This window comes from Myxine glutinosa, chromosome 9 (assembly GCF_964187855.1).
Source record: "Myxine glutinosa chromosome 9, kmMyxGlut1.1, whole genome shotgun sequence".
Lineage (NCBI taxonomy): Eukaryota > Metazoa > Chordata > Myxini > Myxiniformes > Myxinidae > Myxine > Myxine glutinosa.
The window spans coordinates 61873967-62001356 of record NC_136269.1 but is presented as its reverse complement, the minus strand read 5'-3'; the positions used below and the strand labels follow the sequence as shown (position 1 = coordinate 62001356).

Sequence of the window (127390 nt, the reverse complement as noted above, 5' to 3'; positions counted from 1 at the left end):
TTGAGTCGACGAGGGGCGAATGTACGGGGTTGGGAATGTACGGGTCTCCCTTCCCCCACCCGGCAATGCCGGGTACTTCTGCTAGGATCACGTGATGTTCCAATTGCCGCCATAATCTCACAATTATGCGTTCGCACGTAATTCAGTTTTTTCACATTTCAGCGAGGAACATTGCCATTCACACCACATTGTTTTTTTTCACTTTCATCTGATATTTGTGATTTATTTCAAACAAACTGTATTTCCCATCTACACGGCCATGTATTCCTATTAACGTTATGTAAAGTACATAACTTGTGTGGATTACATCATTTGTGGATGTGATCAATTCCAGGAACCATCTATATCCCTCCCCTCCCCTTCCCTCCTCCCCCTCCCTCCCCCTCCCCCTCCCTCTACCCTTCCCCCCCCACCCTACCCTCTCCCCTACCCCCTCCCCTTTCCCTCCCCTCCCCCTCCCTCCCCTCCCCTTTTCCCCCATGCTCCTCCCTTTCCACCCTACCCCTTCCTTTCTGTCCTACCCCTTCCCACCCCCCCTCCCCCTCCCCCTCCCCCCCCCCCTCCACCCCCCTCCCTCCCCCCCCTCCCCCCTCCCCACCCCTCCCCCTCCCCCCCTCCCCCTCCCTCCCCCTCCCCCCTCCCCCTCCCCTCCCCCTCCCCCTCCTCCCCTCCCCCTCCCCTCCCCACCCCCTCGCCCTCCCCCTCCCCCTCCACCTCCCCCCTCCCCTCCCCCTCCCCCACCCACCTCACCCTCCCCCCTCCCCTCCTCCCTCCCCCCACCCTCCCACTCCTCTCCCCTCCCATCCCTCCCCCTCCCCCTCCCCTCCCCTCCCCTCCCCTCCTATCTCCCCCTCCCCCTCCTCCCCCCCCCTCCTCCCCTCCCCCTCCCCCCTCCTCCTCCCTCCCCCCTCCCCCCCTCCCCTCCCCCTCCTCCCCTTCCCCCTCCCCTCCACTCCCCTCTCCCCTCCCCCTCCCCCTCCCCTTCCCTCCTCCCCCTCCTCCCCCTCCCCTTCCCTCCTCCCCCTCCCTCCCCCTCCCCTCCTCCCCCTCCCTCCCGCCTCTCCCCTCCACTCCCCTCCCCCCTCCCCTCCCTCCTCCCCTCCCCTCCCACTCCCCCTCCCTTCTCCCTCCACCCTACCCTCTCCCCTTCCCCCCCCTCCCCTCCTCTCCCCCTCCCCCCTCCCCTTTCCCCCCATGCCCCTCCCTTCCCCTACCCCTTCCTTTCTGCCCTACCCCTTCCCCATCCCCCTCCCCCTCCTCCCTCCCCCTCCCCTCCCCCTCCCTTTCCCCCATGCTCCTCCCTTTCCCCCTACCCCTTCCTTTCTGTCCTACCCCTCCCCCAGTACTGTGGGACAAAAGGAAATTTGGAAAAATTGGATTGGCCCTATGGGATACATTTTGGGATTCAGTAGGGTGGATGGCACTCTTGACTCGACCAACCTGCACTTGAGGTAAGTGCCTTAATGGTTACTGTCCCCAGGCTTCAGTACTTGCTCATGTAAATTGGAACGAGTAATTTGGACTAGGGGGCGGGTGAGAGTGATGGAATGGCCATTGAGGGGATTGGTATGTGAGCTACAAAGTGTCTTGTGGGTGGCGTTTGTTTGTGTAGAGGTTTTCTTGTGGTCGTGAGGTTGGAGATGGAGTTGTGATTGAGTTATGATTGAAATGTGTTTGGAACTTTAAAATGTGAATGGGAATTTCACGTTGTAAGCAGGCCATGGCATTACCTTTCTGTGACATCTTCTGTGGAAAAATGTGGTTGAGAATTGAAATGCAGTGGGGGTGGAAATGGTGTTTGTGGATTTTATGGGTGGGGAATATGTGTGTGTCTGCAGGTACGGATCAAGCTCTGAGAGCGGTGACTGTGACCCCATCTGCGGTAATTGCCCCTGGCAGCCAGTGGTGTCTGGAAATTGGGAGCCAGTCGGTGGTGGGGGGTCTGTTTGGGCGCCCTGGGGTATGGAGACTCCCAGCGACCCGTGAGGCTGTGTGGAAGCCTGAGGCGACGGAGCCTGGTGTGGAGACCTCCCGGCGGGACGACAGCATAAGGAGCTGATTGGCTGTCAGGGGGCCAAGAATTAAAGGGGGGTGGTGCAGAAGTCGTAAGTCGGGCGACTTGTTTTTTGGACTGCGGGCACCACAGCCTGAAGCACCCCCACCATCTTGCTTGTACGGTACCTCCCCGCTGCCTTGTAGAAAGACACACACATGTGTAACGACCTATGCCATGGGTTTTGTGTTTTGGTGATTTTGGAAACGTGTATGAGTGGTTATGGGTTTGTGTGAATGAATGAGGGTGAAATCCACCGAGCCATGTCACTCACCTGTAACACCAGGAGAGGGCCCGTGGAAATTTGGGGCACATTAGGATGGCCCCGCAGGTAACGTTGGGTATTGTGGCATCCACCGGGGGACGTGGTCTGTGGGAAGGGGTTGTACAAACGGTTTTGAATTTTTTGATTTTTAATGGTTAAGTTTTGTGGTTAAGGTAGATTTTTGTGTGTTGCTGTTTTTCTCTTCCTCCCCAGGAGTTAGGAACGAGGATCCTAATGATTGCAAATATTTGAAATGTGAATGTTTGCTTAAGGGGGTAGAACATTAAGGAGAATAGGCAGATAGCTACGGCTGACTTCCCACAGCCCTCCTGATTTATTTCATAGGCTAATTAAGTGTGAGTTGGTAAGTGCTAAGACTGGGATGGTAGCGCCTGCAATGATCCTTGCAGAGCTACAGTTCCAGGGGGAGGGGTGAGGGGGGGCTGTGTTACATTTGTGGGGGTAGGGATATTTTAGTCCAGGTAGACTTGTATAGGTAGGTGCTCCGAATGTCGTGTAGAAACCTTGATGTAATAAGTACTTGTTTAGACCGTGTGTTCGGATTAAGGTGTATCTTCATCCCCATTATGAGGAGTGGGGCATGTTAACTAACTTAGGGAATAAGGGTTAATTAATTCCTTGTATGTGGTTCCCTCTGTGATTTATCCCTATGTCCTTTATGGCATCGCATTAGACACTATTTAGAATCTCGCATTTGATGGCACTAATTCATAATAAAACCTGCCGGAAGCCAGTACATTGAGCCCTGCCTCTGACAACCCCGACTTGGGAGGCACACACAGAACGGGCAGGCCGAGGCCATGCCCTCGAGGAGTCATGATTTGTCATGGTTCTTGATTGACAGGTGGACTGGGAAGAAGCAACTCGCTGATTGGCGAAGAGGACAGATGAAGTCAGAGCCTGGACATTAAAAGAATGCTCTGAGGGACATTTCCCCCCTTGTGCCTTCTCTTCCTGGTTTTGATAGTGAAAGGTCGCTTATTACTCTTCTCTGGACTCTCTGGCTCTGAGTTTGGCACAATTGAAACGGCGGACATTTTGGCCTTCTCGTGGTTGTTCTTCTTGTGGCCCTTCTCGCTGTGGATGCATCGCGAGCGGTTGCTTGTTGAGTTATTCGATTTATTCTCAGGTTGGGTCTCTTCACGAGCATGAAAACATTTGATAGTGCTATTCATAAAGGACGTGGGTTTGGTGCCGATCGTGTGGTGAGGCGGTCACAGCTCGTGGACTCTGTGCAAGTAGCCCGGCTTTGTGCAACTGGGGGCCGTGCCGAGCGAACCAAAGAGGCAGCGGGACTTGTGTGGACCGCAAAGTAAGGTGAACGAGGGCTCAGCGAGGCCTAATTCCCGCACACGAGTTCGCGCCAACCGGCGTGCGGTTCCCGCCAAGGGTGTTGATTCCTGACGAGGTTCAAGCCGCTCGCAGATAAGTGCCAACCACACACCTATTATTTTTGATTGCATTTATTTTATCCTTCGTCTGTGTTTGTGTTCGTGCAGCCACATTGCATGAACACAATCAAGAATCATGACAAATCACGACTCCTCGGGGCATGGCCTCGGCCTGCTCAGCGGCATGGCTCAATGTACTGGCTTCCGGTAGGTTTTATTATTTATTAGTGCCATTAAATGCGCGATTCTAACTAGTGTCTAATGCGGTGCCTTAAGGGACATAGGGACAAATCACAGAGGGAACAACATACAAGAAATAAATTAACCCTTATTCCCTAGGCTAGTTAACATGCCCCACTCCTCGTAATGGGGATGAAGATACACCTTAATCCAAACACACGGTCTAAACAAGTACTTATTACATCAAGGTTTCGACACGACATTCGGAGCACCTACCTATACAAGTCTACCTGGACTAAAGTATTCCTACCCCCCAAACGTAACAATATATATACTGGGGTTGGGATATATTGTTACGGACCGCGGATAAGATGTTGTTTTGCCGAGCGGATGGCACCGCCCTAACAGTTACCCCGACTAACCCGATTCCTGAACGTTGGCCGAATCGCGCCACAGATATTCAATGGGGAAAAGACTAAAGCGAAGGATGTGAAGAAGAAGAAAGACAAAGGGTAAGGAATACAAATATAATTTATTTACTATTTACAGGACCAAAAAAACCAAGGAGAAGGAAAGATAATAAAATAATTTACAGAAGAACTCAGAGACACAGTGCAATGCTAGCTTACCTACAGTCTTAATTAATACCCTGGGACAGAACAAACAAAAGACAGACTCACGCGGGGAATGATGACAGGAATGGCAGGAGGTGGATGGCTGGAGGGGGAGAAAGGTCCAGCTGGAACCGCAGCACGGTCGGGTCGGGGATGAGCAGCCGCCGCCCTCTCTCGATCGGCGCATTTAGCAGCCGCCGTTCCTTCGCGGCCCCGCTCGAAACTGCCGTCAATGCCCCGAAGCTGCTGGGGCTGAAGCTGCGGTGGCTGAAACTGCTGTGGCTGAAGCTGCGGTGGCTGAAACTGCTGTGGCTGAAGCTGCTGTGGCTGAAGCTGCGGTGGCTGAAGCTGCTCTTTCAGGGATCCCTTACTCAACTCAACTCTCATGGGGGCGTCGGGGCCGCGGGTTATATAGGCCCCACCCTCGAACCTTCGCGAACCTCCCCGAGCGTTCTCTCTCCGCCCTCTCAAGCCAAACCCCTTGTACTTGGTTGGTTGTTCGGGGCTGGCTCACTCCTCCCCTCTATGATGAGGTGGAGACACGCCTTTCTTCTCCGAGATTACCTCGGGTGATGGCGGCAAATGTAGTTGGCAATGCGAATGGCAATGACGCAGTTGGAAATGGAGGTTTTGGGAATGGGAATGAAAGGGAATCTATCTTATTTCACTTGGTGCAATGGAGTATTTCAATTAATGGAAGACACAGCCTTACACTAATACACATAATAAGGATATAACTGTCAACAAAGATATATCGTGTCCTGCATGTATGTTTTATGGACTAACTACGGGAACGCCCTTTGACCTTTATACAACCACAAACGGAGGGAGGAGGGGTGATATTTTATAACAACCTTTTACAACAACATTTTACCACCACAATAAAAAAACAACATTCTCATATCCACAACAATATATATATATATATATATATATGTGTGTGTGTGTGTGTGTGTGTGTGTGTGTGTGTGTGTGTGTGTGTGTGTGTGTGTGTGTGTGTGTAGTACCTTTAGGCAGTCGTTGAAATGGATATCTGGAGCTGGGGGATCCATTGTGCTTAACCCGATTGGTCATTCCAAAAACGTTTTCAAATAATTGTAGTTGGTGGAACAACTCTTTTTTCCAAGTTTATTGGTCTGGGGTGTGATCTCCCTTCTCAGCATCTCTTCCTCAACTGACCAATGATCTTCGGTGCATACCCATGCACACAGCGTGCAGGGTAGTACGTTCAATGTGTAAAATGATGGAGTTCATCACATGTATTACTTTCGACCTCTTTCATTGACTTCCTACTTTCTAGCCCACTAGGCCATGGGAATCTCGGTTCGTACTGAGTCCGACTCCAACGGTAACACAGCTTTTCTCCAAAGTCTGCCCCTGCCACTCTATCCCCTCCCACCTTTGAGATCAAACAGTTTTGCTCTAGGTTATTAAAGCATAATACAATGATACTACCTGTCAGACGAAAGGGTTACACGCCTTCGAATTGTGAAATATATTTGAAGAGCCAACGAAAGCTGTCCGTATAGCCTCCCATACATTAAGGTTTTATAACTAACTGGTCCAAATGTTAATCTGGAACGGAGCGCATCGTGATAGGCACCGATACTGGTGGGCGGAGTGAGACGACGGGTACTTTTACACATCGTCAAACAGGCACGTCGGTCCTGCTCGTAGCATGACACATATCGGGTGACCCTGCCATACGATGAGCGCGGAGGATGCGATGTCGTACATCTGGAAGAGCAATAAGAGTTCTGAGCAAAATCGTTCTCTGCGTTACAGCTACGACTACCCGAGCTACGATTACCCGAGCTACGATGGTCCGGGTCACGCCGTGCGACGCAACGACGACCTGACTCTCCTCCCCGCACGACTGGTCATAGGAGTTGCTTTGGTGTGCATCATGGTCGTCTGTGGTTTGGGGAACATGCTGTTCAGCGTGGCACTACTTCGCTCCAAGCATCTGCGGAACATCACCAACATTTTCATTGCCAACCTCGCCATCTCCGATCTTCTGGTCGCCGTTGTGTGCTGCCCTTTCCAGTTTGAATACTATGTCGTTCGACAACTCGCCTGGACTCATGGGCCACGACTCTGCGCGTCCATCAATTACCTGCGCGCCGTGTCGCTCTACGTCTCTACGAACGTTCTACTCGCCATCGCCGTCGACAGGCTAGACTTCATTATTCCTTCTTTTCTTATTGCGTCCAGTTTTTGCTTTGGGAAATGTTTGAATAAGCCATATGAACTCTGCTTTTGTCCTGTTCTTGCTCTGCTGTTGCAGAGTCTAATTACTCCCACTAGCAACGGTACCTGCCCTACGGGCAGGGCTTCGATTGGGAGGCCCAAATGAAAAGGCAAAATATCAGAAATTGAAGGCTTTTTTTTTATATTTTAAACGATTTATATAAACATCCCTTAAATCATATCACACGCAAATCATCAAAATCTAAACAGTATTTGTAGAATTTCAATAAAAGCCACATCACTGTTCATATCGGTAAACATTGTTCCATCGTGTTTGGAAAAACAGGAAAATCGGGTAAATTTTTTGGAAAAACAACATAGCCTATTTTACTCCTGGGGGTCCCAGGATTACCCACCCAAAATTTGGTTGGGATCGGTTCAGCCGTTTTTGGGTACCTGGGAACAGACAGACAGACATTTGGTGAATTATAGTAAGATGTGTGAATGCAAAGCCCTTTCTCCATCCTTCTCACACCACCCTCATCCTATTTCCACTTTTCTGCCTTGTCTCCATTACCAAACTGCGCAAATGAGCACAAGATTGAAGTTGCATGATCGTGCGCTTGTGTCATTTCCCTTCAGGTACTTGGTGGTCGTTCACCCTCTGAAGCCACGTGTTATGCGCCCGACCGCATACATCATGGTCGCTGTGGTCTGGGCCGTGTCCATCTTCATCGCCATTCCCGCAGCCTATTATGCGCGCGAAACCTCGGTGCCACGAGAGGGGACCTCCAAGACCGGGGAAGAGCGCAAGTTCTGCATGCAAATCTTCCCTGCCGAGGATGAGCTCTTCTACAAGTCGTACTTCCTCTTCGTCCTGGCTGTAGAGTTCCTCGGTCCAGTTACCACCATGACTCTGTGCTATGCCTGTATTGCCAAGGAGCTTTGGTTCAAGGTAACACGTGGTCTTGTAGTCCTGCTATTTCAGTGATTCGTAAGCGGTGATATTGTGGGAATCATTGTGGTATGTTACAATAATTCAGCAGAATCAAATGTCTGAATAGTTTTCTCATGATTGTGATACCTGTGGCAAATCTTTGAGCATTAACTTCCAGAATTATCAGCAGAGAGGGATGTTCTCGGATTATGTCTGAAGTATTTTAATTTATGAAGTTGGAAGATGACTCGGTGAAAGCAGACCCGTATTTAAGCTCTCTAATTATGATTCTAGTACCTGGTGGATTTAGATAACGAAAATTGACAATATTGTTTCCTGTAGGGCTGACGGTAAAAGCTCAGAGGTACTGCATTCACCTGAAGCTGTCTTGTCTGGTTCGATTCCCAACGTCATTGTATACGCTATGGTGTTTTGTGGTTGGGGTTTTGCCTCAATGAGTGCACACTTTCCATTGAATGGGGCATCATGTCTGTGTCCAAATATCCACCAGCACCTGCTGATGTTGGGCATCAAAGATCACAACCTGCTGCCTGTGTGATTCACAAAATAATATGCAGGTGTGCTGCCGCCCTAGATAATTCCAAATTCCTGCCCTGAGTTCTATCACTGGGAAAGGCAAAGGAAAACAACCCAGTTATTCCTTGCCATGAGAGTGCTCGGGGCAACACTAATGCACTGGAAACAGTGAGGACTGAAACATCATCATAGTTATCATCATTATCTTAGGCTGTTTATTGACTGTCCATATGTTTTTGTTAACAAAAATAAATAGTTCATAACAAAGTATTGAATAATAAACAAGATGGTATTCATAGAATACTTACCCTGCGCAGTCAACTTGGTGCGAGCAAACTCTTCTGTTTTTGAAGGGGTTTTTTCTTTGATCCAATATGGCTACGACACCACGTAAGCGATGACATCACAGATTTATATTCTCTAATATAATTGTTGTGGAGATCATATTCAAGAAATTTCAAATTGATCAGACTAAGCGTTGTCCCTTTTGAATTATGACGTCATGATTAAGGAACCAATGACATCTTCGTTAACACTACTTATTCCCCATATGAAGTTCTTTACAATGAGCCACGTTTCAATTTTTTCCATGGAGCAGTTTCAGAGATTTAGAGGTGCAACGTTTTTGAGTTTTTCCAAGATGTCGCCTGTACCACGTGACCTATGACATCATACTTATCATTAAAATATTCTACAAGAGGAGGTGCTCCAATGGTGAAAATTTAGTGTCCATCAGACCAACAGTTGCAGAGAAAAAAATTCATACTATCAAGCATTATACTTGTCGAATTATGATGTCATAATGAAGGCACAGGTGACATCACACACACACAACCTGTTCAACATATGTTATTCTCCATGGGGAGTACTTGACAATGAGCCAAGTTTGAATTTTTCCCATTGAGTGGTTTCGGATATATAGAGGTGTAACGTTTTTCCATGACGGCATCCATACCACGTGACCTATGATGTCCTATTTATGATTTAAAAAATTAGACAGGCGGAGGCACCCCCGAGGTGAAAATTTATTGTCAATCGGAGGCATGTGGTGCCAAGAAAATGAATTTAAAATATGCAGACACGCACGCCACACGTACGAACGCAACCGAATGCCTAACCCTGCTTTTCACTTTGGGGGCGCAGGGTAATAAACAAATCAAGAAAAGCACATGGGGTTATTTGAAATAAATAATTGTTGCAGTAAATACAAAAGCAATACCCTAACAAAGCAAAACCAAAAAATAAAATACATGATGGTATTTAAATTAACAATGCAGCTCCTTGCTCGGTAAGGATTTAAACCCAAGCTAGACAGCTCAGAGGAGAGCGCACACACTTTTTTTTTGTATACAAGAAAGAGCTAACATTAATCGTACAAAAAGTCAAACACACAGAAAACACAAAATTAGGGGAGCGGTAGACAAGATGAGGAGAGAGGGGGAAGGACACAAACACAACATTTGAGAGCAGGGGCATCGAGAGAACTGTGGGAGGGAGAGGGCTTGGGGGGAGGAGGCGTGGGAAGGGGGAGGGGGCATGGGAAGGGGGAGGGGGAGTGGGAGAGGTATAAAACATATGGACACTGCAAGGACTTCCAGGAAAGAAGTTGGAATTTCAAAAAAGTGGATCTGGGGTGAATTAGCGGGGGTAGAAAAGATCAAGGTTTTGGATGGGGGAAGATAAGAGATGGTGGTGAACAGGTGTTTTAAAGACCTGGAGGGAGGAGTGGGATTGAAGAGAGTGGGGGAGTTTGTTCCTGAGGTGGGGAAAAAGACGAATAAAAGAGTGAAGGTGAATAGAGGGTCTTGATTTTGGCAGTTTAACCATAAGAGGGTTGCTGGCAGATCTTGTGCGACCTGTAGGAATATTTTGGGGACAGAGCACAGAGAGAGCTGGAGGAGCAAGGCCGGAGAGGAGTCGGTAGAAGATAGAAAGACCACCAACCAACCTGCCTGCGGTGAGTGAGTGAAAGGCCCTCAGAGATAGCTTCATCGCGCGAGATTCCAATGATTCTGAACGCTTTGGTTTCAACAGCGTGAAGCCGAGCTAGGTGTGAGGCAGGAGCACCGGCCCATAGGGGAGAACAGTATTCCATTGAGCTGCGGATGAAAGCCTTGTATGTGGTGAGGAGCTCAGGTGTGCCAAGGAAGGACTTCGCACGACGGAGGATGCCCAGTCGGCGACTGGCTTTAGAGGCCAGATTTGAAATGTGGTTTTCCCAAGAAAGATCATGGCAGATAGTGAGACCCAAAAGCTTGAGTGACAGAACTTCTTGGAGAAGATTGTTGAGAAAGTAGATGGGAGGGTTTTCCAGTCAGTCTTTTCGGAGAGACATAGTAAGAGTGTGAGATTTGTCAGGATTGAAAGACATGTTCTTCATGTCTCAAACTTCTAGGTTATCCTTCCAGCCCTAACGACTGGAGTCTTTGTGATTCATGCAAATGTACACTAATTTCTATCCTGCCTAACATATTATATTATATCTATGATGTCCTACATGAGTCGTAGATCAATGAAAAGACATTTTAAAAAGATGTGGACAGCTGGAACATGAGCGAGGCGTTGAAAATCTCACTCGTATTCGCAGCCAGCTTCTCCATGCCGAAGTAGAAACTATTCCTTGAAATCAACAAGAAGAATAAGACGTTAATGACAGCCCTCGTGGTTTTCGTAATTTTGCTGTACAGAGTTAAAGGCCGTCAGTCGGCCATCTTTGGTCGGATTCCAAAACAAAATCTTCTGCTCATGTATACCATCATGTGTTGTCTTTGTGCCAAGTACGAACAAAATCGGTCCATACATCTCCGAGATATGGTTGCGGACACACACACACAGACAGACGGATGGACGGACTGACAAGACCCAATCCATAAGCCCCCGTTTTGAACGAAGTCCATTGGGGGCTAATAAGTGACCAAAATGACCAATATTAAACAACCATGGCCCTTACCCCACAGGCTGAAAATACAGCAATGCATATATCTTCACAATTAGGCTATATGAAGCAGATATCGCTCAATGTCCAAAATTTTACCTTTTGTTCGATATAGGCCGAGCTATATCCATTTCAATGGAAATTTTAAAATGTATCAGCCAGGGAGCCATCACCAGGCTACAGAATGACCGGCTGGACATAGAAGTATCGGTTCACGAGTTATCAAGTGACCACTATATTCGTCATGTGTGTGCGTGTGTCTGTGTGTGTGTCTGTCTGTCCGCAGCATAACTACCCGATGATATCATCCGATCTTGATGAAACTTGGGTGTGAGGTTGATATCATGATCTAGTTGTGTCCTGCCGAGAGTGGGCGTATTGCGCCCATTGTGGGCGGAGCCACGCCCGAAAAATATGTCTTTTTAGGGAGTAATCGATTTCAAGCAACATCTTCTCCGAGGGGTTTGGTGGAATCTGACAGGGGTTTCGATATTTGATTAGGCCAATGTCATGTGTCTGGCCCCACGGAGCTCGATTTTTCATTTTTTTTTTCATTTTTTTTTTCATTTCATTTTTCACCGAATTTTCGGTATTGTGTAGCTAACTAACCTCATAACTGATTATACATTCTTTTCTATCTCATTTCAAGGTCAGTAACCTTCGTTTTGACTTTTCCGGGCCTGGCCTGTCTGGGCCTGTTTCGGTTATTGTCCGTCCTTTGTCATTGAATACCGCTCGCTCGTGAACCATCGTCGTCTCCTGACTTGTAATAATTAAATTGATATATATGTGGGAAAATTGCATGCTCAGTCAGGGTCGCCGAGATAGCTCAGATGGCAGAGCAATGGTACGGTTCTCCAGAAAACCTGGGTTCGATTCCTGGTTTGGGCATGTAATTTTCCCACATATATCAATTTAATTATTTAATTCTGTTCATTAAACGAAATATATTAATGTAAGTGCCACAACATTTCTGCAAAGTCAATGACACGTCAAGTTGTCCTACCCACAATGTCAATGATTCAAAGTCACATGGTGTTCATTTGAAAGAATAAAACCTTTGGGATGTGTTACGCTGCAGTTATTCCAAAATCCTTGGTGTAGACTGTCGAGGGAAAAAGGTTGACCAACTTGTCTCAGGATGTATCCTGGTTTGTAACTGCCATGGAAACTCCATGAGGCTCCATTAATGGCAAGTCTCCAACGTTGATGTTTTCATCATTTCCATCAATGATCATTGACTGGATGATGATATTGATATTTGATGGCTGTTTTGGCATTTTGGACAAATGTTTTCACTTTAATCGCAGCACTGGTCCCTTTTCAAAAAGATTCAGACCGAAAACACAACTTCTATTTCAAATTGAATAAGGAAACTCACCGACCACCGAGATGAATTAATTGCTGGAAAATACACGGAAGGACTAACCTCCGTGTCGAGTTTTGTTGATGCAGCTCCGTTCCTTTATGGCTGGGAAAGAAACCTTTTGAGTAACTCAGAATTGACGTGCATGGTGCAATGGTAATTTTCATTTTTTGTGGTGGGCACTGATGGATGTGTGGGCTCACACCTAAAGATAAACAGAGTAATGTGGGTAAAAAAAAGAGGCTCAAAGCTAATAGTACGGAGGAAGATTTGAGAAAGAGAAGTCCAAGGTGGTTTGGGCATGTGGGGAGAAAGAGAAAAGATGAGTTTGTCAAGAAAGTCACTTGTTTAGTTGAGGGGAAAAGTGCAGGAAGAAGACCGAAAAGACCTGGAAGGATGCGAGCAGTTGAGACATGCAGTTGTTGGGGTTAATGGAGGTGGATGCTTTTGACAGGACTAAGAGACTCATTGTCAGTTCAAGCCATTTCAGATCTGTGACTTGCTTTACTAACCTGTTTTATGGTGGAGTGGCCAGTGACTAAACTGACTCCCCCCTCCTTCCTCTCCCCTCCCTCCCCCAAACCCCCCCTCCCCCCACGATGTTTCCTGGTGATGGCGTATTTAAATGGACACCCAGCAGGATTAAAAACAAAACTTCTCAAGGGCAGAAGAGCTCCTAGTGAACCAACGGCCATCCATATCTGGTGCCCAACTGTGTCTGTGGACGCCCTCCTGCAGCTGGGTTACCAATTTATACGAGGCTGGTGGCAGGATTTGCACTCCGGCCACCGAAAAACACACCATTTTGCAACAAACACAAAAACAAAACACACAATAAAACTAACGAAGGACTGCTTCGTGTGAGTACCTCTTGTGCAGCTGCCCTTTTCAGGACCAGGACAAAGTCATCGGGACCCCCATTTTTTGATGATTGGAGGAAAACCACAGGGCAACCCTGCTGGGTTGGGTTGTGGTGGTGGTGTGTCAGGGTAGTGCTGAGGTGTCATCCACCAGACGGCGGTCTCCACGGGTTAACCTGAAGCTGTCCCTTTGGGTGGGTGTCTGGAATGTTCTCACTCTGATGGTTACCATTCCCAGGGAGTTGCTGGAGCTGTGTCCAACAAGCTGACTCGTATGGTAATTGAGGTAACACCGGCCAACGAGTGTATTATGAGAATGAGGATTCGTCACTCTCTGGGTGACATTTCCCTGGTCTCTATTTGCTCTGACTGAGGCAAGTGATCGCATCTCACTAAGTTCTCGTTGATTGTCGTGGAAGGTTACTCTAGCATTGCAGGGTCTACCGAAGTGCTCATTTCCTCAATACTGATCACAGGCTTGTTGTATCAACTCTGAAGCTACAAGCAAATTGTAACATCCCAGGCTAGCCTGGATGTTGGCAAGCTCAAGTGTGAAAGGGTAGCTGAAGAGGTTGCATACGCGTTGAGTGGGGTCCAAGGAATCTGGGTGTTTCAGGGCATCCTGAAGAGTTGTGGAGTGCCTTCAAAACTACCATCCTTGATGTTGCCAGGGAGCCATCACCTGGCAACATCAAGGCCATTTGTGCATGGATGCACGGTGCACGGATTTGTGCATTTGTGTATTTGTGCACGGGGTGTCTTGGAACCCACCATCAGATGAAGAGGACCTTCATCTCCCAAGATGTACTGGATACCATTGACCAGAGTTGCAGGGCCAGGCTTGATGACAGAACTGAGCTGTTCAGGAAGCAGAGGCATAAAACTGTACATTTTCTGATGGCTGACAATGAGGCCAAGGTGTGAGGGTAGAGCAACACCTGTGGTCAAGTGATTCTCATCTTGCTTCCAGAGGAATCTGTGAATTGCATTCCTCCAAGCATGTCCCTTGGTGTACTGCAGTTAGAGCGGAGGGTGGTGGGCTCTTGACAGAGGAGTCTTTAGTGAACACCCGCTGGGCCAGTTACTTTGAGCAGCTTTACCACGCTGACCCACCAGCTGTTGAGTTGGATGTCAGCAATGTTACTATCCCTATTCCTGACCCTTCAATGAACTGTGAACCACCCTCATTTGTGGAAACACAGGCTGTGGTGAACTAGTTGAAAGGGGGCAAAGCTCTTGGGATTTGTGACATCCATGCTGAACTTCTCATGGCTGGTGGAAATGCTGTACTTGAGTTTAATGCAGTTTTGTCCTCTGTTTTGTGCACAGACATCATCCCAACTGACTGAAATAGGGGCCTGGTTATCCCTCTATGAAAAGGGAAGAGTGATTGCAAGGACTGTAACACCTACCGAGGGTTGACGATGCTCTCAGTGTCGGGCAAGGTCTTTGCTCAGATAATTATTGATCATTTTACCAGCATCTGCTTGAGCACAAGCATCTAGAGCAGTCTGAATTTCACACCAAAGAGGTCAATGATTGACTGTATCCTTGCTCTTCAGGTCCCCATTGAATGCAGGAGAGAGTTTCAGCAGGGGCTGCTTGCAGCCTATGTTGATCTCCACAAATCATTTGATTCAGTCAATCAGGATGCCCCCTCATCAGGATGATCCTCAGTCTCTGTGGGTTACCAACAAAGCTGATCGATCCAATTTCTGAACTATACTCTAGTACTGAGAGTGCTGTGAGGTGTGGTGGTTCCATGTCTGACTTACATCCTGTTGTTACTGGAGTTTGTCATGGGTGTGTGCTGGCCCCCACACTTTTCAACACTTGTCTGGACTGGATTTTGGGGAGCATGTCAGAAAGATCAAGCTACGGTGCAGCATTTGGGAATGTAAAAATCTTTGATCTTGATTTCACAGACGATGCGGTCATCTTTGCAGAGAATCTGGACATCCTTACAGGGCCCTTAAGGGGCTGAATGAAGTGTCAGAGCCACTGGGATTACAGGTCCCCTGGGTCAAGACTAAGATCCGGGCTTCAAATGATATCTTGGATGCTGCTATCTTGCCTGTACCTGTCTGTGGTGACGTTGTGGAGGTCACAGGGAGATTCACTTACTTTTACAGTTAAGTGATATTCATGCATGTTGTGAGATAGAGGTCGATAGACGTCTGGGTCGGGCCTGAGGAATCATGGATTCAATGGAACATGTGGTGTGGCAATGTCTGTACCTATGCATGAGGTCCAAAGTCCGAGACTTTAAGTCCTTTGTGCTTCCAGTCTTGCTTTACTGATGTGGGACTTGGACTCTGACCAGGGATCTCAGCCAAAGACTTAACTCATCCCAGTACCACGTCTCTTCGGAGAATCCTTGGCTATCGCTGGTTAGAATTTCTGTCTAACGAGCGTTTGCTGAGAGAGACTCAGATGAGAATTGTTGCCTGTATAATTTGTGAACATCAGCTGTGGCAGTATGGATATGTGGCTCATTTTCCTGACGCTGATCCTACTCACCATATTCTCTCAGTGAGGGAACCTCGTGATTGGAGAAGGCCAACGGGCCAAATTCGTGCCTCATGGTTGCAGCAGGTTGATTGATATTTCAAGGAGATGGGGATGGGCCGGACATCTGCCTGGGGGATGGCCAGACGGTGGCCACTGGAGTAACAGTGGAAAGTAGACATGGAGACGTGCTGCTCTGGTGCATGCTCCCATACCTGACAGCTGACCTGACCTAAATGGAAAGGGGTGATCATTAAGGGAAAGTGGTCATTAAACGAGTAGTGTTGGGGGTGAGGGTGGGGGTGGTGGTGGTGGTGGTGGGTACTGAGTGATGGGAAACTGATTGACAAAATGCTAATGTGGTTTCACATGCTTTATCATCCAATCTATCCCACCATTTCCATCAATACATCAATAAGGATTGATGGATACAATGGAACAGATTGGACAATATGCAACAATGTTCCGAAATGATATTGTTACGGATTCGCGCGACCCCCGTTCCCTTACCAAGGGGAGATTAAGCCCCTTGTTCTCCTTGGGTCGTCGCAACCGCGAGACTTGATTCGCCACTCCCGGGCAGACACAGGACAGAGTTTTGGGACAATGTTCGCACCTACCTAAGTACCCCCGCCGCCGCGGAAGCAGGGATCAAGTCTCGCACGACCCACGCGTAATTTGAGTGCACCCGAGCGGATGGCGCACCACGTGGTCCGTGCTTTTACCTTGGTATTGGAACCTGATTAGGGCGATATTATTCGTACCACGCTCAGTCAATGATGGAAGGGACGAAACGGTTGAATCAAAGAAATAACACGTTTAATTATTATTTACAATGATCGGTAGACGAACAGAGACACAGGCCAGATCTTATACAGTCTTAACTTATCTACCCAGACAATGGGCCCATTCACACTCACAGGGGGATGAAGGAAGGAATGTTCATGCGCTGAACACGCCAGCTTTGTCGTTCAGGAACAGCTCACCCGGCGTGGCCCTCTGCCGGTCACAGCACGTCCCCCGACGAAGGCAGGCAGGCAGGCAGGAGGGATCCTCGCAGCGCGTATCTCTAACAAAGGCAGGCAGGAAAATATGCGCGTCTCTCGCCCGGCACGGTGGTCCTTCACAGCGCGATTTATACAACGGCGCGCTTTCACTCACGTAATTCCACGGAGGATCTGACTCAAGCTCAACTGAGAACTCAACTTAATCTCACGCGCGGCTTCTCACAACTCAATTCAGCGCATCTCCTCTTGCATGGGCTTGCCTCATAACTGAGGTGGGGGCTTCGGGCACAGGGTTATATTGCCATGCCCTGGCCTGCCTCGAATGTTCCAAACCACGCCTTCTGACGCAGTGGTACGCCACTCCCCTAGAGCCCGGATTGGTGGCTCGTGCTTACCGGTCACTCCCACTTCTCCTGTCCCGCCTTCCTTCGGCCTGCATCGACTTGTCAGGCCGGCCTCGTGGTAATTTGTGCCAAAAACCAAAGCATCGAGGTGGCATAAAGCATTGGAAGGAGACGTAACGCTCATTATTCTACTCAACGCAAACTAAACATAGGAAAGGTCTACGCTTACACTTACTAAGAAATAACTGAGCTTAAATGAGGCTACATGTTGTAGTGTGACTAACTATGAGGGGGGAAATTAACCTTTATTTGTAAAAACACAAAACCGCAACACTACCCCCCTCCCTCGTCAGACTCGTCCCCGAGTCAAAACCAACAAATGAAACGACCGCTTTAGAGAATGACATGCAAAATTAACTTTACTTTTACATGTGACATATAGGTGTGGTTCCCCCTAACATTTACTCTAACCCATGTATGCGACAGTTTTAAAACACTAAATAAGTCCCTCCTATTGCGTTGAGTAGCTACCTATCAGATTCGCACCCACAACTAACCGAATTCCGGAATTTTTTTTCAAACTAAACACATAGCCGCTGGGCAGCATTTTCATATTTACAAGCACAGAAACTTAATTTATTTACAATTCTATGACCCAGGACCTGTCCTTTTGGGAAGAGAAGATTGGAGGGGAGAGAAAGTACAGCAAAAACACAACACACTCATAAATCATGACATTTGCTGTTTGCTTCTTGCATCTTGCTTCTTGCTTCTTCTGTGTGCATATATCAAACCGGCTAGCCCCCGGACCGGCATACAGGCCATTTTTGATCTTCAGGGCTACCTAAACTTACACATCTTCTCATCCCTAGCACACCATAATAAAAATGCACAAAAAAATGCTTTTATTTCATTTCTTTGCCAGGCAGGGCCAACCTCATGTGGTCCGACTGCGTGACATTAACGCCACTCAAAACAAGTGGTCCGAAGATGCAAGATGATTTTGCAGCAAGGTGCTGCACAGCAGAGGTGCAAGGCCACAAAGCTTGTGGTCCATAGTGTGTGTAGTGCAGCAAAGGGTTTGTGGCAGCCAAGTGCTGCACAGATGCAGCAAAGTTACACAAAGGGATATGGCAGTAAAGTGCTGCACAGTTCGGCTGCACAGATGTAACAAGGGTGCAGCAGAAGGATGCAGCAGCAAAGTGCTGCGCAGTTCGGCCGCAAGGTGCAGCAATGGTGCTGCACAGGTCGATGGTGCTGCACAGCTCCACCTCCAAAATGGTCCTGGAGTGGGGGGAGAGACAAAGCACGACTAGCAAAGCGGAAAGGGCGCAACGGCACACAGAAAAACAAAGTAATGCAATGTGAGGGGCGCGGAAGAGTGAGCAGAGCAGGCTCGTCTCTATCCGTCCATACCCCACCACCGTCGGCTCACACTACCCGAGCCCACTTTGTATTTACAATTCGTCTCTACGTCTTGTCTCCCATGTTCCCCTCTAATTCAAATTAGTCTCCCAATCCCTCCCAGGAAGGAAGGAATGGAACAAACACAATGTCACCCTTACGCAGTGATGCGTCTCACAACTCAAACAGTCTACAGAGCCCTGGTGTGGAGCTTCGTCCTTGGTGATTGGCTGTGGATCGTGCGAAGGGATTTCTCATCCTAACTACACTACTGACATTTACTTTTAACCTACCCTGGGTCGTACCCTGCCAATCGGCCTCTTTAAACTATGTGGTTCTACAAACCCGAATTCCCATTGTCCACTCTGTGGTGCCATCTGAATTTGGGTCTCACTCCCACAAATTTTCACTCTGTGCCCTTGCACAATTTCGGGGCTGGGTCGTGTGGCTCCACTAGCAGGTCTACCTAGCTGCGCACCTCCGCCACTGAATTAGCCACCCGAGCTTACCTGCTCCTGCGACCACCGAACTGGGGAAGGCCCCTCCTGGCACTTTACCACCTGATGCCCACCTTGGCATTGGGCAACCCGGGTCCTTCCTTTGGATCCTCGGGCAACACTCACAACTACCCTAACTGGCTCCCAGAGCCTACCTGCGGCCTCACCTAGCCGACAAACTACCAGTGGTGGAGTGCCCCAATAACCATACGCACCAATTAAACCACACGCCCAGCCATTCCACATACTCACGCACCATACAAAGCACTACTTGCTACTGCCCGCACCACAGGTGTCAATATCCATAAAAAATTTGCCTATGCCCTCCAACTGGCTTTACACTACCCACCCCGGGCGTCCGTGAATGGGTTCCATCTCCCCCCATTCACTCCTTCGCACCATGCATTCCACACCTTTTATTCCACACCAAGCATTCCACACTACTTATTCGCACACCATTTATCTCACACACCATTTATCTCACACACCTCTTTTCTCACACACCTTTTGTGCTCACACACCTCAAACACAATTCCTTTTACTTTCCACACACAATTCCACAAACACACAGCATCATCTATCTAACTACTTCCCCTAATACTCGTGCTTCCCCGTCTTCCCTTTACACTATGCACTCCCTGTTTCATTATCATCCACCTAAACTACCTACGTCCCCACTACAGTACAGTGTCAATACTTAATTCTCATGTCTCTAAAGTCTTCTAATTCCCTACCATTATCCTAGCCCTCCCTCGGCTAGCTTCGGTGGCCCATGGAGGTAACCATTGCTGGCACCTCCATGTGTATATCACTGCCATCCCCCTAAACTAATGCTCATGGGGCCTGTTCGTGTGAAGAATGGTGACACCACCATTCCCCCACGTGTGGGACACCACTCTCCACAGTCCGCTACACTCGAGCCTCACCAAGTGGATGTACATTGTCGTCACGCCTCGGCCTCGGAGGGCCGAGCGATCCATGCGGGTGGTTTGTCTCCTTTATGTTGGGTCCGTCCGGCATTTTCGATCCAAAGGGGGAGGTATGGATGGGCCGAGGTGCAGGGCCCCATCCCTGCGCGGGGCCTCACGGTCCCACGCACGGTGACCCCAACCACCCACGGTCGGAGCACCGCACCCGCAAAGGTGCGCGGCTCCGAAATCTCCTACCTCCCCTTGAATCTCGCCGATTGCCTTTGCCACCACGGCACGGCACCAACCATACAGTGCGGGGGCCGGCACGAATCGTGCACATCGGTCCTTGTGAAACCGCCGCGGCACCGATCCCAGCCGGTCCCTGCTGCACACAACTCACCGGGGGCTCGCGTCTGCTATCCAGCCCGCTAAACGCTACCCCGGTCGGTGTCGATGCTTGAGCCGCGTCCTCACACATCGCGACCCACTCTGCACTCGCACACCCAGGCGCCCCGCCCCTCACATACACTCCGTTACACACTTTCCTTCCACATTCTCTGGTGTGCATTCTCCCTCACACTCCGTCCTCGTACCTGTACACCTAGGCGCACTCACGCCTTTCACACACTCCGTTATACACTTTTCCCGCCACTCTGGTGTGCATTCTCCCTCGTACTCCGTACTCGTACTCTCTGGTGCACACCACCCCGGCGCACTCGCACCTTTCACGCACCCCATCATCGCACACCCCGGCGCACACTCTTTCGTTACACACTCCGTAACACCCCCGGGTGTGCACTCTCCTGTTACACACCCAATCATCGCACACCCTGGTGCACACTTTTCTCGCTCACGCTTCGTCGCACACTCTCTCTCATACTTCATGCCAGTCGCCCTCGTACACTGCACAATGGACCTTCGGCGACCGCCCGGGTTTCGTCTGTCCCAAGCGCGCCAAAAACCCGTTCGCGCCAAACACATTCACGCCATTATTTCTCACCTCGGGGTCCTCCTTCCCCGGCTTCTTCGCCAGCACCTGTAAACCTTTATTGGGGTTAGCAAGCACTGCTAACCTACCTGCGGCCTCACCTAGCCAAACTTTGCGTGCATTCCATTACCTTCTCCCGTGATTTATTTTCTGCTTCTACCGTCTCTTCAGCCCCAATTGTTTCTTTTTCTTAGACGACCGCCGGCGCGCATGAAATTTCTTTGTCCAATTCGGCGACCGTCGGCTCTTCTACACCCCACGTCGCGATTTCCATAGGCCCCGTCAATTTGGCTGTGCTCTGCCCAAGCTCGCTCCCCACGCGTTCCTCACACCGCGTCACCTCGTCGCGTACCACTGCGAACTCCTCGCTCAACCTGCGCCCAATGTCCTCCCCCATTGTGTCCATGTCGCACCTGGATTCCTCCCTTATCTTTTTCATGTCTCCATTTATTTGATCAAACATTTCGTTCATTTCCCTGATGGGTTTGTCCCCCTGGGTATCCTTTTTGATTTCTTCATCCCACTTGATCAGAAATGTCCTCATTTGTGCCATAAATAGGTCCAAGTCCCCTGACACCGCGGGCTCGGCTTCCGCCACCATGTGCGAGGTGCTGCCACTTCTTTGCCAGCTGCCGCACCCTTTTCTGCTTCCATTACCAACTGTCTCTGCAGGTCCTGAGTCATTAATTTTTCCTTTTCTACCCCCACCGGCATTCGACCACCTTGGCCAGCCATGGTACGAATACAATTTTGGATTTAAATACTAAATTTCGGTCGCTCGTAATTTTGAGTGCATGAAGCACACTCCAGGTCCAATCCCACTCCTGACACCAAATGTTATGGTTTCACGCGACCCCCTTTCCCTTACCAAGGGGCGATTAAGCCCCTTGTTCTCCTTGGGTCGTCGCAACCACGAGACTTGAGTCGCCACTCCCAGGCAGATGCAGGACAGGGTTTCGGGACAATGTTCTAAGTACCCCCGCCGCCGCGGAAGCGGGGATCAAGTCTCGCACGAACCACGCGTAATTTGAGTGCACCCGAGTGGGTGGCGCACCACGTGGTCTGTGCTATTACCTTGGTATTGGAACCCGATTAGAGTGATATTATTCGTACCATGCTCAGTCAATGATGGAAGGGACGAAATGGTCGAATCAAAGAAATAACACGTTTAATTATTATTTACAATGATCGGTAGAAGAACAGAGACACAGGGCAGATCTCATACAGTCGTAACTTATCGTCCCAGACAATGGGCCCATTCACACTCACATGGAGATGAAGGAAGGAATGTTCATGCGCTGAATGCGCCGGCTTTGTCGTTCAGGAACAGCTCACCCGGCGTGGCCCTCTGCCGGTCACAGCACGTCCCCCGACGAAGGCAGGCAGGCAGGCAGGAGGGATCCTCGCAGGGCGTATCTCGAACAAAGGCACGCAGGAAAATATGCGCGTCTCTTGCCCGGCACGGCGGTCCTTCACAGCGCGATTTATACAACGGCGCGCTTTCACTCGCGTAATTCCACGGAGGATCTGACTCAAGCTCAACCGAGAACTCAACTTAATCTCACGCGCGGCTTCTCACAACTCAATTCAGCGCATCTCCTCTTGCATGGGCTTGCCTCATAACTGAGGTGGGGGCTTCGGGCACAGGGTTATATTGCCATGCCCTGGCCTGCCTCGAATGTTCCAAACCACGCCTTCTGACGCAGTGGTACGCCACTCCCCTCGAGCCCTGATTGGCGGCTCGTGCTTACCGGTCACTCCCACTTCTCCTGTCCCGCCTTCCTTCGGCCTGCATCGACTTGTCAGGCCGGCCTCGTGGTAATTTGCGCCAAAAACCAAAGCATCGAGGCGGCATAAAGCATTGGAAGGAGACCTAACTCTCATTATTCTACTCAACGCAAACTAAACATAGGAAAGGTCTATGCTTACACTTACAAAGAAATAACTGAGCTTAAACGAGGCTACATGTTGTAGTGTGACTAACTATGAGGGGGAAATTAACATTTATTTGTAAAAACACTAAACCACAACAATATATACACTACATGACCAAAAGTATGTGGACACTCGAACATCGAACATATCATTCCAAAATCTTGGGTATTAATATGGAGTTGGTCCCCCCCCCCCCCCCTTTTGCTGCTATAACAGCCTCCACTCTTCTGGGAAGGTTTTCCACAAGATGTTGGAACATTGCTGTGGGGATTTGCTTCCATTCAGCCACAAGAGCATTAGTGAGGTTGGGCACTGATGTTGGGTGATTAGGTCTGGCTTGCAGTCGGTGTTCCAATTTATCCCAAAGGAGTTTGATGGGGTTGAGGTCAGGGCTCTGTGCAGGCCAGTCAAGTTCTTCCACACCGATCTCGACAAACCATTTCTGGATGGACTTTGCTTTGTGCACGGGGGCATTGTCATGCTGAAACAGGAAAGGGCCTTCCCTAAATTGTTGCCACAAAGTTGGAAGGTCACAATCGTATAGAATGTCATTGTGTGCTGTAGCGTTAAGATTTCCCTTTACTGGAACTAAGGGGCCGAGCCCAAATCATGAAAAACAGCCCCAGACCATTATTCCTCCTCCACCAAACTTTACAGTTGGCACTATGCATTTGGGCAGGTAGCGTTCTCCTGGCATCGGCCAAACCCAGATTCGTCCGTCGGACTGCCAGATGGTGAAGCGTGATTCATCACTCCAGAGAACGCATTTCCACTGCTCAAGAGTCCAATGGCAACGGGCTTTACACCACTCCATTCGACACTTGGCATTGCGCGCAGTGATCTTGGGCTTGTCTGCAGCTGCTCGGCCATGGAAACCCATTTCATGAAGCTCCCCCTACTAACAGTCGTTGTGCTGACGTTGCTTCCAGAGGCAGTTTGGAACTCGGTAGTGAGTGTTGCAACCGAGGAGAGATGATTTTTAAACGCTACGCGCTTCAGCATTCGGTTTCTGTGAGCTTGTGTGGCCTACCACTTTGTGGCTGAGCTGTTGTTGCTCCTAGACGTTTCCACTTCACAATAACAGCACTTACAGTTGACCGGGGCAGCTCAAGAATGGCAGAAATTTGACGAACTGACTTGTTGGAAAGGTGGCATCCTATGACGGTGCCACGTTGAAAGTCACTGAGCTCTTCAGTACGGCCCATTCTACTGCCAATGTTTGTCTATGGAGATTTGGCTGTGTGCTTGATTATATATACCTGTCAACAATGGGTGGTGTGCCTGGAACAGTCGATTCGACTTATTAGAATGTGTGTCCGCATACTTTTGATCATGTCGTGTATCTATCATCACAATAAGAAAATATTGATTGATAACCATCAATCCATATATTTCTTACCTCTGCAATGTGTCAAGATGCCCACAACAAATGGTGAACTTTTCCACAATTCTTCAAAATTTACTCCAAGCAGGTCCCGACTTCATTGCAGAGCACTGCAGAGACAGTCCTCAATCAGGGCAGGGATTTGGTATTTCATCAGCACACAATGGCATACAGTCACGTGAAAAAGTAAGTACACCCCATGTAAAGTTTTGACTTTTTCAACATATTTCAACATACAGCTATTTGATCTTCATTTCAACAATGTTGATAGATAAAGGTGATATAATATAACAATTATCATGAAACATTTACATTTTGTAGTCCATTGTATAATTTAAAGAAACATAAATGCAAATTTCGCATGTGGAAAAAGTAAGTACACCCTCTAATAGGTGGTATTGCCCCCTTTGGCAGAAACAACCTCAAGTAGGCGTTTCTTATAACTGTCTACCAGTCTCTGACATCGACAGGGAGCAATTTTTGCCCACTCCGCCATGCAGATTTCTTTCAGCTGTGCGATGTTTGAGGGGTTTCTTGCATGCACAGCTCATTTCAAATCCCCCCACAACATCTCGATGGGGTTTAGATCCGGGCTTTGACTTGGCCATTCCAGAACCCTCCATTTCTTTCTTTTCAGCCATTCCTTGGTGGATTTACTGGTATGTTTAGGGTCATTGTCATGTTGCAAGGTCCACCTTCGGTTGAGCTTCTACTTTCCAACAGATGGCCTCGCATTATCCTCAATCACACTCTGGTACAATGAAGAATTCATAGTGGATTCTATGATGATGAGCTGCCCAGGCCCTGATGCAGCAAAGCTACCCCAAACCATAATATTTCCACCACCATGCTTTACAGTTGGTATCAGGTTCTTGTGGTCAAATGCTGTCTTTGGTTTTCGCCAAACATGTCTTCTGGTACTGTGGCCAAATAGCTCTACCTTTGACTCATCTGTCCAGAGCACATTGTTCCAGAAGTGCTGGTCTTTGCCTAGGTGTTCATTGGCAAACTTTAGTTTTGCGCTGATGTTCTTTCTGGACAGAAAAGGTTTCTTCCTGGCACACCTCCCATGTAGATCAAATTTGTGCAGCCTCTTTCTCATGGTAGACTCGTGCACTTTGACATCAACAGTGGCAAGAGCTACCTGTAGGTCCCGTGATGACATTCTGGGGTTCTTAGAGACTTCTTTCAGCATCTTGCGGTCTGCTCTCGGCTGAACTTGCTGGGGCGGCCTGGCCTGAACAAGTCGGCAGTTGTTTGGAATCTTCTCCACTTGTAGATGATCTTCCGGACAGGCGAATGATTGATTTCAAATTGTTTGGAGATCTTTTTAAATCCCTTCCCAGACTCGTAGGCATCTATAACCTTCTTTCTGAAGGCCTCAGAGAGCTCTTTTGATCTAGGCATGGTGACGCCACACACTTCAACAACAAAGAGCAAACCAAACTAAATGTCTGAGGTTTAAATAAGACAGGTTCCTCCAAGATCCTCTCTAACGATGTTCTAATCATTTGCACCTGACCTGATGCACCTGATTCTAATTTTAGGTATTTGAAGTAGTGATAAATGTAGGGGTGTACTTACTTTTTCCACATGCGAAATTTGCATTTATGAATGAATGAATGAATGAATGATCGTTTTAAGGACATTTCCCCCGCTAGAGCAGGGGTTAGCCTTGCGGGCCCCATGACAATCATGGTTCCCTGTTTGAGGCAATGTTTTTATGGCCGGATGCCCTTCCTGGCTCCAACCCTTAGTCGCCTCTTACGATGTGCAGGGATACGGTGTACCTATTCTAAATCGGGGTACACACCAGGATCATTCATCCCAGCAAGCTGGTACTCAATTTGCCGACCTCGGAAGGATGACAGGCTGAGTCAACCACCCTGGTGTTAATTTAGCAATCAACCGGGATTCGAACCCAGGATCCTAGGAATCCCAAGCCAGCACCCTAACCGCTAAGCCAACACCACCAGGAAATTTGCATTTATGTTTCTTTAAATTATACAATGGACTACAAAATGTAAATGTTTCATGATATTTGTTATATTATATCACCTTTATCTGTCAATATTGTTGAAATGAAGATCAAATAGCTGTATGTTGAAATATGTTGAAAAAGTCAAAACTTTACATGGGGTGCACTTACTTTTTCACGTGACTGTATTCCATACACAATGGTATATCTTCATGCAATGGCATTCTCCTTTATAAAAGGTCGTTGGGATTGTTAAAGTTTAATATTTTTTTACAGCAAGAGTATGTTACTTGAAATGTAATACAAATTAACCATTTACATTAATAGAGTTCATCGTGCATCTCCGGCTACTACACTGCTGTTGAAGGCAAAAAACAATATGTCTGTAAATCATTTTACTCGCTCGTGTCTAAAGCTGTAGATCTCTCTGCAATAGTATGTTACAGCTTTATCATTTTACAGTGAATTCGCCCTGACTGCACTCAGCTCTTTAGCTCCCATCCTGGCATTAGCCTGGCTGCGGATTATATTTTGGGTACTGTCTGTCCATCTATCTGGACCCTCTTTGTCGAAAATGACTGCGTGGATTTATAAAAAAATTGGCATGCGGATCTGGCATGATTCATGAACATGAATCATGATCTGGCATGATTTGGCATGCGGATTTGGCATGTTGCGGATCTCACCGTCGGCCCCTTTTCCCCTTACCAAGGGGGGATTAATCCCCTTGCCTGCGACTGACCGATGTGAGTCCTGAAGCTGCCCAGCTCCCTCCACGAGGCAGGTGAGCAAGCTCGTTCGAGACCGCGGACAAGATGTTATTTTGCCGAGTGGATTAGCAGCCCGCGGCTCGAACCATTAGCAAAAACTAGACCTGATTCTTATTTGTTGGCCAAATCTTGCCACAGGTATTCAATGATGGAAAAGACAAGGACGATCGGACGAGGAAGAGGAAGAAGGCAAAAGTAGGAAATAACAGGATTTATTACTATTTACACAAACCAAAATCAAGAAGAGCAGAAATAAAAGTAATATACAGGAAAATGGAAGGATCAGAAGGACACAGAGCAATTTCTAGCTTATGCAAGCTTAACTTATTCCCAGGGACAACACGGACAAACAGACGACAGTCAGACTTACACGGGGATGATGACAGGAATGGCAGGAGGTGGATGGCTGGACGGATGAGGAGGTGGGACCACAGGGCTGGAAGGTTCAGCTGGATGCAGGAGAACGGCCGGGCCGGGAGTGAGCAGCCGCCGACTCTCTACACTTTCGTTCGCACTGCGGCGTTGCTTCGCGGCCGCGGGTCGAACCGCCGTTAAAGCTCAACTCCACCCAGCTGCGGTGGACTCAGCTGCGGTTGGTTCAGCTGCGGTGGATTCAGTTGCGGTGGATTCCTTACTCATCTGCTGTGGGGGCTTCCTTGGTTATCTGCTCCAACTGGACTCACAGCTCCTCCTTAACTGGACTGAACTCAACTGGGCTCCGGTGGACTCTTACGCATCTCTCTTGAAAAGGCTTGCGCGGGCGCTTTTATAACGCGCTCTTCGATCAATCCGTGCCACGCCCATGATGGTATCTCACCAGCCCTGATTGGCTGGTGGGGGCTCGCTGGCTCCACCTTCTGATGACGAGGGGTGGGCAACGCCCTTGTTTGTGGGCTTGACCGCGTGCGTAATGGAGTTTGGGGCGATGGTGATGCCAATAACCCCACCCAAAGGGCAGCGAACGCTGCCAGCAATTGCGTTTTATGGGTGGCAATTGAAAGGGGATTCTATCTTATCTGATTCGGTGCAATGCAGTGTCAATTAATGGGAAACAGAGCCTTAAGCTAATACACATAATAAGGAAATAACTATTTAGAAGGGTATATGATTTTCTACGTGCATGCGATGGATTAACTAAGGGGACGACCTTTGACCTTTACACAAATTGATGGAGGTATTTACAAGAATCATTACAATTGACAGAGGGTGATATTTACAACAATGAATTACACACAGTGCACGGATTCTCAAATCCGCAACACTGCACCCTCATCCTCCAGGCACGTCCCGGGCCTATAAAACTTTAACTTAGTGTGACACGTAGGTGTAGTTCCCTCTACAATTAACCTGACCCTGAGTGCGACAGTTTTAAAACACAAATAAGTATGTCCCTCTGCTGCATTGCACCCTACCTAACAGATCCACGCCCACAGGATAACCGAATTGCGGAATGGTTTTCAAACTAAACATGTACGGTGGGGAGCATTATGTACAAGTGACGCTGATTGTATTTACACTGCAACCCAGGACCTGCGATTTTTCTTTTTGGGGGAGGGGGGGGGGGAAGACAGCATGCACTGCATCGACGCACCAGCACCAATAATCATCAATGCACCATAAAGCACCAACCTCAGTGCACAGTCACCACAGTTCAAAAAAAAAAAAAAAAAAACTGATGGTGGTTTTGCTCTTCGGCTCCCTCTGCTGGCCATTGTTCTTCCAGATGTTGTCAACTTCATGTTCTTCTTGGTTGCGGCCTATTTGATGGAAATAAAAATGCACAAAACGTGTCCGTTTTTTATTTATGGCCCACAGGGGCCGACTATGAGTGGTTCACCTGTGGGCTTGGTGCCACCTCACCGGGTCCGCAAGCAAGATCTTGGGCCATGCCACATCCCGTGGGGTCCATGAGTGGTGCTCAGCCACAGACATGTGGTCCATAAGTGGTGCGTGGATGCAGGCAGCTGGTTGTGGGGATTCGGGCACACAATGGCGGACTCCCGCACGCTCCCCTCAGTGCCCAGAGAGCACGATCCATGGGTCGGGGAAGGAAGACAGAGAAGACAGGTGAGTGAGGGGTAAGGGCGCAAGGGTACACATCAACACAGGTAATGCAGAACAAGGTGCGCACGGAGAGCGAAGTGAGAAAGCTCGTCCCTACCGTACGTCACCCCCCCCCCCCCCTGTTACCTACTCCACCCTTGCCCTTACCCATATTTACAACAATTTACACATTACAAATCCGTCACTACGTCTCGTCCTCCCCATATTTCTCCTCTACCAAATTCGTCACAATCCCATTAATCCAAAATTTGCCATCACCAATTCATCATCAATCCTCATAAGGAGGGAGAGATGGAACATCAGCACAATGTCACACCCACGTCATGATGCGTCTCACAATCTAAACATTTGCACAAAAATAATAAAAACCATGGCATGGTGTGGAGTTCTGTCACCTCAGGTGAGTGGATGTAGATGGTGCGAGGAGATTCTCAATCCTAACTACCTTCTAAATGACTTTAACACACTTTACACTACCCGGGGTGTTTCCCTGCCAATCTATTGGCCATCTTACTCGATGCGGTTTTAAGAACCAAATTCCCATTGACCAAACTGTGGTGCTTCATCAATTTGGGGTCTCACTCCCCCGATTCAACTCCCTGTGGCTTTGCACAATTTCAGGACTGGGTCGTGTGGCTCTCCCAGCAGGTCTACCCACCTGCACACCTCCACCACTGCAGTTGCCTCCGAGCTTACCTGCTCCTTACCCTAACCTATCTAACTGGGGAAGGTCCTCTGGCGCTCTCCCCACTCGGTGCCCTCTCTGGCACTGGGCTACCCGGGTCCGTCCTCCGGATCCTCGGGCCCCATCCACAACTCTACCAGCTCCCTGAGCCCACCTGCGGCCTCACCTGGCCGACATCCTAACAGTGGCGGAGTGCCCATTTAACTACACACACTAACAGGCCACACGCCCAGCCATTTCCACGTCACTAATGCACCCATCCAAACACCATTCTTCCACCACGCACCACAGATGCCAATATCCAACCACAATTTACCTACTCCCTCTACCTAACTCTTAAACTACCCTCCCCGGGTATTCGTGATAGGGGTCCATCCTCCCCATTCACACCTTCACACCATCCACTCCGCTCCACAGTTTCCGCCATACTCACTCCACACCATCCATTCCATACTCCATGTATTCCATGCCATTCATGTATTGCACCCACCTGTTCATTGGCACACCTGTGCAATCACACCTGGTGCCACCTGCACCCTCCTTTCTCCCAGGCTTCTTCAATCATTCAATACAATGCACAACCACAATTGTTCCTCATGCACTGCTCCATACACTTCCACGCTCAATACAATCCACAATCACCATTACTCACTTATACACTGCTCCATACACTTTCGATTCTCAAACACACGGCATCATCTAAGCTGACTACTCCCTTCTGAAACTTGCGCTTCCCAGTCGCCACTTATACTATTGCGCTCCCTCGTTATAATCCAAACTAATCTACCTACGTCCCTACTACAGGTGTAATGTCGCTACTTACCTCTACCGTTACCTATGGTCATCTCTAGGTCCCTATACATGATCCAAACCCTCCCTCGGCGAGCTTACACTGCCATAAACCCCATAGCTAGCGCTCATGTGCCCCGTCTGTGAGGGATGGTGGATTTGCCATCCCACCACATCGGGCATCTCCTACTATTAATTTTGCCCATCCAATTTCCTGCAAATCAAAATTTGCCAATCACTGCCAATCATTCTACCAATCATTTGCCAATCATCAAATTTTGCCAATCACTTCTGCCAATCCTATTCACTATTCTAAATTTCGGATCAAAACACTTATCATCACAGTCCGCTATATCTGAGCCTCGGTGCGTCATTACATTATTAAAACTCGGCTTCGCAAAGCCGAGCAATGAATTCGGGTGGTTTGGTCGCCTGCAGGTTGAATCCATCCGGCATTCGGTTCAGGGGAGGCGGTTTGGTCGGGCCGAGATTCCACGCACCATCTCGGCGCGGATCCTTGCGGTCTCCGGCCCGATGGCTCAATCTCGCCCGGCCGGAACGCCGCCCCCATGAGGGGGCGCCGTCCCGACCCTTCTTACCTGCCCTTGAACCGGACCGGTCGCCTTGCCCGGAAAGGCCCGGACTCGACCGTGCGGGGCGGGGCCAGGCCCGAATCGGCAACGACGCTTCGAAGAGAAGCGACGCAGCACCGATGCGCGCCGAGCCTCGCATCCAACAAAGCGCACCGCACCCCGAGTGCTTGCCTCGGCTATCCGTCGCCCTAAACGCTGCTCCGGTCCACGTCGATGCCTTACTCGCATGCTCACACGCACACGCGACCCTTTTCACACTCACCAATCCCGGCGTTCCAACGCCGCCCGTACATTCCACACACTCCGTCCATTCCACCACCGTACTCCCTGTTACACACCACACCTCTCGCGCACCCTCTTGCGCACACTCGTCGTTCGCACACTTCGTTCCACACCTCTCCTCCGTTACGCCCTCCGTAACACCCACCATGGGCGTGCACTCTCGCATCCACCCACTCACGCGCTTCAATGGGCTCTCCCGCACCCGCGCCACAACCAACTCAGGTGTGCTTCCTCGCACACTCATCCCAAGCGTGCATCCTCGCACCCGCTCCTCCACCAACTCACTTTCCGGGTCACTCTCACCCTCACGCGTACACTCCGTATCGCTCTCACTCTCTGTGTCACACTCCGTACACTCCGACGTGCATTCCCGCTCGCACTCGGTTTCACTCCCACACTTTATAACACACTCACTCGCCGACGCACACTTTTTCCTCACACGCGTGCCATTCGCTTTAACACAGCACACAAAGGACCTTCCACGAACGCCCGGGTGCTTTCGCGATCCCAAGCGCACGAAAAATCCTTTTGTGCCAAACATCTTCCTGCAAAACCTCTTAGCACCATATGCAGCGCGACTCACCTTTGGGATCCTCTTCTCCACGCGCACCTGCAAATCTTTATAAGGATTAGCAAGTACGGCATCAGGATGTGAGCTTATACTTTGTGCACAATCCATTTCTCCCTTCAATTCCCGGGCTACCTCCGTCGTCTTTTCAATTTCAACTATACCCATTATTTCTTTGTTCACCTCGACGACCGTTGGCTTTAATAAAATTCCCTCTACCTCAGCGGTCGCCAGCTTTTCCATACCCCGGGTCGCGATGTCTATACCCGTCATTTTACCCGCGCTTTCCTCCGCCTTGCTCAACCAGCGCTTCTCGACCTGCTTTACCTCGTCGTGCACCCTTGGGACCTGCTCGCCCAACCTGCGGTCAATGTCCCTCTCCGCTTTCCTCACCTCGTATGCGGCTCTGTCCCTCGCCAGTCCCTCAGTTATTTCTTTGGCTAGGGCAGTTATGTCCCCCATTTGGTTTCCCCATCGTTCACCCATCTTGACCATAAAGGCCTCCATTTTCAGCATAAAAAGGTTCAAATCCACCGGTGCTGCGGGCGTGGCTGCCGCAGCCACGTGCGAACCGCCATTTTGTGCGCCTGAAACCTCGTGCGCGAGGGCGCCATCTTGTGCATCTGATACCCTCGCAACTACATCCTCATTGTTCTCCTCCCCTCTCTCCCCCATATACATTTCCCTGGGGTCCTGGGTCGCTTCTACCCCTTCTATCTCCCCCACCGGCACCCGATCGCCTTGATTATCCATGGCACGATTTAAATTTAGGATGTTAAAATAAAATTTCGACCACTCGTAATTTTGAGTGCGCTAAGCGCATTTCGGGTCCGAATCCCACTCCTGACACCAATTGTTGCGGATCTCACCGTCGGCCCCTTTTCATCTTACCAAGGGGGGATTAATCTCCTTGCCTGCGACTGACCGACGTGAGTCCTGAAGCTGCCCAGCTCCCTCCACGAGGCAGGTGAGCAACCTCGTTCGAGACCGCGGACAAGATGTTATTTTGCCGAGCAGATTAGCAGCCTGTGGCTCGAACCATTAGCAAAAACTAGACCCGATTCTTATTCGTTGGCCAAATCGTGCCACAGGTATTCAATGATGGAAAAGACAAGGATGATCAGACGAGGAAGAAGAAGAAGGCAAAAATAGGAAATAACAGGATTTATTACTATTTACACAAACCAAAATCAAGAAGAGCAGAAATAAAAGTAATATACAGGAAAATGGAAGGATCCGAAGTAGCCCAGGAGCATTAGCCAAAAATGAAGGGGAAGCCTAGAAGAAATTAGTAGAAAGCTGATGTTTTGCACAGAGCTCCAGAATGTCATGTGGATACCCACAGTACAAAGTCCCACGAGTCCCACCTTGTGGCATTTTCAAAATTCAAGATGTCCACCGGTTAGACGGAAAATGCATAAATTGCGATAACTTCAGCCGAGAACCTCATAAAAGTACACTTTTTATGTCTAAATATTGAAAATGATATCTTGTGGATGCAAGGCGGGGTGTGGAAAACGATGCACTTGCTACAAGTCTGGTCTGGAGTGTACCCTCTTGTGTACTGTTTGTAATGGCCATAATTGCAAAAACTCTCGGGACATTGATTTAGAGGGTGATAACAGTGTTTAAGTCAGGAATAAGAAAAGTGACATTCAGTTAACACGGTACTGTCCAAAACACTAGAACATGTTGGGATGACTGGGATCAAAGAGTTGGTCTGCTTTTGTGTCGTATTGTAATTAAATGTCAAATCCCCATGTGTTGTTTACCTCTTGCAGGCCTTGTGGTCACAATGTGAAACATTTTGCATTAAATAAAATAATAGCAAATTAAACTTATCATGATTTTGATGTTTTTTTGCATTACAGCAGTGGCAATTTTGTCAGCCATCTTGGATTATATCGACATATCATTATCTGAGGTCACTGAAATATATTCTATTAAAATCCTAGTGTGCTAAAACATATATTTAGCCACGAAAAGTACACTTTTATGAGGTTCTAGGCAGAAGTTATCCATATTTATGTATTTTCCATCCAACCGGCGGCCATCTTGAATTTTGAAAATGCCACAAGGTGGGACTCGTGGGACTTTATATTGTGGGCATCCACATGGTATTCTGAAGCTCTGTGCAAAAAATCAGCTTTCTACTAATTTCTTCTAGGTCCTAACCTAATGCTCCTGGGCTAAAGGACACAGAGCAATTTCTAGCTTATACAAGCTTAACTTATTCCCAGGGACAACACGGACAAACAGACGACAGTCAGACTTACACGGGGATGATGACAGGAATGGTAGGAGGTGGATGGCTGGACGGATGAGGAGGTAGGACCACAGGGCTGGAAGGTTCAGCTGGACGCAGGAGAACGGCCGGGCCGGGAGTGAGCAGCCGCCGACTCTCCACACTTTCGTTCGCACGGCGGCGTTGCTTCGCGGCCGAGGGTCGAACCGCCGTTAAAGCTCAACTCCACCCAGCTGCGGTGGACTCAGCTGCTGTTGGTTCAGCTGCGGTGGATTCCTTACTCATCTGCTGTGGGGGCTTCCTCGGTTATCTGCTCCAACTGGACTCACAGCTCCTCCTTAACTGGACTGGACTCAACTGGGCTCCAGTAGACTCTTACGCATCTCTCTCGAAAAGGCTTGCGCGGGCGCTTTTATAAAGCGCTCTTCGATCAATCCGCGCCACGCCCGTGATGGTATCTCACCAGCCCTGATTAGCTGGTGGGGGCTCGCTGGCTCCACCTTCTGATGACGAGGGGCGGGCAACGCCCTTGTTCATGGGCTTGACCGCGTGCGTAATGGAGTTTGGGGCGATGGTGATGCCAATAACCCCACCCAAAGGGCAGCGAACGCTGCCGGCAATTGCGTTTTATGGGTGGCAATTGAAAGGGGATTCTATCTTATCTGATTCGGTGCAATGCAGTGTCAATTAATGGGAAACAGAGCCTTAAGCTAATACACATAATAAGGAAATAACTATTTCGAAGGGTATATGATTTTCTACGTGCATGCGATGGATTAACTAAGGGGACGACCTTTGACCTTTACACAAATTGATGGAGGTATTTACAAGAATCATTACAATTGACAGAGGGTGATATTTACAACAATGAATTACACACAGTGCACGGATTCTCAAATCTGCAACAGTATGTTACAGCTTTATCATTTTACAGTGAATTTGCCCTGACTGCACTCAGCTCTTTAGCTCCCATCCTGGCATTAGCCTGGCTGCGGATTATATTTTGGGTACTGTCTGTCCATCTATCTGGAGCCTCTTTGTCGAAAATGACTGCGTGGATTTATTAAAAATTTGGCATGAGGCGCATCAAATAATTTTGGGATTGGAGCCAATTTGGATGTTGTGGAATAAAAAAAAAATTATGGCAGAAAATAGTACAGGATTGATTTTTTTTTGTTAACAACTCAGGTCCACATTCAGATCCAGTCTATCAGTGGAATACAAAACATAAACTGTTCAGCCTGACAGATATACGCTCTTGCGAGTGTCGTTCTAGTTAATTTATGTGCCTATTACCTTTCCACAACACCAATTTATTTGGTTAGTTATTTCGTTAATCAATGGTAAAATATATACATCCGATTTTAAGATGCAGTTGAGGTCTGTGTCATTGATGATGACGTCAATTCTTGTTTTTTTTATACTGTCTTCCAGTGATAATTATTTTCCCTTGTGTTTTCCAAAATATTAAGTGTTATGAGAGGAAAGCATCTGACATTCACTAATGCATGCAGCTCCTAAAATTCTGATTATATTGGGGGTGTTGTTGGAGGATTCGTACATTCTGAGAATTGAATGCATTCAATTGACATGCACTCATAGTATTTATATGGCGCACTAGCAAAGGGTGAAATGGCAGGCAGTAGGGTGAATGTGATTATTTACTGATATGCATCAGGTTTGTGATGCTGATATGTTTCTGTCCCTGTTGTGCCTTGTAGTCAGGATGGAAGTTTAAAATAATGTTGTGTAAAGATCAATGTTGAGGTGGACGTAGCCTTTCCACGATGAAATTGTTGATGTCTGATCATTGTGACGACTTTGAATCTGTGATTGCATACATTTTTACCATGCTGGAGGTGTGCTGCTGGGAGAACGATATTTTTGGAAAATGTGTGATATTGGGGATCGCAATCACAATTGATGCCATGAATTCCTGTTGCATGTGAAAAAAATGACACAGTTGTTCATGGAAGGCATAGGCTTTTCCAAGTTAAGGCCACCCTTTGTCGTGTTTGTAAATGGGCTTTATTAGTAGGAAGACTCCATGATTCCTCCAGCACTGTTTACAATGTTGCTGCCGTGCACACTGGTAGTGGTTTTATTCAAGTTGTCCCACTCACAGTGGAATACAAGGTTGCCCTCTCCTGTCACAATTTGTGGTGTACGATAAGTTGAGACTTCATCCAGGACCTTGGCGAGAGCAGTTTCCAACTCCAAGGCGAAATCGTAGCTCTCAGAGTGTCCAAGCCTGTGTAGTATTGTGGTGAGCTGTTTGCTTCGGAACAGGTGCCTTACAGTCACACAGAGGAGAATGTGCTTTGGTAACTTCCATTTTCCATCTGACACTGCACGGCACAGATCTTGTCCAATGGAGAAGACCAGACGCTTCACCTTTTCTGTCTCGATGCCCTCCTTGCCAGTCATTAGCACGCTGAGAAAGCGGACAAGGTCTGGAGGTAGGATGTCTTCAGGATTGAGCTCCATGTCTTCAGCTGTTGGTGGCCATGGTTGGTCTTTACACTCTCTGAAAGCCTGTAGAATACCCTGGCGAAGTTGGAGGGCAACATTTTGGTTCTTGTTTGTGCTTCCGAGTGTGAATGCTCGTGCGAGAGCATTGGAAACTGTTATGTTTGAGCTGTGCACAAGCCAGAAAGAAATGACATCACATTTGTCATGATCAACCTTCGTGAAGTGGATATGCTCCTTGATTGGGTCATTCTGTAGGCGTTTCAGTAGTTTCTCTGACCGATAATTTGAGTTCTCATATCCATTCAGTTTCAGTTCCTCGACATAGAGCAAGCGCAAGGAAGAAAGCTGTAGAACTTTATTCTGCTGGATGACCTGGGTTTGAATGTGTTCCAGTACTGAGTTGAATGCCTTTTCATGGGCGGCTGACATGCAAGCCTGCTCCTTTGGTGCTTCGGCTCTGTGAATCGCACGCTCATAGTTGTAGAATGCTGTGCGGAAAGCTTTAAAACATGACGGATGGTGTTTGGCCTCACATGCAAAGAGGTCTTTGTTTTTCACCTTTCGATGGAGTCGATAGAGACCCATTTTCTCAGCCCGTGTTTCGATTTGCTCCCATGCATTTTCTTTGTTTTTAAAGGATGGGAAGGTTGTAGGCCTCTCAGTATTGCGATGAGCATCTTTGGTCTCAACTTTCTCACAAAATATACACTCTGGCGGGAAGATGGGTTCAGCAGAACCTCCTGGTTTACGAGGAGAGTGATGCCATGATGAGGTTGATGGCCCTGGTTCTGTATCATCTCCCAGACGATGAAAGTGGCGGACAAAGTGCTTATAACACTTGCTGTGATATCCTACTCTTTCTAGGTCATCAGGAAGAGTTGCCGGGATCTGATCACATACTGATTGCATACGACATGGGGAGTCATGCGGTTGGTTGAGACGTCTATCCCGGATCTTTTGAAGCAGTTGCAGTTTTTCTGAAGCAGATCCTTTAATTTTACGGAGGGGCGTGAAATCCCCATGATCAGACATGGATGGTACATGAAGGATGCATGTAGGAGGAGAGCTTTGGGCTGCAGGTTCTACACTCCGTTTTCTTTTGGGCATGCTTGCTGTCGATGTCTACCATCACTGTTAAATGACAAATAAGAAATCACGAATGATGTTAAAAGTGCCTGTGAAAGGAGGCTCTGAGTTTTCAGTGAGGTAACAGAGGTTCTGAGTCATGTTCTACACTAGGGTACTTTTTAGCTGACTAAACCATGTTTAGTGGCATCAAAAGTGCTAATAGCTAAAACATCTAAATTCTTCCACACTAACGTTAGCTATCTAGGCCAATGAAACATTGTGCTAAGTTACTGTAGCTAGCTCAGCTGTCGTGCCTCTTTCTGGTTCAATTCATATACAGAAGTCAACAGATATGTCTCATGTTTGGCATTAACAAAAGTTTAAGTTACACCGACATTAGGAACATACTGTACATAGATGAGGCTAGCTTTAACGTTAGCTAACATGGTGCTAGCTGGCTCAGCTGTTATTCTGCCTGTTTATGATTTCATGCAGAAACTGAAGTCAAGAGTGTGAGTAACATTATAGTTAGCATCTTACCTGGCTAGATTGGAGGATGAATACCAAGAACAACACACAGATGGAATGGAAGACTGAACTTTCAACTGAGGTATTCAATAACATCAACGTTACCAATTGATACGAGCGCGCGACATTACCAATTGATACGAGCGCGCGAGCGCGCATGTTACATGGATGGAAATGTAAAATGGCAGCTATAGCAGCACTAATTTGGATCTCTAGTCTGTCATTTCTGCACTGTGATTGGATAACATAAAAAAATATGTTTGGGAGTTAACAGCAGGAGTTGGTAGATTTTACGTGGGCTGGGTGAGAAACCTTTAAATAAGCAAGTGAAAATCTCTCGCAATACAAAGTCAATGGTGGGAAGAAAAGTTGAGTGGTACCAATGTTACTGCCAATGTCCCGCCCCTATGCAAGACTCAGGAGCATCTTGTTGACATTTAACCTTGAAAATACCTGGGTTTAGACCCCTTATGTACCATGTTAAGTTATCTGCAGTATTAACGTATCCTTATCATTTGTAAAACTGATTATTTTGTAATTACAGCATTAATATGCATACTAGTATACCATAGACACATGTAATCATGTTATGAATAGTTCTATCATGATCTATGCCCTTCAAAACATGGGTCTAGACACCTTCATTTTTCAATTATCTGCAATATTGGCTGAGATATGTCAAAAATCGTTTTTTTGATAATGGCAGCAGTAATTTGCATAAAAATGGTATGTGGGACATTCTTTCAGCTTGGGGCCATAGCTAGTCATTTTCTACACATTTTTTCCAATCTAGAAACACTGATTAGAAGTATATCTCCGGGGGGTGCAGGGGGACCTAGTCTTCCTACTAGACTATATATATTGTTAAGTTTGTGGGGGTAGGTGATGGCATACCATAGTGGAGCTACATAGGATTGTGTAGTATTAGCATGGACCGCGTGTGAGTAGGAAGCCAATCTAGATGTATGTAAGTAGAAAAGCTGTGAGCTTTTGTTTATTATGTTTTCTTCGCATGGGGATGGGGGGTTAGGGGGGTGTGGAGGGGTTGGGGGGGGGGGGGTTGGAGACATGCTAATTACCTCAAGGGGTTTAAGATTAATCACTCCAGTATGTGATTGCCCCCTGTGACCTTTCCCTGAGTATTTAAAATTACAAAAACACCAGCAATTGTCCACGGCATGCCGACAGAGCCCAAACATTCCCGATTGGGCTGGGCCTCGCCCCACCACCGCCGACAGTACCTGGACATTACGATGGGCAAATAAACCCTGCCTCTGAAAGATCGTAAGACAATTAACCCCGCCCCATCAACAAACTAAGGAAAAAGACCCCGCCCAGTAGAGGCGGAGAATCGGTAGGTGGTCAAAAGGACCATGAGGTCCTACCCCCGAAGTGCATGATTGGTCGGTGTGATGTCATCGAGAGACTTCGAGAATGGAGGAGGAAGAATCTCTCTCTCTCTCGTGCTGGCTTCTTGGGGGGGGGGGGGGGGCGGATGCTTTTGTCTCTGGCTCACGGCTGCAGTTGGCATTTGTGCACTTTTGGAGGGGAGCTTTCGGAGCTTTGGAACATTTGAATAGTCGAAGGAGGGGGAGTCGTTTGACTGTGGTACTTTTCGGCGGAAGATAGAGCCGCGTCTCACTTGGTGGTGGAGGCGAGGAGGGGCCGGCTGCCTGCTTGCTCACGCCTGGGCGTTTTCGGCGCCATTTGTTGGAGCTTTTCCCACGCGGGTTTCTGCTGCAACCATCAAGCTCCCAGCGTATTTTGAGATGCAAGCCGAGTGCCGTCCGATATAAAAAGAACATAATTTTATTTTTTTGGTTTTATCATTCCCCTTATGTGTTTTTGTGTCAGCATGGAGGGTCCGTCAAAGTAGCAAATATTTGATTTTACCTCAACATTCATTTTATTCTGAGCATTAATTTCATTCAATCCATTATTGTACATTTCATTTGTTGTGTCATGTTTCTGTGTTCGTGGGTTTCGGATGTGAGCTCTATGCGGGTAAGCACCCTGGTTCCTTCGCCCACGGCCTGCCCTCCAATCTCGGGAATTCGCCTTGGAGTAAAGACCGACTGGCTATCCGTCCAAGGCTGGTTTTCATCGACCGTGGACTTGACAATGTTGTCATGGCAAATGATAGTCTACTTGGGAACTGGAGGTGACGTAGATTAAATCGTTTTTATCTTATTGGACTACTGGACTCCTCCTCCATTGAAGTTCCTTCAAAGGAAACCTTAAAAGGAAACTCATTATTATAATATAATTTTGTTTTGTTTTGTTTCTTCACCAGAATATTTGTCAAAGGTCAGGGCTCAGGCAGTCGTTACAAGTAATTTGTTTGTATGTGCAAAACAGATGTGTCTTCTTATTCTGTCGGCAACATAAGGCTGTTGGGTTGCATCATTGGCCGAGGGGGTGTGGCAATGTTGCTGATACAATGCCCTTTGTAGGTTAGGGCAGGAATTTGGAACTTGGACAGGGTGCCGGTGATAGCTCGCCTATGTCAGGGAATTTGTAGTGGGGGACTCACAGGACTCCAATGACCGGACACAGGTTACAAAAGGTCTAGTTTATTAACTGTATTCACTTCATCCAATTACCAAAATGATACCGCATAATATAATGGATCAGGTTAACTCTTTTCGCTGGTCCTTCTCATTCATCCGACACTCCCGTTCGGTCAGCGCTTCACGTAGCAAGTCCTCTCGACTCCACGTTTGCTCTCGTTTATATCCACAAACTGGACTTAATCCTCTGTCCGCTGAAACGTTAATCCTTCTTCCGCTGATGCCCCGAGGTCATGTTTTGCACCAAGTCCTGGCATCAACTCGCTCCCCTCCTGCTGTGATTTCCATTTACACAGTAGGAGGGTGCTTTAGCCTGGGGCCTTGACCAGGTGTTTCAAGGGATTATCATGTTCATGCACATTTTGACACTCATTTACAAACTCGTTTTTAACAGAGTTTGCATGTAAAATGTATCTGCTTTGTTACCAGGTTAATTAATAAGTTACCAGTGCCAATTAATAAGTTACACTGAGTTACATTTCCACAATTCCCTCATTTTTTTGTTTTTGTTTATATTAACCATTAATCTAAACATCAATATAAGTAAACAGTCAATCACTACAAGTAAACATCATTACAAGTATAAGTAAATAATCATAACTTTGGTAATCAAATTCCCTTAGGCATACACCGTCATCCTGCAAGAATCACAAAACATTTCGTTGGTCATTGACTCCTTCCATATCGTTCAATCTATTGCATTTGCATCACAAATATATTTTCAAAACAACACTTCACCATCACCAAGATACAACAATTTCACTTCATTTTCAAGTTTTGTAAAGCATCTGCACCATCTGGAAAAAAACGTTTGCCTCCACACAAATGTTGACTTTGTTTGAAAGGAAGGGCTGATCACTTGTGTTTGAATCCAGGTATGAAACATTTTCTCCTAATGTCTTCATAGCTCCTGCACTACTTCGTGTAGGATTTCGCTGTTGTGGTAACACTGCGGAGTCATAGACTGACCCTTCTCTCCATGTAGCATTCTTGCCACTTTTTTGCTGTGAACCATAATGATTCCTTGAACAAGGCCTTCACCCAGTTGTAGTCGACTTGCCTCCTCCCTCATTGTGAGTGGGCAGCAAGTATTGGTGTGACGTTGATTGGCCAGCAAGATGTGGAACAGGGATGCCGGATGCATCCACACTGATGTTGGGACCATGGTGTTCAGGTCATTCATGGTCCTTACCAGGAGCAACCAGCAGAATCGTGCACAGCTGTTGTGACAAGGGCACAGCCGTTTTTGCAGCTCCATGCTGGTTCCCCGGACGTTGGTGAAGTAATAACATATGTCCCCGCATTTCACAGAGGTTGCAGGTAAAATGTCGTTGTCCTGCAACTTCTGATGTGGTGAATGTTCGAAGTCTTCGAACAAGAGTAAGTGATCGCCTTTCTTTCATATGTTGCAGTGTGATCCAGGCAAATGGTCCCATAAATTTCCTTGGTGAAGGTAAGCATTCATCTCCAAGTTACACGGGAGAATGTCTTCATCATTCTTTGAGAAAGAGGGTGTATGCCACGATTAACTTCATTTTTTAGCCACAAATTATCTTTCTTTCTTCTTCCCAATTCCGTTAGCAATCCCTCCAAAATGTGATCTCGTCTTATCCTTATGCTCAGTCATATCTGAATCTGCTTTCCGCACACACTGAATCAGATAGGGTACATCTTACCATGAAATCAGCATAATCATGTATATCTTCCGACAGTTTCACATTCAACAATTTGTTGTTTTTCCTTAACACAAAAAGTTATATTCATTTATATGCGTCACACAAATAATATTCAATCAGGTATGTATTTTATTACTAAACTAAGAATAGCATTGTATATGATTACAATCACAAACGGGAATACCTAATTCCCAACAACAATTTTCCCAAACCAACAAATTAAGCATAATGTATTATTACCATAATTCCTCTCCACTTTTTCTTTTCCCTCTTTTTTTTCCTAACAGTGTGTCACTCGTGGTGATATGAGTTCATTGATATTGTAATTGACACAACTCATAACATTGTCGTTATGCCATTATCTTAATTCTACTGTATTCATTTGCAACATCACTTGATTTAGTCTTTTAATCTCAGTATTTATGTCGCCATAAAAGTCTTCCTTTTCTGGTTCCACATTTCTTTCCTCATTTGTCACTTCATGCGTTATCATCGTGTTGTTGGTTACCTTATTCAAACACACCGTCACTAAGGCTTTCAAGCAAGCCACCACTAAAACAATTGCCAATATAACTACTAAACCAACAAACAAGTCTGCTACTCCTTGTATATATTCATACCTATGACATAGTTATATGTCGATGACATTTAACATTATATACCAAACTAACAAGCTTCCTAAAAGGTAAATAAAGAAAATCCCTTAATATGTAACATAATCAGATTATTTGTCTTACCCTGATCCCCCTATCTCCCGGGGTTGAACTCAATCCCCTGATCATGAGTGTAGTTGTGATACATTTTTTTTTTTTTCATTCATGCTGTATTAATATCAGCAGGTAATTGTATGTCATGTAGGCAAATAAATGTCACTATTCCAAGTAGGAATATCGCATGTTGAAAATGTAATGTTTATCAATGCAAGGGGTGTTAAAATGTAATTCAAATGACTGTAAATCACGACTATCATTTTTCTACCACTGAATGTTCTGCTGGGCTGCTAGGTGCAGCCTCATTTTCTGTGGGATCGTCCACCTTAGCCCCATGTGCTTGCTTGCAATGAGAGGCATGAATCCAACTTTCTATTTTGGGTCCATATTTGTTTCTATTCTTATCAATCTCCTATGGTTTATCAATTCGTTCCAAGATACCGCAACCAAAGGTTTTAACCAAAGCTCTACCAAACTATTTCCAATTTGAACAAAAATGCCAGTGAAACAATGATTCGAAGGATTAACTTCAAGGGGTCAATAAATTTATTCTATAGCCAGATCTAATTTTCCCTTCCAATAGTTTGCCTTGCCACATGTCATATTATAACACCTTAATAAACCTTCGAAAAAATGTTTCCCATCTCAACAAATTTCCTTTTTTACAAATAGCCATGTGTAACTTACGTATTTAACTACAATTTCCTCTCAATTTGTTTGGCCTAACTGGCCGCAAAAGTGGCTGCCAGCATGCAGTACCGTTTTTTATCTACCAAGGAAGTGTTCCACACAAGACCTCTACCAAAATGTTGTTTGTAAAAACAAATCTGGGATTTCTGATTACATGGATGCACACTCTCAGGACATTTTCAGGCTGCTGTTAACAATCCACTACGATGACTTAATTCCTTTACCCACAATCAAATAATTAGTACAAATTGAGGATATTATCCTTATCACATTCTTTTATAGATTCATTATGTTGGATCTAATTTTTTCCAATAATTTTCCACTGCTGTAAGGCGGAACAATAGCTCTCATAAGTCTTAGTAATATCGTACTTAATTTGCCCAGCAGAGAATAATTTATTTACTATCCTTTCTCATCTGTTAACCAGTGACTTTGTTTAAACTCCAGAACTGAAAACCCACAATAGTTCAAACCAGCAAAATTTTCTTTACTCTTTTCCCATATCATCTATGCCTAAAACACATCCATACATACAGCACAATTTATATGCTGATAAAATTCAAGTTTATATATATAAAATCCATGAGCAGAGTATTCTGGGAAGTCAGTGTAAGACCTCTCCCAAATTTGGATGATTTTGTACTTCCTCATTTCCTTTTATGAAGCTCATATCCATAAATAGATGTTATTCTCATATACATTCTATCAAAAATGGAATCCCAAAATTACTCACAATTTTACTATTAATTAATGGCTGCTCATAACCCAGCACATCAAATTTTTATATTCCATTTCCCTTGACAAAAGAGATAATGTTCATAATCAAATTATATTTCTATTTTATTTTACGGATTCTCTGGATATTCAATCCCATCCACATATCCCAATCCCATCCACATAAAACTATCCATTTCCAGACAGGCACACTGTCGGTGTCAACAATCTTGTAAGATTGATACACAAAAACACACACACACATGCATTATGCATATTTGTTTGCGTTGGAACCATTATTTACAGATCAGATGGGTGTCAATTTTATTTCAATTTCATAAAATTTGTCAATCAAATTCAAAATGCTTATAGACAAATAAACCAAAAGTCCATTCTTAGAAAACCCTTATGATGTCACATTGAAATTACCCTTTCTGCCTTCACAATAATCTATCCAAATTTTGACTACACACCCATTTGCATGTCAGTCGACCATTGACCTATCAATCGTGCGGAACAATAGTCCGAAATTCCCACCTGATCATCATGTGACTCTTGTTACTTGGTTTGCCAAAAATTGCAACGCAATTGTTCCAAACTTTGTAAATTTAAAATTGCTGTGCCCAAAATAGAAGATCCAATTTTGGCATTTGATCAATTAATTATTAATTTGTTAACAAGCAAAAAGAAAAAATGAATCATTCTTGCTCTGAAAACTTTTCAGACACAAGAATCATCGACAGTTATTCATGTTTGTCCAGTAATCGAATCTGTTGAGGCCAATCATCATTTGGGATTTGCAGCAATGAAGGCCTAATCATTGTCTGAGGTATCGGTCAGCACTGGTACCCTTGATCTTGGTTTACCCTATTAACTTGTCTTCCTTTTGGTATACGGACATCCTCTTTTCCAATGTCCCATCCGTCCACATTTGAAACACCGGTTTCTGTCGTTGTCTGATCTGTGCACCTGTGCACTTGTATTGCTGGGCTGCATCTCTACATCCCTGAGTTGCCACTGCAATCTCTCGTTATCTCCTGAAACACGAAAAAATTCTCTGTACCGTCCTTTTTGGGGAGACAACTGGAAATCTGATGGGACAACTGTCACTTTCGTTCCTAATTTCGAGGGCAGTTGTGCATTTGTCTCCTCCACTGTATCCTGTATCCTTTTTATTTTAAGTTCTAGATCCGTTATCCGTTCTTGCTGTTCCCGTTGTCTGGATTCACCATCCCAAAGATGGAATGCAAGCCAGTCTACCGTTAGATTCTGTCTCTTCCTGGCTTTCAATCTTTGTTCCAATCTTTCCAATCGACTTCGCTCGAATGTACCATCTCTTGGAAACTCCTCATCATGTCCCTTTGTCCACAAATACCAATTCTCGACCTGCCTTATAGCTTCGGCACCATAACGGTCGTACATATGATGTGTACAAGTACCTTTTTGTGGAATTTCTGGTTGTCCTTGTGTATTCTTGCAGGCTCCATTTCCCATTCTGCCTTTTATCAAAGTAGCGTTGGATGTGTTGTAGCTTGTTCCAGGTTCCTCTAAAGCTTCACTCGTACCTCCAGGAAGGATCTCTCCACCTGTTCACACGGTGATTTCCAGAGAATCTCCCTCAGCTGTGGCTTTTGCACAATCCAATCTCACAGATCAGTATTTGCAGATGAGCCGGAGGGTCAGTATGAAATGGGTGAATCCTCAGGTGTCCGCTCTGTTTGACGGGGAAATCACACAATGGTAACCGCACATATATATCTGTATATAAACTCACCACCTTGCTCAATTTTCCCAGGTTGTCTCCACATTGATAATATCTCGCAAATATATCAAAGCTTCTTTCTTGAGACCGCATTTTCATCAATCAAACAATCAATATATTCAATTCAATTTATTCAGTTCAATTTATGCAATTAAATTCAATCAATTAGATTCAATCAATTAACAATTCAATCAATTATTCAATTTCAATTAATTCATCAATATTCATCAATAAATCAAATTAATCATTTTGGATGTCTCCTTGCATAAGCCCTTTCCCCAATGATGTCAGGACAGGTCCATCCATTGACTGAGATCGAATTTCATCGGTCGTCACCTCAGATTCGTACCTCATGTCAATTGATGAATCACCGTCCTGTCCTAGGGTCATATCTGACATATTTTCCCATTTTGCCTGGTCTCCACAAATTTTCTTTGCAACCACTAAAGGCAACTCATCCTTCATTCGTGAGACAGCCAAAATGGATGGCAGATATTAAAGTTCTTTGGGAAAAATATCTCATCATTTTCCTTTTAATAGTACCCAAAATCTCTTGGCAATTTAAATTTCGTAAAACTCCTGAAATAAGACTGTAAATTCCTTCAATCATGCTAAATTTTGAAGCTCCATCGCTTGTAACACCCAATTTATCCCATAGGGCTTGAAAGTTCTTTCCCAAGTTCATGCAATCATTCTGCATTTGAACCCTATGATATCATTCATAATAATCATCATGATTTTATAGTCATGGTCATATCATAATTAATCATCTATTTAAAACGAACATTTCCTTTATCACCACAGTTATGTGGTATAATCAACAATAGAATAAAACTGTACATAGCAACAGGCTACCTCATGGCCACTTAGTATACCTATTGACAATAAGTCATAACAGTATCGAATAATCATTGAACAATTCAAAAATCGCTTCCACTGCTCCAGCGCAGCATTCGTCATTTTGTCTGCTCATCCGCATGACCAAAACGAAATAAAAGGAGCTCAACCATTACACAGCGCTTTTAATGGCGCATGCCATAGAAACTCAACGCAATTTCGACTCGGCCAGAAAACGAGCAAATTTTGCAGGATGTTAACTGGAATTAGTCGTGAAAATATATCCAAAATACACAAAAATACACACCCACAAAAATAAACAACAAACCCAAACAAACCCAAGGTCGACCCTCTTACACAGTAAATTACATCATTTCAGCATCGTATTGATTGCTGAAATATTCCAGGGTTTATACATACCTTAAAAGAGGTATGCGTGGTGTTGCCCCCTCCCACGTTTATTCCAGGGTTTATACACACCTTAAAAGAGGTATGCGTGGTGTTGCCCCCTCCCACTTTTAATTCCTCATTAAATTCCTCATTAAATTCCTTATTAAATTACTTATTAAATTACTCATTAAATTACTCATTAAATTACTCATTAAATTACTCATTAAATTACTCATTAAATTACTCATTAAATTACTCATTAAATTACTCATTAAATTACTCATTAAATTACTCATTAAATTACTCATTAAATTACTCATTAAATTAACTTACATAGTTTCAGCATTGTATTGATTGCTGAAATATTCCAGGGTTTATACACACCTTAAAAGAGGTATGCGTGGTGTTGCCCCCTCCCACGTTTATTCCAGGGTTTATACACACCTTAAAAGAGGTATGCGTGGTGTTGCCCCCTCCCACTTTTAATTACTCATTACATCGTTTCCATTAAAAAACATCGCTTCTACTGCTCCAGCCGCAGCATTTGTCACTTTGTTTGCTCATCCGCATGACCAAACCGAAATAAAAGGAGCTCAACCATTACCCAGCGCTTTTAATGGCGCATGCCATAGAAACTCAACGCAATTTCGACTCGGCCAGCAAACGAGCAAATTGTGCAGGATGTTAACTGGAATTAGTCGTGAAAATATATCCAAAATACACAAGAAATACACACCCACACAAATAAACAACATTTATTCCGTTCAACAGAACAAACATTTCCTCTATCATGACATGCATGTCTTCAACATTATATGACCAAGAGAAAAAGTAAAATTAATTAAAAACTGCGGGCAGTGATGATCCGGGGACCATACCGCTCCATCCTGATTGGACGAGTGCGTGCTAGAGTCGTTAACAACGACAGTCCAGATCCGATTGTTCAAAATTTCAACTCAATCGATCGAAAAAATGAACGCAGGGATGCATTTTAAAGGTGCAGTGGCACTAACTGAGTTGCCACGAATATGGCCACGAAATTGCCAATATGGCCATCACAAAATATTTTCCTTAATCAATTGGCTCATAGCATAACCAATCTGCAAGTATTTCATCCGAAGATGTATCTCTGAGGAATTTTAATTAAATAAGTCATTTATAAATCAACGAGTTAATTTATTAAATGATTAATCAATAAATCAATATTTTCCTTGACAGCCACATCACTTGGTCAGTGTCATGTCCAAATATCAGCTTCCTTACTCAAAAGGTGCCTGAGTTAATGTAATGTAATTACTGTAATAAGATTACTGCAATTACTGTAATGATTACTGTAATTACTGTAATTACCGGAACTGTAATTACTGTAATTACCTCAGGTAATTACTGTAATGTAATTACTGTAATGTAATAAGAAATGTAATTAATTAAATAAGTACTTCATTAATCGTTAATAATGAAATAATTCCTGAATTCTCATTCGATTCACTTGACATTCGAATGTCCCCAAAACGTTGGAGCAAAACGTTGCAACAACGAAAGTGAAACGTCGTAGCGACGTTGTGGAAACGTCAGCAAAACACAACATTTGAATGTTCCCAAAACGTTGGAGCAAAACGTTGCAACAACGAAAGTGAAACGTTGTAGCGACGTTGTGGAAACGTTAGCAAAACACAACATTTGAATGTTCCCAAAACGTTGGAGCAAAACGTTGCAACAACGAAAGTGAAACGTTGTAGCGACGTTGTGGAAACGTTAGCACAACCCAACCTTTGAATGGTCCCAAACGTTTCGACAACAAATGGTCACAAGTCATTATCACATTGCAATGACCTCTAAACATTCCTAAACCAATATCCCATTAAAAAATCCCATTAAAATCCCATATTTTGTCACCCTTTGCATTGTTGAAAGCAATTAATTCCATAACTTAATATTACCTCAATTTATATATATACTAGGGCGTGCCCGCACGTACGTGCTCGCCCGTACGTGCTTGCAAAAAACATGCGTGCAAACAACAACAACAAAACTTTGAAACCACGTGGCAGTAACGACCACAGAACCCCCCCTTCTATTTACATGCAATGGTTTGGTCCATTCGCAAAGCCAAAGCGAACGACCACAGAACCCCCCTTCTATTTACATGCAATGGTTCGGTCCATCCGCAGAGCCAAAGCGAACGGCTTGCGAGTACGGTGACCATACCTTGGGACCCCCTTGTCCGATTAATTTCAAACCTTGACAAATTTTCCATTCCTTCCCTTCCTGATCTTTCGATGTAGGGCTGGGTTCTTTTTTTAGGATCATGTTGCATCGAGCATTATTTTCCAAAACAGTGTGAACATTAACCCACACCAAAACCTCTGACATCCCACCATTAACACCTATTGTAAGCGTGCCGAATCAGTAAGCATCACCCCTTCTATGAGCCTCGACCAGAGGGTGGTTGTCACCCACAAACACTCGTCGCGAGCTGTTCCATTGTCTGTTGATTCCCATTCTGCTGTTTTTTGTCTCATAATCAAGATAAATTTGGAACAGCCCTTAAACTAACACCAAGCAGATCAATTTTTATATTTAAATATAAAATCATTTCCTCATTAATTCATAATCATAAAATCATTTAATCCGTGTCACCCATTTATCTAGCAAATTTCGTCAAAAAAAACAGCACTGGTTCCGTGTCACCCATGCTATTTATCTAGCAAATTTCGTCAAAAAAAAAAAACAGCACTGGTTCCGTGGAAGCGTCCTGCAAAACGCTTTGCTTCTCGCAAAACGTCCGCCAACGGGAAGTAAAGGGAGGGAAAAAGAGCGGGAGGAAGAGACAGGGTGCCGGAATGGACATGAGGGACAATGAGGGACAGTGAGGGAGTGTTGGTATGCAATTTTTTTTTCCAATCGCCATCTTTCACAGTAATTCTGGACCGGCATGAGGTGGGATTGTCTGTCATGAATTTATTTGTTGATCGAACGAGTTTTAGTTATGGCGGGAAAACTGAAAAAAAATTCTCTATTTAAAACGGGTGTACACGATTGTACACGTGTACGGACCTTACCGAACCGGCAAACAAGTCGCTTCATGCACATCAGTGGTGCGTTTCTTCGTGGCGCGTGTCAGAAGAATTACACAGCGCAGGAAAAATACGTATTTACAGAAATCGTTAAAAAAAAACTCGGATAATCGCTAAAATCGTTGTGGCCGGTGTACCATATTGGAAATATATATATATATAAATATAATTCCGTTTCCCGGTTCCCTGTCGCTCGCCGAGCGCCGAGCAAGTCAAGTGCTTCGAACAAGTGCAAAAAAAAAAAAAAGTAGTACTTTATACGTGTGCGGGTGGGTAAACGAGTGTACCGGCCTTACACGTCCTGGAAGCAAGCGGTCGCAAGGTGCACACTTGCTCCGTTTGCTTCCAGGTCACAGCAAGGCCCTTTAATAACCAGCGCAAAAATACGTATTTACAGAAATCATTTAGAAAAAAAACGAATAAATTGCTACAGTCGTTTATCGAAATCCCATTCGTGATGGCTCACGCCACCTATATCGCGGCATCGGTGCGCAAAGAAGCCCCAGACCACCTGCTCCCCCATGTATGTACCCATAACTTCCAAGTTCGTAAATCATATTGGACCAAACAAGACACACTCACCTTTTAAAGAAGACTTGTTTGTGTGTACAATTGATGTCAGCGGTGCCTCCAAGATTGTCAGGGAATTTGTAGTGGGGGACTCACAGGACTCCAATGACCGGACACAGGTTACAAAAGGTCTAGTTTATTAACTGTATTCACTTCATCCAATTACCAAAATGATACCGCATAATATAATGGATCAGGTTAACTCTTTTCGCTGGTCCTTCTCGTTCATCCGACACTCCCGTTCGGTCAGCGCTTCACGTAGCAAGTCCTCTCGACTCCACGTTTGCTCTCGTTTATATCCACAAACTGGACTTAATCCTCTGTCCGCTGAAACGTTAATCCTTCTTCCGCTGATGCCCCGAGGTCATGTATTGCACCAAGTCCTGGCATCAACTCGCTCCCCTCCTGCTGTGATTTCCATTTACACAGTAGGAGGGTGCTTTAGCCTGGGGCCTTGACCAGGTGTTTCAAGGGATTATCATGTTCATGCACATTTTGACACTCATTTACAAACTCGTTTTTAACAGAGTTTGCATGTAAAATGTATCTGCTTTGTTACCAGGTTAATTAATAAGTTACCAGTGCCAATTAATAAGTTACACTGAGTTACATTTCCACACCTACTTTCAGCGAATGACACTGTGGCGGACACAAAAGCCCACTGGCGTGGTGACATCATTCTGCGCAACAAGTGGGCGGTGGCCACGCCCGAGGGGTAGGCGTGGCCTCATGATATACACCGGGCGCGCAGCCCGGAGCGCGCCAGTGTTACAGTGAGCTCCTGAAATAAAGACGCTTATAAGTTACCGCTTGTCCGCTTCCTCCTTGCTCGCAAGCAGCGCGCGTAACGCCGCGCTTTACTGGTGACCCCCTCGACGTTGGATCTGCCGGAGCGATCCTTCCACACGCGACGCCATTGCCATGGCCAACTTCATCAAACTTCCCGAATTTTGGGAGGCTCAGGCCGAAGTCTGGTTCGTCCAGGCCGAAGCGCAATTTCAGCTTCGGCGCCTCACCGGCGATGACACGCGCTATTGCCACGTCGTCGCCTCCCTCGGGCCCGGCACGGCCGCTCGAGTTGTGTCCGTCCTTCGCCACCCACCGGACGGCCACAAGTACGAGGCACTCAAGCGGCTACTCCTAGCCACGTTCGGCCTCACGGACGACGCACGGGCCGACCGCCTCCTGGATCTCCCCGAGCTCGGTGACACGCGCCCGTCGGTCCGAATGGACCATATGCTGTCACTGTTGGGCGACGAAGCCCCCGGTTCTCTATTCCGGGCGCTTTTCCGTCACCAACTTCCAGCGCAGGTTCGCCTCGCGTTGGCCGGGACCGGGCTAACGGAACCCCGAGCATTGGCAGCCGAGGCGGACAGGTACTTCGCCGCTTCGGACACGTGGGCGAGAGTCGGCGTGGCCGGCACGGCCCTCGAGGCTGATGCTGCTGATGCTGCTGATGCTGCTGTTGCTGCTGTTCCACAGCATCAGCTTATACAGCATACGCAGCATGCTGATACGCACCTCGTGACCGCCGCCACGCCCCGCCCACCGCCGCGGCGAAAACCGCCACCGCGGGGAAACCCGCCAACTCCACCGGCCTGGCGGAGCCAACCGCGCTCCTCCAGCTCCACCACCTGGTGCTGGTTCCACGCCAAGTTCGGCCACGAAGCTCGGCAGTGTCATCCGCCATGCTCCTTCAACAGGTCGGGAAACGCCCGGGCCGGCGCTCAATAGTGGCGATGAGCGCCGGCCGTTCGAGCAGCCTGCTGTTCATAACGGACACCTTCTCCGGGCGCCGTTACCTGTGCGACATGGGAGCGCAGGTGAGTGTTGTTCCCGCCGGCACGTCAGACAAGCACGCCGCGGGTGGGGGCCCCGCGCTGCTTGCCGCGAACGGGACGCCCATCCGTACGTACGGAAAACGCTGCCTCTCTCTGCGGTTCGGAGGGCAGGTTTTCCGATGGATGTTCGTCACCGCCGACGTGCCCATGGCACTGCTTGGCGCGGACTTCCTGTGCGCTAATGGGCTCCTGGTCGACGTCAAGCGCAGACGTCTTGTCCAGGCCGAGACGTTCAGCTCGCTCGCTTGTGCGTTGCCCAGCTCAATGAGCGGCTTGCCAAGCGGCTTGCCGAACGGTTCGGTTCCGGCCACGTTGGTCTGTACGCTTCCGGCAGCGGACGCATTCACCCGCCTCCTCGCCGGCTTCCCGGCCCTCACGCGGCCCACCTTCTCGGCGGGGGCCGTCAAGCACGGGGTGGCCCATCACATCCCCACCGTCGGGCCACCGGTCTACGCCCGGGCACGCCGCCTCGAGCCGACGAAGCTGGCGGTGGCAAAAGCGGGGTTCGCTACCCTGGAGCGACTCGGCATCGTTCGGCGCTCAGAGAGCGCTTGGGCGTCGCCGCTGCACATCGTGCCGAAGCCCGGCGGGGGATGGCGACCGTGCGGGGACTATCGCCGTCTCAATGACGCCACGACTCCCGACCGCTACCCCGACCCCCACATTCAGGACTTTACCGCCCGTTTGGCGGGCAGGTCCTTCTTCTCGAAGGTGGACCTCATACGCGGCTACCATCAGGTCCCCGTCAGGCCGGAGGACGTCTCGAAGACGGCGGTCATCACGCCATTCGGACTCTTCGAGTTCCTGCGCATGCCCTTCGGTCTGAAGAATGCGGCTCAGGCGTTCCAGCGACTGATGGACAGCGTCCTGCGCGACTTGGATTTTGTCTATGTCTACCTGGACGATATCCTCGTCGCCAGCGCGTCCCGCGAAGAGCACCTACGCCACCTCCGCACGCTCTTCGAACGCCTGGGCCAGCATGGCCTGATTGTGAACCCCGCAAAGTGCCGGTTCGGCGCCGCCATAATCGATTTTCTGGGGCACCGTGTCACCAGGCACGGAGCCGTCCCCCTGCCGGCCAAGGTGGAGGTGGTGAAGGGGTTTCCGCGCCCCCGCACGATCAGAGGGCTGCAGGAGTTCCTGGGCATGGTGAACTTTTACCATCGGTTCCTGCCCTGTATCGCCCAGCTCCTGCGCCCCCTGCACGAAGCTCTCCGAGGTAAGCCGGGCAAAGGCGACGTTACCTGGACCAAGCAGATGGACACGGCGTTCACGGGCGCGAAGCTCGCCTTGGCTAACGCCACCATGCTCGCGCACCCGGCGCCCGATGCACCGATCGCCCTCACCACCGATGCCTCGGACTACGCGGTGGGCGCGGTGCACGAGCAATGGGTGCGTGGAGCTTGGCAACCGCTGGCGTTCTTTAGCCGGCAGCTTCGCCCGCCCGAACGCCGTTACAGTACCTTCGACCGCGAGTTGCTCGGGCTTCACTTGGCGGTCAGGCACTTCCGCCATCTGCTCGAGGGCAGTGCGTTCACTGCCTTCGTCGACCACAAGCCGCTGATCTTCGCGATGGGCAAGGTCACCGAGCCGTGGTCGGCCCGGCAGCAGCGTCACCTCTCGGCTGTGTCCGAGTACACGACGGACATCCAGCACATCGCGGGGAAGGACAACCCGGTGGCGGATTGCCTTTCCCGGGCCGTCGCCCACGCAGTCCACCTCGGCATCGACTATGCCCGGATGGCAGCGGACCAGGCCGCAGACCCCGACGTCCAGGCCTTGCGGACCGCCGTCATGGGCCTCCGCGTCACCGAGGTGCCGTTCGACGGCGCGGGCGCGGCCCTCTTGTGCGACGTCTCCCTCGGGCGTCCTCGCCCCATCGTGCCCGCGGGCTGGCAGCGCCAGGTGTTTGACGCCATCCACGGCCTGTCCCACCCGGGCGCGAGGGCCTCCCAAAGGCTGATCGCTGACAAGTTCGTCTGGCATGGCCTCCGGAAGGCCGTCCGCGGCTGGGCCAGGACGTGCCTCGCGTGCTAGCGCGCCAAGGTGCACCGGCACACCCAGGCCCCGTTGGCCCCGTTCACGGTGCCGGAACGCCGGTTTGACCACGTCCACGTGGACCTGGTGGGACCTCTGCCCCCCTCGCGGGGTTTCACCTACGTCCTCACCATGGTGGACCGCACCACCCGGTGGCCGGAGGCCGTGCCCTTGGCGTCGACAACGGCGGCCGATGTCGCGCAGGCTTTCATCGCCACCTGGGTCGCCCGGTTCGGCGCCCCCTCAGACATCTCGTCCGACCGCGGCCCCCAGTTCACCTCGGAGCTCTGGGGGGCGGTCGCGCAGGGGCTCGGGGTCCGGCTGCACCGAACCACGGCCTACCACCCCCAGGCTAACGGCCTGTGTGAGCGATTTCACCGCTCATTGAAGGCCGCGCTCCGGGCCACCCTCCGCGACGGTGGCTGGGTCGACAGGCTCCCCTGGGTCCTGCTGGGCCTCCGGACGGCGCCCAAGGAGGACCTGCGCGCATCCGCGGCGGAGTTGGTCTTCGGGCAACCGCTGCGGGTGCCGGGCGAGTTCCTCCCCGACTCCACGGCACTCCACGGCGCTCCGCTCTGCAAGAGACCGCCCAGAGGTTCGCCCCGGTGCCAACGGCATGCCACGGGCACCCACCGACGCACGTCGCCCCGGAGCTTCGCACGGCGGAGTACGTCTTCGTCCGCCACGATGCCCACCGGACACCACTGTGGCCCCCGTACGACGGGCCTTTCCACGTGCTGGAGACCGGGGCGAAGCACTTCACCCTGGACATCGGCGGTACTCCTGACCGCGTTTCGGTAGACCGCCTCAAGCCGGCCCACCTCGACGTGGACCATCCACCGCCAGTGGCCTGACCCCCACGTCGGGGCCGCCCCCCTGCGGGCGGACCCCCGGCACCGCCCAGCCCCGCCGCCACGTCGCCCCCCGGTCCTGCACCCATCCCAGGGGCAGCCAGGGGCATCCCACCTGGCATCCCTGCACCCCGGACGCCGCCGATCGCCAGGGGGCGCTTCGGCCGGGTCATTCGTCTGCCCCGCAAACTGGCCCTCCAGGTGCGCGGGAATTCTGGGGGGGCGCGTGTGGCGGACACAAAAGCCCACTGGCGTGGTGACATCATTCCGCGCACCAAGTGGGTGGTGGCCACGCCCGAGGGGTAGGCGTGGCCTCATGATATACACCGGGCGCGCAGCCCGGAGCGCGCCAGTGTTACAGTGAGCTCCTGAAATAAAGACGCTTATAAGTTACCGCTTGTCCGCTTCCTCCTTGCTCGCAAGCAGCGCGCGTAACGCCGCGCTTTAACACCATGGAATCTTTAATGTCCACCAACTTGATCTATTGCTGGCAGACAGGATGTCCGTTTAACATCTATCCGATGGATGACACACACATTGATGAATCACCCTGCCTGAGTAACACCGGGATGGCAGTTTATAGCTGGGTCGCGATTCGAACCCAGGCTAGACAGCTTAGTGGTGAATGTGCGTACCTCCAGGCCATCCTGTCAGCCAAAAACCGATCCTGACATAGCAAGATGTTGCGGAATTGGATCACTCGATTATTTTTATTTATTGATTAATTTTTCAAGAAGAGTAAGAAAAAGATAGAAAAGAGAAAGTTGGATTCCCGATCATAAATAAGTCATAAATACATGTTCATGTATTAAGATAGTTGTGCAGCATTTATTTGATGGATTTACGTCAATGATGGATTTACGTCAGAACTTCAGTGTTCCATGTGACACGCGCATCATACGTCACATCACGGGACTCTGCATGAAGAAAGTGGCCGGATTTAATGTTGTTGTTTGAATTTGTTTAACAAGTTTTTATTGTGATGTCGACCTTCCCCATATGAAAAGAATTTGCAGAGCAGGTTTGGGTCAAGCTCGCATGCCCAGATTAAAGTCTCTGGCAAGATGGCGTCGTGCATGATATGTCAATCGTTTTAGTATCGCAGACAATTTTGAACACTGGAGGGAAATTCCTATGAAAACTAGAACAGCACTTTGTAGACTGTAGAGAGTATAACTCTGCCATGTTGAACAGTTTACATTTTGTATCCCGCCGATAGGCCGGATCTGGATTCCGACCTGAGCCAAAATCGAACTGGCTTTTTCTAGTCACATTCCCAAATCGTCTACCTAGTTTTGTTATAAATCTTCCACAATTTTTTTTTAATATCATGTTAAAGCGCGGCGTTACGCGCGCTGCTTGTGAGCAAGGAGGAAGCGGACAAGCGGTAACATATAAACGCCTTTATTCAAGACTACACTGTAACACTCCGGGCTGGGCGCCCGGTGTCTCTCATGAGGCCACGCCTACCCCTCGGACGTGGCCACCGCCCACTTGGTGCGTGGAATGATGTCACCACGCCAGTGGGCTTTTGTGTCCGCCACACGCGCCCCCCCAGAATTCCCGCGCACCTGGAGGGCCAGTTTGCGGGGCAGACGAATGACCCGGCCGAAGCGCCCCCTGGCGATCGGCGGCGTCCGGGGTGCAGGGATGCCAGGTGGGATGCCCCTGGCTGCTCCTGGGATGGGTGCAGGACCGGGGGGCGGCGTGGCGGCGGGGCTGGGCGGTGCCGGGGGTCCGCCCGCAGGAGGGCGGCCCCGACGTGGGGGTCGGGCCACTGGCGGTGGATGGTCCACATCGAGGTGGGCCGGCTTGAGGCGGTCTACCGAAACGCGGTCAGGAGTACCGCCGATGTCCAGGGTGAAGTGCTTCGCCCCGGTCTCCAGCACGCGGAAAGGCCCGTCGTACGGGGGCCGCAGTGGTGTCCGATGGGCATCGTGGCGGACGAAGACGTACTCCGCCGTGCGAAGCTCCGGGGCGACGTGCGTCGGTGGGTGCCCGTGGCATGCCGTTGGCACCGGGGCGAACCTCTGGGCGGTCTCTTGCAGAGCGGAGCGCTGCTGTGCCGCGGACCATGGTGCCGTGGAGTCGGGGAGGAACTCGCCCGGCACCCGCAGCGGTTGCCCGAAGACCAACTCCGCCGCGGATGCGCGCAGGTCCTCCTTGGGCGCCGTCCGGAGGCCCAGCAGGACCCAGGGGAGCCTGTCGACCCAGCCGCCGTCGCGGAGGGTGGCCCGGAGCGCGGCCTTCAATGAGCGGTGAAATCGCTCACACAGGCCGTTAGCCTGGGGGTGGTAGGCCGTGGTTCGGTGCAGCCGGACCCCGAGCCCCTGCGCAACCGCCCCCCAGAGCTCCGAGGTGAACTGGGGGCCGCGGTCGGATGAGATGTCTGAGGGGGCGCCGAACCGGGCGACCCAGGTGGCGATGAAAGCCTGCGCGACATCGGCCGCCGTTGTCGACGCCAATGGCACGGCCTCCGGCCACCGGGTGGTGCGGTCCACCATGGTGAGGACGTGGGTGAAACCCTGCGAGGGGGGCAGAGGTCCCACCAGGTCCACGTGGACGTGGTCAAACCGGCGTTCCGGCACCGTGAACGGGGCCAACGGGGCCTGGGTGTGCCGGTGCACCTTGGCGCGCTGGCACGCGAGGCATGTCCTGGCCCAGCCGCGGACGGCCTTCCGGAGGCCATGCCAGACGAACTTGTCGGCGATCAGCCTTTGGGAGGCCCTCGCGCCCGGGTGGGACAGGCCGTGGATGGCGTCAAACACCTGGCGCTGCCAGCCCGCGGGCACAATGGGGCGAGGACGCCCGAGGGAGACGTCGCACAAGAGGGCCGCGCCCGCGCCGTCGAACGGCACCTCGGTGACGCGGAGGCCCGTGACGGCGGTCCGCAAGGCCTGGACGTCGGGGTCAGCGGCCTGGTCCGCTGCCATCCGGGCATAGTCGATGCCGAGGTGGACTGCGTGGGCGACGGCCCGGGAAAGGCAATCCGCCACCGGGTTGTCCTTCCCCGCGACGTGCTGGATGTCCGTCGTGTACTCGGACACGGCCGAGAGGTGACGCTGCTGCCGGGCCGACCACGGCTCGGTGACCTTGCCCATCGCGAAGATCAGCGGCTTGTGGTCGACGAAGGCAGTGAACGCCCGGCCCTCGAGCAGATGGCGGAAGTGCCTGACCGCCAAGTGAAGTCCGAGCAACTCGCGGTCGAAGGTACTGTAACGGCGTTCGGGCGGGCGAAGCTGCCGGCTAAAGAACGCCAGCGGTTGCCAAGCTCCACGCACCCATTGCTCGTGCACCGCGCCCACCGCGTAGTCCGAGGCATCGGTGGTGAGGGCGATCGGTGCATCGGGCGCCGGGTGCGCGAGCATGGTGGCGTTAGCCAAGGCGAGCTTCGCGCCCGTGAACGCCGTGTGCATCTGCTCGGTCCAGGTAACGTCGCCTTTGCCCGGCTTACCTCGGAGAGCTTCGTGCAGGGGGCGCAGGAGCTGGGCGATACGGGGCAGGAACCGATGGTAAAAGTTCACCATGCCCAGGAACTCCTGCAGCCCTCTGATCGTGCGGGGGCGCGGAAACCCCTTCACCGCCTCCACCTTGGCCGGCAGGGGGACGGCTCCGTGCCTGGTGACACGGTGCCCCAGAAAATCGATTGTGGCGGCGCCGAACCGGCACTTTGCGGGGTTCACAATCAGGCCATGCTGGCCCAGGCGTTCGAAGAGCGTGCGGAGGTGGCGTAGGTGCTCTTCGCGGGACGCGCTGGCGACGAGGATATCGTCCAGGTAGACGTAGACAAAATCCAAGTCGCGCAGGACGCTGTCCATCAGTCGCTGGAACGCCTGAGCCGCATTCTTCAGACCGAAGGGCATGCGCAGGAACTCGAAGAGTCCGAATGGCGTGATGACCGCCGTCTTCGGGACGTCCTCCGGCCTGACGGGGACCTGATGGTAGCCGCGTATGAGGTCCACCTTCGAGAAGAAGGACCTGCCCGCCAAACGGGCGGAAAAGTCCTGAATGTGGGGGACGGGGTAGCGGTCGGGAGTCGTGGCGTCATTGAGACGGCGATAGTCCCCGCACGGTCGCCATCCCCCGCCGGGCTTCGGCACGATGTGCAGCGGCGACGCCCAAGCGCTCTCTGAGCGCCGAACGATGCCGAGTCGCTCCAGGGTAGCGAACTCCGCTTTTGCCACCGCCAGCTTCGTCGGCTCGAGGCGGCGTGCCCGGGCGTAGACCGGTGGCCCGACGGTGGGGATGTGATGGGCCACCCCGTGCTTGACGGCCCCCGCCGAGAAGGTGGGCCGCGTGAGGGCCGGGAAACCGGCGAGGAGGCGGGTGAATGCGTCCGCTGCCGGAAGCGTACAGACCAACGTGGCCGGAACCGAATCGTTCGGCAAGCCGCTTGGCAAGCCGCTCGTTGAGCTGGGCAACGCACATGCGAGCGAGCTGAACGTCTCGGCCTGGACAAGCCGTCTGCGCTTGACGTCGACCAGGAGCCCATTAGCGCACAGGAAGTCCGCGCCAAGCAGTGCCATGGGCACGTCGGCGGTGACGAACGTCCATCGGAAAACCTGCCCTCCAAACCGCAGAGAGAGGCAGCGTTTTCCGTACGTACGGATGGGCGTCCCGTTCGCGGCAAGCAGCGCGGGGCCCCCACCCGCGGCGTGCTTGTCTGACATGCCGGCGGGAATGACACTCACCTGTGCTCCCGTGTCGCACAGGTAACGGCGCCCGGAGAAGGTGTCCGTTATGAACAGCAGGCTGCTCGAACGGCCGGCGCTCATCGCCACAATTGAGCGCCGGCCCGGGCGTTTCCCGACCCGTTGAAGGAGCACGGCGGATGACACCGCCGAGCTTCGTGGCCGAACTTGGCGTGGAACCAGCACCAGGTGGTGGAGCTGGAGGAGCGCGGCTGGCTCCGCCAGGCCGGTGGAGTCGACGGGTTTCCCCGCGGTGGCGGTTTTCGCCGCGGCGGTGGGCGGGGCGTGGCGGCGTTCACGAGGTGCGTATCAGCATGCTGCTGAACCACAGCGTGCTGTAGAAGATGATGCTGTGGAACATCAGCGTGCTGTAGAAGATGATGCTGTGGAACAGCAGCGTCGAAGGCCGTGACGGCCACGCCAACGCTTGCCCGCGTGTCCGAAGCGGCGAAGTACTTGTCCGCCTCGGCCGCCAATGCTCGGGGTTCCGTTAGCCCGGTCCCGGCCAACGCGAGGCGAACCTGCGCTGGAAGTTGGCGACGGAAAAGCGCCCGGAATAGCGAACCGGGGGCTTCGTCGCCCAACAGTGACAGCATATGGTCCATTCGGACCGACGGGCGCGTCTCACCGAGCTCGGGGAGATCCAGGAGGCGGTCGGCCCGTGCGTCGTCCGTGAGTCTGAACGTGGCTAGGAGTAGCCGCTTGAGTGCCTCGTACTTGTGGCCGTCCGGTGGGTGGCGAAGGACGGACACAACTCGAGCGGCCGTGCCGGGCCCGAGGGAGGCGACGACGTGGCAGTAGCGCGTGTCATCGCCGGTGAGGTGCCGAAGCTGAAATTGGGCTTCGGCCTGGACGAACCAGACTTCGGCCTGAGCCTCCCAAAATTCCGGAAGTTTGACGAAGGCGGCCATGGCGATGGCGTCGCGTGTGGAAGGATCGCTCCGGCAGATCCAACGTCGAGGGTCACCAATAAAGCGCGGCGTTACGCGCGCTGCTTGTGAGCAAGGAGGAAGCGGACAAGCGGTAACATATAAACGCCTTTATTCAAGACTACACTGTAACACTCCGGGCTGGGCGCCCGGTGTCTCTCATGAGGCCACGCCTACCCCTCGGACGTGGCCACCGCCCACTTGGTGCGTGGAATGATGTCACCACGCCAGTGGGCTTTTGTGTCCGCCACAATGTCATATATCGTTTTTGGCCCTATTTCTCAATGGTAAATAATCACTTTTTGAATTCTCAGTTCCAGATCTTCAACAAAATCTAATCGATTCGTCCTTGTCACACACTCAACCTGTCCAAGTTTCGGCTGAATCCATCCATGACTTTTTGAGATATATTGCTCACAGACAGACAGGTAAACAAGAAAGCTTCAGGAGGTAGCGTGACAGGTACGACGAAGATCGTGAGAATCAATATAATTGATCAATTGATTAATCATAAAATGAAAAGAAATAAGTAATAATCGTAACATAATTAATTTCTTAATGAAGTGGCTAATATCATAAAGAAACCACCACTGTTTCATCTGAATCTGTAACTTTTTGAAAATTAGGCAATTGATCGAAAAATTAAATAATTAATCGATTAATTGATTAACCAACAAATGAAAAACCTTTTACAGCCAAATCAGTTGATCATTGTCGTGTGTGAATATCAGCGTCCTGCCTCAAAAGGTGCCTGAGATATTGCTCAGACTGACAATAAAACACGTCCCGCTACTTAACGAAATTTCCTTCCTGTAAAGAGTAATAGATTGCTTGGAACCCCAGAGCATAATGGATAATGCTTTGATTGTTATTTACTTTAAGCATCATGTTATGCTCAGGAAGGAGCATGCATCACATGATTAAGAAACAATGAATGAATATTAGACAAGACTTGAACCCATGATCATACTGATGCCAAGAGACAATTAGCACTCAGTCTGCCATTTCAGTCTGATTTTTTTTGTATACCAAGTCCAGGCTCATATAAGAGCTAACACATAGAACATATGATAAAGGGAGCCCTATAAACAGATAAAGGGATAAAGCACACATAAACAGATAAAGGATAAACAGATAAAAAGATAAACAGATAAAGGGATAAAGATAAAGGGATAAAGGGAGACAAAAAGGGGAAGCACAGCAAGAGTAGAGAACAGAGACACCGGGAAATCTGTGGAAGGGAGAGGGCTGTGGCGGGGCACACGGGATAAACAATATGGACAATACAGGGGCTTTCAGGTAAGAAAACGGAATTTGAAGGAGGTGGATTTGTGGTGTCTTAACGGGGGTAGAAAAGATCAAGGTTTTCGATTGGGGAAGATAAGAGATGGTGGTGAACAGTTGTTTAAAAGACCTGGAGGGAGGAGTGGGATTGAAGAGAATGTGGGAGTTTGTTCCAGAGGCCGGAGAAAAGAGGAATGAAAGAGTGCAGGTGAGCAGAGAGTCTTGAAGTTTCAACCGTATCAAAGGCACAAGATATGTCAAGGGAGACAGCTCTGATTTCCTGTTTGGCGTTGAGGACCTCCATCCATTGTTGAGACAGCAGAAGCGGAATGCCCAGAATAGAGTGGCCTGGTCTGAATCCAAATTGATCATCAGAGATCAAGGTGATTTTGGAAGTTTCAACAGAACAGGGTTGCTGGCAGATCTTGTGTGTCCTAAAGGAGTACTTGGGGGACAGAGCACAGACAGGGCTGGGGAGGGGGGGGGGGGGGGGTGGTCTAGGCTAGAGAGGAGTTGGTAGAACACAGAAAGACCACCAACCTGCCTCCGGTGAGCGAGTGAAAGGCCCTCAGAATCATCTTCATCGCAGGAGATACCAATGATTCTGAAAGCTTTGGTTTCAACAGCGTGATCACATTGGAGATGCCAATAATCACGAAGGAGATGCCAATAATCACATAGGAGATGCTACTAATTACATAGGAGATGCCAATAATCACATAGGAGATGCTACTAATTACATAGGAGATGCCAATAATCACGTAGGAGATGCCCGTGATCACGTCGGAGATGCCAGTAATCACGTAGATGCCAATAATCACTTACAACAACAACATCGCATTTTAAGGCCATTTTCTCTACAAGAGCGGGGGTTAGCCTTGCGGTCCCCATGACAATCTTCTCCATTTTGCCCTATTTTCTGCATCTCCCCTTGTTAACCCCCTTGCCCGTATTTCTTCTTCGACCATCTTTAGCCAAGTCTTTCTCGGTCTTCCCCGTCCTCCACTTCATTCTACATTCATTTCCATCACTCTTCTCAACCAGTCACTTTAATCCTTCCTCAGCACATGACCAAACCATCTCAACCTGTTCCTCTTCACAGCATCAATCACAGGCTCTATTCCCATCATCTTTCGCAATTCATCATTTGTCTTCCTCTCACTCAACGATACTCCACACATCCACAGAACCATTCGCATTTCCACCCTTTCCAGCCTTCGTTGCTGCTCTACATTCATGACCCATGTCTCGCTCCCATAAATCATAACACTTCTCACACATGCAGCATACACCTTTCCCTTCAGCTTCACCGACACTCCCCTCCTCATCAGCACGCCACTCAGTTCCAGAAACTTCTTCCATGCACATCTCACTCTCGCAACCGTTGCCGAGTCTGATCCACCTTCTCCATTCAGCATGTCTCCTAGGTAACAAAATGTTTTCACACCTTCCAGCTTCATGCCGTCTCCAAGATCCAACTCAACATTTCCTCCATGTGCAGCTCCCTCTGTGTACACCTTACATTTGAATGTAGCTGCCACACTGGTTAATGACCCTCTCAAACCACTACATGTTTGATGAACCCACTTAGCGCACATTGTACATTGAATGGAATTCACTCCGACACCCTTCCTGCACACAGCACATGGCCACTTCCCAGTTCTTTCCACCTCACCACATGCTTTACCACTTGCCATCACCTTCGTTTTTCCGATATTCACCTTCAGACCTTTTGTCTCCATACATTCCTTCCACTTGTTCATCTTCTCCTTCAGTCCATCCATACTTTCTGCAATCAACACCAGATCATCTGCATACAACAACTCCCACGGTAAACCCTCCTTTATGTTCCGAGCCAGCACCTCCATCACAGCTACAAATAGTAGTGGACTTAGTACCAACCCCTGATGCACTCCCACCTTCACCTCAAACTCACCACTGTTCCCGTCCTTCGTCCTTACAGCTGTGCGTGCTCTTTTTTACATTGCCATCACTACTCTGATCAACCATTCCGCCACTCCTAACCTCCTCAATACCCATGTCAATAATTCGCGTGGAACCCTATCGAATGCTTTCTCCAGATCAACAAACTCAAAAAACAACTTCTTCCTCTTCTCCATGTACTTCTCCTCCAACTGCCTCACAATAAAAAGCGTGTCTGTCGTTCCTCTTCCTAACATAAATCCAAACTGCATTTCCTCAATCTTCACTTTCTTCCTTATCCTCCTCTCCAACACCCTTTCCAATACCTTCATTCCATGCTCCAATAACTTTATCGCTCGATACGAGCCACAGTCCAGAGGATCACCTTTCCCCTTGTATAGAGGGACGAGGGTACTCAGCTCCCAATCCACTGGAATGCGGCCTTCTTTCACCACCAGATTGCAGATCTCTGTCATTCTCTTCAGTCTTCACACCCCAACTTCCTGCTGCCTTCAACATATCTCCCACAACTCCCTTCGGCCCTCCCGCTTTTCTACTCTTCATTGCTTTTATCGCTTCCTCAACTTCCTTCTCGGTTATCTTCTCTTCCGGTTATCTTCTCCAATAATCACTTAGGAGATGCCAATAATCATGTAGAATATGCCAATAATAATGTAGAATATGCCAATAATCACGTAAGAGGTGCCTAACAGCTCAATCTAGAGAGAGCCGTGTTTTTTTTTGTATACATGGTCGAGGTTCGTGGAAGAGCTAGAACAGAAAGGAAAGGGAAAGAAGGAAACGCCCAAAAGCAGAGTAGAAAGTGAGAGTGAGATCAAAGGGAGAAAAACACATGTGGGTGAACAAGCTGCACATGGGCTGAATAAAACATACAGTACCATCAGAAAGTATTCACGCCCCTTGACCTTTTTCACATTTTGTTGTGCTACAGCCTGAAGGTGAAAATAGATTAAATTGAGAATTTTTGTCACTGATCTATTGTACACATAAAACCCCAAAACGTCAATGCATACAAGCTGAATGAAACATTCAGTGTCTTCAGAAAGTATTCATGCCCCTTGACTTTTTCACATTTTGTTGTGTTACAGCCTGAGTTTAAAATAGATTAAATTGAGAGTTTTTGTCACTAATCAATTGTACACATAAAACCCCATAACGTCAATGTGGAATTTTGATTTTAGAAATTTTTACAAATCGATTAAAAATGAAATACAGAAATATCTAATTTATATAAGTATTCAATCCCCTGAGTCAATACTTCATAGAAGTGCATTCGGCAGCGATTACAGCTTGGAGTCTTCTTGGGTATGTCTGCATCAGCTTTGCACATCTGGATTTGGGGAGTTTCTCCCATTCTTCCTTGCAGATTTGCTCAAGCTCTGTCAAGTTGGATGGGGAGTGTCAATGAACAGCAATTTTGAAGTCTTTCCACAGATTTTCAATGGGATTCAAGTCTGGGCTTTGGCTGGGCCACTCATGGACTTTCACCTTTTGTTCTAAAGCAATTCCAGTGTTTCTTTGGCTGTATGCTTGGGGTCATTGTCCAGTTGGAACAACAATCTTCGCCACAGTCTGAGGTCTTTTGCACTCTGAAGCAGGTTCTCTTTAAGATTTGCCTGTATTTGGCTCCATTCATTGTTTCCTCTAGCTATACAAATCTTCCAGTCCTTGCTGCTGAAAAGCATCCCGATAGCATGATTCTGCCACCACCATGCTTCACGGTAGAGATGGTGTTAGATGGGTGATGAGCTGTGTTCATTTTCTGCCAGGCGTAGCACTTTGTATTCAGGCCAAAGAGTGAAATTTTCGTCTCATCAGACCACAGAATATTGTCGTGTCCCCAGGGTTAAGACCCCTGGGTGACGGATGACCGAAACGATGCTTTACTCTGAGGCATATTTCGAACTATGCGGGATTATCTTTTCGTGCGTGGAGGAAGGTTCGAAGCCTTATCTGATCAGGAACACACGGGGTTAATCCAGACCCACAGAACAAAAACGAAACACGACGCACAAAAGTAAGATGCAACAAATAATGAATTTAATAAAAAAATAAATGCAAAGACAATAACAATGATGAGGTAAAACTAATAGTAATAGGCTAAGGTGAGGGACTCTCCATGCACACTCAATTACAGACACAGGGACAGATAAAGAAAACAAAATGCGCTTCTAATCAGCCTCATAAAAATCTACCCACGACTCACTTCCTTCCACCCCAGTCCCCTCTAGCCACTCCGCCATTTCGTACACGTCCGCCATTACATGACAAGCAGCTTTGCCTGCGCGAACCTTATTTGTTTTGCTCGTGACCTCCTCTGTCTCCAAAGAGTATCACCGTTAACCAACACCTCCTCTTCACGCTAAAAAATGAAAGTTGTCCACAACAGCTCCGGAAAAGCTCTCCTCGCAAGCGCACACAAGCCAGACGCCACCCCGAGCCGGAGACAGAAAAACATCCACTCGCCACGAAGCCAGGACCAGAACAGAGTGAGAGAGGGGGAAATGCACCCTCCCCTCTTCTCGCTGACGTCACACTCGAACCAATCCTCGCGCCCCACCACTTCAGCCCATGGCCATGACCAAACATTCCCTTTGGGGCAGGGCCTCAGGGCCTTTCTTGATGCCCATCGAGAATGTTTGGTGGAGGGGTTCCCTTGCCAATTGGCAAATGTGCTGGGTTTCTGTCGGGCTTGTCGGTGTGATTGTCACAATGTGCCAATTGCATGGCTAGCCAAGTGAATGTTATAAGAACAAAGGGAAAAATCACAGGGGGCCAAATACATACTGGGGTTTATCAATGTTGTGCCTTAGAACTAGTTAACGCAAAAGCCACACCCCTTGTGGCGACATGCAAATGCTCTTACCCGCACAGTCGACCTACTTAATACAGAGATCCTTCTTCTTCGCAGCATACAGTCCATTCTAAGCTATACACTTTCCTAAGGTATTTCTTCACTTACCCCCACAAACATAACAATATTTTGCCTCATGCTCTTGAAACTTTCACGTGCATTTTTGCAAACTCCAGGCATGCTCTTATGTACCTTTTTCTCAGGAGTCACTTCCATCTTGCCACTTTTCCATAAAGCCTAGATTTGTTAAATGCTGCAGAGACTTTGTGAAGTGCTGCAGAGACTTTGTGAAGTGCTGCAGATTTGTGAGGTGTTGCAGAGACTGCCAGGCTCTCCAATTTCAGCCAAGGAACTCTGTACTTCTGTCAGAGTGGTCATTAGGTTATTGGTCACCTCCCTGACCAAGGCCCTTCTTACCCATTTACTCAGTTTGGTTGGATGGCCAGCTCTTGGAAGGGTCTGGGTGTAGCAACATGTACAACCTCTCCGCTGAGGGTATTCGATGACTGGAACGAGCTTTAACTCCGAGGCGTATTTCGAACATGGCGGGATTATTTCTAGCGTGTGTGGGAAGGTTCGAAGTCTTACCCTAATCGGAAGGCCGACACTGGGTTAATCCGAACCTACAAACAAAGAAACGAACCAGGGCAAGAAAAGTAAAATTTAACAAATAATGAATTTATTAAAAGTAATTGTAACCCAAATAAAATGAATGTGAGGTAAAAACTAAAATTCCTAATTCAGACGTCTCCCCCTCAGACTCGTATACACACAAGGGGAAAATAAAGTAAAAATAAATGATGTTTCGTTTCAAGCTGGCCGGCACTTAGCTATGTGTCCCCAAATGTCTGGTAAGGCTTGCTGGTCGTCACCTCAAACAACCGCGTGGGAAACGCACAAGATGGCGCGGAATCGCGCCCATAGCCAGCTGCTGGCATGAGGCAAGCAGGCAGGATCCCTCTTTGTTTTGCTCGCGACCCCCTCCTTCTCCGCCGAGCACCACCGTCAACCCACACCTCCTCCTTCCACGTTGCAAAAGTCCCAAAGCCCCGACACGTCTCTTCATCAGCGCACCCGAGACAACAGCGTCCACTCAAGATGAGAGCCAGAACGAGAGAGAGACCTAGAATGGCGAGACGTGTCTTTTTTTCCTTCAGCTCTCAAATGTTCCACGCTGACGTCACACTTTGCCCAATCATCGAGCACTACTCAATCATTCCATTGCGCCTCCACCAATCACGAAGGCCGGGTCATGGCCTCCTCACCACAAGTCATCGGGGGGCGGAGTCCGGTCATTGTTCGGGAATGTGCTGATGATGTCGGCGGTCATGAGGCAGGATTTACGTGCCGATCGGCAAATGTGCTGGGTGTTGGTAAGCCCTGGCGGCGTTGTGATCAATTGAGTCCTTTGTTATAGTTGTTGTTTGGCGGGCTTTTTAATTGTAATAAAGGTGGAGGGAAGATCACATGGGCAAATTACACACTGGGGATTTAACCTTTAAGCCCTAGAATTACTTAACACAAAGCCACGCCCCTCATGGTGACATGCAAACGCTCTTACCCGGACAGACGGCCTACTTATGTACATCGAGATTTCTCTACGCGACACTCAGAGCATTCTAATCTACATGATTCTATCTCAACTAAGGTATTTAATTGTTTACCCTCACAAAAGTAACAATATACAGTGCCTATAGAAAATCTACACGCCCTTTCAAAATTTTCACCTTTTGTTGCGTGAAATGTAACGTTTTGCATTTAGGCCAAAACTTTCCATACTGGTTTTGTCAGACCACAAACCTTTTTGCCACATGGCTTCAGAATCCCCAGAGTAGTTTTTTGTGCATCTCAAATAGGACTCAAGGTGAGATTTTTCAAGTAATGGCTTCATTCTTACCACCCAACTGTACAGGTCAGACTTGTGGAGTGCTTGGGATATTGTTTACACATGCACACAGTGACAAGTCTTTGCCATAAAGGCCTGTAGCTCTTTCAAAGTTGCCATTGGACTCTTGGTGGCCTCTCTGATCAGTCTTCTCCTTGCTTGGTCATCCAGTTTGGAGGGACGGCCTGATCCTGGCACAGTCTTGGTGGTGCTTGGTTTAACTTCTTAATGATTGTCTTGACTGTGCTTTAAGGAATATTCAAGGCCTTTGAAATATTTTTATACCCATCCCCTGATCTGTGCCTTTCCACAATTTTATTCTGGAGGTCTTTTGAAAGCTCCTTGGTGCTCATGGTTGAGTCTTTGCTGTGAAATGCACTACCCAGCAAAGGAAACCTCCAGGAACAGCTGATTTTATTCAGAAATAATCAAAATCGCTCCAGTTCAACACAGGTGGAGGCCAATTAACTTGGTGTGTGATTTTGAAGGTGATTGGTTACACCTGAGCTAATTTACAAATGCTATTATGAGGGGGGTGGACACTTATCCAACCAAGATATTCTAATTTTGTATTTTTAATGAATTTTCTGAAATTTGTAGAATTTGTTTTTCACTTGGAAGTTGTGGGTTACCATGTGTAAATAATGGTGGAAAATGTCTGATTTAATGCCTTTTTATTCCTGGCTATAAGGCAACAAAAGGTGAAAACTTTGAAAAGGGTGTCAACTTTCTATAGGCACTGTAGCAATGTTAAGTTTTCAAAACAAACAACGTTTTGAAGGCAAGTGGTGAGGCCAAAACAAAGTGGCTTTTGTCAGTTGGGAAATCAGTGGCGACAATTTAATGAACAAGCAGTTCTTCAGCTACAAAGATGAGGACTACTTGTTTATTTGCAAAGTTGCATGTACACTACATGGTCAAAGTATGTGGACACCCGAACATCACACAAGTATGTGCTTGTCGAACATATCATTCCAAAATCATGGCCATTAATATGGAGTTGGTCCACCCTTTGCTGCTATAACAGCCTCCACTCTTCTGGGAAGGCTTTCCACTAGATGCTGGATCATAGCTGCGAGGATTTGCTTCCATTCAGCCACAAGAGCATTAGTGAGGTTGGGCACTGATTTTAGGCGATTAGGCCTGGCACGCAGTCGGCATTCCAATTCATCCCAAAGGTGTTCGATGGAGTTGAAGTGTTCGATGGGGCTCTGTGCAGGCCAGTCAAGTTCTTCCACACCGATCTCGCCAAACCATTTCTGTATGGACTTCACTTTGTGCAGGGGGCATTGTCATGCTGAAACAGGAAAGGGCCTTCCCCAAACTGTTGCCCCAAGGCTGGAAGCACACAATCATCTAGAATGTATGCTTCAGCATTGTATGCTGAAGTGTTAAGATTTCCCTTCACTGGAACTAAGAAGCCGAAACCAGAAAAACAGCCCCAGACCATTATTCCTCCTCCACCAAACTTTATAGTTGGCACTATGCATTCGGGCAGGTAGCGTTATCCTGGCATCCGCCAAACCCAGATTCGTCCGTCAGACTGCCAGATGGTGAAGCGTGATTTATCACTCCAGAGAACGCGTTTCACTGCTCCAGAGTCCAATGGTGGTGAGCTTTACACCACTCCAGCCGACGCTTTGCATTGTGCATGGTGATATTAGGCTTGTGTGCAGCTGCTCTGCCATGGAAACCTATTTCATGAAGCTCCCGACGACCAGTTGTTGTGCTGACATTGCTTCAAGAGGCAGTTTGCAACTCGTTAGTGAGTGATGCAACTGAGGACAGACGATTTTTACGCACTACGCGCTTCAGCATATGGCGGTCCCGTTCTGTGACAATAACAGCACTTACCATTGACTGGGGCAATGGGTGCGGCTGAAACAGCTGAATCCACTAATTAGAAGGGGTGTCCACATACTTTTGGCCATGTAGTGTATATGTAGATAGAGAAAACAGCAATTGTGTTTGGCATATATTCCATTTGTACCTGAATGGCAGAAATTTCACATTGGTAACTGATCATCAACCCCTGACATCAGTATTTGTCCCAAAGTCAAGCATTCCCTCGCTTGCAGCAGCTAAGGTGCAACGTTGGCTATTGTTGCTCTCTGGGTATAATTATTGACTTGTCTACCATTCCTCACAACAGAATGTGAGTGCAGACTTACTGAGCAGTGAGCAGACTGGCTGTGAATGATCAGACCAATGCAGACTCAGATGAAAATGACATGTTCAGCGCAGTTAGAAATGGACTACCAATTACAGCAAATATAATTGCAGATTGTAGTAGCAAAGGCCATATATTGACTAATATCGAGCTTAGACAAATCCCATCCTCATCGCCAAATGGTGCGTACTGGAGAAGTGATATCACACTGAACTAGATATATGTGATCACAAAGCGATCACCAAGGGTAAGCCTTTCTCTCAGGGGGAGGCTTACCCTTGCCGATCATCTGCGATGTACCCTTGACCCGCAATCCAATGATGGTCATATTTTCAGACCACCATATGACCTTGACCTTCAACATTTGGGGATAGAGTGTACATTAAAAAAAACATGTCCCCATCTACAGTCCATCAATAAAACTAAGATCATGGAATTCAGAGGAAAATTATTCAATTTATGATCTTTGTTAATTAGGTGTTTTTGTTAATTAGGTCACAATCCAAAAAAAAGTAGGCGAAGGACACAAATCAAATATCAGTTGCACAACTTCAGTGCAGATCCACTATTGTATTGCAAGAACATCTTGGAAGGCCAAGTGGTCTTTGAGATTCCGCATTGACAAAATTGAGTGATGACGAAAAGCGTGTTTTTTTCAGACCGCCAATTCATCTTGACCTTTAAACCAGAGAGGTATGATGGAAATTAAGTGTAAATCCAACTTGCTCTAGCCTATCTAGAGAGGACAATTTTGTTCTGATCTGACAAACCTCAGTTGAGTGATGGTGAAAAATGTTTAAATATCTATAATTGGGTCATGACCTTAAATGATGTCAAGGTTAAAAAAAATTATGTCAATCACGCATACTTTATATTTGCATTGTTAATGCTAAATTTTATTCCGAAAGTGCCAGCTGGTGTTTGAATTGATAAAAAACCACCGTTTAGAGGCCATTTTTCCCCGCAAAGCGGGGGTTGGCCTTTTCGGGGACCGTGGTAGTTGTTGTTTTTTGGTCCCCTTTTTTGAAGCAATGTTTTACGGCCGGATGCCCTTCCTGACGCCAACCCTTGAATTTGAATGTTTGAATTTGAAGTTTGAATTGATAGTGTTTTGAAATTTGGAATGTTGAGGGTGCAGGAAGAAATTTATTTTATAAATCGTTGTTTCGTACTCCCAGGTGTACTGGGGTACCATTAAACAAGAAGATAAAGACATAAAATGACATAGGCCCCACCGTGGTTTTAGTAATTTTGCTGTACTGTGTTAAAGGCCATAATTCGGCCATCTTTGGTCAGATGACACAACAAAATCTTCTGCATATGTATACTCATGTATTGTCTTTGTGCAAAGTTTGAAGAAAATCGATCCATACATGTCCGATAAATGGATGGGGATGAAGGAGCTGCGCTCCAACGCGAGTCAAAAGAATTGACGCGACCAAAGACGGAATTCGTCCGAGTTGCTTTATTGAAACCAAACAGCTCAGGTATTCTGACAAGCCCGTTTTTCGGGCAACAATATATATACACATTTATGTCGGGAAGTTTGCCCGGCAAAAGCTATACCGGGCATGCCCGGGTATCAAGGGCGAGCCTTGGAAAGGCGAGTCTGGACCTGCCCGGGCGTGTTTGGCTGCGGCCTGGCAAGTCGAGGCTGGGCGTGCCCGGGCGCTCTGGGCGAGCACTGGAAAGGCGATAGCGGGCATGCCCGGACGCTCTGGGCGAGCCCTGGAAAGGCGATAGCGGGCATGCCCGGGAGGTTCGGGCGTGCCCGGGAACAGTGAGTCCGGGCATGCCCGGGAGAGGCGCGTCTGGCCGTGTTCTGGCCGGTGCAAGGCGATTATGTACATCCAGCAGTAACCGCTACACACGCCCCTCCAGAATCGACCTGCACCGGCAGGGTCAATTTAAGGGGGGTCCGGATGACCCGGCCGAAGCGACCCCTGGAGGGTCGTGGGGAGGGGTCTGACGTGGTGGTGGGTGGTCGAGCGGGGGGAACTGTGGACGGGGGGCGGCCTCGCCGCGGAGGAAGGGCCAACCGTGGTGGTTGGTCGACGTCCATGTGCGCCGGTTTGAGGCGGTCCACAGAAATCCGGTCCGGCCGGCCGCCGAAGTCGACGATGAAAGACTTGTCGCCCCGTCGCAGGACCCGGAAGGGCCCGTCGTACGGCGGCCGGAGTGGCCCCCGGTGCGCGTCATGACGCACAAAGACGTACTCCGCTGTGCGAAGCGCCGGGGGGACGTAGGACTGGGGGCCACCGTGGCGGGACGTCGGCACGGGGGCAAATCGTCGGGCGGCCTCCTGGAGGTCCGAGCGCTGGCGAGCGGCGGACCAGGGACTGGTAGCGTCAGGCACGAATTCGCCCGGGACGCGGAGTGGCTGGCCGTAGACGAGCTCGGCGGCGGACGCCTGGAGGTCTTCCTTGGGGGCCGTGCGAAGGCCCAAAAGGACCCACGGCAGCCGGTCGGCCCAACCGTCGTCCTGAAGGCCGGCCATGAGTGCGGCCTTCATGGAGCGGTGAAACCGCTCGCACAACCCATTGGCTTGGGGGTGGTAGGCCGTGGTGCGGTGCAGCGTGACCCCCAACGAACGGGCGACCGCGCCCCAAAGCTCAGACGTGAACTGTGGGCCGCGGTCGGACGAGATGTCCGCTGGTGCGCCGAAGCGCGCGACCCAGGTGGCGATGAACGCCTGCGCCACGTCGGCGGTGGTGGTGGAGGTGAGGGGCACGGCCTCCGGCCACCTGGTGGTCCTGTCCACCATGGTGAGCAGGTGGGTGAACCCCCGCGAGGGGGGCAGGGGACCCACCAGGTCCACGTGGACGTGGTCGAAACGCCGTTCAGGCACGGCGAAAGGTGCCAGCGGGGCCTGGGTGTGGCGGTGGACCTTGGCTCGCTGGCAGGCCGTGCAGGCGTTGGCCCAGTCGCGGATGTTTCGTCGAAGGCCGTGCCAGACGAAACGCGCCGACACCAGCTTCTGAGAAGCTTTCCGGCCCGGGTGAGAAAGGCCGTGGATGGAGGCGAAGATGCGGCGCTGCCAGGAAACGGGCACGATGGGGCGAGGCTGGCCCTGGGAGACGTCGCAGAGCAGGACGGTGCCCGCGAAGGGGATGTCGGCCAGGCGGAGGCCCGTGTCCGCCACGCGGAGTGCCTGCACCGAGGCGTCGGTGGACTGGTCGGCCGCCATGAGCATGAAGTCCACGTCGAGGTGGACCGCGTTCGCGCTGGCCCGCGAAAGGCAGTCGGCCACGGCGTTGTCTTTGCCGGCGACGTGCTGGATGTCCGTGGTGAACTCCGACACGGCGGAGAGGTGGCGCTGCTGGCGGGCCGACCACGGCTCCGTGACCTTAGCCATTGCGTAGACCAACGGCTTGTGGTCGACGAAAGCCGTGAACGGGCGGCCCTCCAGGAGGTGTCGGAAATGGCGAACGGCCAGGAATAGCCCGAGCAGCTCGCGGTCGAACGTGCTGTAGTTTAACTCGTTCGGCCGGAGTTGCCGGCTGAAAAAAGCGAGTGGCTGCCAAACCCCGTCCACCCATTGCTCATGGACGGCGCCCACCGCGTAGTTGGAGGCGTCCATAGTGAGGGCGATGGGCGCGTTGAGCACCGGGTGAGCCAGCAGCGTTGCGTCGGCGAGGGCCCGTTTGGCACTGGCGAAGGCCGCGTCCATGGCCGCGGACCAAACAATGTCATGCTTGGCCGGCTTGCCCCGGAGGGCCTCGTAAAGGGGCCGCATGAGCTGAGCAGCGCGGGGCACGAATCGGTGATAAAAATTCACCATGCCGAGGAACTCTAGGAGGGCCTTGATGGAACGGGGACGCGGGAACGTGGTGATGGCCTCGACCTTGGTCGGCAGCGGCACGGCCCCGGTCTTGGTGATGCGGTGGCCCAAAAAGTCAACGGTCGTCGCGCCGAAGTGGCATTTGACCGGGTTGACAATTAAGCCGTGCTCGCTGAGGCGACCGAACAGTGTTCGGAGGTGGAGGAGGTGCTCGGCGCGGGACGTGCTGGCGACGAGGATGTCGTCCAGATAGACGAAAAGAAACGGCAGGTCGCGCAGCACGCCGTCCATCAAGCGCTGGAACGCCTGGGCCACGTTCTTGAGGCCAAACGGCATCCGCAAAAATTCGAACAGGCCGAACGGCGTGATGACGGCCGTCTTCGGGACGTCGGCCGCCCGGACAGGTACCTGGTGGTAGCCCCGTATCAGGTCAATTTTCGAAAAGATGACCCGTCCTGCCAAACGGGCGGAAAAGTCCTGAATATGCGGGATCGGGTACCTGTCGGGGGTGGTAGCGTCATTGAGACGGCGCTAGTCGCCACACGGGCGCCATCCACCCCCCGGCTTTGGCACGATGTGCAGTGGCGAGGCCCACGCGCTATCAGAGCGCCGCACGATGCCGAGGTGCTCCAACGCGTCGAATTCGGCCTTTGCCACGGCGAGCTTGGCTGGGTCGAGGCGGCGGGCCCTGGCGTAGACCGGCGGGCCCGTAGTGGGTATGTGGTGCTCGATCCCGTGGCGCACCGCGACGGCCGAAAACGTCGGCCGCGTGAGGGCCGGGAATTCCACGAGCAGGCGAGCGAACTCGTTCGTTGCCGGGAGGGCGCACGCCAGTTCGGTCGGCGCGGAGCTGCTCATTGTGCACGCCAGGGAGCTGAAGGTCTCGGCGTGGACAAGGCGACGTCGTTTGACGTCGACCAGCAGCCCGTGCGCGCAGAGGAAGTCGGCGCCCAGCAAAGCCACGGGGACGCTGACGGTAACAAAAGTCCATTGAAAGCGCTGGCTGCCGAAGCAGAGGGTGACGACGCGTGGGCCGAAAGTGCGTATGGCCGAGCCATTAGCAGCGACCAAAGAGGGGCCGCAAACTGCGTCCAGCCTGTCCTGCTCGGAGGCAGGTATGACGCTCAGTTGGGCGCCGGTGTCGCACAGGAAACGCCGTCCAGACGCTTTGTCCCGAATAAACAGCAAGTTGCCCGAGTGGCCGGCGCTCATGGCTGGGAATGAACGCCGGCCCGGCCGTTTCCCGACCTGCCGAAAGTGCACGGGGGCCGGCACGTCCGAGCCTTGTGTCCGAACCTGGCGTGGTAATAACACCACGCCCGGTCAGGTGGAGGCCCCGGCCGTCGTGTTGGAAGCGGGCGGTGCGGCGTGGCGGCCGCCAGTTGCACCGGCAGTTCGGCCTCCAACCGCGCAGGGCGCTCGGGCGTCGTGGGCATCGCCTCGGACGGCTGCGGGCTCCAGGTAACCGCGCCGATGTGCTGGCCCGCCGAGGAGATCTTATCGGCTTCCCTGGCGAGGGCGCGGGAATCCGTGATCAACGTGCCAGCCAGGGCGAGGCGTACCGGGTTAGGCAGCTGACGGAGGAAAAGCTCCCGGAACAGGAATGCCGGAGAGTGCTCGCCGAGCAACGAGAGCATATAGTCCATGCGCTCGGACGGGCGCGTGTCGCCGAGCTCGGGCAGGTCAAGCAGGCGCCGTGCGCGTGCTGCCGGTGAGAGGGCGAAAGCGCCGAGGAGGAGCGTCTTCAGCGCGTCGTATTTGTCAGCAGCCGGCGGGTGCTGGAGGAGGCTCAAGGCGCGGGCCGCGGTGGCGGAACCGAGCGCCGCCACAACATGGTGGAAGCGGGTGTCGTCCGCGGTGATGCCTCGCAGGGCGAACTGGGAGTCCGCCTGGGCGAACCAAACAGCCGCGTGAGCCTCCCAGAAGGTAGGCAGTTTAAGCGTCACTGCCGTATCCATGTCGGTAGGTCACCAATGAAGGAGCTGCGCTCCAACGCGAGTCGAAAGAATTGACGCGACCAAAGACGGAATTCGTCCGATTTGCTTTATTGAAACCAAACAGCTCAGGTATTCTGACAAGCCCGTTTTTCGGGCAACAATATATATATATACACATTTATGTCGGGAAGTTTGCCCGGCAAAAGCTATACCGGGCATGCCCGGGTATCAAGGGCGAGCCTTGGAAAGGCGAGTCTGGACCTGCCCGGGCGTGTTTGGCTGCGGCCTGGCAAGTCGAGGCTGGGCGTGCTCGGGCGCTCTGGGCGAGCACTGGAAAGGCGATAGCGGGCATGCCCGGACGCTCTGGGCGAGCCCTGGAAAGGCGATAGCGGGCATGCCCGGACGCTCTGGGCGAGCCCTGGAAAGGCGATAGCGGGCATGCCCGGACGCTCTGGGCGAGCCCTGGAAAGGCGAGAGCGGGCATGCACGGGAAAGACGAGACCGGGCGTGCCCGGGAGGTTCGGGCGTGCCCGGGAACAGTGAGTCCGGGCATGCCCGGGAGAGGCACGTCTGGCCGTGTTCTGGCCGGTGCAAGGCGATTATGTACATCCAGCGGTAACCGCTACACGGACATGTTTAAGTAACAAAATGGCCACCTGTCGACCATATTGGATCTGATCTCGAAAAAAAATGACGTGCATATGTAAGCAATAATTCATTATCTGTGTGCCAAGTTTGAACAACACCGGAAAATGCATGTCTAAGAAATGGTTGAGAAACGTGTTCAACATCGGGCTTTTTTACAACTAAAATGGCCACCAATCGGCCATCTTTGATCGCATCGTGACGCAAAATGATGTGTGTGTGTGTGTGTGTGTGTTTTTATGTATGTATGTATATATATATATATATATATATATCTCGTCATGTGTTGTCTTTGTGCCAAGTATGAACAAAATCAGTCCATAATCTCCAAGATATGGTTGCGGACGCATGGACGGACAGACGAGACAAAATCCATAAGCCCCCATTGCGGACTAAGTCCACGGGGGCAAATAACTCTGTGGTACCATTAAAAATTGGGGGCGACAATTATAGAAACAAACCCTACAGCAGCAATAAGCCTGCCCAATATGCTATAGGGGGAGGCTTAATTACTATATCATCAACACCAACCTCATCCAGAGGTGCACAGACAGGTTGACCAGATCCAAGGGAAAAGATGTGGGAAACTCAGGCACAGATCAAGCAGGATGCCATAAGTCTTATTGCCTATTGTGCGTTTCTAGGCACCATTGTGAATGTACGTAGATGTCCATCCACTAATGTCGACAGACGGGACGCCCAGTTTAACGTACGTCCTATAGGGATGGCACACACTTTGATGAATCATCCCGCGAAACACCAGGATGCTAGTTTACAGTTGGGTCTGGATTTAAATCCAGACTAGACAACTTAGATTGTATATATTAGAAATTGCTTGGAGATGAGTGTGATTGTATATATTAGTATTGGCACTCCCGATCTGAAGGCGGCAGTGCCTATCCCATGCCACCTTCAGTGGGTAATTTAAAGTGGTGATATTTCCACAAAGTGATACTTTTTTCTGGAATACACTGTACACTTCAAAAACAAATTGTGATATCCTGTAACCGTATTTGGTGTTTCTGGTCCATACTGTAATGTTTTTGTGCTATAAAATGCACCAAAATTGAATTTTCCACAAAGTGTTGTTTTCTGAGACACACTGTACACCTGAAAATTCTTTTTGGGACATACTGTAACCATATTTTGTCTTGCTGGACCACACTGTAAAGTTTTTGTGATGTAAAACGCCAAGTGATCAATTTTGAAGTTTTCGTCACATATTCTGTGTTACTTGGAGTCGTGTGTTGTCCCATGACCCCACTGACAGCACATCGCCTTCTTTACCTTCTATCATCTCACTACTCCATTAGCCTAGAATTTGTACATAAACAAGTTGGAGTCCAATTTGTTTGCAGATAACTTTCAAACACTACAATAGTTTGTACTTGTAATTGGTTTATCCTTCCTGCCCTGTTGTTTTCGCCACAATGTCTTGCGTTGGCAGACAGTACCAGGACACGAGACAGAGCAGACTCGGCAGCGCATCCGTGCCCGACGGCGCACTGTGCTGGTACTCGTGGGCATCCTTGTCTCCTACATCCTCTGCTGGGCTCCTTACTATGGCTACGCCATTGTGCGTGACTTCTTTCCCACCGTTCTCATCCGCCAACGTCACTCGATCAACGTCTTCTACATTGTGGAGTGCATAGCTATGAGCAACAGTGTTATCAACACCATTTTTATTGTCACTTTCAAAAACAACACCAACGAGGTCTTGAAGACAATGTTTACCTCGTGCGTTCTTTGTGAGATCACCATGGAACGACCTAAAGAAGTGGTTGAGTCCAAATCTTTTGCATTTACTGAGCACTAAGCATTCGACATGAGTTACTGCTTGCTGCCCTGAATGCTGTGCTCCCAGAGTTAGGTGAGATCCCTTTGCATAGTCCCAGTAATGGTCCAGGGATGCACTATCTCAGTTTTTGACTTCAATATGGAAGTCCATCGAGATTCAGCAGACCATCAATTTTGTGCACGCTCCGTTCATAATGGCTTCGAACATCACATTTGCTTTTTACTTTGATAATATGGCTTGCATGTGAGTTGCAGTAGCGTACTTTTCACTGTGTGTAACATAATGTTAATAAAAATATGAATGTTAGTGGAAGCATAATTCATTTTGATTGATAACTGCACATTGCTGCTTGTAACCTTTAGCAATACGTTTCATGCTGTTATTGGCAATTATGAAACCTTATAGGAGCAACCATAGGTGGAATGATACATCATGCTGCAATTTGACATTATTATATTTATACAAAAGAAATTGATTATCCTTTGGAAAAACTGTAATGAATGTTTCCCAACAACCCATGTTGTGCCTCTTTTTTTTAACTTTTTATATACATTTGGTCTCTGTTCAGGGAAGGGGTAACCAGACATTAAAAGTTTTTGTGCCGTTGTCATGATGCAGAGAAATGGAACCACCTTTAGAGGCCATTTTACCCCGCAGAGCAGCGGTTGGCCTTTTTTGGGGCACCGTGGTCCCCTTTTTGAAGCAATGTTTTATGGCCGGATGCCCTTCCTGTCACCAACCCTGTTAGTCACCTCTTGCAACACACAGGGAATTACCAGTGAACTGGTACTCAATTTGCCAACCTCGGAAGGATGACAGGCTGAGCCACCTCAGAAGGATGAGTCAGGCTGAGTCAAACCCCCGGTGTTAATTCAACGATTGACTGGGATTTGAACCCAGGATCCTCGGATCCCAAGCCGGCACCCTAACTGCTAAGCCAACACCAGGCTTCATGATGCAGAGAAATATGAGACAGAAATGTAATATCATAAAGTTTAATCCTCAAATATAAAAAATCATTAAAATGATGTTGATATCAATCAATACAGAAGGCTTACTTTCTATTTTGGAAGATTATAGAATTGACTAGCAACGGTTTGTTGACAGTCTCCAGACGTTAAAAATACCACGACAGAAACACCTTAGCGTATTATTATATGGAAGGAGAAGAGAAGATCGACACCCTCCCCCCGGAGAAGCAAAGTTCACTCCGACATTGTACACTGTTTCTCAGCTCACGAGCAGGGCATGAAGACTATGCGATGCGAACAGCCATCCCAGCATGGGTAAAGTGAGCAGAGTAGCACTCCCTCCCCCCGGAGAAGCAAAGTTCACTTCCACATTGTACACTGTTTCTCAGCTCACGAGCAGGGCATGAAGACTGTGCGATGCGAACAGCCATCCCAGCATGGGTAAAGTGAGCAGAGTAGCACTCCCTCCCCCCGGAGAAGCAAAGTTCACTACGACATTGTACACTGTTTCTCAGCTCACTAGCAGGGCATGAAGACTGTGCGATGCGAACAGCCGTCCCAGTATGGGTAAAGTGAGCACAGTAGCACTCCCTCCCCCCGGAGAAGCAAAGTTCACGACGACATTGTACACTGTTTCTCAGCTCACGAGCAGGGCATGAAGACGATGCGATGCGAACAGCCATCCCAGCATGGGTAAAGTGAGCAAAGTAGCACTCCCTCCCCCCCCGGAGAAGCAAAGTTCACGACGACATTGTACACTGTTTCTCAGCTCACGAGCAGGGCATGAAGACTATGCGATGCGAACAGCCGTCCCAATATGGGTAAAGTGAGCACAGTAGCACTCCCTCCCCCCGGAGAAGCAAAGTTCACGACGACATTGTACACTGTTTCTCAGCTCACGAGCAGGGCATGAAGACTGTGCGAAGCGAACAGCCGTCCCAACATGGGTAAAGTGAGCACAGCAGCACTCCCTCCCCCCGGAGAAGCAAAGTTGGCGTTCTTAGCAATGTGGATGACAACGGGGAAATCGAAGAGTGGTTTGTACCATGGGATGACAATCCACTGCGAGTGCAGCAGGGGAGGTAGGGAGGTTGAGTGGACCATCAGGTAAAAAGCCTTTCGCTCAATAAGGATCGACCCCCCGCCCCTCGACGGCATATATTACTATAATAAATAAAAGGAAAGAAAAAAACCCAGAAAAATATAGATAAATAAGATTATTATATAAAGTTGGTGTTCGTAACGATGTGGATGTCAAGGACAACGGTGACGGGAACGATTAAAAGTGGTTTGCACCATAGGACGAAATCCTGCATCCAACTGTGGGGGTCAGTTGGGGGTGAGGCCGTCGGGGAAATGGTGTTTTGCTCCACAAGGATGGACTCCTCCTCGACGCTTCAGCGTATTAATATATAGAATAGATATATTACAAATATAAAGTCAAGGACAAGGGATACCCATGGGCGCTATTACATTACAGGTGGGAATTTGGAGTATGGTCAGGGTGTTGGCACACAATGAACAACTCTTGTAAAATGGAATCTTTAACGTCCAACAGAAATGCTAGCAGATGGAACACTCTGTGTATTATCCCTCTAAAGAACGTCAAACCTATTGATGCATCACCCTGCCGACAAAGCATCAAGGTATATAGTTGGGTCGAGAATTTAACCTGTGCTGGACAGCTCAAACGAGAGTATGCTACCTTGGAGCTACCCTGCCAGACTCACTATAAACCACAGTCTAAAGTTTGCCCCAATGTGTGCTGAACCATAGAATGATAACATTGACCTAACATCACACTGATTACCCCGTGCATGCCAGGCGAGAAACAAGGTTAAGCAATTGGTTTATGTCCATCTGTCTTTTCAGTTTATGATAGATTTAATGACACATTTGTATTCTATAATTTGCGGGTTGACTTGTTTACACACCTGGTGGGATATCCTGGGAAGCTCGCTTATAGTGCGGCTAAATTTTGCGGCTGCGAAAGCCATGAAAAACGCAAAGCACACAGCAGTGAATGTATAAGCAGGTCATGCTCGCAGCTCGTAGATGGTTTTTTTTGTGTATGTCCAGCTGCTTTATGCATGGCTGGTGAAAGATGGTTTTTATAAATACTGTATGTCACGCTAACAGCGCGTGAATTTTTTTTTTTTGCGCTCTTGAAAAACTGCGAATTCGCAGAACACTTTTCGGCGAATAGAGAAACAGGTCGCATTCTATCACCCGTGAATACGCGGAGCACGCGAATAGCGGACCCGTGAACAGCGGGGTCCGACTGTATATACTTGAACACTTTAGTACACAAATTACATATCATCATACTTCCAAAAACCTCCAGTTTTGCAGTACTTCAATTTAAATAAAGGTTTAATGGGATGGTGTGCAAGTGTTGTATTTGGGACTGCTTCTGGACTACTTCAACAGCACTAAACTTTCAGATTTTTTTTAACCATCGTTAAAATATCTATTTATAAGTTTTGAAGTACAGTAGTGTATATACTGCACTTCAACACTGTACAGGGTATCGTGTTCTATGAACTCACTAGTTATAAAACTAGAATTGTGCTGGCTAATTGATCAAAGTTGAGCTATCATTGAGCTAAATAGCTTATGGTTTATTTTAGGAAGTTGATTTATGACATGGCCTGTGGGACTACCCTTCTGATCACGCTACTCATAAACAGCGATAACTTGAACGGCACTCAGTGGAGAGCATACCTCCGCATGGTTGGCCATATGACTCAAAGGTGAAGAACCATTTAAAAAATTATACTAGCTGGACGCGAATCCGGATCTTCACCAAAATTGAATCGATTCTTCCTTGTCACACACGCAACCTGTAGAACGAGTTTCGTCCAAATCCGTCCACAACTTTTTGAGAGATCCTGCTATGTATCGTTTTTGGCCCAATCTCCCAATGGTGAAGAATCACTTTAAAAATTCTAGTAGCCGGATCCTCATGCGGATATTCACCAAAATCTAATAATTTCGTCTAATAATTTCGTTCGTAATTTCGTCCTTGTCACATATGCTACATCTCTGCCAAATTTCGTCCGAATCTATCCACAACTTTTTGAGATATATTGTTCACAAACGGACAGACGGACAAACAGTCAAACAGGGTTGAAAACATAACCTCCATCCACCTTTGATGGCGGAGGTAAAAAGGATGGATTTATTCGCGCTTTAACTTTAACAGGTTATTGGCGAGCTCCTGTTTGGAGATGAATATGCTCTGGTGACTCATACAGTCTGATTGGCAGAACATAACCACCTCCAATTGCTGATGCAGCACAACTGTCTGGGCTTATCATTAGCCTGCAGAAAACTGAAGTCCTCCACCAGCCAGCCCCACGCCAAGCCTATTCACCACCAAAGATAGCCTTTGAGGGAACTGAGCTGAACGCCATACAACAAATCACCTACCTGGGTCGTGTCATCTCGTGTGATGTCACAAGGAATAAGGAAATTGACAACAGGCTCTCTAAAACCAGCGGTGCTTTTGGGAGACTCCTCAGGTTTGTCTGATAAAACACAACCAATGGATGCAAACCACAACCGACAGATTAACTTTTCAATGGGGGGATTAACTTTTTAAGCGGGGGATTAACTTTTCAATTGGTGGATTAACTTTTCAATAGGGGGATTAACTTTTCAGAAGGTTTCCGAACAATTAACCTTTCAGAATGAAAGTGTTAAAATTAACGATCTCCTCAACCGGTTCCTGCCTTTGTATGTAAACTTTGACTTTTTTTTTTTGGTAAGTGTTTTGGTAAGTGTTACAACTGAATTAAATTTAAAGATTGTTAAAAAAAGTTAAAGTTAAAAATGTTAAAAGTTAAAGATTGTTTTGGTAAGTGTTACAATTAAATTAAATTTAAAGATTGTTAAAAAAGTTAAAGTTTAAAATGTTAAAAGTTAAAGATTGTTTTGGGAAGTGTTACAACTAAATTAAATTTAAAGATTGTTTAAAAAGTTAAAGTAAAAAATGTTAAAAGTTAAAGATTGTTTTGGTAAGTGTTACATCTAAATTAAATTTAAAGATTATTTTTAAAAATTAAAGTTTAAAGTGTTAAAAGTTAAATATTGTTTTGGTAAATGTTACAACTAAATTAAATTTAAAGATTATTTTTAAAAATTAAAGTTAAAAGTGTTAACAGTTAAAGTTGTTTTGGTAAGTGTTACAACTAAATTAAAATTAAAGATTATTTAAAAAAATTAAAGTTAAAAGTGTTAAAAGTTAAAGATTGTTTAGGTAAATGTTACAACTAAATTAAATTTAAAGATTATTTTAAAAAATTAAAGTTAAAAGTGTTAAAAGTTAAAGATTGTTTTGGTAAGTGTTACAACTAAATTAAAATTAAAGATTGTTTTAAAAGTTAAAGTTAAAAATGTTAAAAGTTAAAGATTGTTTTGGTAAGTGTTACATCTAAATTAAATTTAAAGATTATTTTTAAAAATTTAAGTTTAAAGTGTTAAAAGTTAAATATTGTTTTGGTAAATGTTACAACTAAATTAAATTTAAAGATTATTTAAAAAAATTAAAGTTAAAAGTGTTAACAGTTAAAGTTGTTTTGGTAAGTGTTACAACTAAATTAAAATTAAAGATTATTTTAAAAAATTAAAGTTAAAAGTGTTAAAAGTTAAAGATTGTTTAGGTAAATGTTACAACTAAATTAAATTTAAAGATTATTTAAAAAAATTAAAGTTAAAAGTGTTAAAAGTTAAAGATTGTTTTGGTAAGTGTTACAACTAAATTAAAATTAATGATTGTTTAAAAAGTTAAAGTTAAAAATGTTAAAAGTTAAAGATTGTTTTGGTAAGTGTTACATCTAAATTAAATTTAAAGATTATTTTTAAAAATTAAAGTTTAAAGTGTTAAAAGTTAAATATTGTTTTGGTAAATGTTACAACTAAATTAAATTTTAAGATTATTAAAAAAAATTAAAGTTAAAAGTGTTAACAGTTAAAGTTGTTTTGGTAAGTGTTACAACTAAATTAAAATTAAAGATTATTTAAAAAAATTAAAGTTAAAAGTGTTAAAAGTTAAAGATTGTTTAGGTAAATGTTACAACTAAATTAAATTTAAAGATTATTTAAAAAAATTAAAGTTAAAAGTGTTAAAAGTTAAAGATTGTTTTGGTAAGTGTTACAACTAAATTAAAATTAAAGATTATTTAAAAAAATTAAAGTTAAAAGTGTTAACAGTTAAAGATTGTTTTGGTAAGTGTTACAACTAAATTTGTTTTATTATCGTGTTTAATCTTCATTATTGGGTAAATAATAATATTAGAATGTCACTTGCAACTATAACATCCTTATACCAAGCAGATGACTTTGTTTCTGGACTGAAAAATTAGAGTTAGGAAACGAAATGTAATTTTCTCATGACAAATAATGGAAAGCGAACTCTCTCCTAGCAAAGGTTCGAAGGTTCGCATAACGAAGGTTTCTAAAGGTATTGGGGTAACCGCTTCGTTAAGTGGGGGATACCTGTACTGCTGTGCAGAGCTCAATGATTCGAAAAGTTTTGGTTCACTGGTAGAAGACTTTCTGCAGTATCTGTCTTTTCCTTCGCTGGTCATCCTCTTTTGAAGGATGGGAGAAATCAACTTCTTAATTTCCATCTTATTTTTCTCATTGACAATATCCATGACATAAATATCTCCTACAATGTCCTTGTATGTATCAGTATCAGTTTTGGAGAGAAATGGTGCAAATAAGATGGTATAAGCATTAAAGAATCAGATTGTATTAACACATACATCGTACACGGACAACTACCCGTGGGAAATGTAGCGTTGTGGTACCTGTATGTTTGACATCACCAATGATGACACAGATTGTCTGCAAAACTTCTGCAGTCAGTTGACCATTTGAAGTCGGAGTGAAGATAACAGATCAAACCTTCAACATGGTAATCGAATGCCTCACATAATTTCTTCGCAGCAATGTGAGCACGATCACATGCTTCACCATCAATATCAAGCAAATTCTGAGCCCTCGTTTCCAATCTGGTTTTCGATCTCGCTTGAAGCACACGAGTCCATCAATATTGACATCAAGTTGGCCCAAGGAACGTTGTGATCAATAAAGTAATACTTTGTCGACTGCAAAATCAATACCTGCAAAAACTTGTCAGTAGCTGCAAAGACCATCTCACGGTCAACTTTGATGACACTAAGAGCCTCAAAATTGTGTAAGACAACTTTCTGCTGACCAGGGAAGAAGTAACTGACAATGACAGCCAGCACACTGTTTGTAGTGGTTGCTTCATCAATGTTCAAGGAATATTTGTTCTGCTGCATTGCACTTGCTAGTTTATATCCTTGTAAGTTTTGGCAGGTCCATGAGTGATTTTTAATAAAGCTGATGTTCTGTCAATGGACAACTGATGAAGAGCACACTTGTCATGAGCGAACGCTTTTGTAAGAATAATAAGCTGAGGCATTTGGGAAAAGGAAACTGAATTTTCAGCAATAAAAGATAAGTCCATAAACTCTGCATTGTGAAACATAGCTGTCAGTAAGTGGTGGTAATGGTCCTAAAGTTTGCTGCCTGTGTTGGAATTTTAGTAGGCTGGTATTCTGGATCAGGTTGCTTCAACAAGCTGAACAGCTTCTGCTCACCTGAAACAAATACATCACAATGTGACATGTCAATAGCGTAAGTGAGCAATGTTTCTAGGCATTAAAACAGGTATTACTGAATTTTAAAACAGGCGCACATCGGCAGTACGAAAATAGGACCGTGGGCCCTGAAGCTCACCTGGATCAGGAGCAACAGTCACTCAAACCCCCCACCCACCCCCACCACCACCCCCACCCTCTCCACGTACCCTTCAGACCCTGATATTTTTAATGCTGAGAACAAACTTTGGTACATCATGGGCGATGAAGGTTGTGGGCAAGTTTCATCAAAATCTTGAGTGTAGTTTCGGAGAAGAGAGCGTATACCTATTTTGACACCTCCACCCTCCCGAAATCACCCTTAATGCCAACATTTTGATGCGGTCAATACACTCTCATTAGGCATCATATATGTAGATCATTAGCTCTCCAAGCAAGTAAATCGATTATTAGCTCTCCAGGCAAGTAAATCGATTATTAGCTCTCCAGGCAAGTAAATCGATTATTAGCTCTCCAGGCAAGTAAATCGATTATTAGCTCTGCAGGCAAGTAAATCGATTATTAGCTCTCCAGGCAAGTAAATCGAATATTAGCTCTCCAGGCAAGTAAATCTATTATTAGCTCTCCAGGCAAGTAAATCGATTATTAGCTCTCCAGGCAAGTAAATCGATTATTAGCTCTGCAGGCAAGTAAATCGATTATTAGCTCTCCAGGCAAGTAAATTGATTATTAGCTCTCCAAGCACGTAAATCGATTATTAGCTCTCCAGGCAACGAAATCGGTTATTAGCTCTCCAGGCAAGAAAATCGATTATTAGGTCTCCAAGAAAGCAAATCGATTATTATCTCTACATGCAAGAAATCCGATTATTAGCTCTCCAAGCAAGTAAATCGATTATTAGCTCTACATGAAAGTAAATCGATTATTAGCTCTCCAAGCACGTAAATCGATTATTAGCTCTCTAAGCAAGTAAATCGATTATTAGCTCTACATGAAAGTAAATCGATTATTAGCTCTCCAAGCACGTAAATCGATTATTAACTCTCTAAGCAAGTAAATCGATTATTAGCTCCACATGAAAGCAAATCGATTATTAGCTCTCCAGGCAAGTAAATCGATTATTAGCTCTCCAAGCAAGTAAATCGATTATTAGCTCTCCATGATAGGAAATCGATTATTAGCTCTCCAAGAAAGTAAATCAATTATTATCTCTACATGCAAGAAAATCGATTATTAGCTCTCCAAGCAAGTAAATCGATGATTAGCTCTCCAAGAAATTAAATCGATTATTAGCTCTCCAAGCAAGTACATTGATTATTATCTCCACATGCAAGAAAATCGATTATTAGCTCTCCAAGCAAGTAAATCAATTATTAGCTCTACATGAAAGTAAATCGATTATTAGCTCTCCAAGCAAGTAAATCGATTTTTAGCTCTCCAAGAAAGTAAATCGATTGTTATGTCTACATGCAAGAAAATCGATTATTATCTCTCCAAGCAAGTAAATCGATTATTAGCTCTCCATGATAGTAAATCGATTATTAGCTCTCGAAGAAAGTAAATCGATTATTATCTCTCCAAACAAGTAAATCGATTATTAGCTCTCCAAGCAAGTAAATTGATTATTAGCACTCCAAGCAAGTCAATTGATTATTACCTCTCCAAGCAAGTAAATTGATTATTACCCTCCCAACAAGCAAATCGATGATTAGCTCTCCAAGAAAGTAAATCGATTATTATCTCTACATGCAAGAAAATCGATTATTATCTCTCCAAGCAAGTAAATCGATTATTAGCTCTTCATGATTGTAAATCGATTATTAGCTCTCCAAGCAAGTAAATTGATTATTAGCACTCCAAGCAAGTCAATTGATTATTACCTCTCCAAGCAAGTAAATTGATTATTATCTCTCACAACAAGCAAATCGATGATTAGCTCTCCAAGAAATTAAATCGATTATTATCTCTACATGCAAGAAAATCGATTATTATCTCTCCAAGCAAGTAAATCGATGATTAGCTCTCCAAGAAAGTAAATCGATTATTACCTCCCCAAGTAAGTAAATTGATTATTACCTCTCCAAGCAAGTAAATTGATTATTAGCTGTCCAAGAAAGTAAATTGATTATTACCTCTCCAAGAAAGTAAACTGATTATTACCTTTCCAAGCAAGTAAATCGATTATTAGCTCTACATGAAAGTAAATCGATTATTAGCTCTCCAAGCACGTAAATCGATTATTAGCTCTCTAAGCAAGTAAATCGATTATTAGCTCCACAGGAAAGCAAATCGATTATTAGCTCTCCAGGCAAGTAAATCGATTATTAGCTCTCCAAGTAAGTAAATCGATTATTAGCTCTACATGAAAGCAAATCGATTATTAGCTCTCCAAGCACGTAAATCGATTATTAGCTCTCTAAGCAAGTAAATCGATTATTAGCTCCACATGAAAGCAAATCGAGTATTAGCTCTCCAGGCAAGTAAATCGATTATTAGCTCTCCAAGCAAGTAAATCGATTATTAGCTCTCCAAGAAAGTAAATCGATTATTATCTCTACATGCAAGAAAATCCATTATTATCTCTCCAAGCAAGTAAATCGATTATTAGCTCTCCATGATAGGAAATCGATTATTAGCTCTCCAAGAAAGTAAATCAATTATTATCTCTACATGCAAGAAAATCGATTATTAGCTCTCCAAGCAAGTAAATCGATGATTAGCTCTCCAAGAAATTAAATCGATTATTAGCTCTCCAAGCAAGTACATTGATTATTATCTCCACATGCAAGAAAATCGATTATTAGCTCTCCAAGCAAGTAAATCGATTATTAGCTCTACATGAAAGTAAATCGATTATTAGCTCTCCAAGCAAGTAAATCGATTTTTAGCTCTCCAAGAAAGTAAATCGATTGTTATGTCTACATGCAAGAAAATCGATTATTATCTCTCCAAGCAAGTAAATCGATTATTAGCTCTCCATGATAGTAAATCGATTATTAGCTCTCGAAGAAAGTAAATCGATTATTATCTCTCCAAACAAGTAAATCGATGATTAGCTCTCCAAGCAAGTAAATTGATTATTAGCACTCCAATCAAGTCAATTGATTATTACCTCTCCAAGCAAGGAAATTGATTATTACCTCTCCCAACAAGTAAATCGATGATTAGCTCTCCAAGAAAGTAAATCGATTATTATCTCTACATGCAAGAAAATCCATTATTATCTCTCCAAGCAAGTAAATCGATTATTAGCTCTTCATGATTGTAAATTGATTATTAGCTCTCCAAGGAAGTAAATCGATTATTAGCACTCTAAGCAAGTAAATCGATTATTAGCTCTGCAAGCAAGTAAAACGATTATTAGCTGTGCAAGCAAGGACATCGATTAATTAGCTCTCCAAGCAAGTAAATCGATTATTACCTCTCCAAGCAAGTAAATCGATTATTAGCTCTCCAAGCAAGTAAATTGATTATTAGCACTCAAAGCAAGTAAATCGGTTATTAGCTCTGCAAGCAAGTAAAACGATTATTAGCTGTGCAAGCAAGGACATCGATTAATTAGCTCTCCAAGCAAGTAAATCGATTATTACCTCTCCAAGCAAGCAAATCGATTTTTAGCTCTGCAAGCAAGTAAATCGATTGTTGGCTTTACAAGTAAGTGAATGGAGTATAGGCTCTCCAAGCAAGTAAATCGATTATTCGCTCTGCAAGCAAGTAAATCGATTATTAGCTCTGGAAGCAAGTAAATCAATCATTAGCTCTGCAAGCAAGTAAATCGATTATTAGATCTGCAAGCAAGTAAATCGATTATTAGCTGTGCAAGCAAGTAAATCGATTATTAGATCTGCAAGCAAGTAAATCGATTATTATCTCTGTAAGCAAGTAAATCGATTATTATCTCTGCAAGCAAGCAAATCAATTATTAGCTCTGCAAGCAAGTAAATCGAATAGTAGCTCTACAAGCAAGTAAATCGATTATTAGCTCTGCAAGCAAGTAATTCGATTATTAGCTCTGGAACCAAGTAAATAGATTAATAGCTCTACAAGCAAGTAAATCAATTATTAGCTCTCCAAGCAAGTAAATCGATTATTAGCTCTGCAAGCAAATAATCTATTATTAGCTCTGCAAGCAAGTAAATCGATTATTAGCTCTCCAAGCAAGTAAATTGATTATTAGCACTCGCAGCATGTAAATTGATTATTAGCTATACAAAAGGTCAATCAATTATTCGCTGTCCAAGAAAGTAAATTGATTATTACCTCTCCAAGCAAGTAAATTGATTATTAGCTGTCCAAGAAAGTAAATTGATTATTACCTCTCCAAGCAAGTAAATTGATTATTACCTCTCCAAGCAAGTAAATTGATTATTACCTCTCCAAGCAAGTAAATTGATAATTAGCTGTCCAAGAAAGTAAATTGATTATTACCTCTCCAAGAAAGTAAACTGATTATTACCTATCCAAGCAAGTAAATTGATTATTAGCTGTCCAAGAAAGTAAATTGATTATTACCTCTCCAAGCAAGTAAATTGATTATTACCTCTCCAAGAGAGTAAATCGATTATTAGCTCTGCAGGCACGTAAATCGATTATTACCTTTTCAAGCAGGTAAATGGAGTATTAGCTCTCCAAGCAAGTAAATTGATTATGAGCTGTCCAAGAAAGTAAATTGATTATTACCTCCCCAAGCAACTAAATTGATTATTACCTCTCCAAGCAAGTAAATTGATTATTAGCTGTCCAAGAAAGTAAATTGATTATTACCTCTCCAAGAAAGTAAACTGATTATTACCTTTCCAAGCAAGTAAATTGATTATTAGCTGTCCAAGAAAGGAAATTGATTATTACCTGTCCAAGCAAGGAAATCGATTATTAGCTCTGCAAGCAAGTAAATCGATTATTAGCTTTTCAAAGCAAATAAATCGCATATTAGCTCTCCAAACAAGTAAATCGATTATTAGCTTTTCACGCAAGTAAATCGAGTATTAGCCCTCCAAGCAAGTAAATCGATTATTAGCTCTCCAAGCAAGTAAATCGATTATTAGCTCTGCAAGCAATGAAATCGATTATTACCTCTCCAAGCAAGTACATCGATCATTAGCTCTGCAAGCAAGTAAATCGATTATTAGCTCTCCAAGCAAGTTAATCGATTATTAGCTCTCCAAGCAAGTAAATCGATTATTAGCTCTCCAAGCAAGTAAATCGATTATTAGCTCTGCAAGCAGATTTTCACCCATTTGGCCTGAAATTTCAGGAATTTGCATATCAGGTCACTGAATTGGTTCACTAATCAAAAGGTAGGAGTCTATTGTTTGTTTGAGTTCAAAAGGTCAAAGGTCAAGGTTGCATAAAATCTTCAATTTTTGGCCAATTGACCTGAAATTTTAAGAATTTGCATATTGGATCACCAATCAATATCTAGATATAAGCTGATTTTTTTTTTTTAGATATAAAGCTCAAAGGTGAAGGCTGCATAAAATCATCAATTTTCATCAAATATCATTTTGATTCGTTGTTGTAATGTCATGGACATGTAATGTCTTTGCGTCACACCAGAATGTCATGTGGGATGGAAAATATTATTGAGACGAATTCATCATCGATTTACTTTTACATCTGAGCAATTACAATTGTCCATTCCCAATAAATTGCAGGAAAGTGTATTTGTCCGCTCACCATATTTACCTATCCAAAGTGAAATTCTACCTGTAGACATTAGATGTCACCCTTAGCATATGTATCCAAGCGTGTGGCAAAATTAGAAGAAGCATCAAGGAATTCGAGTAAAAATTCACAGGAAAAGTATGTTTATCCATTGTCCAACCTCCTTGCAAATAATGTAAAAGTACACTTATAATGGATTAATGTCAGAGTGTTGCATGCGATTTTTGTCCAATCTCCATCACGAGCCTTTGTTCGCTGTTAAAAAGAGGGACACGGACAAATACAGTGCAACGAATATGTAGAGGATAATCGTGCGAGGGTCATGTAAATTGATGGGACATATTAAACAGTAGGGGATCGTACATAGGGTGGATCAAAATTTCGGAATCCAAAACATTTTGGTGTGGTGTGTATTTAACGTGACGTCTTAAAGGCGACAATTTAAAAAAGAGAATGTTCCAGTTGTGAGCTAATTAGCAATGTTACAATAGATTTTGGTTCTTTATTTGGATGACAATCCAATTCAGCGATTTGCACAAAAATGTAATCCATAATAGGGTCAAATTTTCAAAATGGTTCAAATGAGGCACCATTTTGTTGGGAATTTCATGTAGTTTTCAAATATTGATTTGTTAAATAAGATTGCATGGATTAAAATAAAATAAATTCCGCTATAATTTAAAATATAATAAAAATATTAAAATATAATAAATATGATGTAAGGATCAAAAAAAATAAAAATAGTCATACCTGTTTATTGATTTTGCTCAAGCAAATTGAATAAAAGTTACCAAAAGGGTATGGGTATGGTTAATCGAAAGGAAACGTATCGGTTTCTAGTTCCATAAGTAAAACTGACTTGAAATCTTAATATTTCTTTGATATTGTTGCGGTTTTAGGAAACTGCTCAGAGGCAATGGCAACCACCAAACAGGTCCCTTGGTGAGTTATTTCCGTAGTGTAAGATTAGAACAGCTCCTTCCCCTTGTAGTCAGGTTCACTATGTCAATAAATTATATTTCGTTCAAAATCACGGTAGATTAGCAAACCTATACATTTTTGGAAAGGTTATAGCATAAGGAAACTAAAAATCAATGTTTACATTTGGAGAGATACCTGTATGGCGGCCATTTTGGATTTTCAAAATGGCCACTGTAAAATACATATTTTGTTCTATTTCTGCCTCTAATTACCCTAAAAACTTTTAAAAATATACTAAACCTATATTTTCAGGGACAAGGAATCCAATGAAAGTATCAAATTAGTGCTATGGGGAATGGTAAGACACGAATCAAAGGTTTTGAATTGCAAAATACTGTCTTTATATTCGCGATAAGTTGCATAATCAAATACATGTTATCATTTTGTACAGGCAGTTAATAACATCAAAATGAGTCACAATAATTCATATCACCAAACATACACAGGCAGTCAGCAAAATCATATATACACATGCAGTCAGTATAACTTCACATCTACACAGGCAGTCAATGACAAAATATACACAGGCAGTCAATGGCATCAAACATACACGATTACAGAATATGCCATTTAGAGTTCGTCATCACTGTCCTGTGTGTCGTATCCGACAATATAGTCCGCATCGTTTTCACAGTCCGTTCCACACAAGCAAAGGTCGGTCAAATTGATTGGCAAATCGAATTGGTCGAATGGTCGATCGAATCGAATTCGATGAATCGAATCGAATCGAATCGATCGAATTGGTCGAATTGGTCGAATGGTCGAATGGTCGATCGAAGCGATTGGTCGAATGGTCGAATGGTCGAATTGGTCGAATGGAATTGGTCGATTGGTCGAATTGGTCGAATCGAATTGGTCGGAATTGGCAAATGTAAACATTGATTTTCAGATTTTCCATGTAATAACGTTTCCAAAAATGTATAGGTTTGCTAATCTACCATGATTTTGAGCGAAAAAACATAATGAACCTGACTATTGTGTAGTGGGTTAGAGCGTTGGTGAAGGGTAGAGAGGAATCTCCCGCGATGAAGCTGATCCTGAGGACCTTTCACTCTCTCTTACTGCAGGCAGGTTGGTGGTCTTTCTGTCTTCCACTGACTCCTCTCCGGCCTTGCTCCCCCTGCTCTGTCTGTGCTCTGTCCTTCAAATATTCCTGCAGGATGCACAAGATCTGCCAACAACCCTCTTCTGGTGAAACTGCCAAAATCAAGATTCTCCACTCACCTTCACTCTTTCATTCCTCTTTTCTCCCTCCAGGTCTTTAAAACAGCTGTTCACCACCATCTCAAATAATCCCCCATCCAAAACCCTGATCTTTTCTACCCCCGTTAATACACCACAAATCCACCTTTTTCAAATTCAGTTTTCTAGGAAGTCTTGGTAGTGTCAATTTGGTTTATACTGTGTACTGTTCAAACTGTTTTATACTGTTCAAATTCCGTTCCCCAGCCCTCTGTCTTCCACAGAACTCCCGACGTCCCTGTTCTCTACTGTTGTTGTGCTTTCCTACATCTCCCCCTCTTGTCTCCCGTTCCCTTTATTATATGTTTCATGTGTGTTTCTGGTTTTTGTTTTGTGTCAGCTCTTACATGAGCCTCAATTTTGTATACAAAATAAATAAATAAAAGTTTTTTTTTTTGATATTGGCTTTCAATCTAATATGGCTGCCCAATCACATGGCATATGACATCAAAAATTGTACACCCTGCATATGTATGGGTAGGAGATCATGTTTGTGAAGTTTTGTGTTGATCGGGTAAGGTTCCTTTTTCTATCCAAGATTGCTGCCAAACCACGCGATCAACAACGTCATCATTTTCAAACGATATGCGGCAATGGTGTTAGATGACATTTGTAAAATTTTGCATCGATAGGGTATGCGATTTCTGAGATATAATTATTTAATGTTTTCCTTCAATCTAATATGGCTGCCACACCACGTGACCGATGACGTTTTCGTCATCAACTTTTAATCATCATGCCGAGTTGATGACACACAGTTTTGAGTCAATCGCTTAGGTGGGTTTGGGAGAAGATGAGTTTTTTTTTTTTTAAGGTTTTAGGTTTAATCAAACAGGTTTAGTTTAGTCAAAAAATTATTTCAACGGCTGAATGGAAAAATTGAGACTTGTTTTTTATGTTTTCATGCCTCTGCAGACAACGTCACCGGAGGCATTATGTTTTTGAGTTGTCCATCCGTCCGTACGTCCATACGTCCGTACGGGCTAAACGTCGTTTTTCTCAGCAACCATATGGCTGACTGAGACGAAACTTTCAGGATAGGAGTGACACCCAAGCATAATGTTTTTTTGATAATTGTGACGTCATAGGTCACGTGGTATGGCAGCCATCTTGGATTAAAAGCAAATAATTAAAAAATTATTTCTCGGAAACCGCTGAATGTAAAAAATTTGAACCTTGGCACATTGTCAAGTACTCCCAATGGGGAACAAAAGCATGATAATGATGACATCATAGGTGAAGTGGTGTACCAGCCAAAAATGTTTTAATCGAATTCCTTATCCAAAAAATCGGAAATTGCATGCACATGATCTATGACCCATTTGTATTGAAATATTAATTTATGACATTAAAGGTCACATGGTTTGGCAGCCATATTGGATTGAAGGAAAATATTAAATAATTATATCTCTGAAACCGCTCACCCTATCGATGCAAAATTTTACAAGTATTATCTAACAGCACTGTTGCATATAGTTTGAAAATGATGATGTCATAGGTCACGTGGTTTGGCAGCCTTCTTGGATAAAAAAACGAACATTATCCGATCAACACGAAACTTCACAAACGTACCCATGCATATGCAGAGTGATGGCATCTACCCGTTGTGGGACTATGCAGCAGCTAGAACTGTGTGGGACAAATTCTCATTTGTCCCACACAGTTCTAGTTTTTAATTTGTTGTAAAAATTGTGTAACATTTTTGTATTAAATTTTATTTTGAATGAAATCTGTATTTCAACGAATTTTCATGTCATAAGAACGTTTTGTACACATGCGCATGTGATGCCCGATATTCTTTGCGTCCGCAATTGTATTTTCAGGGAATATTTTCACTGAATTTTCGACAAAGTGGGGCGACTTTCAAGTCAAATTTCACTTTTGCGTTTAACTTTTGCTTTTTGACTTTGCTCTCCAGAGATTGTTACACAGCAATTTATTCAGTAGTTAGTGCCAACAATCAAGATAGAGATTCACAGCGATGCTTGTCCAAAGATGCGGCCATTGACGTTGGTGGAGGATTGACTGTGCTCACACTCCGGCTGTAGAAGGTGGATCTTGCGAATTGAGTTGTGGTGTATTTATTTCTACTTTTTTTACTTTCTGCAATATGGAAGTCTCCAGTAAACAAATGGCAATATATGGCTGTTTAGTCCCAATCATTTGTCCCAATCTTTTGCAATGCTGTTAGTTCCAATCTTTGGAAACAGGCACAAAACTTGGACATCTTTGCCATCACCAAGATGCGAAACTGCAGTCACATTTTTACTCCCAAAAATGCTGATGCCTCCAGGGGCACCGAGAGGGGGGTAGTATATCGTCCGGGCCCCGGATCTAATAGGGGTCCGTAATTATTTCTTCAATTTTTTTTTTCATATAATGATTGCGATTGTTTGTGATGATAAAACACCATGGGCAGCTTTAGTTTGCGTCTCTAAGCCACTCAACTCGAGGCGATTCCCTGGAATACCATTGCAGCAACACCCTCCCTCATAAAATAAACTTCTGTGGGAACAATTTACATAATGATAATTGAAGTAATGACGTAAATGAACACAGAAATGTTGGTCGAATTTCCATATACGAATAAATGAATAACACCCCAATTTCCCTTGAACATGGCATGTGTTTCTTCTGACAAAAATACGGAAGCCTCTGTTGCTATAGGTCGATTTATAATATATATATATATTTTTTTTTGAAAGGGGGCAGGATGAAGGGGGCCCGACCCTTACTATTGCTCCGGGGCCCTTTCTGGCTCTCGTCGGCCCTGGATACCTCCACACTCTACCGTAACATCCCTCATCCTTCAAATAGATAGACACCAGCCTCTTCCCTCTCTACAGACCTTTATAGATTCACAAGCTGCCAAACACTGATAGAATATCTTTCTATCATGACAAACAAAAAAGGCATAAGAAATGAAACCATTTTGGCTCTTCTTTGGTAAATCCCTGGAACTATGGGAGAGGAGGGGTAAGTTACCTGGGGTTAAATTAAAGTTGGTAGCCTTCTCTTTGGACTAATTAACAATTCCGACAGCACGGCAGATTAATTATTTATATTTGTGCAATTACCTAAATTTTCCAGGAGTTTCAAGGACTTCGACAAGTTTTCCCGGATTTTACAGTAATAAAAAATGTTTTCTCATTTTGCTTGACTTAAGGAATTTAAAAGACCGTGCGAACCATGTTACATCACTTTTTCCCTAATTCCTTTGTAAGTTTAGCATCATTGGTGAGGCTTCCATGACCACATCTTTAAAAGTTGTAAATGAAATGAAGTTGCACTCCCTCCCCTCCCAAATGAATATTTGCCCAGCTGCTTCATAACAATGAATAATGCTATTCAGTTTTGAGATCCAAGTTGTTTTCCCCTGCATGCTTTTGAGGCCTATTTATACAGCTAATTATAAACAATGAATGGAATTTCCTTAATTTTACTTTAAGTTACGTTTCTTTAGCTCTCCACATGGTAAGATCCAGACCAAAAACAATATGCGCTAATCTCAAAGAGAAAACACATTAAGCAAATTCTACAAAGTAGAATCGATTACATTGTATGCTCAAAATAACGAAAACAGTTAAAAACAAGAAAAAGAGCAATCAGAGATTGCAAACCCTCGCCAGGATGTATTTTCAGTGTTTTGTAAGGCTTTTGTGTTAAAACAAATATGGCGCCCGAACCACTTGACCGATGACGTCATCATTATTTTTTTCTAGACTAATTTATTCCTAGATTATGCTCAATAAATTTCATCTTGATCGGATGAAGTTTTGTACTTGTCGAATTATGACGTCATAATGGAGGCACATACGACATCATCATTGACATATTTTATTCACCATTGAGAGTTCTTTACAATGAGCCATGCTCAATTTTTTCTATTCAGCGCTTTCGGAGATATAGAGGTGCAAAGTTTTTCGATTTTTCCAAGATGGCGGCCGAACCACGTGTCCTATGACGTCATAATTATCATTACAATATTATACAGGTGGAGTTGCACCTATGGTGAAAATTTCCTGTCAATCGGATCAACGGTTGCTGAGAAAATCATATTTATTCTGTGTGGACAAACAAACAAAGACAAACAGACAAACGGACTCAGATGCAATACCCTCTCCTCTGGCGAGGGTAAAAATACTAAATGAAAATTGATGATTTTATGCAGCCTTGACCTTTGAGCTTTAGATCTAAAAAAAAAAATCAGCTTCTATCTATCTTTTGATTGGTGAACCATTTCTGCGATGCAATATGCAAATTCTTAAAATTTCAGGTCAATTGGCCAAAAATTTATGATTTTATGCAACCTTGACCTTTTATATACTTGACCTTTTATATACCTTTTGAACTCAAAGAAACAAACAATAGACTCCTACCTTTTCAGTGACCTGATATGCAAATTCCTGAAATTTCATGTCAAATGGGTGAAAATTGACGATTTTATGTGACGCTGACCTTTGACCTTTTGAATTTGACAATTATTAATTTGTCTTCTCCATTTTATCACAAAAATGCTTTGTTGAAAATTTAATGACGAAACTCAAATGATAAATTGATGCTCCTCCAGGCATTTCATGCTCCTCCAGGTTGTTTTGCGTGCATTTCATACTCCTCCAAGACCTTTCAGCATGCATTTCATGCTGTTGCAGGTTGTTTTTCATGCATTTCATTCTGCTCCAGGTCGTTTGAGCATGAATTTCAAACTGCTCCAGCTTGTCTGTGTGTGCATTTCATACTGCACCAGTGATTTGTGTGGCATTTTATACTGCTCACGGTTGTTTTGCGTGCATTTCATAATGCTCCTGGTTGTTTGTGCATGCATTTCATACTGCTTCAGGTTGTTTGTGCGTGCATTTTATATTGCTCCATGTTGTTTTGCGTTCATTCCATTCTGCTCCAGTGAGTTGTGCGTGCATTTCATACTGCTCCAGGTTGTTTGTGCATGCATTACATACTGCTTCAGGTTGTTTGTGCGTGCATTTTATACTGCCCCATGTTGTTTGTGTGTGCATTTCTTACTGCTCAAGGTTGTTTGTGCATGCATTTCATACTGCTTCTGGTTGTTTGTGCGTGCATTTTATATTGCTCCATGTTGTTTTGCGTTCATTCCATTCTGCTCCAGTGAGTTGTGCGTGCATTTCATACTGCTCCAGGTTGTTTGTGCATGCATTACATACTGCTCCAGTGACTTGTGCGTGCATTTCATACTGCTCCAGGTTGTTTGTGCATGCAATTATTACTGCTGCAGGTTGTTTTGCATGCATTTCATACTGCTCCAGGTTGTTTACACATGCACTTCATAATGCTCCAGGTTATATTGAGTGCATCTCATACTGCTCCAGGTTGTTTTACGTGCATTTTTTTTTACTGCTTCAGGTTGTTTTTGCATGCATTTTATACTCCTCCAGGTTGTTTTCCATGTGTCATAATGCTCCTGGGTTATTTGTGCATGCATTTCTTACTGCTTCAGGTTGTTTTTGTGTGCATTTTATATTGCTCCATGTTGTTTTGCGTGCATTCCATTCTGCTCCAGTGACTTGTGCGTGCATTTCATACTGCTCCAGGTTGTTTGTGCATGCAATTCATACTGCTAGAGGTTGTTTTGCGTGCATTTCATACTGCTCCAGGATGTTTTGCGTGCATTTTGTTTACTGCTTTAGGTTGTTTTTGCATGCATTTCATACTCCTCCAGGTTGTTTTGCATGCGTTTCACAATGCTCCTGGTTATTTGTTCATGCATTTCTTACAGCTTCAGGTTGTTTTGCATGTGTTTCACAATGCTCCAGGTTGTTTGTGTGTGCATTTCATACTGCTCCAGGTTGTTTTTGCATGCAATTCATACTGCTCCAGGTTGTTTTTGCATGCAATTCATACTGCTAATGGTTGTTTGTTTGTGCATTTCATTCTGCTCCAGGTTACATTGAGTGCATTTAATACTGCTCCAGGTTGTTTTTCGTGCATTTCATTATGCTCCAGTGACTTGTGCGTGCATTTTATACTGCTCCAGGTTGTTTGTGCATGCATTACATACTGCTCCAGGTTGTTTGTGCATGCATTACATACTGCTTCAGGTTGTTTGTGCGTGCATTTTATACTGCCCCATGTTGTTTGTGTGTGCATTTCTTACTGCTCAAGGTTGTTTGTGCATGCATTTCATACTGCTCCATGTTGTTTTGCATGCATTCCATTCTGCTCCATGTTGTTTTGCGTGCATTCCATTCTGCTCCAGTGACTTGTGCGTGCATTTCATACTGCTCCAGGTTGTTTGTGCATACAATTATTACTGCTGCAGGTTGTTTTGCATGCATTTCATACTGCTCCAGGTTGTTTACACATGCACTTCATAAAGCTCCGGGTTATATTGAGTGCATCTCATACTGCTCCAGGTTGTTTTACGTGCATTTTTTTACTGCTTCAGGTTGTTTTTGCATGCATTTTATACTCCTCCAGGTTGTTTTCCATGTGTTTCACAATGCTCCTGGGTTATTTGTGCATGCATTTCTTACTGCTCCAGGTTGTTTTTGTGTGCATTTTATGCAGCTCCAGGTTGTTTTGCATGTGTTTCACAATGCTCCAGGTTGTTTGTGCATGCATTTCATACTGCTACAGGTTGTTTGTATGTGCATTTCTTACTGCTACAGGTTGTTTTGCGTGCATTTCATACTCCTCCAGGTTGTTTGTTTGTACATTTCATTCTGCTCCAGGTTGTTTACGCATGTATTTCATACTGCTCCAGGTCGTTTGAGCATGAATTTCAAACTGCTCCAGGTTGTTTACTCATGCACTTCATACTGCTCCAGATTATAATGCGTGCATTTCATACTGCTCCAGGTTGTTTTGCGTGCATTTCATTCTGCTGCTGGTTGTTTGTGCATGCATTTCATACTGCTTCAGATTGCTTGTGCGTGCATTTTATACTGCTCCAGGTTGTGTTGCGCACATTTCCTACTGCTCCAGTGATTTGTGCATGCATTTCATACTACTCCAGTGATTTGTATGGCATTTTATACTGCTCCAGGTTCTTTTGCGTGCATTTCACACTGATCCTGGTTGTTTGTGGATGCATTTCATACTGCTTCAGGTTGTTTGTGCGTGCATTTTATACTGCTCCAGGTTGTTTTTCGTGCATTTCATTCTGCTCCAGTGACTTGTGCGTGCATTTTATGCTGCTCCATGTTGTTTGTGTGTGCATTTCTTACTGCTCAAGGTTGTTTGTGCATGCATTTCATACTGCTTCAGGTCGTTTGTGCATGCATTTTATACTGCTCCATGTTGTTTTGCGTGCATTTCATTCTGCTCCAGTAATTTGTGTGGCATTTTATACTGCTCCAGGTTCTTTTGCGTGCATTTCACACTGATCCTGGTTGTTTGTGGATGCATTTCATGCTGCTTCAGGTTATTTGTGCGTGCATTTTATACTGCTCCAGGTTGTTTTTCGTGCATTTCATTCTGCTCCAGTGACTTTTGCGTGCATTTTATACTGCTCCAGGTTGTTTGTGCATGCATTTCATACTGCTCAAGGTTGTTTGTGCACGCATTTCATACTGCTTCAGGTTGTTTGTGCGTGCATTTTATACTGCTCCAATGCGCAGTGTCATGATGGACCTCGTGCACCCCGATCAGACTTGTGCTGTTCCGGGACGCAGAGTGTCCGACAGCCTGGGCCTGGTTCGAGAGGCGATCTAGCTAGCGGAGGAGAGAGGCCTCCCATTGAGCATAGTCAGTTTGGACCAGGAGAAGGCTTTCGACAGAGTGTCACATGAATACATGATGGCCATTTTGGACCGTTTTGGCTTTGGGTCAAATTTGATGCATTGGGTGGACCTGATGTATAGGGACGTTGAAGCCCGTGTTTTGGTCAACGGACACCTCTCGGGAGCCTTCCCAGTCGCTTCTGGGGTCAGGCAGGGCTGCCCAATGTCACCCATCCTTTTTGTCCTTTGTATTGAACCGTTTGCTTGTGCACTGCGAGCGGACCCATCCTTCCCTGGGTTGTGGAATCCCGGAACCTATGGGGAGCGCCTACAGGTGAGTCTGTACATGGATGACGTGTCGGTGGTTGTCACCAATGCAGTCGCCATGTGCAGACTGGTGGGTCTCTGCGAGCGTTTTTGGTTGGCCTCCTCTTCTAAAATCAATCCTCAGAAGAGTGAGGTCATGCACTTTGGTCGGCACAGGCCGGGCTCCGGCCCCCCTTGCCCGTACACGGAGCGGAGAGATCGATTAAAGATCCTCGGGGTCTCCTTTGCCCCAGGCGGCGTGGCCGCTGAGAACTGGCGAACGGTCATTGGGGGAATGGAATTTGAAGTCGCTTCTTGGCGGTCTCGTCTCCTTACCATGGAGGGGCGAAATTTAGTGATCAAGAATGTTTTGATTGGTAAGTTGTTGTATTTGGCTAGAATCTCCCCACCTCCTCCTGCAGTGGGACGGGCTCTGGGGAGATTAATTTTCACTTTCTTCTGGGGTACCCGAGCAGAGCGCAGGAGTCAGAGGGTTGTGAAGATGAGCCCGTCCTTGGGTGGGAAGGGTGTCCCCTGCCCGGTGTTTGTATGTATGTCTGCGTTTGCGTGTACTCTCATGGAGTTATTTGTGTCAGAGGACCCGGGTCGCCTGCTGGCGCGGGATTTTTTGTTCTTTTTTTTGGGGCCGTCCATCGCGCGGTTGGAATGGCGGTCCCTCCCGCTGTCTCGGCCTTTTTCTGGGTCGTGTCCGGGGCATTTCCAGATGTTTGAGGGGTTCGCATGGGAGCAGGGCCTGTTGACCTGTCGGCCCATTGGTTGGCAGTTGTCGCAGGTGTTACGGGGTCCTCCCCTGTCCCCTAGTCTCGGTAAACCTCCGAACCCCGAGAGGACGCCCGGCAGAAAGATATGTTATTCTTTGTTGAAATCAATCTATACTGAAACCATCAATGAAACCATCAAATGAAACAATCAAATCAATAACGAAACCACACCAATGGTTGTCAACGAACAAATAATATATTAAAAAGCACACAAGAAGAACCATACAACAATGGTGGCAATCACCCATACAATCAATCTCTTAAGATGGTTAAGTACCATCTGGTTAAGTAACATAAACTCACTGCTCTCCCCGTGAATGGAACCGAACACTCCTCAATGTCTCTATAACTCAGAGGGGATGAGGCGAAGAGGTGATGGGGCAAGTAAGGAGGTGTAGGCACGGAGGGGACCGTCACGTGGTCCCCAACCAACAGCAAACTGGCGGTGGAAAGAGAAATCCCAAAGACGCGATCCAGACGTGCACATTCACCGGTCAATCAGCGAACCGCATCGTATTCTTCAAATGCCGCTGTCGCCCACACACATCCCCGGCAGACGGCCGGAGGGTGAGAAAAGTTGGCGCGTACCAAAACCTTTTTCGGTGAACGCAGCGCGCGGGGCAAAATGGCGGACGGCTCTTACTCGAGCCGCAGCCTCTAGGCGAGGATTCTTCGGAATCTCACGCCTGTTCCTGACTTCGCAGGCTTTTTCACTATTCTAGCGATTACACCAATCGCTCGAGATTCCTTTCAAGGACTCAAAGTTCACTCGTGATGTACGCTCGACCACGCTAGGTACGGCGCTTCTACAGACGTGTCTTTCCACACCTTCCTCACGCCCTCCTCTTCCTCGCTCGACATCTTCCGGTTCACGATACGATTTCCTGTCTCATTTTTACCATGAGCGCTTTTAACCCTTTAACCACAATAACCATTTCCCTTAAACAATAATAATTAGTGCCGAATCCGTAAAACTTCCCCCCTCAAGAAAGAAAGTTTGAACACAGCGAAAACTTTCTTTGCAGGCAAATTCTTGAGACCAACAAAAGTAAACTCACAACCCAAATCACCAATTCCCGTGAGCAACAATTATCAACATCTCAAAAATAAAGCAACAAAATTTCACACCACCCACAGAGATTTCCAAAGTTAATTCACTCTGGACAAAGCATCAGCAACGACATTGTCCCTGCCCTTTACAGGTTCAATTTCCCAGTTGGACCCCTGCAAAGCCAAACTCCATCTTAGCACCCTCTGATTTTTTTTCTTAGTTTCTTTTGAATGAAGGTTAAGGGGCTGTGATCAAAATCCAAAGTCAAGCAAGTCTACAGCACTTTTCCCCGGGAGGCCGAGCTGAAAGCCAGGTTCCATGGTGGTTGGGTGGTGAGGCCTGGAAGTATTCACCACATGGACGCCTTGAGGAACGTGGAGTTCACGGTTAGTCCGTGCAGGAAAGTTCACGACATGGACGCCTTTAGGAACATGGCGTTCACGGTTAATCCGTGTAGGAATCTTGGCTCGGCGGCTCCGCAGCATTCAGTGCTTCAACTTTTCCGAACTTTCATAATAATTACGGTGGGACCGCTTGTCACTGTCGTCATATGAATAGCGGTCTCCTTCTCGGCCACTACTCTGACAATCCTTCCTTCGGGACCTGCCGTAACTCTGGGAGCCTCCATAAAAATATCGATTGTGGCCACCACCAAAACTACTACCCCATTGTCCTCTTCTGTAGCCCCCACGACACCTATGAAATGCCTTCCCTACTGTTATGGTCCGACCCTCCAACTCCTTGCTATTCAAATCCTTTTCTGCATCTCTGGCATCCTTTGAGTTTTCAAACGTGACAAAGCCAAACCCTCTTGACTTTTGTGTCTCCCTGTCTTTTATCAGCAACACTTCCCAAAGTGGTCCATATTTGCTGAAGGCCGACTCCAGAACATCTTCTTTTGTTTTGAAGTTCAGTCCGCCTACGAATAACCTGCTAAATTTGTCACCATCCCTAACTGGTGTGGTGTTATTTTCCCTACTGGGCTTTTTAACAACCATCGGGTTACCATAAACTTGACCACCGGCCAAATCATTCCCGATAACAACAGATACTCCCTCTACAGGAAGAGTGGCTTGTAAACCTACGGTGACCGGTCCTGACACCACATCGGACTCCAAATGGATGGCATGAAGTGGAGCTCTAACACAGCCACCAATCCCCTGTAAATGAACACTATCACCAGTTGCCGTCTCCTCTGACAATGGCAAGATGCCTTCAAGCATTAAAGATTGATGTGCTCCTGTGTCCCTCAATACCCTAACAGGTCTCCGGGTAGTCAGGTCTCCATCCAGTGACACCAACCCCTCTGAAATAAATGGTTGGTAACCCTTTTAAGGGCAATTACTCACATTTGCCATTGCATTCGGAGTGGTACTAGTCGAACTCCACTCCTGATTTTCCTTTCCCAGAGCATAACAGTGGGACATAAAGTGTCCAGGTTTATGGCAAAAAGCGCAATTAGGCCCGGAGGAGAACCTCGTGGTTTGTCTCGAGCCCGCCGGAGGGTAAGTCTGCCTTGGAACTGCTGTCTTCGGATTCCTAGAAGTCGTGGTATCAGAGTGGTCCTCATATTCATCTCGAGGCCGCCCCCATGAATTTTCGTTCTCCACCCCTGATGTACCATAGCTCCGCTGGCTAGGTCTCGGCGAGAAGTTAGGTTTGTGGAACCCCATCCTGTGGGTTAAGGCACAGTCATCAGCCATGGCTGCTGCCTCATACAGCTTTGGTACTTTCCTTTCCTCCAGATGAACTTTAATGTCCTCATGGACACACTGTTGGAATTCCTCCACAAGGATCAATTGTCGCAGTAGTTCGAAGTCTTTCCCAACTCCTTTTGAATCACACCACCGATCAAACATGGTTTCTTGCATTCTGGCAAACTCCACATGGGTCTCACTCTCCCTCTTCCTGGCATTCTGGAATTTTTGCCGGTAAGCTTCAGGGACCAATTCATAGGCTTTGAGAATGGTTTTCTTCACTATCTCATAATCTGCACATTGGTCAATCGGGAAAGCCGAATAAATATCTTGAGCTTTACCCACCAGAACACTTTGCACTAATATGGTCCAGGACTCCTCCGGCCATTTTAGCATTCGAGCCACTTTCTCAAAGTGTAAAAAAAACTTGGCTACCTCCTTTTCATTGAAGGGTGGAACCAGCCTCACATGTCTACCAACATCCCAGGTGTTCTGACTTGTTGTCGAACCCGTCGGCATGGATGGTACCTCTCCCCGTTCTCTCATTAACTCCAGCTCCTTGACTTTAATTTCCTGCTGACGCACCATTTCGTGTGCCTTTAACTCCCTTTAAGCTTTTTTCTCCTCTGCTTCGATTTCCCTTGCAACTCTCCTTTCCTCTGCTTTCATCCTTTCTCACCCTTCCTGGAGTTCTCTTTCCTGTGCTGCTCTGCTTTCCTGGAGTTCTCTTTCCTGTGCTGCTATTCTTTCCTCGAGTTCTCTTTCCTGTGCTGCTCCTCTTTCCTCGAGTTCTCTTGTAGCTCTCCTTTCCTCTGCGTTTTCCTTTTCTACCCTTTCCTGGAGTTCCCCTTTCAACTCGCCTTTCCTCTGCTTTTCTTTCCTCGAGTTCTCTTTCCTGTGCTGCTCTTCTTTCCTCGAGTTCTCTTGTAGCTCTCCTTTCCTCTGCGTTTTCCTTTTCTACCCTTTCCTGGAGTTCCCCTTTCAACTCGCCTTTCCTCTGCTTTTCTTTCCTCGAGTTCTCTTTCCTGTGCTGCTCTTCTTTCCTCGAGTTCTCTTGTAGCTCTCCTTTCCTCTGCGTTTTCCTTTTCTACCCTTTCCTGGCTCTGAAATAGCATCTCCAGTTTCCGGAGCTCCCCATCTTCTTGTTCCTCCGGTAGCCAATCCAAGGCTACCTCTGTCCATGTTCCTAATCCCACCAGAGATTGTATCACCACTGTCTGCATCTCTGCCTTCTTCATATTACTTCGGACCTCCAAGCTAAAATGTTTGGCCAATTTAAAGAGTTCCGATCTTAATAATGCTCTGAACTGTGCCTCACTAGGGGTCGCTGCAAACTTCCCTGCATCAAACTCCAATGTGACTATTGTTAACACCTGTTAACCTTCACACAAGAAATCTCAAAAAAAAAATTTTTTTGGGGGGGGTTTTTTGGAAAACTTTGGGAACGTTGGAAAAAGTTCCAAATTTGGGAATTCTGGGAATGTTAGGGAATTCTTTCCCGGACTAAATTTAGGGAATTGTATATCCCGGACGCAGACTCAATTTCGAGCCCACGAGTCAATTGGACGAGCCCCCAATTTTTGTTACTGGGTCCTCCCCTATCCCCTGGTCTCGGTAAACCTCCGAACGCCGAGAGGACCCCCGGCAGAAAGATATGTTATTCTTTGTTGAAATCAATCTACACTGAAACCATCAAATGAAACAATCAAATCAAAAATGAAACCACACCAATGGTTGTCAACGAACAAATAATATATTAAAAAGCACACAAGAAGAACCATACAACAATGGTGGCAATCACCCATACAATCAATCTCTTAAGATGGTACCATCTGGTTAAGTAACATAAACTCACTGCTCTCCCCGTGAATGGAACCGAACACTCCTCAATGTCTCTATAACTCAGAGGGGATGAGGCGAAGAGGTGATGGGGCGAGTAAGGAGATGTAGGCACGGCGGGGACCGTCACGTGGTCCCCAACCGACAGCAAACTGGCGGTGGAAAGAGAAATCCCAAAGACGCGATCCAGACGTGCACATTCACCGGTCAATCAGCGAACCGCATCGTATTCTTCAAATGCCGCTGTCGCATACACACATCCCTGGCAGACGGCCGGAGGGTGAGAAAAGTTGGCGCGTACCAAAACCTTTTTCGGTGAACGCAGCGCGCGGGGCAAAATGGCGGACGGCTCTTACTCGAGCCGCAGCCTCTAGGCGAGGATTCTTCGGAATCTCACGCCTGTTCCTGACTTCGCAGGCTTTTTCACTATTCCAGCGATAACACCAATCGCTCGAGATTCCTTTCAAGGACTCAAAGTTCACTCGCGATGTACGCTCGTCCATGCTAGGTACGGAGCTTCTACAGATGCGTCTTTCCACACCTTCCTCACGCCCTCCTCTTCCTCGCTCGACGTCTTCCGGTTCACGATCCGATTTCCTGTCTCATTTTTACCATGAGCGCTTTTAACCCTTTAACAACAATAACCATTTCCCTTAAACAATAATAATTAGTGCCGAATCCGTAACACAGGTCCTGGATCACTTGCGCCCAAGGGAGGTGCTGCGGGAGGTGCGTATCCTTCGCGGAAGCCCTCTCGCAGAACGTACGGCGAGAAAGGTTTGGTAGAACGTTTCGGCTCGCTGTCTCACCAACGACCAGAAGGACGTCACGTGGCAAGCCGCCCATGAGTGTCTTCCGGTCCGGGTTTTTCGGTTCCAGAGGGACCTGAACGTGTTGGTCCCGTGTCCCTGACCCCGATGCACAGGGGACGAAACCGTCAGGCATGTCCTTTGGGACTGCCCTGTCGCCAAGGGGGTCTGGTCACTTGTGGCTGGCCTCCTCGAATGCTATGTGCCTTGGCTGGTAATGGTCAGCTGGGACGTCTTTGTGTTCAGCGGGCTCCTACCACAACCAGTGCCTGGCCGCAAGTGGAGACAGGCCTGGAGAACGGTCTGTATAATCAAGACCGTCTTGTGGTGAGCGAGAACCAGAGGTTTCCATACCAGGGAATGGTTGGATCCTGGGCAGATATGGGGCATGGCCCTATCCTGCCTCCAAAGGTACAGGCTTGGCGACAGCCTGCGGGCGATGGGGCAGCGTGCTGGCCGTAACGATGCATTAGGTGTGTCGGAAAGCCCTCCCTGGAGCGGGGAATACGGCCGGGCTTCTCCGTGGTGAAGGGGGGGGGGGGGGGTGTCCCACGGGAGGTTACTTCCAAATGTGCGGGCGACAGTCATGTGCAGCCGTAGTCCCTGACAGAGCTTGCCGCCCGGGCTTGGAAAGGTTGGGGGTGCTCCGGCAGGTGTGCTTGCGGGCCCTGTCGGGCAAGGATTCTCATTGGGACACTCACGCCTCGGGGGCAGCTCAGGGAGCCGGTGCCTTCCTTGTGGTGCATCTTCCGGGTGGGCCCTCTCGGGCGCGGCCTGGGGAGGGTGGGGGCAGTTGGGTTTCCTTTTGTTTGATCTTGATTTTGGCTTGGTTTGATTTTTATTTTCTTTCATTATTATTTCCAGCGGTGGGTCGAGCCCTCAACGTGTTTGTGGCTGCATGTTCCCGGCTGCGGTTAGCAGCCGGTTGTTGATTTCGGTATGCAAAGGAAAAAAGGCCCCTTGATACTTATTGTTTTAAGGTGTCCCTTCCTTGGTTGTTTTGGAGGGGTTGGAGGGGGGATAGGGTCTTCTTTCCTTTCTCCCTCCCCTTTGGTTAGTTAGAGTCAGGTGTCTGTTGCCTGGGGTGGGAGAGGGTTTTTGGGGGTTTGGGGATAGGGATGATGGACTTTGGTTTTTACGATTAATAGTTTATTGAGTTTGATTTGATTTGCATCTTTGTCTTTGAACTTTGTTTTCTTTTGTTTCTTGATCTTTGCTCTGCTTTCTCTCTTTGATTTCTTATTTATTATTTGATTTCTTGGCTTTGATTTCCTGGGTTTTTGAGTGATGGTTTTATTGAGTGGCTTTTGAGAGTGTTTTTTTTAACCTTTTTTTGTAATAAAAAGGCTTCGGCCATAAAAAGGTGTTGTGTTGTAGTCTGCGTTCGCACTGGCTGGGGGTGGGGGTATGTACGCATGCAGGTGTAGTTGCTGCATGTGGATGTGTATGTGCCCCTGCTGGCCCACCTTAGCTGACCGTATCGAGGTTGAAGGGCCGAAACGGGATGATGCTGAGGACCTCGACTGAGGACCCGGTCAGTGCGGCACACTTGTGACCAGGTGTGTTTTGAACTTATTTATATATATATATATTATAACAGGACAGGTCTCGCTAATTGGCGAACCGTGACCCGCCGGAGATGGACTCTGCAGAACTAAACTCGAGCGAGATGCGAGATCACAAGACGTCAGCCAGGTGCCAGGTGGTTAGAATCATTTAATTCGAATATGTGTGCTAAAACCGTGGAGGGCTTATATTCCTGGATTATAATTTAATAATTTAATCGCCATTTTAATTTATATGCTGTTCAGGCCGAACATATCGTCGAACCTGTCATATATCACAATCACCATGTTCTACCTTTACATTTTTCATTCAGTGTGAAACACAAACAAACCGATTGTTAAAATGACCTTCAAATATCGAAAGCATCGGCGTTACGTCTCTTCCATACGCTCCTCGAGTTTATAACTGGGTCGAGATTCCAACCCTTTTTAGACAGCTCAAAGGCTCAAAGGATATATTTGATATCTCAAAGCCTTTTCTTACGAGCTCCACTTTTCTATGTAACGTTTTGAAAATATTTTCCGCCTCAATTTGTCGGTCAATTTTAAAAACACATCTCAAATTTGAAGTGCTCTTCAATCCTGTTCACCCAAATGTAATTATTAAAACTCCAACCTCACAAATTTATTGACAAAATTCGTAGCAAACTCATGCAACATTAATGGACTCTTCCATTCACTATGCAATCACAATCATTGAAGATCCAATCCATGCGATTCACTTAATATGCCTTTTGTTCGTCTCAAGGCATAGATTGCCAACTTCACAAAGGGTATAATATTTTTGTCGTCTAATTCACAAAGTTTCTTCTTTCTGGCTAATTTGAGGATTTTACGAAGTTGCTTCATCCACAACGTTTCGTTTGGACTTTTGTGACAAAATCTAATTGGATTAAAATTACATTCCTTTGCTGCCCAGAACAAAGGACTGGAAGCCAAGGTCTGCACAACATAGGGCCTTCCATGCATTTATGTGTATTTATAGTGACCAAGATAACAGGAAGTAATCACGATGAACCCCTGTGTGTCAGTAATGACTATAATGGCCCAAGGACAGGGCCAGGACACATTTATATGCTTTTGTTTGGACATTTATAATGTCATTCCAGACAGGGCTGCTTGTGTTTCTCCCTGAGCCAGACATGCGATGTGGAACTTTGACAGCCATTTAAAACTGAAATCTGTGGTTCAGTTTTTCTAATCATCTGAAATGGTTTCCTCTTTTATCTTGCACCATAAAGATAATGATAGCTGCATTCTCAAGCGATGAAAAATGGAACATAATTAAAATGTATTACTTGTCTTGATCAGGCTATTTAATCCACTGCAGATTGAAGAAATCCCTTTGGGTGTTATCTGCATTTGCGGTTTCAGAAGGTGGGAGGAAGTTCTCTCAAAACTCAAAATCTCCACCTCCTTTTTCGGTCAAGGATCATTATTCATGAACCAAATTGTGAAACTTTGTTCTCATAGCTTCGTTCCAAGGGCTCTTTTAATGGAACTATTTCGTCCTTGGCTGCCAGCTTTGTTCGTTTAAACTGGTTCATGAATCTTTCCCCTTTACCGTTATTCCCCCATGCTTCATGCGCAGAATACATTTGCAGTGGAGGATCACTTCTCCCTCAATATGGTCCATTCTGTGACATTCATTGCAAATTGCGGTCATTGTACTCCAGTAAATTTTAAAATTTAATCTCTCCATCTAATTTTTGGTCTATATCGGCTTCTTCCAGAACCTTCTCGAGATTGCCAGATTTTAATTATTGTTGTCCACCAGCTATGGGTATTCTTGTAATGTGTCCAGCCCAGTTCCTTTCCTTGTTTCTCTTGTGATCAGGATGTAAAGGAATTTTGTTTTCTGGTAGATTCATTCATTTCTCTTATTGTTCCCTTTGGTTATGCTAAGATGGCTTTTTTCATGGTGATCAATTTTTACTTGATCAACTTTGTTGGACACCATGTTTCACTGTCATATCTCATTGTTGGGAGACACATGCTGATTGTAAACTTTCCTTTTCAGACACAAGGTCTGAATGCAGTATTCCATTCAATGGAAGGAGGTAATCATAATTACTATTCAATGGAATACTGCTCTCCCGTCTGAGCTGGTGCTCCTGCCTCACACCTAGCTCAGCTACAAGCGGTTGAACCCAAAGCATTCAGTATCATTGGAATATCATTCGATGAAGCTGATTCTGAGGGCCTTTCTCTCTCTCACCGCAGGCAGGTAGGTGGTCTTTCTGTTTTCTACCGACTCCTCTCTGGCCTTGCTCCCCCTGCTCTGTCTGTGCTCTGTCCCCCAAATATTCCTGCAGGACGCACAAGATCTGCCTGCAACCCTCTTATGGTTAAACTGCCAAAATCAAAACTCTCTGCTCACCTTCACTCTTTCATTCCTCTTTTCTCCCGCCTCTGGAACAAACTCCCACACTCTCTGCAATCCCTCTCCTCCCTCCAGGTCTATAAAACAGCTGTTCACCCCCATCCAAAACCTTGATCTTTTCTACCCCCGTTAAAACACCCCAAATTCGCCTCTTTCAATCCCCAACTTCTTTCCTGAAATTCCTAGAAGTGTTCATTTGTTTTATACCGTGTACCCCTCCCTCCTCCCCCAGCCCTCCCCCTTCCACAGATCTTCCGATGTCCCTGTTCTCTTCTGTTGTTGTGCTTGTGTGCTTCCCTCTCTCTCCCCCTCTTGTCTCACTGCAGGACGCACAAGATCTGTCAGGACGCACAAGCCGTAACCAGGTCGTCTACGAGTCATTTGGCGCATGGCACCCCACCGTTGTGCTGTGCAAGCGGCAAGCTCGGAGAGGGTCGCGCTGCACGATTCATAGGGCGACCCTCGAAACCGATGCCGTGTGGAGGACCGTGCCTTAGGCCGCCCTCGGAGGGGGCCACCGGCTCGAAAGAGGTACGCTGTCCCGGCCGAAGCCGAAGCCCCACGCGCAACAGTATCGCCGTGCCCGAGGAGGGATTCTGACTTGGAGGCGTTCATCCATAATCCCTCAGAGGGTAGCTTCGCGCCGCTGGTTATTCAGCCAGATGCACGCGCCAAGTGTCTGAACCCACAGTAACTCTCGTACTGAGCGGGGTTGCTGTCCCGCCGACAATAGCATCAGTAGGTTAAAACGAATCTGTCTCACAACGGTCTAATTGCCTGTTTTATGTGTCTGTGCATGTTTTCATGTTCAATGTGTTCGCTCTTACATGAGCCTCGATTCTGTATACAAAAAATAGAAAGAAAAAGGGTAGTTTGCTTTTCATTACATTTTTTAATTTCCAAATGCTGCCCCTCCTAGTAATTTCTTCAATTATTCAGTGATCTGTATCCTTTGGTATGAGATTTCCGGAAAAAAATATTTGCCAGTTTATTCAATTTTGCAATAATCAATTTGAATCTCTTCCTTTGCTTGTATAGTGGTTGAAAAATAATTTTGTCATTTTCATTTTTAGTCCAATCTTTGGGTTCTCATTCTAGTCTAGGTACGTCTCTTCACATACCTTACCCATCCTTAGGCAGAAAAGCCTTGTTCCCCAAGTGCTTCTCCCATCATTGTGCTTCCTCTGTCTTCTTCAAAAACTGCCTCTTGGAAGATTGACTTTCAGTTAATAGTCGTAGTGCTTATGTGACTGCCCACAACAATTGTGAGTGCATTATCTCAACAGCCAAAGCCAACTTTATCCAGCAGACCTCTGACAAGCTCTCCTCTCTCAGCAGTCAAGCCTCCTAATATTTAGCAAAGTGCAGATCTCGGCCAACTTCTGTGAGCCATTTCTTCCTCCTCTCAACAACCCTGATGGCCCTGTCTCAAGCTCTTCTAAATCCAAAGGCAACACCTTTGCCTCTCAGTTAGCAGCCAAAACTGTTCTGGATTACTCCAATAGAACTCCTCCAGCTTTTTCTAAATCCAACACCCTTATGTCTGTCATCAATTTTCCACTTGCAATGTTCGCCAGGCCCTGCTCTCCCTTGTCAATGTAAAGTCAATGGTCTGGTTGGGATTCCTGCTGTTGCCCTCAAACGCTGTGCTCCCAAACTTGCTCCGATGTTCATCAACAAATTTTAACATACTTCGAATCAAGCTGTCTTCTGAATGACCACAAACTTGGCTTACACAAAGCCAAGTCCACTGTTGACTTCCTAGCCTACATTGCCAATGAATGGTCCTCAGCTCACGAGTTATTTGGATAAAGTTGAGTTGTTGCATTGGACATCACGAAAGCCTTTGACAGAGTCTGTCACAAAGAGCTCCTAGCTAAGCTCCCAATATATGGTATTCAGCCTCAGTCAATCTCCTGGTTTTCTAGTTTCCCTGCCAGAATATCTATCTCTACCGCATTGGGTGCCCTTTCTGACCCCCATCACATTAATTCGAGGCTCCCTCATGGTTCTGTTATTTTGCCCTCCCTCTTTCACCGTTTCATCAATTACCTCACAGCTACTAACAACCCTGTCCATTCCTTTTGTGACGACGTCACCCTCGACCCCTCAACCAGGTATAAATTCCACTTCACCTCCCCGTAGTCCCTCACTGCCAATCGCATCTCAACTGTTACCTCCATCAGTCATGATTTCAATCTTATCCTCCAATGGGGCTCTGACAAACTTGTCTCTTACAATCAGTCCAATACTCAAAACCTCCTTGTTTCCAGCAACATAAACACACCACCGCTACTCTTCTCATCTCTTCTTTTCTCATCTCCAGCTCTCATCTCCAGCAGTCCTTCTCTATTAATATGCTCGTGTTACCCTTTCCATAAATCTCTCCTAGCAGCCTCACATCCTCAATATTGCCAAATTTGTCTCCAAGGATTTTGGTTTCCTCTTCAGTGCTCACAAGTACTTCATCCCCCGCTCAGTTTCTCACCTTTTACAAATCCCAAGTCAAACTGGTGATGGAATACCGCTCCCATGTCGAGGGCAGTGCTCCTTTGTAAGTCATCGGTATTCTGATGTGTCCAAGACAACGCTGTCCGACTGTTTAACAATCCTTCTTTGTCTAGCCCTCTCCAACCTTCGGCCCACCGTCAAGCAACCACTTCCTTGTGCACCTTATACTGCTACTATCACAGTGCTCTGTTGAACTCTTTGTTTCTGTCCCTCTTTTCACTCTGTTCATAACACCAGTGGAGCTTATACTTGTCATCCGTCCTGTGTTTTCCCCCCTTCCTTCCATACCAATTGCTCCTAACAACCCACAGCAACAAATTGCCAATTCCGTACCAATTGCTTCCTCCTTCTACGCACTGCCTCTTCTTGGAACAACCTCTCCAGCAATTCTTTACCAACTTATATCAACTTACAGCAATTTAAGTCACGAACAAGTCATCTAGATCATATTTAATCACAACATTTTCCCATCTTCTTTCTTTACCTTTTAACCCTGGAGGCCCCTCATGGTTTCGAGCTCAATCCCCAAAAAATCTTCCCTGTGGTATTAATAAAAATTTTTTTCTCCACATTGAGCTCTACCATAAAGGTTTTCCATTGTTCAGAATTGTTTGGAATTAAAATAAGAAAGCATCTAAAAATGCAAAGACCGTCCGCCATGCAAAACATGACAAAAACAGCTAAATAAAAATACAAAAAATTGCTGATTTTAGGTGACCTTTTACCTTTTGACATCAAACGCAACATACTTCAGTGAGCCATATGCAAACCCTGCTCAAATTTCAAGTCAGTAGGATGAAAATTGACGATTTTATGCAACCTTCATTTTTGACATTTTGTTCTAAAAAACAATCGGCTTCTAGCTTTTGATTAGTGGACCAATTCATTGACCCAATCTGCAGATTCTTGAAATTTCAGGTCAATTGTATGAAAGTTGGTGGTTTTATGCAACTTTGATCTTTGACCTAAAAAAAAAAATCGGTTTCTAGAAATCAGACTCATGGAAATCATCATCATCATTCTAAAATACACCGTTTCGTATCTGTCTGTCCATCTGTCTGATGAATTTTTGATGCGAATACATTCCGTCGTTACTTATCCAATCTCAACCAAACTTGACAGGATGACAAAAGATTACATAATGAAGGTCATAGCGCATTCATTTGCCCTCCACCCCAAGGGGGTTTTCTCCCCTGAGCGGATTTTCCCTGTCATTGTCATCAATGGCATTGTGTGTTGAGGTGTACATCAATGTTAAATTAGCTTTATTGTGGCGTTTGTCTAAATAACAAGATTTATCGTGGCGTTTTTCCAAAGACGCTTTTAATAACAAAATTAATGATAATCGCATATTGTTAATGTTATTACAAAACAATATTAATACTAATAATGTCCCACTTCCCCAAGGCATTTTTCCTGCAGTGATAACCAAAGCGAGATAGCTTTTAGTTATAATGGCGTTTCCGTGGGAGCAATGGCTGCTGCAGGAGGTGAAAAATATTATAAACCACAAGCACGTATGATTAGCTTTTTAAACAGTCGCTAATGATCTTTATAACACGAAATGAAGAAATTTGGAGGAATCTCAACATCTGTGAAGTGAGGTTTACTTACAGAACTGAGCAAAAATCTACGGTACTCTATATACCCCACAAATGTTGGGTTAATACCATGGCCCTTTCTGCCACTACCGTGGCATTTTTCGTAGCGAACTTCTGAAACTCTGTCCTGCTGTCAAACACGAAACTGAAAGAGAGGAAGCCGGGGTTGTGCTCATTTACCAAGCAGTTAGCTAGCACTTGCCAAGCCAGCCGTTTCTTAACGGTTTTGAATGGAGTGCTTGCTCGAATGCTTAAACCACTTGGCGATCTCTCCACAAAAAACTTGGTAAATGAACACACACCCAATGTTCTTGAGACCCGACTATAGATCAACTGTAATCTATATACCCCAAAGAGGTATGACCCTTCTTGCCGCTACCATAGTGAGCGGGCGTACTAGTCATACTAAAATACGCCCATTGGTGTCTGTCTGATAATTTTTTGACGCCAATACGTTCTGTCATTACGTATCCAATCGCAACCAAACTTGACAGGATGACAAAGGGTTACACAATGAAGGTTGTAGCACATTCATTTGCCCCCCTCCCCAAGGGGAGTTTCTCCCCCGAGCGGGTTTTCCCCCGCCATTGCCGTCAATGGGGTTGCATGTTGAAGTGTATATCAATGTTAAGTTAGCTTTATCGTGGCGTTTTCCCAAGGCCGCTTCAAATAACAAAACTAATGATAATAGCATAATATTGTTACAGACACGACTTTGATGTTAGGGTGGGCCGAGCGGAATGGCCGCCGTGTCCGCACAAGTTACCCGATTATACTCGAACCTTGGCCGAGTCGCGCTACGCTAGATCAATGAAGGAAAAGGACACAACGGCTGGGATTAAAATGACACGACACCAGGGATACGGTTCTCAAGACCTCCGGAGGAGGTTATAATATGGCGGAAGGTTAGATTACAGGAATGAGAGGGACAGCATAGGAAGATAGGCACTTAAACACGGTCTTATACTAGCCCCGACAGACGACAGATAAACGGGACAAGGCTGACTCACACGGGGATTGATGGCAAGGAAAGGCGGGTAGTCGATGGCTCAAGGTGCACTCTTGGCTCAGGGACAGAATCGACCCGGTCCGGTCCAGAGATGCGGGAGGTCTCTCTCTCAGCGCTGGAAGGTGACGTTCTTTCTCCAAGCTGGGGGCGCATCTGACGTCACGTCCGGTAAGTCGCTGCGCATATCCGGCGGGGAGTGACACGCCCTCGGCTAGTTAGCTCCGCCCCAGATGGAATCAGTCCGCCCTTCTTACTGGCTGCGGGGGGTTACCGGGCTCCGCCCCTGACGAGGGGCTGACAGCCAGCCCCTTCGTGGTAACCCCGTGGGCGCACATGGCAATGGCGGCTAACCAAGCCGGTGTGAGGACGCACACTCCCCGCGCCGCGCCGCCCCCAATCTCCTCTGTTGTTGTAGTTGTTGTGGTTGTTGTTGTTGTTGTTGTTGTTTCATGGGGAAGATGGGAGGAGGTAAGGGGAGGTCCTAAACTCACTACTGGTGCCATACAATCACATTCTGGTGCAACGAAGAGTCAGAATTAATGGAAACGAGTCCTTAACTGACATAGACTAAGAATAACTAGCAAGATGTCCGAAAGTTGTCTACGTGAGATGCGGTGGACCTGGGCACGACATTTAATGGGGGAAAAAGGGGAAGGTCGGTTCTACAGAGTGTTATTTACAGGCAATGGGACTAGGGAATGGGGGATTGGGGATAGTTGGGGAGTATTGGGGAAATAGGGGAGTATTTACAAGCGGATATTGAGGCCAAGTCCCATATCCGCAACATTGCACCCTTCTCTACCCTCGGGGCGTCCCGACCCGATAAATTTTTACCTATTTTAGTGTGGCACTCAGATGTAGTTCCCTCTACTATTAACTCTACCCTGAGTGCGACAGTTTTACAGATATTCACAAATGAGTAAATATGTCCCCCTGCGACGTTGCACCCTTCTCCTCACAGAAACACGCCCACAGGATAACCGAATCGCGGAAAGAATTCGCAAACTAAACATACAGCCGGTAGGGAGCATTATTTACACAAGACTACGCTGATATTTACACTACGATCCAGGACCTGTTTTTGGAGGAACACATGCAGATGTTATGCATAGAGAGAGCACGCATGCCAGCATCGATACACCAACCCACGAGTGCTCTGTGGCCTTACGGCCTTTAATAACGTGCAGAGCACCCCTTCCCAGCACCAAAAGCACCACCCCATCACACAGTCAGCACCATCCGGTGCAGTCACCATTGTTCAATGAATAAAAATAAATTCAACAACCCCTAACCCTGCAGGTGTCTCTTGCTCTTCGTGTGGTGCACTTGGTGTTCTGGCTTCCTTAGAAAATAAAGAAAGGCGCCAACCGCGTCCATTTCCTTATTGTGGCCGTCAGGGTGCCAACTATTAGTGGTTCACCTGTATGGCATAGGTGCCACGTTGACCCATAGGTCCATCCACGGGTGGTGCTTGGCCGCAAAAGAACTGCGGTCCATTGTGGGTGGCCACCAAAATTGCGGTCCATATGGTGTATCGATCCAGGCAGCAAGCAGCGAAAGTGCAGGCCCACAACTGCGTAGCCAGCACCTCTCTCTCTCCTCTCTCTCTGCCCCAAAGCCAGATCCTCGGAGGTGGGAGACAAAAGAAGCAGACAAGTGAGTAAGGTGGTAAGGGCGCAAAAGTGCACGCAATGTAAGGTAATGCACACTGGGGGCACATGGGAACCAGGTGAGACAGGTACGTTCCTACCGTACGCCCCCCCCCCCCACCAGGTAACCTACATGGCCCCTCCCTTACCCCTTACTGTATCCACAAAACACAACACTACCCATAAACATCTATTTTACAAATCAACAAACGTCCCTACTGTCTTCCCCGTTCCTCCCATAAACCAAATTCGTCTTCTCTCCCTCCTAACCAATCAAATTTGCCATTTTCAACTCTCATCAAAATTTGCCATCTCCAACTGAACATCAAAATTTGCCATTGCCAATTCATCATCAGTCCCTCCTAAGGAGGGAGAGATGGAATCACCCCAATGTCTCATCCACGTCGTGATGCGTCTCACAAATCCTCACAGCAATTCTCATTTCCTGCACACAGAACAAAGAAAACACAGGTGTGGAGTCATCTTCACCACAGGTAAGTGGCTGCGTATGGTGCGACAGGTTCATCAATCCTACCTATTTCCTAAATGACTTTAACAACTTTACACTACCCGGGGTCTTTCTCCGGCCAAACCATTGGCCCTCTTACACTATGGGTTCTAAAAACCAATGCCCATTGACCAAACTGTAGTGCTTTTCAATTTGGGGTCTCACTCCCCCGATTCATCTCCCGGTGCCCTCGCACAATTTCTGGGCTGTGGCGTGTACCTCTCCCAGCGGGTCTACCCACCTGCACACCTCCACCACTGCAGTTGCCTCCGAGCTTACCTGCTCCTTACCCTAACCTAACTACCTGGGGAAGGCCCTCTGGCGCTCTCCCCACTCGGTGCCCTCTCTGGCACTGGGCTGCCCGATCCACACCCGGGATCCTCAGGCACCCACTCACAACTACCGGCTCCCAGAGCCCACCTGCGGCCTCACCTGGCCGACATCCTCACAGTGGTGGAGTGCCCAACCAACTACACACACTAACAGGCTACACGCCCAGCCATTTCCACAACACTAATGCACCCATCCACAACACCATTCTGCAACCGCACCACAAATGCCAATATCCAACCACAATTTACCTATACCCTCTACCTAACACTTACACTACCCGCCCCGGGTACTCGTGAAGGGGGTCCACTCTTCCCCCATCCACACCTTCGCACCATGCACACCACTCCGTACCACTTACTCCAACTCTCTCCACACACCTGTACCTGCACACCTGTGCTCTCACACCTGGTGCCACCTGCACCCTTCTCTCCCCAAGCGCATTCGCGCTGATCCACAACACTCATTACTCACACACTGCTCCACACACCTGTCCAGTTGCACACCTGTGCAATCACACCTGTCCAGTTGCACACCTGTGCAATCACACCTGTTCCATCCTCACACACACACGGCATCATCTCATCTAACTACTCCCGTCTGAAACTTGCGCTTCCCAGTCGTCCCTTTAAACTATTGCGCTCCCTCGTCATTATCATCCATACTAATCTACCTGCGTCCCCACTACAGGTATCAGTCACTAACTAATCTTAACGTTACCTACTGTCATCTTCGCTAGATCCCTATCAATATAACCTAACCCACCCGGGCTAGTTTTCACTGCCATACACCCCATAATCTATTGCTCCTTTGCCCCACCATGGGAAGGATGGTGGATTTGCCATCCCACCACATCGGGGGTCTCTCACTACCAATTTTGCACATCAAATTTCAACAAATCAAAAATTTGCCAATCACTACCCATCATCTGCCAATCACTACTGCCAATCCCTTGCCAATCATCAAATTTTGTTTTTCTCTAATTTTGGGTCCAAAACACTAACCTCATCACCCAGTCTACTCACTAATGCCTCTCGGTGCGCCAATTCCTGTCCAAAGCCCGGCTTCGTAAAGCCAAGCCATGAATGCGGGTTGTTCTGTGCCAGCGGCTGGATGCGTCCGGCACTCGGTGCAGGGACGGGGGCTTACCCGGGCCGAGATCCCACGCACCATCTCGGCGTGGAGCCATCCAATGTCCCGATCTCGACCTGCCGGACTGCCTCAACAAAAAGTGGTCGCCATGACGACCCTTTCTATCGGGCTGCCCGCTCCGCCTAGTGGAGCACGGACGCGGCCGTTCGAAGCGAGGCCCAGCACGCACCGAGGGCCCGATTCGGCTAAAAGTCGCTCTAACCTCTAACCCGGTTACCGTCGATGCTTCACCTGGACGCTTACACCCCGCAGCCCGTTCCTTGCTCACACATCCAGCCGTTTCCATGCTCCTCGTACCTTTCCTTACACACCCAGGTACACCCATTCCACTCACAGCCTTGGTCACACACCTGACCACCGAACACTTTGGCACACATTCGTTGGTCGCACACCTCACCAACACACCTCTTCGCGCCCCCTCCTCTGTCACCTCCTCTGTGACAATCACAGGTGTGCTCTCATTCGCACACCCAACCACGTGCCTCACCACCAACTCCAGCGTGCATTCCCACTCACGCTCTACCATTCCAGGTGTGCATCCTTCCATCCCAGGTGTACATCCTCGCTCACCTGTCACAACCAACTCACTCTCCTTGTCACTCTCACTACTCTCACCTCCATTCTTGACAGCGCACTCACCCTTACTCTTGACAGCGCACTCTTTCCTCATGCACCTGTCCGTCACACACCTTTCTCGCGCACACTCTCCCGTTACACCCTCTGTAACACTCACCACACCGCGCTTCCATGTGCTCCCTCGCACACGCGCTACGACCGACTCACTCTCGCCAGCACCCTCACTCCTTGGCACGCACTTTTTCCTCACACACCCCAGAGTCAGATTTTCTCGCACACCTCCTTTTTCGCACACCAGACCTGTCGCACACCTCACCAACGGCCTCTCACGAACACCCGGGTCCATCTCGACCCCCAAGCTTCTTAAATCACCTGGCGCATCATACGCACGACCATATTGGTCACCACTTACACCGGGTCCTCTTCCTCTTCGCTTCTCCTCCATCACCTGCGAATCCCTCATCCGGTTAATGAGCACATCATCACGATTCGAACACAGACTTTGGACCAATTCTTTTACTTCCTCCTTTATCTCTTTCTTATCCTCTCTCCGTCGCTTTTTAATTTCGCTCACCCCCTCTTCCACTTCTTCTAATTTCTGCTTCACCTCCTTCATCTCCTCGTGCGCCCCTTTAAGTTCTTCCTCTAACTCCACTTAATTTTTTTCTATGTGCTCCCGCACCTCCCGCTCTTTAACCTCCATCACCTCTACCACTTTGTTCATTTTTCTCGTCAAGTCCTCATGTACCGTCTGACACTCTTTTTTAATTACCCCTACGTCCTTTTTCATCTCCTTCTGCGTCGATTTTAACCCCTCTATTACCGCTGTGTTCTTCTTTACCTGTTCCCCCAACTCCTTTTGTCCCACTGTCAGTTGTTCTACTCCCAGCGTCAACTCCTCTATACCACTTTGCAATTTTACAGTCCCCTTTCTCACCTCCTTCTCCATGCGCTCCTTACAGTGCCTCACCTCCTCGCGCACTCCTCCGACCTCCTCACTCACTCCTCTTCTGATCTCCTCTCCCATCACTTGCATCTCCTGCCCAGATGCCACCCTCATCTGCTCCATTTCCTCCCTGTGAGCATCCAGTTTGGTTTCTACCCCCATTCTGACCCCCTCTATCTGCTGCCCCATTTGGTTAACTTCCCTTTCCGCTTGGTCCCTCATGTCCCTCAATTTGCCTTCCATCCTGTTTTCTAACCCCTCTAACCCATTTCTCACCTCTTTTATCCCATTGTCTAACCCCTCAAAATTTTTGTCTACCTTCTCACCAGTACCCCTCGCTTCGTCCCTCATTACCCCCATTTGGTTTCCCATTACCCCCAATTGCTCACTCTGAGCCCTCGCTTCGTCCCTCATTACCCCCATTTGGTTTTCTAATCGCTCACTCATTTGTTCCATAAGGGCCCTCATTTGCAGGAGGAAAAGGTTCGAATCCACCAGGGGCGCTGCCACGGTCGCGGGCGCGGTGACCAGCGAGGCGCCATTTTGCGCGCCCGCAACGTCGGGCGCAACGACGCTATTTTGTGCGTCTGCTACCCTCACTGCTTCGCTCTCCTCACGTCCCTCAATTTGGTCCTGGACCGACCCTGCCTCACTCTCCCCTACCGGACCCCAGCCGACTTGGTCTGCCATAGCGCGACTTTCAAAATTCGGGTTTTTATATTTGGTAAAACACAATCGAATTTCGCCGTTATAATTTCGAGCGCGGGAAACGCGCTCCGGATCGAATTCTACCTCCCAACACCAATTGTTACCCTAGTGGTACAATTGGTGTTCCAAAATTTGGGCCTAATAAATTTAGTCCCAGGTCCGAATCCGACACTCCTGACACCAATTGTTACAGACACGACTTTGATGTTAGGGTGGGCCGAGCGGAATGGCCGCCGTGTCCGCACAAGTTACCCGATTATACTCGAACCTTGGCCGAGTCGCGCTACGCTAGATCAATGAAGGAAAAGGACACAACGGCTGGGATTAAAATGACACGACACCAGGGATACGGTTCTCAAGACCTCCGGAGGAGGTTATAATATGGCGGAAGGTTAGATTACAGGAATGAGAGGGACAGCATAGGAAGATAGGCACTTAAACACGGTCTTATACTAGCCCCGACAGACGACAGATAAACGGGACAAGGCTGACTCACACGGGGATTGATGGCAAGGAAAGGCGGGTAGTCGATGGCTCAAGGTGCACTCTTGGCTCAGGGACAGAATCGACCCGGTCCGGTCCAGAGATGCGGGAGGTCTCTCTCTCAGCGCTGGAAGGTGACGTTCTTTCTCCAAGCTGGGGGCGCATCTGACGTCACGTCCGGTAAGTCGCTACGCATATCCGGCGGGGAGTGACACGCCCTCGGCTAGTTAGCTCTGCCCCAGATGGAATCAGTCCGCCCTTCTTACTGGCTGCGGGGGGGGGTTACCGGGCTCCGCCCCTGACGAGGGGCTGACAGCCAGCCCCTTCGTGGTAACCCCGTGGGCGCACATGGCAATGGCGGCTAACCAAGCCGGTGTGAGGACGCACACTCCCCGCGCCGCGCCGCCCCCAAACTCCTCTGTTGTTGTAGTTGTAGTTGTTGTTGTTGTTGTTGTTGTTGTTGTTGTTGTTTCATGGGGAAGATGGGAGGAGGTAAGGGGAGGTCCTAAACTCACTACTGGTGCCATACAATCACATTCTGGTGCAACGAAGAGTCAGAATTAATGGAAACGAGTCCTTAACTGACATAGACTAAGAATAACTAGCAAGATGTCCGAAAGTTGTCTACGTGAGATGCGGTGGACCTGGGCACGACATTTAATGGGGGAAAAAGGGGAAGGTCGGTTCTACAGAGTGTTATTTACAGGCAATGGGACTAGGGAATGGGGGATTGGGGATAGTTGGGGAGTATTGGGGAAATAGGGGAGTATTTACAAGCGGATATTGAGGCCAAGTCCCATATCCGCAACAATATTAATGTTATTACAAAACAATATTAATACCAATAATATCCCACCTACCCAAGGTGTTTTTCCTCCTCGAACAAACGTTGAGTCAATGTTTATAAATAGCTTATCGTGGCGTTTCCGTGGGAGCAACGGCCCAACGACCTCCACCAGAAGTAAAAATATTACAAACCACAAACACGTATGATTAGCTTTTTAACAGTCGCTAATGCAGTTTATAACACTAAATGAGGACATTTGGAGGAATTCCGAAGTCCGTGAGGTAAGTTTTGCTTACAGAACTGAGCGAAGATCTACTGTACTCTATATACCCCACAAGGGTTGGGTGAAGAACATGACCCTTCCTGGCGCTAATGTGGCGTTTTTCGTAGCGAACTTTTGAAACTCGCCCCTGCTGTTTAACACGAAACTGAAAGGGAGGAAGCCCGGGTTGTGCTCATTTACCAAGCTGCTAGCTAGCACTTGCCAAGCCAGCCGTTCCTTAACGGTTTTGAATTGAGTGCTTGCTCGAATGCTTAAACCACTTGTCGATCTCTCCACAATAAACTTGGTGAATGAACACACCCAATGTTCTTGAGCCCCGACCATAGATCGACTGTAATCTATATACACCAAAGCGGAATGACCCTTCCTGCCGCTCCCGTAGTGTGGGGGTGTTCTAGTATAGAAAATATGAGAAATCACCGTGGATGAGACGTGTTGAGGTCTTACCACTTCCTGTCAATACAAGCGAGCAGTGGCCGGGCGAGCACACACACACACACACACACACACACACACACACACACACACACACACACACACACACACACACACACACACACACACACAAACAAACACACACACACACACACACACACACACACACACATCAAAAGCAATTATTGAGAACAAGGATATAAAGCTCACATATTACCTGATGCGACGGAAAACTAAACATGTCTGCACAAAGCAGCATGTCACTCAAGACTGAGACAAGATGGTGCCTTCCCGACAGAGGTTTGATGTCAACAAATGTTGCCCACAATGCTTTCTTTAATATCTCTCTAGTATACTTCATTCTCCGACAATAAATTTAGGGCCAGAACCTTTTTATCAGACCTTGTATGAATGTAAGTGTAAAGTGCACTTACACACTTGTGCAAGCGTGCTTTGCTATATGTATAAGCTCCTCAATGTGCCTTCGGTCACTAAAATAAAAAAAAATCTTTATCTCGACAGCTGTGACTACACGCATGAGGGAATCATGGACAACCTGACGGGAAATCCATTAGATTTTAATGGCTTTCATTCGAGAATGTAAATTACATTCCTGCAGGCATGAGTAATAATAATTTACCACCCTTCATTTTGGAGATTTTTTTTCCAACTGTTTACATCATAATCTGAAACAGAATAGAAGAGTATTACATATGCTGTATTACCAAATGTATTGAGACACTAAAGAAATACAAAGGGCTATTCATTTACATATTTG

At 46.9% G+C, this 127390-nt stretch overlaps 1 protein-coding gene across 1 annotated transcript; it reads left to right on the top strand.

Annotated features, from left to right (window-relative positions):
* The first annotated feature begins 6233 nt into the window (after positions 1–6233).
* LOC137434699 (prokineticin receptor 2-like) lies at positions 6234–80521 on the top strand. The gene is made up of 3 exons (XM_068127848.2): positions 6234–6699; positions 7357–7669; positions 79662–80521. Exons 1-3 carry the CDS (start codon positions 6251–6253, stop codon positions 80028–80030), a joined length of 1131 nt encoding a protein of 376 aa, XP_067983949.2. The 5' UTR covers positions 6234–6250; the 3' UTR covers positions 80031–80521.
* The last annotated feature ends 46869 nt before the right edge of the window (positions 80522–127390 follow it).

Bases quoted from the DNA above. Each gene is read 5' to 3' on its own strand.
- LOC137434699 (XM_068127848.2), top strand. From the start codon at position 6,251: ATGTCGTACATCTGGAAGAGCAATAAGAGTTCTGAGCAAAATCGTTCT. The intron at 6,700-7,356 runs GCTAGACTTCAT...ATTTCCCTTCAG, and splicing joins CTCGCCATCGCCGTCGACAG to GTACTTGGTGGTCGTTCACC. The intron at 7,670-79,661 runs GTAACACGTGGT...TTGCGTTGGCAG, and splicing joins CCAAGGAGCTTTGGTTCAAG to ACAGTACCAGGACACGAGAC.